Source organism: Oreochromis aureus, linkage group 7, assembly GCF_013358895.1.
Source record: "Oreochromis aureus strain Israel breed Guangdong linkage group 7, ZZ_aureus, whole genome shotgun sequence".
NCBI classification, from domain to species: domain Eukaryota; kingdom Metazoa; phylum Chordata; class Actinopteri; order Cichliformes; family Cichlidae; genus Oreochromis; species Oreochromis aureus.
Genome location: NC_052948.1, coordinates 41,415,671 through 41,559,849, shown reverse-complemented (window position 1 = coordinate 41,559,849; position 144,179 = coordinate 41,415,671). Strand labels below are relative to the sequence as shown.

The following is a 144,179-nucleotide window of genomic DNA, read 5'->3' as shown; positions in this document are numbered from 1 at the left end:
TCGCGTTCTCGGTGAGTACGTACTCGCCGAGAAGGCACGGGAGTACGTACCCGCCGAGAACGCGAGCACGGACTCGTGGGCCGTCTCTCAATTCTCAAGTACGCGAGCACGGACTCGTGATTTGTACCAGCGTACGTGATGATGTCACAGGTCCGGAGTTTTTACTGCCGTCCCCTCCTAATTTAACTGTGAGTAACATGTTATGAAGCTTAACTGTAATCACAGCCAAACCGGTTTACTCAGGAACAAATAAAACACTGAAATAAACCAAACATTAACATTTAGAAGTGATCTAAGTGACTTATATATTTTTTAACCTCAGTAGTGAAACCTCTATTAATAAAAATAGTGTACATGTACATACGTGTACATACCTTAATAAAAACAAGCAGGTGAGATGTTAGAACGCTTTTATTTCTATTCTAGTGGACACTCAATACTATAGACAGCTGCTGGAGTTTCTTTAACCTGAGTAGTGAGAAGACCGCGAGCGGGCGGGGAGGGGAGGGGGGGGGACGATGTGCCGGGAGTCCGCTGTTGAGTTTTGGACGAAATGCATTCTGGGATATATAGCTGTCCCAAGTCTACACCGATGCATGCTCGATAAAACGGGCGGATCGAGAACACATCCGGGACTTTTTCGCGTTCTCGGCGTGATGCGTACTTCGAATTGGAACAGTACTTGGTCTCCGACTGATGACGTATCACGAGTACACGAGAACGCAAGTACGCACAAGTACGCATATTGATAAACGCCCCTTATGTAGACAGCTGTGTGCTTTTCCAAATCATGTCCAATCAGCTGAATTTACCACAGGTGGACCTCATTCAAGTTGTAGAAACATCTGACAGATGATCAGTGGAAAGAGGATGCACCTGACCTCAATTTTGAGTAATATACTCACATTTTCAAGCAAACCTTTTTCAGTCTGTCTTCATGGGGCATTGTCTGTACAATTTTGTGATGAAAAATCTGTTTAATCCATTTTGGAATAAGGCTTTAACATGACAAAATGTGGAACAGATGAAGCGCTGTGAATACTTTCCGGATGCGCTGGATCTAAATGTTTTTGCCATCAATACAATGATTTGGAATGAAGCTTATGTGTAAGTTCATTAAGAAAGATCTGTACTCACTCATCTGCTAGTCTTTATTTAACTTTCATTTTTCTCACGCTGTCAAAGTCAGTTCTGACATCATTACTCTAGGCCAGTCATTTTCTTCTGGAAACCAGTCAGCCTCCATTCTCTGTATTTGAAATTTCAATGCTCCTATGTCACTCCATTCTTCAGACTCTCATTCGTGCAACCCTCCTCCTCCTCATCTCCACCTCAATTTCATCTTCATCTTCTCAACCACCATCGTAACTCCTATCTCTGCTGAGATTCTGTTCTGATATAATAGGTCATCGGAGTCTAATTGCAGTATAGTTTAACTGATTTCAGTTTCTCAGTAAATCATGTCCATTTCTTCCAGATGATCTCTCCTTATTGAAATGCATTTATAAGAACATGTAATTCACATCCTATTTTCACACATATTAGAAATGCATCCGCAGGTTTCGTAAGGCACTTCAAAAAGTGCAGGTGGTGCTGCCAGGTGATGAGGGTGATGATGACATGCCATCTATTGATGAGGAAAGATAGTGCCAATCTTGCAAGGAGAGAGTGAGAATATCCTCGCACTCTTTTTTCACAAGTCCACCAGCAGCAAACACGACCTAAGAATGAATTTTCCAATCATCCTGCTCTGAAGTCTGCTTCTGTACCTCCTGTTTCATCGTCACCGGTTTCCTCATCCTCACTCCGAACTTCTCCCTGTTTATCTTCTACCGCCGTGGCACTTCAGTCTCCCTCCTCATCTCCATCCTCTCCCTTTGGGATTTCTACTATATCCTCATCTTCCTCCTCACTGACATCTCATCATCACTCTCATCAGCTGGCAGTCCCATCTTTGCTTTAAGACCTTTTTAAACTGCCACACAAGATGTGTGGATGTGTTTTTCTGTTGAGAGGAATGCTTCCTCAGTTTTTATAGGCAGGGAGGTTGTTGTATGTGTGTGTGTGTGTCTAGGTGCTGGTCTACATGCAGGTCCTTGTGTGTGTATGTTCATGCTTGTAAGGATAAAAAAAAAAACATGGATTGGCGAAGGTTATGGCGACCTGAAAACAACACTGATTGTAATGGTTTGATATGCTAATTTGATGACATGATGATGTAGCCGTGTTTGTGTTCCACACACACGATAGCATGTTGTCTGAGAGCAACAGCTGGGTATGAAGTGTTACTTATCAATAGATATTAAATGTGTAATACATCCGAAACTACACAAATCTGTTTGTTCAAGTGTTTGGTTAAAGAAATTGATGTTTTTAATAAGTGTAATTCTTTTTTCTGCATGAAAACATCCAGTGTTCCAATTTGTATCTTTGATATCACAATGCACCCCATAGAGGATACACTACCTCGATGTTCAGGAAACATCATGACTTGTTTTGAAATAGCTTAGCATGATTAGAGTCTCCTCTGCATCCTCCTGGTTACACAAGAGGATGCAATGGATACTCAAGCACTGAGTTTATATAATTGCAATGACATGAATGTGGAAATTCAATATATTTCTCTATATGTACCAAGCATAGCACATACACTTATCAATATTTGCCAGCAAAGGCTCTGTCAGTCCAGCCTTTAACTTTGGGCTGAGTAGCTTGACCAAACAATCTGAATTTGCTGGAGGTGCAAGACTTGAAAATCCCCTTTAAAGTAAGGACCTATCCTAAACTAGAGGACAGCTCAAAAAGGAAAAGTAAGAATGCGGGGGCAGCTTGATGGAAAGCTTACTGTCACAAAGAGAAAATAAGAATATGGCCAAACTCAAATCTTGTTTAGCGCTTTGTCCGAAGCTTCCAAATATCAGGGTACTTTCTACTGTCGGCTTTCAGCAACAGGAGCGCTCAGCTGTGAAAAACAGAATAACCTTTGGTACATTTTCTTTCTTTCACTTCATCAATTCATCAAGTATTATTGTAATTAATAAATAAATCCCACCAGAACAATCACTAATCTAGACTACACTTCCTGACTTCTTTATCAGTACCTTTCATCTGTGAATGGGACTGAAATTCTCTTTTATACCTCACTTTTAGTGTCAGTTTTCCATGGCTGAGGTCAGCAGAGAGAAATTCTCTGCTCTGGGAATGTCTCATCTATGGGATGCCGGATTGTATGTCTGACAAGGAATCGTCTATGAGGGCTTAAATTAAACCACAAAAGGTCAAACACTTGCTGGACAAAATTAATGCTGTGCTTAGTGTCTGGCTTCCTGTCAATAAACTGCGGTCAAAGACTTGTGCAAGCAAATTCTTCTGTGAAGACTGCCTAACCTTTCTGAGACTCTGACTTATACCAAACCCAATGAAATGTAAATTTGGGTCTGAAGACAAACAAACAAAAAAAGAAAGTGTCTGACCAACTTGGGATGCCTGGAAATTTCAGAGAAAGTGAAAGTAACACTAACTAAAGATCTGTCATCTTTGCTATGACAGAAGTATAAAACTGTATTACCTAAAACTCTATACATGAGTTAAAAAAGCAATCCCCTCCCAAGGGGTAAAAACCAAATGTAATTTCAGAGTTTTTGATAAAGTTACATCATCTTTCTCAGCAGATGGATTTTGACTGTACTCTTGCATTTAGCAGATCGAATTTTCGTTGTTTTCACACTAAGCTTAAATGCTTTCAACAAAATCACCACAACTCATTTTTCAACTTTGCAACAAGCTGAACAACAGACGTGAAGTGCAAAGTGAAAAATGAACCTTATAATTGATGATGAAGAGAGCGCAAAAAGCTACTAAATAAACCTCGGTGGTGCCGTGCTGTTGACTATTGCTTCAAATGTCAGGAATGGATTTTCTTTTTCAGTCTTACGAAGGGCATAGAAGGGAAAACCGATCTTCTAAAACACAAATTCTGCTTTACTCAGGGAAATAATTTCCACTGGGAATGTGGCATCCCAAAAGATTAGGGTGGAATATGTTTTTTGTTTTTTTCTCAACTTTTGTGTTTCTGCAGAAGATGTTCGATAATGAAAAATGTGTTGTGAGCAAAACGAGATGAAAAAGAATAGCTGGGGACATTCCTAAGTGCTAACGAGGATACTGACAACTTATTTTCTTTATCTAATGTTCCAGAAAAGTGATGTTTGTCTATCACCAAAAGTCAACTGTGACAAGAAAATGGTGTGAATGGATCATTTAAGACCAACTTTAATATCTTACACTATATCAGCTTTATAAGTTGAGGGAAAAATGGAAAGCACACCTTCTGGAAACTCTACGGTTTTACATTTAAGGACATTATAAAAATAATCAGGTCTTTGGCAGGACTCATATTTAAATAAATAGAACCTCGGATGAACAGTAAGACATGGCATTTTACCCAGTGTCATTATCTGTTTAATGGAAATTAAGCAAAGATGCAGAAAGAGAGAGAGCACATGCTTCCTTCCATAGGAATTAGGAGGTTAAGTAGCAGCCAGGTGTAGCTAATTCATTACACTTAGTTAATCGATCATCAGCAAGTGTGACCACCTCTATAACTGCAAAGGCTTTGGCAGTTTGTGTGATACAGTTTGGCTTGATCAATGCAATTGTCACATCAGGAATGTTATTCTCACCACTTTTAATGCAGTTCTCAAAACACTAAAGGCAGTTTCATAAAACTACATTGTGTAAAAGACAGTAAAACAAAACCTTTTCAAATATGTCAAAACATGCAAAAGTCAGTCAATCGCTTCAACTTTGTGAACAAAGAATAAAAACCTTTCACTATCATTTTAAGACAATCATTGGGTTTTTACTTTTATCAAAACCTAAGTGACTTCGCAAAGACAATTAGTGAATGCAAAAGAAGAAAAAAATGTGAAGACAAAAAATGAAATGTGAAGAGTTTATTTGATACTTTACAGAATCGCTGAAGTCCTGAAAAGGAGAATAAATGAAACGGTGCATCAGAAACCAGACAAAGAAAATACATGCAACCTGAGAACATGTTCAACTGCTCATTAATGCAAATATCTAATCTGTCAGCAACTACCTTGACCTTGACACGGTCAAGGCAGCCTGCTGAAGTTCAAAATGAGCATCTGAATGAGGAAGAAAGGCGCTTGAACGTGGCATGGTTGCTGATACCACTCAGGCTTATCTGACTATTAAAGAACCTCCTGGTTTACTGGGATTTCCCCCCACAACCATCTCTAGGGTTTACAGAGAATGGTCCAAAAAGAGAAAATATCCAGTGAGCAGCAGTTCTCTGAGTGAAAATGCCTTGTTGATGTCAGAGGGCAGAAGAAAATTGCCAGATTGCTTCAGGCTGATAGGAAAGCAACAGTAACTCAATCAACCAATCATTACAAACAAGGTATTTACAACAATGCGAAAATGTGCAAGGGAAGGCGCTCCAAGAGAAGTGGGGTCCAATTTGTTCAACGTGTACGATGCTCACAATCACCAATTCAGGCTCAGGCTCACCACACCATGGGTAGGATTCCAAAAACCACAGAGAAACAGAGGGTCAGGTAGCCCACAAAGGAGAAGGCAGAGCAAAAGCACAAACATGAAGGAGACAAGGCCAGGGTTTGAGTATGTTATGGCACTGCTAATTACACAAAAGCACAGTTTGTAAGGTGAACATTCCTAGAACTGGGTTGAAACCCTTTTGCTTTTAGAGCATCCTTCATTCTTTCTGGCACAGGTTCAACAAGGTGCTGGACACACTCCTCAGAGATTTTGGTCGATACTGACATGATAGCATCACACAGTTGCTGCAGATTTACCAGCTGCAAATCCAAATCATCCAAGTCTCCCCTTTGACCCCATCCCAATGGTGCTCTAAAGGACTGAGATCTGACGACTGTGGAGACCAATGCAGTACACGTCAAGTTGAAGCTTCACCTGTTCCTAATCACCTGGTTGACGAAGCCACTATTTAAGGCAGTGGCTGAGTATCAGATCGCTGAACTGAAACATTTAGTCTGCGAATGGACTTCTATTTGTTTTAACTAAACCTCTTCTGAGAATGTGTTTATATTTGATTTCAATTGAAAGACACTTTTCACTGTTACCACTGACAGCGTGTAACTGGCCTTGCTCTGTCATATGTATTTAAAAACAGAAAAGTTTAAAATAATTTTATTGAAAACACTGCAGACGGTATTCAGGAAGGTGAAGGAGAAATGTAGAATTCTGGCTGACAGAAGTACAAATGGAAAATGTGTTGCTGATTTGTGAGCTGCATTAAGAGCAGTAAGAATGATGTTTCTGATGTGAGAGCTGCACCGATGCGATTGAGAAAAACTGTAATACGGTGCAGAGGAGGAAAGACATCAGCAGTGATCTCAGAGGAGCAGGCACTGTTGTCCATCAAGAAAAAATGTAAGTCAGTCAAGTCCTTCTACAGTGAGAAAGATTATTCAGTACTGGAAAATATTTATGGCAGTTGCCAATCTTCTCAGGAGTGGATTTTCCTCTACCCTAAGGTCAGACTGCGCAATGTTCAGAGAAACTCTAGAAAACCTAAGAGCTGCATCTCTGACTCTACAAGCCTCAGGTAGGATGTTAAAGTTCATCCATCCGTGCACTTATTCCAATTAGGAAAAGACTGAACAAATATGGCTTGTTTGGAAGGGTTGCCAAGAGAAAGCCTCTTCTCCTCAGAAAAGAACATGGCAGCAAAGCTTAATCTGCACAAACCACAAGACGTTTCCTAAAGACGAGACCAAAGCTGAGATGTTCCGCTTTAATGCAGCACAACATCGGGTGAAAGCGGAACGCAGCGTATCAGCACAAACACCTGATACCAACTGTCAGCATGGTGGTGGAGGAGTGATGATTTGGGCTTTGCAGTAAACTCCTCACTATACCAAAATATTCTAAAGTCAGCTCATCTATCAGACAGCTGAAGCGTGGCTGAAACTGGTCCATACAGCAGAACAATGATCCAAAGCACAGCTGAAAAATCTACAACAGAATGCTCATAAAGAAAAAATAAAGATGTGACAATAGTGCAGACCACAACCTGATTTAAATCCAATGGCAGGACCTTAACAGAGATGTGCAGAAACTTCAACGAAGAGAAGCAACAATGTAAAAAAAGAGTGGGCTAAAATTCCTGTGAGACAACACGTGAAACTTATTGATTGAAAGCAATCGAAGCAATAGAATACTTCAGGGTATTGCTGCTAAAGTTGGGTCTACAAGCTACTGAATCATGCGGTGTGTTTAGTTTTTAATACACCACTAAATAATGAAACAGTGTAATATATCGTATGCAATGTTCCCTCTAATTTTTCATGTGTCTGAGCGAACACACAAACTCCCTGAGCGATCCCTTGGACCACTGTGAGAGACATCAGACGTGTGCACTGTGGTCACGCCGGCATCGAATCCATCCAAGTTACATGGTTTATTAAAATAATCAAATTACAGCATTTACATTTATGTTAGACTACTTTTAATTAACTGCTTCAGCCCACTTACAATGAAAATTTAAAAAATCTTGTTCATGACCTGTTTAGTATGTTAACACTATTGGAAGTAAAAATAACTTGAACTCCAATTTTGAAAACACAACTTTCTTTCTTTCTTTCTTTTTTTTTTTTCATAAAGCTCTGACTTGTATAATGAGTCTGTGGTCTGGGAGAGAGTCCTGCAACTCTCTGTCTGCCAAATACAGTATATATTGACCAATGTTGGGCAATTAATTATATAGTTACTTCTTCAAAAAAGTAACTCAGTTTGGCAAACAACAAAGTTTTTTGCAGCTAATTTTTTTTTAATGCAGCCAAGGCGTTTTTAAATAAACATTTCAAACTATTTACAGAACAATCAGCTGTTCTGCATCAAATCTGATGCCACACAAATTATTTGTGCCACTCCAAAAAATAATTTCTGTCCCCTATGAGATAAAGGAGAACAACAGCCTGATACCTGCAGGCCTGACAACAGGAGATGTATCACTCCTGTAACACCTGTAACATTCAGCAGTCGCCTCATTGTTCTGACACACCAACAAAACTATTGACTACACTACACACTAACTACACACTAACTACACAAGATTTGCGCTAAACGTCTCAAATCTCTCACATCTCAGAACGCCGCCGTCACTCCTACAACTTCCCCCCGTTTCTTAACAACTAGATGCCACGTTGCCATATCATTTTCTGACTGGTCGACATGGTACTTTTTTCGACCAATAGGAAAGGGTGGGGGGGTTTGTTGGTTTTGGTTTTGCTCACAGGCGGAGAGTGCTTTCGAGCGTTTTCTTTATAAAACGCCGTTTTTACCGTTTCTTCCCGCAGTAAATATAAACAACGATAGTATTCAGGAAGAAAACTAAACATTGCAGATATTTTTATCATAACTCTGGTTTTACGTGGCCTATCAACACAATTTAAAAACTGGTATAAACTCCACACTTTTTCCGTCAATTGTTCGTCTGTCCTGCTCACATCTCCAATGGTTGTACACGTTGACATTAATGTGGCTTCACTGCACATCAGCCACGCCGCTTTGCTAGCTAAAACACCGGTGTCGGCACATAAGGACGCTGTCATAACCTGTCAACCACGTTGATTGGCTGCGTATATACAAATGTGAATCGCATCATTGGCTGGACTATAGGATAAGGTAGCATCGTTCTAATCCCATACGGGAGCAGCCAGTCACTTACTGACTAACACTGCAAAACAGAATTGTTAAAGTTTTAATTTTAATTTCAATTCAGGTTCGATTTTTTTTTGTGCGCAACGCAGATTTTCTGTGCGCAGAGACCGTGCCAGCAGTGCGCAATTGCGCACGTGCGCAGCTTAGAGGGAACATTGAGTATGTTGGTCATTTCAGATTCTTCTTGCCTCGTTTTAAGACCTCGTGAGACTAGATCATTTCTGATTATGTCCTAATATGTAAAACCTTAGAATCTTAGACAGATCATACATGATGTGCTACTGTACACGCTGTGTAAGTCACTCTTTGGCAAATATAAGGGAAAATGCCTTGTGCTGTGTTGAATGCTTTTGTTTACATCAAACACATAAACATGACAAAAAGAAATAACAAGGAGGGTTTAATTTAATTTACATATATATGCAGTATAAGAGCAGTAAGATCCACACCAGAGCTGCAGAGCCATTAACCGTCTTTGACAAACTCTCTATTGTGCCACTTGCATGCAATAATACCAGTACATCATAACCAGTAAAAACCTGGATACATTCAGTAACAGCTCCAGTTCACATTCATATTGCTGAGAAAACAGACAATTGAGCTGTAATGATAGCAGGCGACACTGTGGACAATAGCTTCTAACTGTACAGCCCAAATAGAGCCAAGATTAGATCACAGGATTCAGGCCACGACTCAAGTTATGGTAATTGCACCACACACCATGAACTATGGAGGCGATGACAGTTCTCCGAATCGCCCATTCAAAGATAAGAATAGTTTCTGACTTAGATCCTTGGCAAACGCTCCTCTTTTTCCCCTTTGCGGTTTTCTGTCTATTTCCTGATTCTCCCATCTGGAAAAAAGAGAAAAAAGAGGAAAAAAACAAAAGAAAAAGAAAAAGAAAAAAAAGAAAGAAAAAAAAAAAGCTACGATGTGTTGACTTTCAGATCCCCCAGGGGCTATTATCCTGTTGTTGCAGCATGGAGACGGGGATGTGATATGACTAAATAAAAAGACAAATGCATTTGTCAGTGGGTATATTTTATGTCAAACTGATAGCAGTGAAATGTATAATCTGCGGCTCTAAATATCTTCAAGCAAATAATTTCCATAAAGAAATCTCTTTTTCATTTCTGACAAATACAATGCAAAGTGGCCTGTGCTGAATGGTGGATGCAAAGCTGGAGGTTTAAAGATTACTAGTAGATTATTACTACTTGAGTGTTTAACAAATGCTCTGCTGAAAAGAAGAAGTTCGTTTATGTTTGAATAATACTCACAGAGATATAAACCACAGAACCGCAGTGGTTAGGACTGAAGACATGGAGTGGCTAATGGGCCTTTTTGTATTGGCTCTAAAAACAGTACAAAACTCTGGCAGCACCAATGGGCCAGAAAATCTGGAATGGAGAAGCAGAATGTAATCGCTATCCATCACGACACCTCTGCACTTCTGTCAGACATAACACCCGGGGACCAGAATCGGCTGGCAAATACTCCAATCCGGACCGCTGGATGGCATTGGAAAATGCGAATGAGAGCATAGATTTTGGACTCTTAAATGTATTGTCATAGGTTTTATGGCTGATAAAGACCTCCCTCATGGCTATTCCTTTGACACCAATGTAATTAAGTTATAGTCTTCGACTATCTAATATTGGAAATTGTAATAAATTAACAAAACCTTTCTGTTTTACAATTACAGAACGGTCTGCGCAATTACATGCCAGAGTTTCTTCTCTAATTTTACCCATTTAGGCTCATAGTTTAAACCCAAAGAGTCATACTGACAAGTTTCTTTCATGTACTAAAGCAGCATTTCTTCATCATGTACAAAAACTGGTAAAAATTGCTTCACTTCTTTTTTTCATGTTGTGTCTCTTAGTGAAAGTGCAGAGGGTCATTTTTTTACTGTGCCGTTTGAGTTATTCTCATTTTCGACTCTAGTACAAGGACTCACCATTGTCACAAATCCTAAACGTGTGTGCTTTTAAAAAAAAAAAGGAAAAGAGACATGATGCAAAATTACCCAAAGGAATGTAATTTATTCAGTCTGTTCTCCAAAATTGGCTGTGACTCAGGTCAGTTTGGGTTAACTAGCAAGAGGTACTTGGACCTGAATGTAGGCGCTGGTACGCAGCAGGTGGATGTACAGGCAATTTACAGCAACAGTTGGGACCAGCCACGTAGGTCAAAATCAGAGTGTCTGCAGACTGGCTGGACGTCAAAATCAAATCAGGCAAAAATTATTTCTGACAATTGCAAAAGATAGCAGATGGAAATAGCTGAAATGATAAGGGATGAAGATAACACAGGAATTGGTACTGATGACTGGCCTATACTGGAAGGCTCATGAAGGAGTGATTGACGGCTGAGTTAGACCTAAAACCCATTATATTTTGTCCAAAGCCATGTAATGCAAACACAAGAGGAAGGATCGACTGGATGATGTTTGGTACATATTTGTATTTCTTTTTTCAAGTTTCAGTTTGGGTATGATCTTTCTATGTGTAACCATTCTGTCATTCAGCGCACAACATGATTGAAAAATGCCCGAGAGAATGACGGAAAAGAAAATTAGAGCCAGCGAGGGCGAGCGAATGAAAAAAAGGGTGCAAGATGAGAAAGGAAGAAGGCATTTTCCACGTGCATAAGAATGGTAAACACGTATCTGGTGAGAAACACAAATGAAATTTTATGCCACACTGGCACCACTCAGGCATCGGCTTGTCCACTCGATCCATCTTAAAAACATGTAGCTTACTGCAGAGCCCCAGACAGTTACAGGTACTGTAGAATACAAACTACAATAAGCCCCAGAAGGATTGGCAATCCACATAGAGTGAAACAAGACTGAGCAGTTCTCTCTTTGTTGCATTTAAATGCTAATAGTTCAACCAACAATTAGATATCATTTTAATAATCCTGTTAATTACACTGGCAACTTGCAGCAGATCAGTGCATTTTAACTAAAATGAGATTTTTTAGCTCAGGCTCTAATGAAAAGATATCCAGGATAACTACCCTGAACACAGGAAAAGCATTTAGGACAGTAATCACATTAAGTGGATCGGATGGGGGCCATGAAGCAGATCGTCTGCTCTGTTCGGTTTAAGTGGGACAGACTTCAAGCCCCCACTACCACCACATTCACTATAGCAGCTACATGAAGCAAAGAGCGAGGGCACCTTTGTCTCAGACAAAGACATAGTGGTCTATTTAAGTCCAGTGGCAACAAGGCGGAAAGGAGGGACATTAAAGAAGTCTGATTTTTCAGCTTCCACAGCGATCAACAGACTGTAGAATTAGAATGTAGATAGATAGATAGATAGATGATAGATAGATAGATAGATAGATAGATAGATAGATAGATAGATAGATAGATAGATAGATAGATAGATAGATAGATAGACAGATAGATAGATAGATAGATAGATAGATAGATAGATAGATAGAATATGAACAGACACAGAGAAAATCTTTACATCTGTCTCATCCTCGACTGTGTTTACCACTGGGATTTCAGCCAGTCTGCTCTCTTTCTTCTTGCCACATGTCTTAATTAGACCACTGTGTCTCTGTCTGGATCTGTGGCCAAGGTGCTCTGAGTCCTGACTCTGCTGTAGCTCCTTCTACTTGGCGGTCAGACCACATCTGTCAAAGCCACTTCATCCTCCGCCCCCACCTCTGTTGAAATATATTGGAACTTTGAACCATGATTACACTAAAGTACCGCAGTATTTCTTTAAAATTAAACACCAAATAGCCACGCACAGAAAAAAAAAAAGTCATATGGTACATCAGTGCCATGTCAAATTCTCTCCTGTCACGGTTGCTTGAGGACTGAATCATCTTAATGCTCACCATAAAATTAAGAATATAGACATGAAATGCACTTGGTGATCGAACACTTCCTTTTCACCGCCAACTTTCTTTTTTATTCCTCCTCCCTTTCCCTCACATGTCTCACTGAATTACAATGCATTCAGGTCCCGTAAAGCAAACAAATCACTCCCCTGCCCTCATGTTTCTCTCTAACTGCTTGCCTGAGTCACTTTGTCCTGCACACTCTCTCATTCTGCTTCAGTGTCTTGCTCGCACCCACACACACACGGTCTCTCTCTGCCAGTATGAGTTAATGAAATTGCAAATGCCAGGCAGCAATCGAGTCTGGAATCAATCAGTGCAGATGTGATGAGCTTGATTTGATTACATATAAAATTGTGATTTAATGTTTGGCTGAGGTCTTGTGGTTATTATGGCCACCATTGACAGGGGTTTGAGCAGGCAGACTGGAGTAGCTATTTAAATGACTTATTGACCTGTTTGTTTTTGTTTTGATGGGTTATTGGCACTAATGTGTCATGATAATAAGACTTTAGTATTGCCCCTTTTGTGAGGTTGAAGGCTTTTGAAAGTCTGTCATTGTCCTCTAAATATGGCAGATGTTTGAAAAAAAATAAATATGAGCATAATATTCTGATCCAAGAGCAACGGCTTCAGATTTGTGCCTTTGCTGTGCATCTGTCTCAAAATGAGCTCATAGGGTCATAAGCCATGACTGCTTTGCTGTTTTCCACTGTCACTCTTTGATGCTCTAAGATGGCATGTGTGGGATCTGATGCCCAGAGATAATGGACCTCTTTTAACTACAAAGTGCTTCATGAGGCTGGAGGAGTGCCAGTGTGGTAAGTCACAAGTTTGCCAGCCATGACATCACAATTGGTCTGCCAGTATTTGGAGTTTTGTGCTTTGTGTTTTGTATGTTGGTCACTCATACTTGTTGGTGAGGTGTAAGGACCAAAAAACCACAAATAATACCAATAAAATACTGAATAAAATACTCTTTGAGAAAGTTTAAGTTGAAACACTTCCGGTAAATACAAAACCCCCACATCTTTAAAAAATTGCTCTGAGTTTAAATGTGATGCAATGAGTACCTTTACATACTTTGATACGTATAAGTTGGGAGTATCCATATCCATCCCACTATTACAATAAGGATATGTGGAGTATCATAACTGTTTTTAATTCTGTAGCGTCCAGTGTATCATATTTGATACATGAGTTTTTGTGGCTTTTTGAGACCTCTGCATCATCAGTGTGATTTTCCCCCTGAAAAGCCTAAATAAATTGCTCAATACATTTTTTAACAATAAATTGTAAAAATGTAAATTTGTTAAAAGGTTCAATGAACACTCCAGTTTCCAACAATGTTAATTTTCTGTCAATTATCAAACAGTTCAGGCTATACAAGGTTAAATTATAACCACTAAGTAAAGAAATAAAAATATCCCAAAATACTGCATTTGAATTTCAAGATGAATTTTTGACCATTTAAAGCAGATCAGAAGTCAGCAAACACAACACTGGCAAGCTGGCATATTAACAAACCGTTCCTAACACATGTACAGCAGTTGTGGTGTATTATTTACATAAAGTCACGGGCACTTGCAGTTCTTCTTCTCTTGCCTGATCCCTTTAGGGATTTAGCTCCATCTCACTCTATCCCTAGCATCCTCTTCTGTCACACCGGCGAGCCACATGTCCTCCTTCAGCACATCCATGAGTCTTCTCTGTGGAGGTCCTTTTTTCCTCTGTCTTCAATATCCTTTACCCGATATATCCACCAGCCCTCCTCTGCACATGCCCACACCTTCTCAGCCTGTCCTCTCTAAATCTGTCTCCAAGCTGCTCATACTGAGCAGTTCCTCTGATGTACCAGCAGTATGTTTCAGTTATGGAGACACTGCAGTTCACAAACCCCTGTTGACTCATGATTGTCTTATTGGTTAAGCAGAATTCATCACTTACTTGCATTCATATTATGTGGTTCTTTAAAAAAAACCTAACACACATCCACATACAAGACATGCGTATTGCCACTTTATTCCAGCTATTTATCACGCCTTACAGTCCACACTTTAATTATCCAAGTTAAAAAGTGCTAAATGTGACACCAAGGAGAAGAATGGAGGTCCAGAAGACCTTATGCATCCCAGTCCTCATGATTTTTGCAGCCTTTTAACAGAATGAGAGTTAACTCTACAGGTATGTTTTAACCTGGTAGGCTCTCTGCTGTGATTTAATGTGACTGTTGCTACAGAATAACCAATACCTCTTTGTTTGGAAAGTAAGATGCTAATATATAAAATAAATAAGGGCATAAGATGAGGGGAAACTAGTCTATAGTATCAGCAACTTGTTTTATGTCTCTTTTTGACATCTGTAATATAGGCCAAAAGAGCTGAGAGTTACCAAAACTTTATACGTGCTTAGAACGACTATAAGACTATCTGCTTTAGTAATAAAGGGATACAGGCTCATCCCTCACATAAATCTTCCTCACTAGACTCTTTTTGACTCATACTTATCTATTCCTCAGTGGTAGCGCACAATTACCCCTTGAAAAATGCTGCATAAGGCATCACTCGCCTTCCTTATCAAAGACAGTGCAGCTGTGCAGACAGATAAAGAACCAAAATAATAAAATAAGTGTCTTTTCACACACACTGGATTGGCCAGATGAACTTCTTGTTGAATTTTTGACCTATGTGTCGTACCATATCAAGGTGAGACACTTGCTGATAGAAATAATAGAATGCCAAAAATTGAGTTTAAATTATTTATCAGTTATTACAGACTTTAGTTCAGTCATACCCCAATGCATTTATTTTTATATAGTAGTTTATTTACACGGAGAACAGTTCTAGATTATTCAACCGTGTAGAACAGCAACAAACTGTCTCGTTATTCATCTGAGAAATGGGCCAAATCTATGGTTCTGCCTTGATTGTTGTCTATCCCCTATAAACTGTACAGATGAAACTGGTGAAAGCAGTCTAAAGGGGTGGACATGACTGGCACCAATGCTGAGGTAGGCTGTGGTGTTTAAACAATGCTCAGTTGGTACTAAGTATGCCAAGAAAATATCCCCTACACATCACCACCAGCAGCAGTCTGTACTGTTGATACAAGGCAGGATGGATCTATGTTTTCATGTTGTTTATATCAAATTCTGACTCTGCCATCTAGATGAAGGAGCAGAAATTGAGAAAAGGTAAATTTTTTCAAATCTTCTATTGTCCAATTTTGGAGAGCCTGTGTGATTTGTAGCCTCGCTTCTAAGCTGACAACAGTGGTGGTCTTCTGCTGTTGCTGTGGCCCATCTGGTTTGACATGTTGTGAATTCAGAGATGCTCTTCTGGACACCTTGGTTCAACAAGTGGTTGAATGCCAGGTTGGGGGGACAGCTATCTGAGAAGAAATCTGAGCCAGACCCTCCAAAACCTGGCCACCTTCTCGGGCTTTTCCTGGGGGACACCAAGGCGTTCTCCAAGTCAGCTGGAAGAGGTCATTCCTCCACTCCCTAATAATAATGTATACTTTATTGATCCCCGTGGGGAAATTCGTCTCTGCATTTAACCCATTCACTCTGTGAAGCAGTGGGCAGCCATTGGTTGCCCGGGGAGCAGTGTGTAGGGATGGTACGTTACTCAGGGGTACCTCAGGGTAGCCGTTCAGTGGATTCAAACCCCCAACCTTCCGATCATGGGGCCACCACTCTACCTACTGAGCTATCCCTGCCACATGCCTGAATGTTCACCACTGTGTGGCATCCTCTCTTCCAACAGTCCATAAACATCTGGGAAACGAAGGGACCAGCAGCTGGACATTTGGGAGAGGAATCTCTCAAAAAAAGAATAAAAAATGTTAAATTTGTTTGGCCAGAGAAGAGTTTTTCACTTTTCTACTTTTGTTTCCCCAGTCCAATGTTTTTTTGAGAGTTGCTGCCGCCATCAAATTCAAAATGGGCTGATAGTTTTCTTAAAATGATTTATGTTCCCACTTGTTTCCCACTTCCACATATTATTATGTGAGAGCACCTTCAGGTAAATTGTATTTAATCAAATCTTTATTCGATTAGATCCGGTATAAAAGAATGCGATCACAAATCACGGCTCCCCAAATAGTGTAGAAGACAGCGCAGTTAAGCTGCCTTTTGTATGTTAGCAATATGTTTTATAACAAGTATGGTGTTGATGTCTTTTCACCTGCAGCCCTTCATGTCTGCACAAAGGGGGTTACACTTGACTTCAGACTTGACTGAAGAACTTGTAACTTGACTTAAGGCTCACACTTCACTGACACACTGCAGTCCATCATTTGGACCTGTTCCACTATCTCTTTTTGAACCTGACTCGAACATTTCTGCACTCAGCTAAAAGTTTAGTTTCAAATCAATAAAGAACCTTTGAGTTTGGAAAAAAAAAAAAAAGGCTAGTTTTCGGTAGCCTTTGACTTTTTCCATCAAATGTTTGGCTTCAGTTCCTTAAAGCAACAAAAAGAAAAAGAATAAAAGTGGAGTGTGGGTTCAGGTTTGTTTCTTACCAAAACATGTCAGTGTGAAGACGACTGTTATGTCAGTCTGTACCACATGACCCCACCAGTCTTGAGATGCTGCAGGTCATTGTTGCCTGATGGCAGAAACAAAAGTCTCCTTCCACTTTCACTCACTGCAGCATGGCACAGCCTCTGTGAATGTTAACTGTAGTGATCGATGGATATATTGCTAGCTATTGCAATATGCTAAATATATTATCAACTTCATCAGTGAATGGATTTAATTAACTTTGCTGTAAATTATGTGAACTCTTCTTATATTGCTGTTTTTGCTGCAAAACATTTCCTGTCTTGACTGTGTGAGACACCCCCCCACCCCACCCCCCTTACAGATTTTATATGATTAGATAAAAAAAAAAAGTCTGCTACATAATTGGATACATGGTGTTATTAGAGAAGCAATTTCCTTCCAATCTATTTCTACCCATAAACATTTGGGTTGCAAGACTTTGTGTTCAATAGACACTCGTGATTTTAATTAAATTTAGTTGATTATCGACGGATTATTTTTGCCTTTTTTTAAGAGTCTCATTTGCAGAGAAAGATTTAAGAGCTTTTTAACTTCATTAGGAGACAATTGTTGCTGTAGCCATTATGCAATGCAAATGTGATTAAAAACCTCTGCTTCTATCAACCAGATAGAAGCAGAGGTTGGAAGGTTAAAGGAAAAAGTTTTGAGTCATATTAGCCTGGCAGATGCATTTACATTTTTACATTTATTATTTCAATTAAAAAAAAAATGTATATGAATTGTCTATATGCTAAATAGTAAGTATTGAGATTGAGACACCAAAAAGTTCAGAGTAATTTTGCTACAGCTACAAGAAGATTTTGTCCTGTTGTCCTTTTCCCTCCCTGAGCCTGGTTCTGCTGGATGTTTCTTCCTGTTAAAAGGGAGGTTTTCCTTCCCACTGTCACCACAGTGCTTGCTCAAAGAGGGGTCGGGGGTGTCATCTGATTATCGGGTATTTCTCTGTTTTCTTTGTATTATTGTAGGGTCCTTACCTTACAATAGACAGCGCTTTGAGGCAACTGTTGTTGTGATTTGGCACTATATCAATAAAATTGACTTGAACTGAACTGAACTGAATTGGACACCCAAGACAAAGTAGTTCCAGTTGAGTAGACCAAACTCAAGCCGTCTTTGGACAGCAGAGTGCTAAAGTTAGATTGAACACATGTAAAATCTTTGCAGCATTTTTGGGCTTGGACTAAAGGGACAGGTTTTTAGAAAATATTGCCATTGCTCCAATAAACCCATTGGAGACAGGAGAATAAAGTGGCCAGGAACTGAACCACCAACCTTTAGTTGGTGGATTAGTAGATGACCTACTCTACCTCCTGAGCTAGAGCCACCCCCTTAAAAGTACTTGCTGTAGATTTTTCCTTGAAATACATTTTAAGACTTCATAAAGGGAGTTAAGAGATAATGCAGTCAGTAGTATCAGTGCTTACTGTAATAGTTTGACACTGGTGAAGTGGTAACATATCTTCTTTAATAATCTAAGCATTACAGCAGGAAGCTGAGTTAATACCAAATAGGGAAATGACAACAGGTAAGCTCATAAGAGGGGATTACTATAGAAGGGAAAAAAACAAACAAACCATCAAACGCAAAGTGTGTTGGTGTCAGCTGTTCATGTTTTTCTGAAGGGAGGAAACATTTTCACGGCCGGAGGCTTGAAGCAGCTCTTCCTTTATTCTCGTTACGTTTCTGTAGAGTTTCCCTGGTGGCACGGGGGCAGAACTGAGTATTAATGCAGTCAGAGGAGGTTTTGAACTGCTCTCTGTAGAGGTTTTGCATCAGCAGGAGCACTAAGGATGTGTGTGATGGTGCATATAGAGCACAGGAACTTGCTGACTTTGGATGGCAGAGCACTTTGTTTCTCCGACTGAAGAAGTTTTGTCCTCCAGATGCTATCACGTCAGGTCATCTGAGTTATTGCGCTAAATATCCCTCAGTGTGCCTAACTTGAAAACACTGCCATGCTGCCACACAGCTGTAACTCACAGTTAATGTAATGGATTATTATCACCTTGCCACAGCGTTGCAGGGCTCTGCAGCGCTCTGCTCAGGCTGCTGGAGCAAAACTTTAAATGTGAGCAGAACAAACAGAAGCATCAGTGATTTTGCAATTAGTTGCCTGTTTGAAAATAGGTTTTACGTTTTAGTGATTAAAGACATGGCTTTAAATGGATTATGGTTCAGAACATTTAATCACCGGTGAGCCAGCGCTAGCGCCCCAGTAATTCGAGCTCGAGTTTACCAACAATTTCTGCATCCTGGTTTAAGTGAGCACTGGGTTGCAAGGGCCATCGCAGCAGCTGCCTGGAGGGTATGAGGCAATCAACAGTTTTCAAGGTTTATGCTGCAATGCTGCTGTGACAGTAAACTTTATACAGTCAATAGAGGTTATTGCTTGGGGGCAGGAAATCTTTTTTATTTTCCTTATAAACTGGGAACACCAAATGAAGAGAAGAGGAGAAGACTTAGAGGGGGGTAAATGTGTTGTTGAGCTTTTCACACCTGTCTGTCTTAATGGAGAGGGAGTCACAAGAAAACCCCTTTAGAATTACTCATTTCTCTGTTTTAATTAGTTAAACAATGCCACCTAATCCCCATACACACAATGTGCTTAACCTAATAACATAGACAATTACAGCATTTCATTCCTTAGTTATAAATGTCAACAAATAAAAACTTTAAAGCTCTGAAATTACTTTGTAGTTCTTAGTGGTGGGACCTTTCCTTTTGGATTATCAGATAATTTTCTTTGTGAATAGCAAACTGAAGATGTGTTTTCAGTAAGCTAAGGCAGCTCTAACATACACTTTCAGACTTGTTTCACTAATTCCACTCATGCAGTAAGTCACATACTAACCAACAACTCCTTTCATTGGTTTGCTTCAATCAATATAGAGACAAGAACACCACCGTGGCTCTTTTTGTTAGCTGAAATCGATTGTTGGTAGTTGCTGCTCATACAGTGCTGTGCAAAATCTTGTGCCACCCCAAATTTCTTTATATTTTACTAGAAAAATACAAAGTGTATAAGGCAAAAAATATTTTTACAATTCTAACAAGACTGAAAGTCCGTATTTGGTATGATCACTTTTATTCTTCTACACAGCCCGAGCTCTCTTAGTCAAGCTTTCTTGTAGTTTCTTCAAGAAGTCTTCAGGAATAGTTCTCCAGGCTTCATCAAGACATTCAAAGCTCTTCTTTGGATGTCGGCTTCCTTTTGTTCTGTTCTCTGTCAAGATGATCCCACACTGCTTCGGTAATGTTGAAGTCCAGTCCATGACTGGTACTGTTCCAGTGTTTGTGCTTTTTTTCTTTGCAGTTGGTTTTGCACGGCAACTCCAAGTCTGATGATACTTTTCGACCTTCGTTTAATTCAATTTTGACAAGATCTCCAACACCACTGGCTGCGGCCCCAATGACAATTTTAAATGAAACTGAGATGCAGTTGAACTCTTGACTGTCAGTTTTAATTCAGGGTCTGAACAAAAAGATTACATAAAAATGTGAGGAACTAAAGTATTTTTGAACACACTCCCTTCATTTCAGGGGCTCTTAAGTAATTGGACAAATTAAATAGCTGAAAATAAAGATGTCAATTTCTAATACTTGGCTGAAACCCCTTTGCTGACAATGAGACCTAAGTCTTAAACTCATGGACATCACCAGATCCTGGGTTTCCTGCTGGGTTGGACATTCAAGAGTATTCCACTATTTGCTCTAATAAACTTCTGGGTTGCTTTAGCTGTATGTTTTGGTCACTGTCCATCTGTATTATGGAACACTGCTCAATCAATTTGACTGCATTTAGCTGGATTTGAGCAGACAGTACGTCTCTGAACACCTCAGAATTCATTCGGCTTCTTCTGTCCTGTGACACGTCATCACTAAACACTAGTGTCCGAAACTCCTAAACCCTTCATCCAATTTGAATGTGGATATTCTCATATGAAAGCCGAGAGTCTACACATTATATCCATGTCCATTATATGACTATAACTGAAATATGTTTCAGTGAACAGGTAAAAAACAACAAAAAAAAAACTTGTGTTATTGTCCAAATATATGTGAACCTAACTTTTTTTCAGGCCTGACACTTCTTCTGTCCTCCACTTTTCCAGGTGGACAAGTGGAGGACAAGTATCTTAAGTACACAATACACAGCAAGCTAAAATATGCTGAGTTTTTGGGTAATGGCTCTGTGGAATCACCTTATTGTTGCAAAACCACTATTTTATTCCTGTCGAACTGTGTTAGCTTTGGCATTTTTCAAAGATTTTACTAAAGTTAAATTGTAACCGATTATGTGTTTTTGTGACAGGCTGCTGTAACAAAAGATATTGGTTTGTAAAAATACAATTTAAAATTGGTTCTTTGTTGCCTGTTATATGTAGACAGAACACTCATTCATCCCTTGAGGTGGTGCCATTTATAAGCTCAAGTGATTCTTAGATCAGTGGCTTAACAAATAATGGTTTTTTGGTATTTTTAAAGAGCCAATTTCTTAAACAAAATATAATGAAATGAGGTATTGCACAGCATTAAGAAATGCCCAGGTTATTACTATTTATATATATGTGTGTAGTTTCTTTACACCTGGTTATATGGAACTCCCACCAAATGCAAGACTGCCTCAACATGGTGACATTTGACTCGTGGGGAAATTATTACGTTGCTACATATATGATACACTTGCACAGGAGGTTGTGTTGTTCCAACATACAGACAGAATCTATTGACAGACATACACAAACACCACATCAAATGCACGTTTGTGGCGATTAGAAGTGTCTTCCCATTTACAGAGAATCCAGTTTCAGAGTTTATTGATCACTTTTGATCACTACATAGTACGACTCCACTTTATATCTGGACACTCAGACTTTGATCAACCCCTTATTTTGAACTCAGACCCCTCAGATCAGAGAATCAGTTACCATCACAGGTTCCAGAGTGCAGGGTGCTTAAATCAAAGGGGGAGTTATACTTGTGCTGAGAGTGTTGCTCCAGTGTGATTTTTCCCCTTCCTCTCTCTCTCTCTCTCTCTCTCTATATATATATGTTAATTTACTTCTATAGAAATAGACTGGCTTTCTTTTTTTAATAATACATGTCATGTCACTATGGATCTTTTGTCCTTTTTCCCTTAAAATGTGTTTCACAGAAATTAAGTGTTTTTGAAACAAATACCAAAGGCATTATCCCAGCTGGTAAAGAGGAAAAGCATCCTAAGAATAAATTATGACACTTCTACTTTGCAATCATTTTATATTTGAATATTCATGTTCTAATTATGCAATCTTTTTTTTTTTATTAAATTTTTTTTAGCCACAAGTACAATTTGTCCAATATCTAATGCACTATAACAACCCATATTATATATTTTTTTCTCCTGATAATTTTTTTTGTTAAAAGAAAACAACTGAAGGCCACACGTAAGTCATAAAGGAAATTTTATTTAATTTTGGATTAGAAAGTTGTTCTGTATTCAGCTCATTACAGTACAAACCAGGAACCAAAAATCAAAGGCTGCACTTTGCAGCTGATGGACAGAGTAAAAACAAATTATTTCTCAGGTAGTAGGGTGAGGCGCTGAAGAGAAAAAGGAGAGAGAGAAGAAAACAGCGGAAGGAAAAATGATGGGAAAATTAAATTATCAAAACATAAGCCTTCATAGAAGGAGAGCTTCCAGATTTCCTGCAGCTGATGCTGCAAAGAGTGACTCGTAGGAGGAAAGCATCTTAAAACAGGAGGCAAACATTATTTCACATTTGATTCTCCGTGCACCAAAAACATAGCTGTGACTTAATCTCCTGTCTTATGAGCGGTTTTCTCACACCCGCCGTGAAACCAGGTACTCAAGTTTCACTTCAGCGTACTTCACACTTATGACTCGGCACAACACAGTCAAACTGAAACTGTCGATGCTCAATTCTTGATGAACTGATAAATCATGGATAAACAGAGGGCTCTGAAACAGCTGTGGGCCAGGTAAATCTCCCGGAAATCGGAGAATACCACTCGCTGACAGGCAAAAGTTGTCACGGCCAGAAGAAAGCGACGTCCTTTTTAAGAATTGGGAGGCTGGAAGGTCTTGGAGGTGGCAAGCATGGCTCGCACTTTGGCCATCAGATCCTGCACAAAGAAGAAGCGAGAGAAAAACAAAGCATGAGATGAGTTTTAATGTACAGCTTTCCCACTAAGACCCCCAGTACAATGTTGCAACTGGTATGGCAAGAGATATGCTATGCCCCAGTGGGTATAATAACAATACAACTAGTAGTCATTTAGCTTGATCTAAGCAGATCTACTAAATCACCTCCAAACAGAAGCGATCAAAATTTAGGAGCGGAGCAAACACACTGCACTGGAAGGGGACAAAACAAAGCACTTTATTTTGAAAGAACTACAAAATGGGAAAAGTAGATCTGTCGACGCTTTTCTTTTCTTGTCACAGTGTATTACTGCTCCTTAAAGAGGAATAATTTCTCCTGTAATTCTTCAGCAAACTATTCCCTGCACTATGAAAGAGCTGCTAGTAATGGGGTTCCCACGGAGAATCAACCATACAGCTTACAGACACACAAGTTCACCCATTTGTTTTAGCACAGTTTCGCTTGTGGGATGAATGAAGGCAACGCTTTCATTCATTTCATGGAAGAAAGAAAAAGTGAAAGAAGGAAGAAAAAGAAAACGAGTATGCAGGAGTGTATAAATAGTTACTGAAATGTTAGTTTTGTTGCATTGCTATACATTTAAAAAAAATTAACAACAGAAGCCCCTTAAAGGCAATTAGGAAACACACATATTAACTCCTCGCCCAACCCACACATACCCCCGACAACTGCTCTGTAAACAGGTCATTTACTTAAAAACAATATAATTAATAGGAAGTTGCAACGAGAGTGCACAGCAGGGAAACAGAAACACAGTGCAAGAAACTGCCAAACAGCAGTTTTTCATTTCCACTTTCTCCTCCTTCACTCTTCAGGTAGAAATGTAAACTTTGCACACCACGGGGGCAAGTGCTTACACTGCAGAATAGGAAGTGTTAATTTGGATCGCGTTGCACGAGCGATTCATGCACGCATGGACAAATATCCACCCTCGAGCTCTCCTGACAGATGAGACGAATTAACAGCTGTAATCACAAGAGGGGGGAAGGAGCTGTCATATCAAATCGCTCTAAAGGCCGTTTCTCTCAAAACCCTGATGTTCTCGGATATACACAGACAACAGACACACACAATGCTCACAACACATGACAATGCTCAGAATTATCATCAAGTGGCTGGACATGTGCTCTAAATACAGCTACAAGTGTCCCGTCAAGCTAATGTGCAGCTAAATTCTGGAGGTCTTTGCGTGCTGCACTTCAGTCGTCATGTATGAGACTATGTTGCATGACTTCTGGGACAAAAAAAAAAAAAAAGTTTGCTCATGAGTAAACAATCAATACATTCATCCATTTTCTTAACCACTTATCCAGTTCAGGGTCGCAGAGGGGCTGGAGCCTATCCCAGACACAATCGATACAGTATTAACCTAAACAGTCCCTGCACTGCCCCACATTCTGTAAAGAAAAAAAAATTAGAAAGATAAAATCTGAGAACAGCTCATCCAAAAACCACCAGGCTGCTCAGCATTAGTGAGACACAGCACTCTGTTCACGTCACTGTAACTCAGCAGTGGCATGTTTAAATCTGGTGTGCTAAATTTAACCAGCAGGAGTCGTCTAATTGGAACGCTTTCCTATTACTAAATTAATTAAAGACAGACACCTGAGTTTGAAGTTGAACCTTTCCATAAAGTTCACATTCGACTTTTTGTTTGATGCTGGAGTTTTAGTTGAGCGTGACAGTTAAATTACCAGCTGTACTTATACCTCTGTAATAATGAACAGGGATACCTGTAAGAAAAACAGGTTTTTTTTCTCCACACTGTAGCATTTGTGCATAATTTAAGTCTTTATCATTTTATTATGTTTGCCTCATCTACACTGGAGTAACGACTGAATGGCAGCTGCTACTCCACAACCCCACCGCATATACACTTTACACCCACAGAGACGATATTTAACGACCTCCCCGTACCCATATAGACGGGGTACAGGGAGGTTGTTGATATATACTGTATATATTGATATATACTGAGGTTTTGACACCTCAGTATATATCAATAAAGATACAGTTTGATGACCACTAGAACAGCTTTGGGGTTTTACACGGGTACCAGCAGAGGAAGAGACCACCCTGACTAACTTCTGATGTACACCCACTCATTTTGTTCTATAAAAAGGCCTGAAGTGGGGAAATAGAAGGAATAGATCGTGCGAGGTGTACACCTTCATCTACTTAAAGAACACGGCCTCTATTTACACTCTTTTGCTGTTGTGTGTGGGATGGAAATCAGATTGTGGCTGCGATTATTATTGACCGGCTTCTTTAGAAAACAATGCGAGACTGTTTGGAAGCAAACAGATATCACTCCTGCATTTCTGTTGTATTTCTGATAAAGCAGCTGATCACAGTCTGTGCCAGAATCCTGTCATCAAATTAAACAAAAGGAAATGGCACACATCACAAGGACAGCTTTATTTTTTAACTGAATTGGGATGTTGGTTTTTTTCCTCCTTAGGACAAACTATTTTCCTTGTACTCTGTCAATTAACCACATTTACCTGTTTAGGATTGAAACCTAATTTTACAAACACTATGCCTGAAAAACTAACATGGAAGCACTATTTATAAGTCTTACTGGGGACTTAAGACAACTTTAAAACTATAACCAGTGAGTTAAGTTAGGAAGTTGGATTACAGAAATAAGGGTGTCACATATTTGCTTTTAACACGAACAAACTGTTAAAACAAACAAACAAACAAACAAACAAACAAACAAACAATGTAGCAGCCACATGTACTGATATCTAGCCTCTCTGTCATTAGTTCCCAAGAAAATATGCAGTGTTCAAGATACCCACAGTCCTAATTTAAAACACTCCTGGTCCCAGTGCAGTTCACTGTAAAGGTGACAAAGTATCTTTCAAATGTACAGCAACAGGGAAGACAGGAAAGAAGACAGAGGAACACAGACAAACATGAGAGAAATAAGAGCTGGAATGAAGCAAATAGCAACCAGGCACCCTAAGGGAAGCAGAGCCCATTAGGCAGATGAGGATGTGCTGAATTATTCAAGATGTGTTTGTAAAACATCACAGATGGGGTATAAGTAGTTAGCGGTTTTGAATCCGTGTATGTTGCAGCAGCATGTTTCCACGAGCTAGCTTGTGTTGCTATGTTGAGATGAAGGCAGGAGAAGCGACTACGAGATAATGAGAAAGAAACCGAAATAGGACTTTTTTGTTGTTGTTGTTGATGACAGAAGAATCAAGAGATGCTCATTGTGGAACACACACACACACACACACACACACACACACACACACACACACACACACACACACACACACACACACACACACAGCCAGGTGAGCGAGTTAGTTTCACTACAGTTGAAGTTGTACCAGTGTTCATAGAAGAGTTAGTGTGAACACAGAGGCAACACCATCGACCTGCATTACATCGACTCCCAGAAGCTCTAGAAATCGACCACACTGCAGCCTCACTGTAAGATGTTGTCTAGTATGTACAGTATTCAATAAATGTGAGAACACTGCTGTGTTTATTAAATGACTTAAAACTGTATCGCCTCTTAATTAGTGCATTAGTCACAAGCTGAAAAAGAATGTCTCGCCTTTTAAATGGCTCGGATATCGTGACGTGAACCGCTGGCTTCTGAAGACTGTCTTGAATCCTTGAGATGAACATTTTCATCATCGCAGTCTTTTAAAATCAGATGTGAAACTGCATGCCCATTGGCTCCTAACTAGGCCCATATTTTTATATCGTGTCCAGTTTTACACCTACAGTGAGGTGAAAAAGTACTTTTAGTCACACTAAAATGTTTCAGATCCTCAAACAAATTTTAATATTTGGCAAAAAATTATCTGAGTAAATACAAAATATAGCTTTAAATGAGGACTTTATTTATCAAAGGGAAAAAAGTAATCTGAACCTACCTGGCCATGTGTAAAAAAGTAATTACCCTCTTTTTAAAGTATGGATTAACTGATTACTCACATTTATGGAAAGTTGAGTTTCCATAAATTTCACTCACCACTGAGTTAATGTCATTCAGTAAGTCTGACATTAACCCAGGACTGATTGATGTCAGACTTACTGAATGGTGAAATCACTTAAACAGCACCTGTCTGACAAAGTAAAGCCTAAAAGATCCTAAAAGCAACTCATCACGCCATGATCTAAAGGAACAGCTGGAACTGACATTTATCAGTCTGGAAAAGGTTACAAAGACATTTCTAAGGCTTCAGGACTCCAGCGAACCACCGAGAGAGCCATTATCAACAAATAGAGAAAACCTGGAACAGTGGTGAACCTTCCCAGGAGTGGCTGGCCTACTAAAATTCATTTCCCATCGAGGACTCATCCAGGAGTTCACAAAAGAGCCCAGAACAAAATCTAAAGAATCACAGGCCTCGCTTGTCTCAGTTAAGGTCAGAGTTCACGATTCATAACAAGAAAGAGACTGGGCAAAAATGGCATCCATGGGAGAGTTTCATGGCGAAAAACACTCTGCCGACCAAAAAGAACAGAAAGGACGCACGCACGCACGCACGCACGCACGCACGCACGCACACGCACACACACACACACACACACACACACACGCGCTTTGGAGAGTCTGGACCAACTGACATTCTTTGACATGACCTTAACAAGAGGAGCTATTATTTTTTCACATATTATGGGGTAGGTTTAGGATAAAAAAAAACAAAAACCCATTATTTAAAACTGAATTTTATATTTTTTGGTTACTTTTGTCTAGTATTAAAATTTGTTTGATGATCTAAAACAAGTGTGACTAATATGCAAAACACAAAAAGCACTGAATGGGCTGCATCTGTCTAAAATCATCACTGATCTAACAGTTCTTCAGGGAGACTATTTTAACATTTGTTTTTCTAATGTATCATCACAGTTGGAGCAATAATCAGGAGGTAGAGAACAAGCCACGGTCCCACTCAGAATCAGAGTGGCTGTTCGCTGCCAAACACACTGAACTACTTGCACATCTTTGAAAATGGACGGACAAGTGCTTAACCCTGGGCACAGGGGTTATCGCTGGAAATTACAGCTTCTGTGGTGGCTCAGACAGTGTGAAGAAAATTGCATAACATCAGCTTCTATGGACAGTGCCCACAAAGAAATACCATTTGCTCTTCAACATAAAGGTGCAAGATTAAACTTTGCTAAAGTACCAGAAAAGAAGCCTGATTGACACTGGGAGCACCTCCTTCAGTCAAATGGGAATATTTTTGATATTTTCCTCTGATGAAATCCAGCAGGCTACACATGAACCTGCCCAAGACTGCCACAGTGAATGCATAGTCACAAGAGTAAAGAATGGAGGTGGAAATAAAGATGAGATGGGCTGCACGGACACAAAAAGTGTTGGAAGAGGACACAGATGTCACCGTGAATGCCTGAGGATATGACAAACTCCTGTCAGATGAGATGACCCCCAGCCTCCAGAAGCACGGCAACAGAGGAATATTCCTGCATGATAACAATCTAAAGCACACAGCAGACACACTGTGACGTGGCTAAGTATGTCACCTAATGTCAATCCAATATACCTTTGGAGGATTTTAAAGAAAGGCAGAGCAACCCTGCAGACTGTCTATGAATAATGGCAGAACACTTCTCCAGATCTGGTGCGACATAAAAATCGATGCTAAAGACGATTAAAAAAAGAAAAAAGAAAAGTCAGTGGACAAACAAAGTACAGAAGAAATAAAAGATCCAAGTTTACATGCGAGTAAATGCCCCGCTCAGCTTAGGAGAAACGCATTCCCAGTAAGGTGACACAGTTCTGAATAATCAGTCTTTTAGGTGATAGTGCACAGGGCTGTACTCCCACGTTTGACACTTTGTTTACCTGCACGCTAGGTTTATTCCGCTCAGTTGGAGGAGAATCCGTGCATCAAAATAATGCATTGCAGAGGCAAGTATAAATTAAATTACTGACATTTAATCAGAAAGGTTTATGCTGATGTAGACTTAAAAATCAAAGCATGTACAGACATTTTTAGGCTTCTCAAAGTTCTCCTAAGGTTTTAAACAGCAGTCAAATACAAGTAGATTAGGAGCAAAACACTTGTGTGCTTTAGGAAAGAGATAAAAGCTACATAATAAATATGAATCTAAATGAGCACAATGTCCAAATGAGGACTGACAGGACTTAACAGTAACTGCTCGTGTTTTTGCACTTTTGTTTTGTGGATTTTACAACAATTTTAAGGAGAATCATTAAACAGACATTAATAAAGACAGTGTTTAAGAATATCGGTGATCTCTGTGGATTATATAACGCTTCGTCTGTCATGTAGAACTGATACGCGTGAATGCACTTATCTGAGGTGCACTTCTGAAAGCAACAAAATAGCGGCTATAAATTGTCTATAGCAATTTAAAAACATGCAGGCGCAAGGAGAGTGGCTGCCGGGGTCAGAATTTATTGGCGAGCCGTGTGTGAGGTTACACTGTGAGTTACGGGTGTGTAGCACTTATTCAGATGCAATTGTTTTTCATTTTTCGCACCCAAATGAGACAAAACTCCAACACAGCCTGCCACTTACCTACATTAAACAATATGACCCAATATGACCCAGACGCACTATAACAATACAGCAATAATTATGTGACACCAATAAACACGTTGGTTCTCCTTTGGTCTGGAGGTGCCTCTCAATGTTTTGGCAAACTCAAAGGAGAACCTGATGCTACGATGTGCATTTATATTTTGAGGCATTCTGTGCTTCAGCAGTTTGAGGAACAAATACTCGATTGCATAAAACAAGACAGACCTTTTTTAACTCCATTATTTTGAGTTCTTCTTGGAGGAACATGAGCGGTCTGCACAGAGCCGGAAACTGATCTGGCAACACAACGCCATCAGTTTTTGGAAACGCTGAGATGCTCCACAAGCGCTAATTGTACTGTTGTGTTGTTTTGTGTGTGTTCACAGAGTTTTCAGCTATGCAGCCTATTTGTCAGCCACAAAATGAAGTGGTGGACTAACTGGCATTGTCCCGTCTAGAAAATTACAGGATAGCTGCTGTAATCCATGTCAGTGCCACCTTATCAGGCTGCATCAGAAACAATTGTATGCAAATGTTGGATTACTGTTAAATGCATGGCACTGATGTAAGCAGTATGTAAAATTCTCTCACTCCCTCTCTCTCTTTCTCTCTCACACACACACACACACACACACACACACACACACACACACACACACACACACACACACAAAGGGTATTTTAACATTTGGTTTAGTCAACTGTCAGAAAGTGGCTACATGCAGAGCTCTATGTGCAGTTACTGTGTCTATGCTGTGCTCATCACTCAACAGGAGACTATGGGTTGCATTAGGGCATGACGAGAGTGGCAACTATCCAATCAAACCTTTTCAGTAAGTTTTCTTTGTGTGTTTTTTTTATTAAATGAGAAAAGCAAAGCCTGACTATTTATTTTTTTTAAGCAATTTGGGGAATGTGACTGACGCAAAACTGAGACAAGGTTCAGCTTTTAAGTTGAAGTGACAACTTCTTAGCAAACACTCGCTTATTTACACATCATGTGTGTCGTTTAGTGCCAAGCAGCTAGTGTATGACGAGTTTTTACAGCTTTAGGCTTAAACCTACGCCTCCCAAAACTGTGGGTTTACTTTTTACACAGCTAAGTAATAAACTAAAACAAGTTATAAAGTTATGTGAAGCCAAACTCTGCTTCTCTGTTGCGTTATAAAATGTGAAAGAAAAAAAAACACACACATGGGGTATAAAACCATACTGAATGTTGAAACCTTGCCATTTTCTTAACTTGAACTGACAACTTGCTGAACTTGACCTTGTGTATCTCAGCAGTAGTGGTAATGGTCCTTCTTGTCTGAATTTACAAGTACCACTGGAGAAAACATTTTCAAGACCATGTGCTGCTTCTGCCTCCTTCCTTTGCAGTGAAGTGAAATCCATCTCCCAAAAGACTTCGGCAAGTTTACAGAGGTTTCTGTTTTTGCCTCTCGCTTCATCGGCGCCAACTAATATTCAGTCTCTCTTATCCTAAATTCTTGGCGAAGCTCCCGGGATGAGATGCGCAGGGCCGAAGAGCAATCTGGAGCCAAGATGCACTGCCACGATGAGAAGTGCTGTTTGTTTATTAAAATAAGAGCACAAGTACCCCGAACAGTGGTAAACAAGACCTCAGGAACACGGTTCAACAATGTTATCCAACAAAACACTATTAAGAAACCTGCGCCTCCGCCATCAACCGCTCAACCATCAGTCGACTATAAACTTAGCAGACACTTTTAACAAATCAAGGCCATCTACAAATCCGTTCTCACCGCTTTGTTTTGACAAGTGTTACTTCCAAGGTTATGAGAGAAATGTTAAGTTACATTTTCATCCAAATCAAAATGGATGACAAGTCCCAGAGGCAAGCAAAATCATGAAGGTTTAATATCGGTCGTTCCGTGGCAACGAACCAAATTCAATTTGCTGCGGATGATCATTCAATATGGCTGAAAGCAAGTGAACCTGGAGTCCACAGTTTTCTTAACAACAGTTTCAAACTGTCAAGAAACAAAATCAGACCGGCAGTTTTTCTCCAGGTATGATGCATGAGATTGGATTACACTGCCACTGAATACAGAGTGCAGCTTTATCACATTTGCACCACACATAAATGTAAGACAACAGCCTCCCCATGGTTCAAACAAACAAATATAGCGCACCGACGTGCTGTAAAAACACACAGAAGGTACGGGCAGAAGTGGATAAATATAAAATGAGTTCAAGTCAAAAGCTCTAAAACTAGCTATATTTTGGTGTATGAAAGAGAACAGCACTTTCCATCCTTCCTCTTTGCATGATGGAAACAAAGAACACCACTAAGTACTTTCATTGGATAGGATGTAAAAGTTCAGCAGGGGACGTATCTGGGATAAAAGCAAAGAACAATACCTGAGTTATTTTAGACTGAACAGAGGATACTATGGATGAGGACACTGCCTTGTCTTTCTCCAGAGAACCACCCCTGAAGAGAAAACAGAGGAGAAGGACACAAAAGAGTCAAAAAGCATAAAATCAATCATGTAAACAGGAGAGAATATTCAATATTTATGATGTTTCTCTGAAATGCCCAAAGTTCGACAGGCATCGAGAGCTATAGAAAGAAAAGATGGAAGGACGGAAAGAGGTGAGAGAAGAAGCAACGTGCCGTGTAACACTGAAATATCCATCTAGAGCTAAAAGACCAAACACAGACAGAGTATTTAATCATGCAGACAAATTTCAGGCCTCAAGTTCAGCTTCACGGCTCCGTCCGAAGCTTAAATGTCTCTACAGTCCAGCATTTCATAATTCATCAAGAGATTTAAAAAAAAGGAACAAATCATGTCCAAGTTGATTGAACACAACAGGTGAACACAACTGCAGAAAAGACCGCTGCTCATGATAAAAATTTTAGCTTTTCTTCCTCTCACGAAGATGGAAGATTTCAAATGTTTGTGCGTGTGAATGGCACTCAGTACAAAGTACTACCTGCCCCTCCCGCTGTTATTATGGCATCATGATCTAGTTTCCTTTCCCCGGAGAAAGTAAACAGCAAAACCTTTCATGCTTTCACCCACAGTTTAGGAAGAAAGGGCAACAAAAGACAGCCTTCTACTGGAGTGCCCCACATGAAAAGACAAGCATTTACTAAATCTATGGAAGAAAAAGCTCCTTCGTAACAAAGCGCATGAGACCGCTGATATACTGGTTAAGCAGAGCTTTTAAAAACATTAAATTATGGTGCATGCAATACTTCAGTTTGAACATAAAAGGAACTGTTGTGTTTTTCAATTTTGCAGAAGTAAAAAATATTTACATTGTTTCCTGTTTTCCCAGAAGCCTGTTTTTTAATGACGGCAGATTTTAAAAGTTATGCTGGGTTACACAAACTAAAGACTGAAAAACAAAACTTTTATACACTAAACTACAAAACAAGTGAACATCCACAAATGCTCCGACTGGTATCAGCTAGAAGGCATGACGCTTAAAATCTGGAAACTTTGTGAAGGCTTTTGGAAATAACAGAGGTGGGACTTAAAATATTGTTATTTTGTAATTAACAGGTTCTATTTACCAACAAGCCACAAGTTCATAATAAGCCATTCTCTTTTAGTAAGATATTGAAGTGAACAGAGTGCGCCAGGCCAACATTTAGTCTTCTTGCATTGAAAAGTCAACATGCTGCTAAAGTGGCAGATTACCAACTGCAAGTCTTATCAAGTCTGTGGCCAAGATCATTAATGCGCTTTTGCCCTTGTGACCTATAAGCTGAAAGACCCAAGCTGTGCGCTGTGATATCAGGAGAGCAAACACTGTTCAGCAGAGGGAGTTTAGAAACAGAAACAACAACAACAACAACATAAATAAACATTTCTAAACATTAGTCAGTGTAATAAGAGTGCATCAGCATAACCTCTGTTAGGTTCCTAAATCGGCAGCAGCTGGAGTGTTTGATTATCAGACCTAAAGGAACAATCTATTGTTGCAAATAAGAGAGATTTAAATGCAAGAATACATCTTCTCATTTACTTGAAGCTAAAACAACAACAAAACCCCCCAAAACAAAACCTTTAAGCCTTCAGTAAAGAGACTTTCATTTACATCTACACGCTGGATACAAGCTGGATTATTGACAAGCTTCTGGAGGGGTTACCTTGAGTGAGCCAGGCTGGAGGCGGGGCTCGCTGATGGAGACAAAACTCTGCCGGGTGAAGAGTACGGTGAGAACGAGGAGGCCGCAATTTGCATCTGTCCTGAGGATGACAAGGAGCTCCTCTGCTGTTCAGGAGGAGACCTGACAAAAGCAAGAAGAGCACAGCAGGAGCTAAAAACTAGAAAGTCTCAATCAGATATTAAGACTGCACAATAAACAGTGGTAGTTCCCTTTCAGTCGATTCACTCGGTACAACACATAAGTATGGGATATCACGCCCTCGCGTGTCCTGGCTGAAGAAACCTTTATTCACGCCTTTAAGGCAGATGACGTGTGATGACACGCGCACGGCCCCGCCTGCACATATAGCCGCTGTCATCACAGTCATCCCTCAGTTCTTACGCTCTTCACCGCTGAGAACACCTCTGCTGAGTTGGGCTAGCTAGCTGCTGCTAGTTAGCTCCGTTGTCTGCCGACTTGAACTTAGCTTAACTGCCCCTGTTGGTGTTAGCCTCCACCGCCCAGTTGGTGTGTAGGCTGCCCGCGGAGCGCTAATTTCAAGTTTTTCCTGTGCAGCGTTTCGCTTTGCGTTTTGGAATGGACTCCAAACCGAAGCGAGCAAAGCAGAAATCTTCTGTTCGCCCCTGTCCTCAGGGATGCGGTTTCTGTTTGCACGACAGCGACCAGCACGATGCCTGCCCTGTCTGCCTGGGGATCGCCCACGCTAGGAGAGCGTTGACGGAGCCCAAGCCTGTGCGTTTTGTCGCCAGCTCCGCGCTCGACCCTGGAAAGACGGGTGACGTTTGTGGAAAAAGTGCTGGGGACGCTCGGCTGTCGCACGGCATGACCCTCTCCTTTCCGAGTCTGGAGCCCGGCCGTCCGAGTCCGAAGACGAGGATTCCCGGTCGATGTCCCGGAATTAGCTGGGCTGACCACATGGAATATGTTGACGGGTTAGCCGATGACGAGCGAACCATGCAGGGCGCTGGCGGGCTTCAGCCTGGGTTGAAGCCCGCCAGCGCCCCCAGGAAGACGATGACGTGCTGGACATCGGCCTGGACATCCATGGTTTGTCGGAGGATGAGCAGGAGAGCTCATTGTCGGCCCAATGTGCCGCCGCTGCCGCGCCCGGTCGGCCACGATGACACCTCTCTTTTCTCCCTGTTTCGCCGTGCTGCTGAGAAGCTGCAGGTGGACTGGCCCTCTCCTCCGCCAGCTCAGAAGCCGTCGCGGTTCGCGGGTTTTTTCCTCCCACCGGAGCCCGCAACGGCCAAAAACTGCCTTCCCATGTTCCCAGACTTTCTCTGCGAGCTAACAGCATCATGGGACAAACCTCTGTCTACCAGCGTCACTGTGCCCGGCTATGGACAGTACATGGAGTTGGGACGGCGCCGAGGGGCTGGCTTAGCTAACCCACCCCTATGGAGCCGTCTCTGGCTGCTTATCTGGCCCCGCCCCATAACCATGGTGTCGGCGGCCCCGCAACTCTGCCGCCCAAGCACTGCAGATTCTCTGCTTCGCAGCTGGAGAAGATTTATCGGGCTCAGGCCGGCACTGCTCGCGCCATGAGCTCCGTCACCATGCTCCAGACGCACCAGGCAATGTGCCTGGCGGAGCTCGGATCGCTGGTTCCTGATGACAGCCCGCTGGCACCTCTTCTTAACGAGGTCAGAGTCGCCACAGATTACATCCTCCGTGCGTCTCGCTGTGCAGCGCTCTCCTGGGCAGAGGGATGGCTTCGACAGTAGTGGCGCAGAGGCACCTGTGGCTGACCCTCTCTGACGTCCCGGATAGGGACAGAGCTGTATATCTGGACGCACCAGTGTCTGCGGCTGGGTTATTCGGACATTCACTTGAAGCCATTCAGGCTAGATTCGATCTGAGGAAGAAGCAGACGGAAGCTCTGCGCGACATCATCCCCAGACGTCAGCGAAGCCCAAGCCCGCAGCTAGCTCTCACAGGCCCGCCCGCTCCTCTGCCGACTGGCAAGAGACCGGCGCCCACTGCTGAAGTGGGTGCGCCGCCAGCGAGCACATCCTCCGGCCAGAGCTCCACGCCAGTCGGCCTGGAGCAGAGGCTCACCCTCGGGCCCCGGGCGGGACCCGGCCCAGGAGGAAGAAGCCTCAGCCCTCCTAGCTGTGGTTTCGAGTGGAGAAGGGGTCCAGCAGCAGGGAGACGCTGCTTACCCCCTCTGTTGCCGCCCAAGAGGTGCCGCTTAAGTTCTGTTCAGGTTGTCAGCCCCAGAAGGCGCTGCACTTTCCTAACACAGTCTCCCAAGCACAAAACCCCTGCACACAAAATGCCTCAGGTAACTCCCTGTTCAGGTGTGTTAAATGTTCAGGTGACCACATCAAGTGTTCCCGCTGTTTTTCTTTGTTGTGCCCCAGAAAAGGTGCCTCCAACAAAATGTATGAATGTACATGTTTCCATGTTACAATCAATAAAGAGTGTTGTTTATTCTCAAACAATCACAAATGCTCAGCCTGCGGGCAGAATGAGCCAGGTCAGGCAGGTGATGCAGTCCCCTGCAGACACACTGGGGGGCGACAACGCCCCGCCGACGGTGCTGCAGGTCAGCGGGCTGGCTGCTCACTTCCCTCAGTGGCGCGCTTGCGCCCCCTCTCCGTGGGTGCTGCGAACCGTTGCCATGGGTTACCGGTTGCAGTTCCGGGTCAAGCCGCCTCGTTTCCAGGGAGTCGTAAACACGACTGTCAACACCGAGGCGGCCATGATACTCAGAGAGGAAATAAAGGCGCTATTGCGGAAAAGAGCAATACGAGTGGTCCCCGCTTCGGAGACAGACAAAGGTTGGTACAGCCGCTATTTTGTTGTTCTGAAAAGAGGGGGAGGGCTTCGTCCCATCCTCGACCTGCGAGTCTTGAACACGTATCTACGTACGTACAGGTTCAAGATGCTAACACTCAGACAGCTCTTGAATGCAGTCGGCCCGGGAGATTGGTTTGCGACAATCGATCTAACAGATGCTTATTTTCATGTGGCTATACATCCGAAACACAGGCAGTTTCTGAGGTTTGCATTCGAGGGCGTAGCCTACGAATACCTAGTGCTGCCGTTCGGGCTGTCGCTCGCTCCTCGCACCTTTACGAAATGTGCCGAAGCAGCGCTAGCGCCCCTCAGAGAGAGAGGCATCCGCATCTTAGCCTACCTAGACGACTGGGCTCTCGTAGCTTGCTCCAGAGAGCAGGCGGAGACACAGCTGTCACTGGTTCTGTCACACATTCAGACACTGGGGTTCTCTGTGAACTTTCAAAAGAGCTCGCTAATCCCGAGTCAGCAGATTTCTTTCCTTGGTTTGGAAATATGCTCGCTTTCCAGCCGCGCACGTTTGTCGGAGCACAGAGTGGCCGCGTTTCATCGCTGCCTCGCTCAGTTTCAGCTGGGACGCAGACTGCGTTTCCAGACGATATTACGCTTGTTGGGCATGATGGCATCTATGATCGCCATAGTGCCACTTGGACTGTTAAAATGAGAGCGTTTCAACGCTGGACTCTCTCTCACCGCCTGTGTGCATCGCGTCACCTCCGGAGGAGGCTGCGGTAACCGCGTCTTGCATGCTAGCTCTCCGTCCTTGGAGGAGCCCAGGCTGCTGCATCAGGGCTCTCGGATTGGGAGGGTGTTGTTTCGCAAGGTGGTGTCCACAGATGCTTCCCTAAGAGGGTGGGGAGCGCTGTGCGAGGGTGCATCAGTGAGAGGGATCTGGTCCGCAGCTCAGCGCCAGCTGCACATCAACCACTTAGAGCTGTTAGCAGTGTTCTTAGCTCTAAAGCATTTCCGTCCAGTCCTGGAGGGCCAGCATGTCTTAGTCAGGACGGACAATTCAACAGTGGTGTCTTACATAAACAGGCAGGGAGGAACACGCTCTCTTCCCCTGTTGAAGCTGTCTCGCTCTCTGCTGTTATGGTGCACTGTTCATTTTCTGTCTCTGAGAGCCACCCATGTCCCGGGCCACCTGAACCTGGGGCGGACCTTCTCTCCAGGGGGCCCTCTGGTGAGAGAATGGAGGTTACACCCTTTAATAGTGGCTCAGATTTGGGATCTATTTGGCAAGGCGCAAATAGATCTTTTTGCTTCCAGGGTAAATACTCACTGCCCCCTGTTCTTCTCCATAATCGACCACGATGCACCCTTGGGCTTGGACGCGCTAGCGCACCAATGGCCAGACGTGCTCCTGTATGCATTTCCCCCAGTGGAAATGATATCTCCAGTTCTAGAGAGAGTGCGTCGGCATTCCCTCTCTCTGATTCTAGTGGCCCCTTGGTGGCCCACAAGGTCGTGGTATGCAGAGATAATCAGCCTGCTAGCAGCGAGTCCTTGGCAGCTTCCTCTCCGCAGGGATCTCCTCTCTCAGGCGGGAGGAGAAGTGTTTCATCCGCGCCCAGATCTGTGGCGCCTTCATGCTTACCTGCTGAGAGGCTAAACTTGATTGCTAAGGGTTTGCCACCCAGTGTGATAGCGACAATCCAGAGCGCTAGGGCCTCATCTACTAGAGGCTTGTACGCTTACAAATGGCGAGCCTTCGAGCAATGGTGCCAGGACCGCCACACTCTCCCATTTCAGTGCTCTATTGTGGATGTTTTGACATTCCTGCAGGAGCTGCTGGATAAGGGCCTTTCATTTTCGACAATTAAGGTTTATTTAGCAGCTATATCTGCTTGTCATATTGGCTTTGACGGGGTGACACCAGGTGCACATCCCCTCGCCATACGTTTTCTGAAAGGGGTTCGCCGGCTGAGACCCGTGCTTAAGTCCAGTGTCCCTGCTTGGGACTTGTCTTTGGTGCTGGAGGCCCTTTGTAGCCCCCCGTTTGAACCCATCGAGTCTGTGGATATGAAATTTCTTTCATATAAGACTGCATTACTTCTCGCTTTGGCTTTGGCAAAGCGAGTGGGTGACCTTCATGCGCTGTCCGTGCATCCCGCCTGCACACAGTTTTCTCCTGATGGCCACAAGGTCGTATTGCGTCCAAATGCTGCCTATTTTCCCAAGGTCATGCCTGCATCTTATAGCTCAATGGAGTTTGAGTTGCTGAGCTTTTGCTACCCTCCTTTTGCATCTGAGGAGCAGAGGAGGATGCATTCTCTTTGTCCAGTGCGTGTGCTACGCACCTACATTGAGCGCACTCAGAATGTGCGTTTATGTGACCAGCTGTTTGTCTGCTTCGCCAATCCAAATAGAGGTAGAGCTCTGTCCAAACAGATGCTGTCCCACTGGATTATAGAAGCTATCTCACTGGCATACGGCACCAGAGGTCTTGCTTTGCCCCACGGGGTGAGAGCTCATTCCACCAGGGGGATGGCAACCTCATGGGCTCTTTTTAAAGGGGTGCCTGTAGCTGATATTTGTGCGGCAGCTAGTTGGGCATCACCGCACACTTTTGTGCAGTTTTATCGGTTGGACGTTACAGCCCCTTCGGTGGCTCATACTGTCCTTTCTGCTGGGTCTACCACTCACTAAGGAAGTGGTGGCCCGATTCGTTCGGTGGCTGCTCTGTGGGCGGTATATATGTCCCATACTTATGTGTTGTACCGAGTGAATCGACTGAAAGGGAACGAATAGTTATGTCTATAACTTCTGTTCCCTGAAGGAGAGGAACGAGGTACAACACAAGGTGGCCCCACTGAGCAGTTTGGCTCGGTGAAGAGCGGCTATCGAACTGAGGGATGACTGTGATGACAGCGGCTATATGTGCAGGCGGGGCCGTGCGCGTGTCATCACACGTCATCTGCCTTAAAGGCGTGAATAAAGGTTTCTTCAGCCAGGACACGCGAGGGCGTGATATCCCATACTTATGTGTTGTACCTCGTTCCTCTCCTTCAGGGAACAGAAGTTATAGACATAACTATTCGTTTGTATCTGCCATCCCTTCTGATGGCAGAGCTTGCACAGTCAAGCAAAAAATATGACAACACAAGCCCCGCATGAAATACTGGTGTCCTCAAAACAAAATGTACAAAGTAAATGTCTTTAATTATAATTTAACTGAGCATAAGAACTGGTGTAATATACACCCTTAACTTCACAGGCCAATTAAACTCTATTTAAGAGGCATTTTGCAGAGTTATTCCCAGTCTCTTACTCTGGTTTGAACAATTCCCTGCAAATTTCTTTCAGTTACAAGATTTTTGAGGATTTTCTTGCTTGTGCTGTTTTTTGTTTATAATATTGTAATATTAGTATTGCCTTGTAGTAACAACTAGTCCATTTTATAAGGCTTCATTCTTTCATCATTATCCTGATGAGAGGTCTGTTTCTGATTCAGCTCTTTCTCTTGGACGGATGCCTTAAAAAATCTTTAGAGGCTCTTTGGTATGTCGCAGAATTCCCAGGTGAATCAATGACAGGAGGCTGCCCAGTGCCTAAAGCAGTGAAACGCTAGTGAGCATATTTGTTTTTAAAACTGTACTTTTATTTGTTTGTAACAATGCCTATTTATCTGTCGGTATCAAGCGATTGTTGCACAATTATAAAGACAAAACTATATTTACTGGGATGAACTCTGCAGTGCATTTACCAAAACTTCCTCATGTCCACCCCTTTTTGGGGAATCAAATTTTCTTCTAGTTACATGAAGTTGGCCTTAATGACACATGGAAAACCTTGAACACTGATAACGGTTCCCCCGCTGCTTTTGTAAAAATAATGAAAACTGAAGAATATCAAGAAATTATGGACTAACCACCCAAGAGTTGCATCATTAGTGCCCCTCTCAGCCTTAAAGGCTGCAAAAATCATTGTTTTTAGTGTGAAAACAAAGCTGCATGTGAGGACCTATGACTCTTGTTCGCAGCACACGTTGAAGACACCTGCTGTTAGATTTACCTGGATCTTGAAAGCCCCCTGGGCAAGTTGGAGCTGCTGCTGGGATAATAGTGTTCCCGCTCTTTCTCCTCGCGTCTCCTTTCTGATGAGTTGCCCCTTCTGTCCTTTCTCCCTGGGGAGTGTGAACGGGATCTGGACAGAGAGCAGAACAAAGAGAATGAAAGATGGGAGAAATCGTTAAATATCAGAAGGCAGAATATGAGAGAGAAGCAAATGTACTGGAAATAAAGAAAAAGAGGAGAAGAGTGAGGCAGAAAAAAAAAGGATAAGCCTAATGTAGTTAAAGTGAAAAGGAAAAAAAGGCGACATGACGGCTTTTGCACAACTGAAAATGAAGAAAAGATGGGTTTGAATAAGATTTTTAATTATTTCAGTAAACTTTTGGAAGACCTGAACGTGGCGCAATTTACAGATAAACACTGTTTAAATACTGAGGAACGCTGAACAGGAAAAAAAAAATCATTATTGAGTTCATTACTTTAATACAAGTTATATAAAAGGACTCACAAAATGGAAATACTACTTTTATTCTTAACTAGGCAGAAAAGCATTAAGTATTTATGAATATTTTAAGAAATTAATAACCTTGTCAGATTTCTTTCCATAAAGGGCATAGCCAAATTTATTTTGTCCCACTGGCTAATATGCAGAACATGCATGCCATTTACAAACACAACATAGCAAGGCTGGAAAATGAAACAACCAGGATAAGATTAAGAATACAGCCTGCTTGTGTCCGTCTCTTCCCTATCACAATATTCTAATAGTTGAACCTCTCAGTTCAGTTACCTTGCTCAAAACAAACAAACAAACAAACAAAAAAAACCCCCAAACCCCACAAATCTGTAGAAAGGCAGCATAAACACAAAGCAAAACATAATGACAAAAAAGAAATAACAGAAGGTATTAAAAGCTTCTTTTCAGTTGCCTGTGGCTGGAGTGACCAGCATCACTGTTTCATTCATTCTGACTTTTTTGTGGTGGATTAAAAAAAATAAAAAAAGACTGACTTTTCAGTGGAAGCGTCTTACCTGGACCTGCGGGATCTCCTGTAGGCACTGGGAAGGGAGTGTTTGCTCTTTGATCTCGATGCTGACCTGGACCTTGACCTCCTCTTGTGTTTTTTCTTCTTTTTGTCTTTGTCCCTCCCTTTGTTCCTATCCTTGTCTCTGTCTCTCTGTCTGTCCCTGTCTCTGTCTCGATCTCTGTTTCGATCTCTGTTTCGATCCCTATCCCTATCTCGATCTCGATCTCGATCTCGGTCACGATCTCTGTCGCGTTCTGGACCTTTGGAGGAGGTAATATAACAGGAAGATGATGATGACGAGACGGATGGGGGCTCTCTGGTGTGGTGGCTTCCGTGGTTCTCCACAGACAATCTTTGATCCTGAGCATAAACAGGTGGTGCAGGGGATACTTGAGGAGGTGCAGGATCGGCGAAAGCAGAAAAAGCTTCTTGCAGCTAAAGAAAGACAAAATGAGGACAGAGAGCAAACAAACGTCAGTATTATTTTGTTGTTTATTTCCCCCCACATGCACACTACCTTCCTATATCTGATATTGTGGACAATTAACAAGCTTGTCTACTTAAAAAGATGAAGGCAATGGACAACCCTGGCTGGAATGTGTTTACCCCGGGGGTGGGGGAACTCCAGGCTTCGAGGGCTGGTGTCCTGCAGGTTTTAGATGTGTCCTTGATCCAACACACCTGATTTAAATGGCTAAATTACCTCCTCAACATGTCTTGAAGTTCTCCAGAGGCTGGTAATGAACTAATCATTTGATTCAGGTGTGTTGACCCAGGGTGAGATCTAAAACCTGCAGTTCCCCACCCCTTTTCTACCCTAATCAATGTTACATATTACTGAAACTTGCATTTCAAAGTATCCATGAAAAAAAAAAAAAAACTAACAGAGCTTCCTTTTCTCATCTTAAAACTCAAATCCAAAACAAGTTGGAACACTGTATATACTGTAAATAAAAACAGAATGCAATGATTTGTAAAACTAGAATATAGTAAATACATTAAATGTTGAAATGTTGAAGCTAAAAAATATTAGCTCATTGAAATGGATGCCAGCAACATGCGTCAAAAATACTGGTGGCCACCAGTGGCACCCTTCAGCCCTCTAATAGATGCACCTCTGGTAACCTTTTGAAAATCCTACATGATCTCGTTCTTGGGTTATTGCAAGAGTTTCAGAAAACCTGACCGCTGACCTTTTGGTCAAGGTCACTGGCTTTCAAACTTTTTCAAGATTTTTATTAAATGCACTGATAGCATCAATTTCAAAATCTCATGTTGTCTTGCGTGTCCACGAGATGTTGATGATAATATCTCATCAGTCTTACAGGTAAGGGGTAAAACCCTGGGAGGGGAGAAACAGCTGGGGAACACTGTGCAAGTAATTAGGTTAACTGGTGACAGATCAGTAACATAACTGGGTATAAAACGAGCATCTTAGAGAGCCATTGCTTCTCTAAAAGACAGGCAGAGTTTCACCAATCTGCAAAACACATACGTCTACAAATTGTGGAACTATTTCAAAATACATGTTCCTCCTTGTACAATTCTGAAGACTTTGAATATATAACATCAAAAGATTCCTGGAATCAGTATTGGATGCTTGTGATCTTCAGGGCCTCGAGTGGTACTACATTAAAAACAGGCATAATTCTGTTATGGAAATCACTGCATGAACACAGCTCACCGTGACATTCACAAATGCAGGTGAAAGCTATATCGTGAACAGAAGCCACATATAAACATGATCCAAAAACGCCACTCTGGGCTAAAGCTCATTTAAAATGGACTGAGGCAAAGTGGAAAACTGTTGGTCAAATGAATTTAAATGTGAAATTTCTTTTTGGAAAACATGAATGTTCCATCCTCCAGACTAAAGAGGAGAGGGAGGATCTGGCTTTTTCAATGCAAAGTTCAAAAGCCTGCATCTCTGATGGTAGCTTGCATATCTGGAAAGGTGCCATCAAAGCTCAAAGGTTATATACAGGTTTTAGAGCAACATATGCTCCCATTCAGACAACTTTTTCAGGGAAGGTGTTGTATATTTCATATCATTCCATATTTACATCTAGATGAGGCCTTTCTCAGCAAGACATTGCTCAACCGCATACTGCATCTATTCCAACAGCATGGCTTCAGAGTAGAAGAGTCTGTGTGCTGAAATGCCTGCAGTCCACACCTTTGACCAGCTGACAGCATTTGTTGTATCACTAAATTTACAATCCCAGAAGTCCTACAATTGTTGAGCAGCTAGCTACTATCAGACAACAATGAGACAATAGTCCTCTCTCAAAAGACCAACAACTGGTCTCTACACAGTGGCCCTGTCCCACCTTTTTTGACACATGTAGCTGCCATCAATTTTAATATACCCTTTTAAAAAACAAGAAAAAGAAAAAGGACATATTCCTAGAAATATTCAATATATTCTCTATTTTATATGGTAAATAATGATTGCATTTTGTTTTTCTTCACATTTTACACAGTCCCACAAACGTTTTGGAGGTGTGCTTGTAATACACTATATTATGCTATATAGACAGCGGAGCTACCACAGGAAATATAAAGGTGAAATATGTCTAGTCTGTATTCACGTATGCTGGTTAAAAATGCTTAAGATAAATGTGATTAATTGTTTTCTTAATTTTCTAACTTGACTTATTTTCTGCTCTAAGGCCTACAGCTGCACAGTGTCTACAATCACAAAAGGTGAAGAAGAAAAATGTATTTGAGGTTTTTTTCCCTCTCTCTTTAGAGACGGTACTATAAATAGTCATATGCACACTGAAAGGGACATGGGATCGTAACAAGGCTGGCTCAGGAAAAGTGAAAGTTTCTTACTCTCCTGGGAAATTATTGCTCATATTCTTTCCTTTAAAACAGAAGGAAAACTGTGGTTACACAACACAGTGCAGCCCTCTGGCTACACACTGAGTTACAACTGTCAGCTGCAAAGTGCCTCTAATTACCCCAGTGTGAGTCTGTCTGTTCATTTTAGATTGGTCAGCTGCTGGATTCACACTGAAAAACTGGCTTCAGTCCATCAGTGGATTAAATATGGCAATAGATTTTCCAAGGACAGACTTTATCTAACAGGGTTAGGTCTTAGATTGCTCCTGAGACGGCCAATTTTAAATTTGTGTATATTCCCAGTACTAAAGGGGCATCTGGATGAAAAAGAACATCAAACGGCATCCTTTATGTGGTGAGATAAAAAAAAAAAAAAGATTATGAGTTCTGCAATAAAGCAATCCAAATAAATTTTTCCAACTTCAGCTTAATATCAACAGAGCTGTCTGATGGATCTAATTCACTCACCCTCACCCATCTGCTAAAATTTGTAAGAAAAGAGAGAGAGAAAGGGACAAAGAGAAATATGGGGTGAGAGATGATGATGATGAAACAACATGAGAGAAGAAGCCAAAAAAATAGAAAGAAAATGTGCTCATGACAGAAGAAAATAAGTGTCTTAAAACAGACAGAAGCAGAGAAATGGAGGATATTTATTACACTGCAGTTTTTACACCCAATCTGGTGTCTAGCTTGAGGGAAAGATAATGAAATGATAGGAAGAAACGATGGTTTCAAATTAGGATTGGCATATGGGAGGCTTATCCCAACACCAGGCACACGAAACGTCTGCCCTCTCACACCTGTTCTAGCAAGATATAGAAGTTCAGACAGTAAGAGGTGCGGGAAAGAAAAGTACTGTCCTGGGAGCATAAAGGAACAGAAGCAAAGGGAAACTACATTTTCCAAGTCTTCGAGATTTTTCGTGTACTAAAAACGACCTGGTATATAATAATAAAGAAAGCATTTATCACGTGAACCATGTGACCAACAGTGAAGAGCTCTCACACAGAGAATGGTCGTTAATTAAGCGGTCAGTTACAGAGCAAGCGTTATCTGCTACTGTTGGCAGCCAGTTAGAGGACCGAAAACAATATCACTGCTTCATCATTGCCCTCCATTTCACTCCTCTTACCAACAGCACCCAAAGGTGCCATCTGAGCCCTGACATGTTCGAATGAAGCTGTAAGAGCAGCTGAATTAACACACCTATGTTTGACAAAAAGACCAAATCAGCTGAACAGATAAATGACACAAGCAAAGCCAGACTGAATCTGCACAAATCTTTGAGTATATCAATCTGCAGGAAACACAAAGCTACATATCCACCACCGTCACCAGACCTCGATGAGCCAAAATGTAATAAGAAATGGCTAAAACGGCAGCAAATCAGAACACTGAAAGTGTCACTTGGAAAAGGATAAATTGCCTGGGCCTAAAACGCTTAGCCAGCGGGTTCTGTTTACTCTTGTCAGTTTACACTATCCACTACACTGCAGCAGAATAATCAACATGATGGGTACTATGGGAAACATGGAGCGCTTACATCAACAGCTCCAAGTCAGCTCATTTTGCATCGCATCAGCAATCACATCTGTCCTCAAAGCTACTAAGAGTTCCACCAAATTGTACTAGTGGATGATCCTTCTTTGTGACCCTCCAAATTACTGCCATTAGGATATTCACAACAATTCGTGTTAATCACATTAATCCCTTTCGATTTCCATACACTTGCAACAAATTCAGGTAAAATTTGTTCTTCAAAGTGACTCTCCAAATTAATAAATTGGCGAACATGTCTTACTTAAAGGGGGTTAATCTGCAAAAAGCTTTAATAGAAACTGAAAAACCTATCCACTCGAACAATTACACTGCACTACTGTCTGCCTTGAGGATGTGTGACTTTTTACCATGTCCTATTCAATGTGTACCTCATACCAGCGTTAAGTAGATTTTACTACTTTTTCCCACCACTGAAACAAAATACTTTGAAGACCGAATACACACAAAATTCAAACTTTTCTTTTTAAATATTCAACTAGTACACAGCTAATTTACAGTAGGCTATTGGCCTGACTCTTGCCTTAGGATATTTACACTCTGATAGCCACTGCAGAAGACTGAGAACATCTGGTAAAGAAAGAAAGAGCTGGCACAGTAGTGACAGCAGCCTGTCCGCTGCCACCTGGTCTAACAGGCAATATTCCAGTTCACCACAAATCAGTTGGGCTAACATGAGGAGCTGACATGCAACATCCATCACACAGACAGGCAATCTACACATCAAATGACCACTATCAGAGACTTATTTACACTATAAAGTATTGCTGCCTTTTTGTGACAGACAAAAGGCTTTAAAAATTTGCATTATTGCAACACCTTCGTAGTACTTTACAAAGGAGAATTTTAAAACAGAATCTCCGTACCCTACATGAGGTACAGAGATTTGAGAAATAGAACAAAGGAGTGAAGAAAAGAAGTTTTCTATAATTCAGTTTGTATCTTTAGAGTGACGCTGTGATTTGCTGATAGGCTCTGCACCTCTCCATTGGAGTCTATAAACATTTTAGGCAATCTACAATACAGCTGCATTAAGAAATTTACATACATTCATCAGGCATGTATGCCAGCCTAATTTTGGGCTTTTACTTATTTTTTTAACAGTTTTTTTTATATTTGGTTAAATGTCCCTTAGCAAGTTCTTGACCAGACCCTTTTGTTAGCCATGAACAAGGTTCTGGCTAGATATTTAATTATTCATCTTGACATAAATGCTAGAGTTTATTGAAATGTGTTGGTTTCCTGGCGGGGACCCAGCTTTTAAGCTCAATCCACACATTTTCAATAGGGTTGAGGTTGTGGATTTGGGAAGGACATTCCAGTAGCTTAATGAAGGCCTGCTTTATCCAGTCCAAAATCAGTTCTGATGTATATTTGGGATCATTGTTATGGTGGAACACCTGATATTGGTTCTAGGTTTTTACCATTTATCTGTGAAGTTGACAAATTTGGAGGTAGTCATCTCTCTTCACTATTCCATCTACTTTGTGTAATGTATCAATACCACTGACAGCAAAACAGCCCCAGAGAATGATGCTACCACCACCATTCTTGAGAGCTGGTACAGTGTTCTTGGGTTTGAAAGGCTCGCTGAGGAGAAATTCAATTTCACCACAGTCATTTATATAGTTATACCAAGGATTTTAGAACAAAATCCAAAGAAAGTAGCATTTTCCACAAAATATGCATGCAAATATGTGGTGACTACATATGGTGGGTATGTGCTTGAGTTTTATCTTGAGAAAAACAGCCCCACTCTATTTATGCCATTTTAGTTTTGGAGTTAATGTAGTCATGTGTAATATGAATAACGATTCATATTACACATACTATTATTTGTTAAAAATAGAAACAGACAACAAAAAACACTATGCAACCTTTGCAACCATTCACCTACCTCAAGTTGTGCACATGCATCTAGCTCAGCTCTCTTTGCCTCAGGTTCTCCAGCGAATGGGCTACGGAGAGTCTGTAGGAAGAGTGCCGCCTTCCTCTTCCTCTCTGCCTGTAGCTGTTTCTCCTTAGACTCCTTAGATGCCTGGGCCAGCTTCTCCCTGGCTGCCGCCGCTAGACGATCCTCCAGTTTCTGCTTAGCTAAGTGACGAGAGATGAGAGGGTAAACACAGGAGACATGGTTGGATTGCAGGCATTGTCCCTTTTTTGTTTTTCTCACTGCCAGATATGCAGCTACTAAATGGCGGGAACAAAGGACTGACTTGCTCTGAGAGAAAAGTGAGAGAAAAGGAGAGCTTGTTCTGGTCACAAGTAAATTCCCTGTGGAAATAAAAGAATTAAAAAGAAGAGAAAGCAGAGGGACACGGAATGAAACATGAAGAGATAAACAGTGCGGGGAAAAATTCACATTTGTGAAGCGAAAAACAAGCAAAGACTATAAGAGTACATTTCTGCCCTTATTGTCACATCTAACTAAGGTAATGTCTGGCATTTTTCTGACTTTCCAAGTGCTGAAGACTGACAAAGTTTCTACTCTAAAAGATAAGGCCCGACTAAATCCCCGATGATGCATAATTTCATGCAATTCAAGGTTTGTACAGAGTAGGAGGGAACGTGGGTGGAGAAGAGAAGACAGGCATCTAACTGACAATGGGAGTGGAAAAAAATGCATGGTTTGAGAGATGAGGAAAGGAGATGAAGTGACAGAGATGGGTAGGGGATACATAGGTAAGAAGAGCACAGCGAATGTAATGGGGCACAGGGAGCAACGGCATGAGCGAGCAAAAGAAAAATAGGGAAGACAAGACAGTATAAAAGCAAATGCTTGCGGAAAACAAGTTGTATAAGTTATGCAACCGCTGGGTCTACTGTTATCTCTTTGGGGTTAAAAATAGGCTGGCTGCTAAAGCAAATCATATTTGAGTACAATGAACAACAGCCAAGTGGAGCAGAATCGGTACCCTAGACACTGACATAGTCCTGCCTAGCCTCAATCTGACTCCTGTATTTATAGATACATTTGACTAATGTAATAGAACAATAAAACTAAATCAAACTCCTTACTTCCATTTACTTCCACTTCATCATTTGGGGATATGTCAAGTCATTATTTCAGTCATGTATCAGGTAAACCTCAAACATGATCTACCTTTAACTGTTTTTCTCGGTTTAACGCTACAATACTTAATCAATATGCTTAAATTATGACATGAAGCCTTGTGACTGTTAAAATAAAAGTTTATTAAAGCCTTTGACTTCTTGCAAAGAGCCAGAAGCCCAAAAAGTGAGGCAGCAGGCATTTCCTGAATTCTCCTAGCTGGAGGCTTCAGGTCGTCTTTTATTTCCTCCAACAAATTAAGAAATGTCTCGGCAATCGATATGTTCTGCCAAACACCTTCCTCGGGCATTTCAAATAAAGTACCTCAAGTGGAGAAAAATTCTCTTTCTTCTACCACACACACTCTTGTTCGTCACAGAGCCCGTTCTTAGCAGCAACTACTGCATTCATATCAAGCACAAAATGGGTTACGCCACATTTTTGAGTGTTGGGGTGCACTCACCATCTTTAGTCAATACCAATTCCATGTGAATGAAATGAAATAATGAAATGAAAATTGTGTTTGTACAAAGACTAAAATCACACACATTTAGTCGTAAATGATGGCAGTCTGAACAATTTATGCAGTTCTCCCTAAAAACCGCACATGATGGCGCTCTTCCAGGCCATCAACACAGATTAGTGTTTTGCAACCTGCCACCGTTTCTCCTATCTGATCAAGTTAGGCCTGCTGACTGACAGCCACTTTGCCATACAGCAAAGCCAATTCAGTCAGCTTTTTATTAGGGTCTTCCAGTCTTTCTCTTTTGGTCTGTGAGCTCCAGGAGAGGCCATTACACTCCAAGAGTGTTCCACTGAACCTAAACGGCACCCGTCAACTATCTTGATGCTGAAAAGTTACACATTTGTCTTTGATTGTCTGTCCGTCTATCGTTTCAGGCTCCGTTCTGCAGCTAAGAGATTATTACTCTTGCTCTCTATCATCAGACATCAATGGGGCATTCTTACAGACCTAAGATGTCTGTTGGGCATGAACTGACAAAAAGGCCGGCATGTCAATCACGTCTCTCTGACAAGCATGGGGACAGACGTTTAATAACACAGGTGTAAGTCATCAGGGAAGGTGTCCAGTTTTGCTGAAGCTAGGCACCAATTGCAGGTTTCTAAGGTTGTCAAATTATAACAAGATTGAAAAAAAAAAAAAAAAAAAAAAAGTACATCTGTTTTCAGATTCCAAGAAAATCAATTCATAAATACATAAATAAACGATACAGCTTTAAAATAAATAATCGAGTGGATAAAAAGTTTTTGAATAAGTGACTAACCCTGAAAACTTAATGGGCAAATTCTTTTCTTTTGATTTTTAAAATCTTTCAATCGCTTGTGAAGGACATTCTGTAAAAACTATTACAGCACTATGGTCAAAGCCCTGATCAGAGCACAGTGTAAACTTCTTGGAGAACAAAGGGGGACTTTTCTATGTATGCATTAGGATGCAGTATTTCTATATTTTAGGCAACATATTTTCTGTTGGAAGACTTTGCTGAGCCAGCATGATGACATTCTATATCTATAATTCCATTATGCCATTGGGGGAGATGTATATCATGCACTTTACTATACTATATAGCTAGATTCTTACCTTAGGGTACACCCTGTTAAGGGAATTTATAATTTAGACTTTTGTGGATTTATGCATCTTCTCACTTCTTGTTTTAAAATTTATTTTCTGCCAACCCTCCCAGAAAGCCAGAAGGTGTGAGAGAAATCACTTGGAAGCTGAGCTCATTTACTGAAACAAAAACCTCACTTTTAGCAGACCTGCATTAAATCGCCATTGAGCTGGGGAAATCATCCCGTTTTTCCAATATCCTATCTAATGTACAGGCAGTGGGGCAGTTTGAGAGCACAACAATATTTTATGACTTGTCCAAAATTATTCTCCAAATAAAGCTTTCTGTTGCAGACCTGGCTAAAATTAGCATTTAAAGAGCTACAGAGCCTTCATACTGTCATTGCATTATCATTTTTTTTTTGTAAGACCTTTACCTTGCTTTGCTTCTAACTCCTCCAAACTGAGGGTGGGTTTCTTCTCTTCTGGTACGCTGACTGGAGGAGGCTCCTTATCAATCATCTCAGCTCCACCCATCACAGCTTCCAGCCCCTCCTCTTCCAACAACTTCAAGCAAACACGTCAGAATTTATTCTTAAAATGGTACTAAAACAACAATGAGTTTTAAATGTGCAAAAACTACCCCAAGATCTGAAGTGAGTGCAACAAACAGACAAAGCTGAGCTAGACCTTGTCCTCATCCGAGTCATCGTCCAATCGAACTCTGTTCTTCTCCAGTGGCAGCATGTCATTTTCCTTTGCCTTGATGGCAAAAGAGATGGGCGCAAAAGAGGCTGTAATGGCACAAAGACATGAGTTAAAATTATTTGAGAAAAGACCAAAAAAGATTCAGGTGAGTTGATATTGGAAAAAAACGTTGCGCAACTGGATTTTTTCTTGACAAATCCAAGTTAAAAAGAAAAGCGAAGTATGGAAAACATTCAGAAGAGACCAGACTTTTGAAAAATAAGGGACGGACAATAAGAACAAAGAAAGACAGATGAACATGAACATATTGTTTCCCATTCCCCCACATAACCTTAATATAAGATCCTGATTCTTATTGTGAAGGGCTGGATGGTTTACTTGTGCAACTAATCCAACTAGTTATTAGTTTTCCCTCGCGTGCACCCTGATATACTGCGTCTGAGGAGTCTCTGAATGCGGGCCTTAATTTGAATATGCGTACATGTTTACGGCTCCCGCCAGCGTAGTGGTAAGCAGACTCTTTCATCTTTGCATAGCCATTTCCGGCCTGATATTACTAAATGAAATTGCCCGCATAAATACCAACAGACTCACAGGCGGCTATGCAGAGACAACAGTATATGACACATACAATCATCCACATGCACACCAGAGCAAATATACTCATATTTCCCCAAAGGCTTTGCATCCCATTCACTGAAGTAATAAACTAAAAAAGGGAAAAAAAAACCCAAAACAAAAAACAAAAAGTGCAAGCAGCCCTGCGATCTGAGAATGAGTTTATTTTTGCATGAGTTTGTGTCCTACCTTTTGTCAGCTTGGACTCCTTGTCTGACTGAAGCTTATTAGAATCCTCCACCTCTTCGGTCTAGATGATGAAGCACGAGAGAATAAGGAGAGAAAATGAGAAAAGGATCAGCCTGCTTTTCTTTAAAATGTTAAAAGCTAAGCCATAAACATTTTCCAGAGGCTTCACAAATTCTGTACATCTAAACCTTGTTGCATTTTTCAGCAATGAATCCACGTTATGGGTAAACCAGTAGAACAAGAGACAGATGGTCTTGTAAATGATATTTCTTGGGAACTTGCATGCCTTAATTTTTATAAAATGTACTGTAGATTTGATATAAAGCAGCACAATGCAAAAAAAAAATGTTGGAGCTGGGAAAGTTTTTCAAAGATACACTGTCTATCCACTGTCGGTACAAGTAAACAATATTTAATTGGCTGGGTGGTTGAAAGAACCAACCTTTAGTGTTAGTGTATGTTATAGTCAAGGTATAAATTCAATGATGCATGGATCACTGAATGAGTCACTCCTTTGGTTTCCAATGAAACAATAACTCTTGTATATAATTATTGTAATTATCCATCTGCAGGGATTTTCACAGTGTGATAATTTTTTTTTCAGGGTATTACAACTTAAAACCAACTTGACAAGTCTGAACTTAAAAAATGGCAACAAAGTAAATTGCCTAAAAATACTATTGAAACTTGGCTCTTTTTGAAGTTGTCTGTTATGTGTAGACAGAAAACTCGTTAATCCTTTGAGTTAGGTGCCTTTTTTAATGCTTGAATGCTTCATAGGTCAGTGTTAAGTGGCTTAACAAACCAAAACAACATTCCTTTGAAAATGGTCGGGTAGCCAGTGCATGAAGAAAAGCTTTCAAAGACAGCCTGCAGAGCTATTGCTCAAGACCACATTAAACAATTATAAGAACGTCTGATTTCGTGGAAGCAAAATATAAAGGAATGAGAGGTAGCTCAAGGATACCACTGACAATAGCTTGGGAATGTGATGAGATGTCAACTTTTATTTCCCACTGAGCAAGTGCATAAGAAGAAGGAAATCATTAACTTGTGTGTAGCAGTAGTCCCCTAAGGTAAATGAGAGTTTGTTCCTGCACTCATGTCAACATCAGCACCTCTTGTATCTAACTGGAGAACACAGCACTTACTGGAAAATCATTGGTCCTTGAATATGGTTTGAGAGGGAAAGACACTGTTGACTCATATCCTTCAAATACTTTTGTTAGGAAAAAATTATAGTAAGAAATCAGATAAATTAGATAGCAGCACAAAGCCTGTGATTTAACAAAGAATTCACTTTTAATTATTTTAGTTTATTTCATTAGATAAATAGTAATTTAATTTCCTCAATTTTTCTATCAACTTCTGAAGCTGTATTCATCACAGCATCACTTTCTGTACTGCAAACTGTAACGAACATTTTCTTTTTGTTTTACAGTAGGAAAAAAATTAAAAACAGATTTTTGAATATTAACTGATACACCTTAAGTAGTTAGGCATTTCATTAAGCACTCATTTCTCTGAATGAGAACTGTTTATAACTCAAGATCAATTAATATCATTTTTACAAGTTTAATTTCACTTCTCGTTCTCCGTTTTCACTCCCGTGTACTTAATTAGAATAGAAATTACACCCTTACGTTGCCTTCCAAAATTCCTGTTTGGTCTGTTACTCCTTAAATCAACAGAGTATCTTCACAAAGCCTTTTTAACAGGCTTGTGTGCACAGACCAGATAAACAGAAACCCTCTGTAGTAATACCTGTGGACCAAGTGCTCTTAGCTGCTATCCCAAATTTAAACTACTGATGGGATGAGATGGAAAATTGATGATGAAGCCAATGCCACAGGAGGGAAAACTCTCATGAGAAACATTTTATCATGTTTGAAGAATGCTTCAAAGGCAACTATCTACTATTCAGCTGTAATTGAACAGTGCTTTCAACAGTCAAAGCACTGTGAAACGCCCAGAGAATAAAACTTAAGGAAAAAAAACAACTTTCAAGTCAAAGCTTACAGGAGAAGCACACTGAAACATTCTGGAATAACCTCAATTGTAAAATGCAGGAATTTGATTGCTCTCACAATTACACCTTTCACTTAGCTTTTACAGTCCTTAAGTAAACGTATCCGCAGGTAACTCTTGAACACAGAACAGTTAAAAGGGTAATAATCCCTCCTTTTCTGGTGCAGCGCTCCAAACTTGGGCTACTCAAGGAAATTGGTTGGATTTCATAGAGCTTTATAGCAACACATTTTAATATTTTCCCACAGCCTACAACTGACCCTTTGCCAAATGAAATAGATTGAGGTCCCTGCTTTCATTCATTTCTCTGATTTGTTCCAAAAGACACTTTAGCCCCTACTGACATTAAACTGTCAACTCAATATAAAAGTAAATTGGAAAACAGACACAGCTATTGTGACATTTTGTTTTTGAAAATTAAATCAATTTAATCTCACTGAAAATTTGTCACATTATAGTTTTCTAGCAAATACAGAACATTGTACTTGAGGCGCAAAATTGATTTAATCATGGTTAATATAAATCAGGGGGGATGAAAACAGCTGTGCTGTAGACCTTACACGTGTATGTGTCAAGTGCTATGCGTAAATTCAACCTGTCAGCTTGTATCCCTGATATAATATCCTTACAAACCTGACTTCAGTTTCTTTTTATTTCAAAAAAAATAAATAATCTGTTCAAGGTGCGAATTCTAATCCCAGTTAGACTGTCACTAGACACTCCAATGTTTTATTATGTATTTATTTTTTAAAATTATAAGATGCTTCCATAACTGATGCAAAAATGAAAGCATCCATTCAAATATCGAAAGCTTGGGCTTTCAGAAGGTGTCACAGTCAACCTAGAATATCGACATAAAAGTGTGAGAAAAGATGGACTATTTACAAAAATACTCCTTTTAATATAATTTCATTTATACACTAATAAAGTGAAGAAAATTTCAAATATTAAACATTTTATTGATACTATATGAAGCAACATTAACTTTTTTCATCAAGTATGAAACTACAAATAATAGCACTGACTGAGAGCAGCAAACTGCATCCCATTAGCCAGCAAAAAATAAACACAAGACAGATTTTCTGATAGAAAAAGCCAAGCACTGCTTGTTGAAACAGCCTGTGCTGTGTCATAATGGACCACACTTCTTTGCACTCTGACAAGCTAATAAATTTGATTTGACATAAAACAAATCGCTCCTTACAAAATTCACTTACTTCTTACCATTTTCTTTCTAGCTCTGACATAAAGCCAATATATAGTATATGAAATATGCTTATGTATTCATACGTATGAAGGATCTCTCCATCCATCCATCTATTTCACTGTTGACATCACAGAGGCATCTCCCGCGAGCAAAAAAAAAAAAAAAATGGGCTGGTAGCGATCTGACTTACAAACAGATGAGAGAACACCAATGCTCAGCTTGGAAACTCGAAACGCTCCCAAGCTGAGGGACACTGAGCATGTTAAGCAATTTCTTAGTAACTCATCTTAATATTTTATTTTTTGATCGCTGTAAAATACCAGATGAACTCAAAGTGAATCAAATTTCTAAAACATGGGAGACATTTCTGGTAACAGGTGGGGTTATCTCAGCGGCAAAACATTGAGCTTTAGAAATGTTGAAGGTACAGACTGAAAGACAAGTTAAGCTGCTGAGCTAGTGTATTACTTTACTTCTCAGTAGTATGGCTGGATCCACCTCTTGTCATTTAATCTCTTCCTTGTTCCCTGCGTTATCCTCATTTATCATTTCCAAATTCTGGTTCAAGATATCTGTAGTGGATGCGCAACAAAAGAAACTAATTTCAAAGTTGCAAAAGCATTAATTTAAGAAAGAGAAACTACAAATAAGATGACGATAATCCCAAGCATACCTGGAAACCATGAACTACATCGAGAAGCACAAGCTGAGACTCCCCAGTGCTCTAACTTTACATCTGCAGGCAGATTTTATACACACTGAGGGCAAAACAGACTAAAAATATCACATATGGAGCCCATCATTCAAGCGCAGCGGAAGATTCTAAGACCAACAATACATGGGAAAGAAATGGTAAGAAAAAGGAAATGATAATACACATACTGACCTATGAGATTTCGCTTAAAGTCAAGTCTGATTAATTGATTATCAATCTTATTTTGTTTGTGTAACATTTGTCCCTACTCTAGCACACAATGTCTTCTTTGGTACTTTCTATTGTGCATTTAATGTCGTCGCTCTGGATGAAATTTTTGCTCCTTGGATTGAAATTTAAAAACTTTCCATTGGTTTGGTTTAGTGATTTTTGGAAAATTAGTCACACTGATCTTTCTGTAAGAAACATTTCTTCACCGTCTTTGTAAAACTGCTTCTAGTCAGTGTCCATGACAGCACTGCTGCTTGTGAGCCACAGCTTTATTAAGCTCTTAAGGGCTTTATGTGGTAATCTTAATCATTTATGGATCTGTAGCAGCGGTGATGCAAATGAGAGAACTGCTTCAGTGCAGTCATTATTAACTGTTATAATTCATTATTATTCATTATGTAGGAACAATATTTAATACTTAGAAGTTTCATGTCTGTAAAAGTAGGTATACCATTAACCAAACCACACACCTTCCAGGGTATTAAAAAAATAAGTAATTAAAGTTTTGATTGAAGGAACCAAGGAACCACTGGTAAAGTAATGTTAAATGGCAAAGAAAGCTAAAGAGAGTTAGATTAACACACAGAGAAGCATAATGTATACAGCGCAATGCTTATATTACCTCTGGCAAGCCTTTTCCTTCCTTTTGCATGAAGTATTTCTTCTTAAATTCGTAATAGGTGTTGTATTGATGCCAGGACTGCAGAAATTCAAACCTACAGTGCACAGAGAGAAGAAAACATACAAAGATGAGAGGCGAGTGCTCAGAAAAATGAGCCGGGGGATGATAAAGAGGTTATGCAATATCTGATGGTAAAATTACTGATAAGAGTTCCTAAAAGTGAGACCTGACTGGAACAGCAGGTTTATTTCTGGTGAGAAAACTTACCGCGGATCATTCTTGGCGCGGACGCTCGCCTCAAACTTCAGACCATTTCTTGCAACGTACTCAGCCAGCTTGTCTATGACCGGCTGGATGTCGGGTGGTGGGGGGATGATGGCTGCTGCTGATGGGGTGGAAACTGGAAGTTCAGCTTTTGAGCTGTTTGGAGGGGAAATTTAAGATGTAAATACAATTTATCTTTTAAAGTTTCAACTTTTAATATGGCATCATTTTCATTCTTGTATTTAAATACACTATGTAATAATTGAATTTAAAATGAAATTTCAGACAAGATAAGCAAAACACTAACTTAGCTTTTTGGGTAAATAACAGTCATCATTATGCTTGATCAAGGTTCTTAAAGAAAACACATTTAATCATTTCTGATTAAGGCAAAACTAAACTAACTGATGTCAAGGCTACCATAAAGAAAAGTGAAAAGCGTTTCCATGCAGTGTCAGAGCCCACCTGGTTTCTGGTACACTTGCTGGAGGAACAGAGCTGGAGTCCTGAGTGGGGGCTGTAGCTGCTGTTGCTACTGTGACAGTTTCAGCAGGGGTGGGTGCAGAGCCCAAATTAGCCACAGCCTCGGTAGAAGCAGGTGGTGTCATGACAGCTGAGGTCATATTGTTATAGTATGAGGTGGCATCTATACCTGGGGGAGGCGGAGCTAAGCAGAACGATCCATCTGGCAGCATGTAATATCCATAGTACACTGCTGCTGAAAACAATTGAGGCAGGAATTAGATCAAGAAACTATTTAACAGTGTGTGATAAAACAGAAACAACACCCCCGCCAAAATGAACTAAATATATCATATATCGTCAGTTGATGCCTCTTTGTTAAGAAACAACTTTCACGCTTATACCCAAACATGCTGTAGCCAGTCATATGAACATTTATTTAGCCAGGAAAAGCTTCGGTGGTATCCAAATATAAAATATCAAAAGTTAAATAGCAGCACACGTCTGAAAACATCCTCACACACTCACTGCTAAAATGCTGCCACCTGTTGGTGGTAATCTGTTCAATTCTAGCAGCTGATAACCACAAAATGTACCTTTACTGACTGACATACATGGATGAATACACAGCTTTGTTGTATGACAAGTATGAGATTTATGACTGAAACCTAAATGCTTTATAAGTAAATGGATGTACAAACCAAATTTTGAATGCGGTAACAAACTGCATGACCTAATTCAAACCATTTCCACACTTATCCAATAAATAATAGCTTTAGGAGGATAACCATATTCAGCTTTAGTTAGGATACACTTAACCACTCAGTCAACTTGTCCTTGAGAGCACTTCTTTTGTGTCCATCTCGTGTGCAGCTAAAGTGAAAAGTGTGAAGAACTGTGAAATAGCTGTTGAGATTTTATATAAATTGATGGGGCATTTATAACAGATTCTAATATGATGAAGTATTTCATTTCAGAATCAATTGTGCAAACTTTCCATTTTAACCTTGGTAAATAACAACCACAGGTCAGACAAAAGTCACCTCTAACTGAAAATGGAAACTGTCACACCAGGCTTGTTCGGCAAGCCTTTAAATAACTGAAGATTTTCAAGGCAGGGAAAATGGGAGAGGTGGAGAAAGACGGCCTCCACTGATCACAGCAAGAGTGTTTTTCAAGTTTAAATTGTTTCTAAACCACCATTTTTCACCTTTTATATAAATAGGAGATATCTATATATTTTCTGTATTTGTTGATGTGGAATTCAAATGAATTTAAATTGTTTATGGAAGTCAACACAGGTGGACATTTTTCCACAGACTTCTGCCAGAAATCTCTTTTTGCAAACGATGGTACCAACACTTGATCATCTTAAAAAAAGAGGTTTACAGGTTACACAGGTACATATTAAGGTTAGGGTGGCTCTGCAGAAAAATAGTTCAGCCACTAAACTGGCCTGCCTGCTGTGCAGCCATGACACCCATTCAGTGTCACCCACTGAAAGCGTTGATAGCAACTGGTCTACATGTTCCCAGAGTGTTGTCAAAATTCTGTATTGCATCATCATGCTACTTTTAAATAAATACAGAATTTAAATCACTGGCAAATTTACAAAGACTTCCAGCTATTTTGGCAACAGGGTTATAAAAGTCAACATATGGCCCCTGTCCAAGAAAAGTTTCTCAATCATCAGCAGGTTTATATCACAAAGACTGTTATTGAAAAAGAAAGAAGAATGTGCAATAACAGGACAAGGACAAAATAAATTGTCAGTGTCAAAGTGGAGGCTGGGAGATATTAACACATTAGTCACTAAGCTGGTTGACTTTAATGACATATCCAGTTTTCTCTAGTCAAGAAAACTGAAAGTGTTTTTAGGCGTTTTGACAGATTGCCTGGGGTTTTCACCCTTACATGCAAAAGACTTGTTGCACAACACCACCCACTGAAAGGATGTTTGCTCTTAAATTCAGAGAGATATCCCTCTTTTAATATTATATTTGGATACCCGTAGCTAGGCATAATAACATCCTCAGTAGTCTGTTTTCGGCAGAAATATGGAAAAGTCTTGATGTTCAGAGCTTGAACATCGATGTGCGTGCTAAAAAACAAACATGTTTTCCTGATTAGTTTGGGCAGATTTAAACTATGAATTAGAAATTGATTTGATTTTTTTCCCCCTGACATTACTGCTATCATCCAAAAGAAAGATCTTAATCAGAACTGAAACTCAAGATACTGGAGTGTGTTATCAAGAGAAAACCATCAGTTTAAGTCACAGCATGCATTCAGTCTTGTGCTACCTTGAAAGTTATAGTAAAATGCCATTATGCTCTGACCCGACAGGAGTGCCATCATGGACTTTTAGAGTTAAGTGAACTAGGGTTGCATTCATGCATGAAGTCATGTTTAGACGTTGTCAGATTAACTTAAAAAAGAGTGAATGTGTTTAAAAACAAACAAACAAACAAACAAACAAACTCACTCAAGCTTTTTTTAAACTCTTTAACTCATTTCATTGTTTGCACATTCATTACTTGAACTATTCTTTAAATTTCTTGGATACTCATTTTATTTATTTCTATCTTGTTAGAATTTTTATTTTGTTATATTAGAATTTTTTTAATGGAGTCTGGCAAGATAAGGATTTCATTGAACAATCTAATCTCCCTGTGTTTATTTATACATGAAGTCTGAGCAATCCCTTTAAAATCACATGTGAAACAGTTCATTCAAACACTCATCTGATACCCAGATTAGCACTGCAGTACACGTTTATCATGTTATAAACCTTCGATCTCTCTGCCTGTCATGACCCCAAACCAAAGGTCTTTGTGGATCTGAATACTGGCTCAGGTCAGGTTAACCGTTTAGGACGCCTGGCCTATCATGGGGAAAAAACCCCACTGAATTCAATATTTCTTTGCTGCAGAGACTGGAAACTATTTTCCTCAATGATAGACTACACTCAGTACTTGTTGAAGGGAGTTTTGATGAATAACAGGCAGTGTATAAGACAAAAGCTGAACAATATAGTACAGAGGGACCCATCATGTAAAGACCATGACTGAAAAACTAAAAATGTCAAAATGCGTTTTTCTATCAGAATGACTCTACTCACGGTCGGCGCTGTATTGTGTTGGTAGACTAGCTGGAGCTTCCTCTTGGTTTGTTACCACTGCTGCTGTCCCATTTCTTTCCTGTTGGGCTTTTTGAATTAGTGCTGCCAGGGGATGATCTGGGTCCATTACCTTAAGAGGCTACAAGACAAAAAAGGCCAGTCCAGTGAAAATAACATTTCACACCATTATGTTATTTGTTGCAAAGCAATACTAAAACATTTGAGTTCCCGCAAGCATTACATGAAAAGGGAGCATTTACTGCATTAAAATATCTTCAACACCCTCTAAAATGGCATATATATAAATATCTTACATTATTCAAATCATACACAGTCATCGTCCTTATTGTGGTATTACAATTCTACAAGATTTAAGCTTTAACCCCATGAAACCTTAAACATTAAAATATGAGTCTTCTGTAGAAAATTACTGGGGAAAATCTGAAAACAAGATCCCTCTTGATGGGAGACAACTGTTAGGCAGCTTCTACTAAAAGGAGCTCATTATGTTTCTTTAAAGAGGCATGCTCCCATTATTGCTGCACAAAGACTAATGGCTCTAATGACAAGGCACATGAAAGCACTAACAACTGAAGTAGCATGAAGACCGGGAAACAGAATAAAGCTCTAAGATATTAGTCTCAGTAACAGACTTGGGTTGCATTAAAGGCATGTAAATTCAATTTTAGATGCCAGATGGTGCTACTGGTTAGAAATGGATCATTCTTACAGAACACCCCCCACCCCACAAAAACCCCACCCAAAACATTAACTTATGTTCACAAATAAAATTAGGCATCTCAACGTTTGAGTATCTTTTCAGAAAAATATCAGCATTATATATTTGGCTGAGAAATTTCTCCTATTAATATTCCAGTCGACCTAAAAGAATTCTGTGGTAACAAGCTTGTTTGTGGAAAACCTCAGATTTCTACTATAAGAAAAAAAAGAAAGAAAAAATTTACAACACCTTCATTAGCTCCTCCAGGCGAGAGCTCCTTTTAGGGGCAAAAAGGCTGGGATGGAGGTAGCTCCCATCTCCATCATCATCTGAATCATCAGAATCAGATTCTGCAGAAAGAAAAAAAAACAATGTACAAATGAAACAAACTAATGCCAGTAATGAATGTTTTTAGTGTATTCCGCACTGTTTGACTACTTATGCGTTGTGATCAATGTAACAATTACACATTAGTTACCGTATGAGACACATGCATATGTAATGTGGTGGATCCAGTGAATGCTTTCTGTAACTCACCCTGCGACTGCTCTTTCTTGCTGTCAGAGGCAACATTGTATCGACCTTCCTTCATGGACCGCAGGATGTATTTGTAATAAGGGTTCAGGTAATGGTCAAAACGAAGAAAGTCAAACTGGGAGTTACCAGACTGCTTCGCCTTCAACACTATCTCAAACTGAGCCCCTTGCTGACAGACAAAGTTGGCCGTCTTCTCAATGATGTTGTGGGTCTTGATGGTTGCCGGCTACAAAAGAGTCAAGAAATTAAGAAATTGCATTTAAAAATGCAGACAGCTTCCATTATTATGTTTCAGTTTCTGAAAAACACTTCTTTTTTTTTTAATTTGCAAAGGAGGAAATTTTTCTCATTTAAGATGCGTGGTGAAAAATTTGTGACAAATAAGCATCGGCACCACAGACGGGGCATTAAGATGCAACGCACAGTACACCAAGGACAGAGGCAATTTTGTTACAGAAACATTTTCATGCCCAGCACTCTTATGCTCATTGTGATGACATTAATTCTGAAAATACACATGGGGTGGAAATCAGTGGAACAAGAAATGGTCCATTATTCATTCATTATTGGTCGCCTTGTGTGCTTTCAATGATTAATCTTTGCCAATACCTAGAGAGTACAGAGAAGTGCAGCAGTCTCCCAAAGAATACACATATCCCATCAAGTTGAAAGTCATAATAAATACCACCTTTCAAAACACTGGCCAAAAAGAGACTGGCGTCCAACAAAAACAGATCATTATTGTCTTTTAAGCTGCCAAGGACTTCCTGACATACACAATCCCTTCTCACTTCCACTTACGAACTTAGCAATTAAGGGAAAAGGGTGTTTGGAACTTTTACGTACTTATTTTATCTCATAAAAAAAAGAGGGAAACATGCTGCCTCGCACCTATTATTCTGCAACGCTGTTACCCAAAGAATAGCCATAAGGAATGCCAATGTGAAAGTAATATGTAACGTTTACAACCATATTGTCTCTCAGATGACAAAGGTTAGTGAGTAAAGATGAATTTGCACCTGCACTTATTGCTAGAGCTGTACTAAAATGTGACACCCTGACCTTATCTAAAATGCTCAAAGACATCCTTGGCCAAGGACCTTTTGAGGTAAACTGCTCTGCTCTCTCTCAGTGTTACCTATTATTCAGCTATACTTGTGAAAACAAGGGCAAATCTAATAATCATAAAATAATTAATAATGGCAAATGAAAATGGCAAAAGTCCACCTTAAGACTACTAAAACAGAACTAATCTAATTAATGGACTGGTAGCTGCTATAATAAAAATGTCTTTTTCATAGCATATAAATAATTTAATTTTACCAGCTTAATAATTTTGAACCAGGCCTTGAATAGTTTCATTAAGAAGCTTGTGAGAAATAAGGCACGTCAAACTGAGCCATGCTCTTATTTTAGTGTGTCACAGACATATTTATCTATCCTTCAGGTAAATATTAGTATCCCATCAGGATGTGTTGTGAAGGTGCCCAATATTCAAGGGCTTCTCCTGGTGGTATTACCTACAAACCAAGGAGTAGAGATTGATAATATATGCAAATCATACACAGCAGCAGCTATGCTGTGTTTGTATGTATGCAAACACAAGCTTGTTTTGATTCTCATATACCTACCATGGTATAATACTGGCACTAAAGCATGCCTTTTTTCACATGCAACATTTGCCGTAGCATTTCCTTAGGGAGGTGTTATGCTTCCCGACAAGTGTTAATCCCTGACTGGGGAGAATGACTCTTTTATATTCATCTTCGAAAGAAGAAAAGCAGGAAAAGCGCATTTGTTGCTTTCACATAAAGTGTCTCTCCCTATACGCTGCCACTAATTCCTAAGTGGGATGGATCACTTCTCAACATCTGTGTACAACGACAGGAGATACCGACTCTCGTTGCATAGGACAGTGGCTACAGGGAATCATCAGGCTTCTGGTTGTGGATATCAGACACAACAAAGCAACAGAAAATGTAATATTTTAGTATTACTTCAACTGTTTCCTTCTTTAGATGGTATGTCAGTGTGAAACATTATCTTTTGGCACAGAAGTGTTTTTCCACAAACAAGAACTATGTGGCATTCTGCCTCAGAGTAAGGCTAGACAGGCCTACAATTTAATAAGTATTTAAAAAAAAAAAATACACAAATGTCAATAATATAGTCATCACAAGGCAAGTTTTTTCAGTATGTCAGTTGCTTTCCACATTTACAGGACAAAATCCCCGTTCAGCAAACCCCTGTGAAACTCTGCTTGCAGTATTTTCAACTTATTGCAGAGTCAATTAATCGAGTCATTTCTGTTGCTTTGCTTTGCTTTGCGTGTTATATAGAAAATATTTGACTCTGTGATTCCAAAACCAAGGCAGACAACACAACATAAATCTATAGTTAAGACACATTTAGAATGTCGTGACATGGCATTTAAACATAGAGCACACTGTACATACAGCTCATTTTGAAAGTCTACAGATCATTAAGTTTTCCATATTTCTGCATAGTTAGTTAATTCACTGAAAATAAATGCCTGAATTTGTTTTTATATGAAGTATTCGGATCCTTCCCATATTACATGGTTAAAGGATTTTGGACAGACTTAAATCTTCTTGGGAATGATTCTACAAGCTTGGCACACTTCTCGTTTTGAAGTGTTTTCAACTAGTAAGTATGTGGCAGCCATAACAAGAGGCGGTTGAATTCTCTGAATACAAAAGAAAGGCGCTTTAGCACAGGCTGCACCAGCCTATTCTTCATGAAGGAAAAGGACATACAATTCAAAGTGACCGCCACTCGATCATCTACAAAAGCGAATAATCAGCATGTCTGACAAGGTTTCAAATTGACACATGAATTACATTTCTGTTTTTCCAGCTCATCTCATAAGCTAGTATTCCACAGTGTATTCCCCAGCTTGGTTTTCACTCTGACACGCCATCATCTGTGGGCTTACTACTTATTGCGAAAGTAGTGAGCATGTGTTAAGTGTGTACAGTATTTTTTATTTTTTTTAAATATTGTGATAATAGGATTTTTAAAATGTTTATTTGGTCTGTGAGAAAATGAGAATGAGAAAAAGAAAAGAATGAACTGAACTCATTTAATGATCCACCTGAAAAAGACAGAAAAAGTCAGAGTTTCAAGAGACACAGCAGAATATCTAACACTCACCAACTCCACATCAGGAGGGATAGAAAGCCCTGCAGGAGCAACGAATGGTTCTTCACTCTCTTCAGGCTCTGCCTCCTCTACACAAATGAAGGGACATGAGAATGGAAAATAAATATACCGATAAACAGATTAACTTTTGATAATCATTGGCAACAAAAAAACTAACAAACCCCACTTTATATCTACCCAGTTGAGCAATAACATTAAGATTATTTCTGAACTCCTAAAACACTTTAAAAATGGATGAAACACATGCCCTCTACCAACCTCCCCACTACACAAATACATCAAAGCAAAACAGCACTCTAGCCTTTACCTTCATCTTGATGACAACATACAGGTCAGGTGGAAACGATCTTAAATATTTAACCAGGTACTGTAGGGAGTTTGCAGCAATAAGGGGTCCTTTATATTAATAAAAGGCATCTATGAAGCAATTAAAAAAAAGAAAAAGCAATGCTTATGGATTCCACTTGGGTGCATGTGGAAGGTTTGCCATGGCAGCAATATGTAATCAGCAGGCTTGTAAAGTGCTATACAGTAAAAAAAAATTTTAAAAAGCAATACTGATCAATATAGCTACATAATAGCACTGTTATCAGTATTAAACTACTTGCAACTGGATAATATAGCTTGTTCTTAAATCTTATATAAAGTAAATCTCATTGGTAATTACACATTACAATAAAAACCACTGAAACGGATCATTTTTAATGGAAAGTCCAGCATTATCTTTATTTAAAGCCACACTACAGTCCTGCTTACAGAGTAGCTACTCAGCGAAGACAGAGTGAATTACTTAAATAACCTCAGCAAAGAGATACTGCTTATTCAAATTAGCTTCCTTATTTTGACAGGATGTGAAACTAATTGGTATATTGTGAAATGACTGGCTAATGATTGGTGTAGGGTTTAACAAAGAGGCTAACAATTAGGGCTGCCACAAACGATTATTTTGATAGTCGACTAGTCACCGATTATTTTTGCGATTAGTCGACTAATCAGATCATGCATCGATTGGATGTAAAACGTACAGCTTGAAAATATGTTAAACGTTTATTTTGTGACCCAGAAAGAATAATAAGAGTAATATTAAAACTAACTAGCTGCCGCCATTGTTGACAACTGCGCTGGGCCGCACTATGAATTCTGGGACACAGCTTCTTCTTCTTCGGGGTTTAACGGCAGCTGGCATCCTTTACATGCACTGCTGCCATCTTCTGTTTCAGTCCGTTATTACACTTTTAAATCCTACTACTTATTCCTGCGTCTTTTGTGATCTTACAAAGCTTCAAACGACGCGTCGACTATTAAATCAGTCGTCGACGATTTTGATAGTCGACGTAATCGTGACTAGTCGACTAATCGTGGCAGCTCTACTAACAATAAGACGCATTTATCATGTTTTGACAGAACACGTAATAAACTGTACTGAATTTAACCGTTTGATTTGGCTATCAATCAGAACCAAATAATTGAAATATAAATCCAAAAAGTTGATTCTGTTCATCTAGACGTTGCGTTTTCAGTGGGAGAAACGTTTCGTCAATCATCCAAGTGACTTCTTCAGTCTCAGCTGACTGCAGGTGAGACCACTGATCAGCCATTCCCCAACTCTTTGTGGTAATCATGGCCATTTGTCATTGATCAATGGTCTTTGATCGGTGGCTGTTAATCAATGGTCATGAAACTCACAGCCCATTGTTTGTCAGGGGGCTAGTTTCAGTCATTATGGAAATGTACTGTTTATAAGGTTGGGGAAACCTGCAGTGAGCTGAGACTGAAGAAGTCACATGGATGAGTGACAAAATGTTTCTCACACTGAAAACACTACCAGATAAACATAATCAACTGTTTGGGATTTCCTTACCTGAATGATTGAGCATGGTATATTATTGTGATATATTTCCTTAAGCTCTAATCCTCTCTTTGTCCCTGTGAATATGAATTGGTAAGAGGGAAGTTCTTGACCACTTTTTTATTAATGTTTCAGAGTTTAAATAGAGCTAAACTCAAACTAGATCAAATGTGAGACCTTTCTGACTTTTTCCACAAAGTCACCCTCTACAGGCATCTGAATCTTTAGCAGATGTTTGAATACCATGGGGTCAGCTCTACAAATTCACCAGAGACACAGAGAGGCATCTAGTCTGCTTAACTAGTCTGTGTGTATATCAGATATTTAAAGCAGAAGTAACTGTGTCAGTGTCTATCTTTTAGGAAGCAGTCTTAATTTTTTTTTCTTTTTTTTTTTTCTTGAGCATGAGGACGTTTGGGAAATCATTCCAGACATGACAAGGGTGTGTTGGAGGGCAAAGTAGGGCTGGGCCATATCATACCGTTCACGGTAATACCGGTATAATGTTAGGCAATGATAAGAAAATGAAATATCGCGATAGAATATGGATAAAATGCGCATGTGCAGTGCCTTTGTTTTCATACACACATGGCGGAAAAAGCATGGCGGCGACGGAGAATGAGAAGGGAGAAAGCGGATCGTTGAATGAAACGGATGAACCAGAATTGGTTTGTAAAAATGCTGCAACTTCAGTGGTGTGGAACTGGTTTAGCTTTCGTCCGTCTGATACACAACAAAGCACTATTTTTGGTAGCGCATGCTAGCGGGCCGTCGTTATTACCGTGCTTTTTGGAAAATATGGCACACTTAAAATCAATCCTTTGATTTTTCTGAAAATCGACAGTGCCCCTTATAATCCCGTGTGCCTTATGTATGAATTCTGGTTGTGTTTTCTGACCTCGAAACGATTTTATGTGGTACATGGCGCTCGAAAATCTGTCAAATGTTTCAGTACGACTTTGCTAAGCTACGAACCCGCACCGCTTGATGGATTGTCGGAGCATTACGGCAGGAGCCTCGCGGAGTGATACGTACTGTGCTTCAACATAATATTACCGTATTGTGTGTGTATAAGCTCTTTTTAAGTTTTGTGGATATTATACATGGTTATGCTGAGGATATGTCGGCCAGTTTCCACTGGAAATGCCTTTTGGTTAAACTGTCAGCAAGGAATTTGCATTTACACTGTTAAATTTTTATATAACTTTAATGCACATAAAAAAAACAGCTGCTTGTTTAAGTGAAAATACATTGATGGGGTTTTTTGCACTAATAAAGTTGTGGAGTTGTAAAGTAGTTTGTCTAGTGTCAGTTATATCGTTACCACAAATTTTCAAATGTATATCGTGATAAATATTTTTGGTCATATTGCCCTGCTCTAGGGCAAAGGGTCTGTTTAGATGACATTTGGGAAAAAGGCTGTTTAAGGTTTGCACAAGTGACTAGGGAATCCATGAAGGCTCCTCACAAAAGAAGTCATGAGAAGAAGTCACAAACAGATAGAGGACTAAAAGTAACACAGATGGTGCGAGGTGAAAATATTGAATTTTTTGCACATTTGTCATGAGCTTTTTTTTTAGGCAAAAAATTAAACTTCAGCAAACACCTCAAGTGTATGAATGGGCAGATGGCTGTTTGGATTAAAAAAAGTTTTTTTTTTTTTTTTTTTAAATGTTATATAAGAAATGTTACATATCAGAAAGAGCTGCTGTGTTCTTCACAGCAGATTGCAGCACACAATCAACTACAATTCTAGACATGACACAGAGCCCACGGTAACTACATTACTCTGGGAAGTTGTGATGAGTTCTCACCAGGTTCCTTGTTAGCATCCTCCTCCTCGGTGGGCTGAGAGGGGTCATAGTAGTCAGCGCTGTATTTGAAAGCCACGGCGTTGTAAGAGCCTTCATCAGCCAGAGCCTCACTCAGACGTTTATACTCCTCCTCTGTGAAGGATTAGGAAACACACATAATCAGGAAAAAAAAAAAGACTGCAATGTTGATGAACACTTTAAACCAGTCTGCACAAACTGATGATGACTTCTGATTTTGATGAAGGACATCTATCTGTGAAGATAACGAATGTTACTCTTTGTAAGTTGATACTGTGTCAGTTTTAATTAGATATACAGTATACAGACGTGTAGTGGATTAAAAATTAAACAAAACAATGACGCAGTCCTGTCTTGTGTGTTGATGAGACCAAAATAAAACTTTGTGGTTTAAATGAGAAGCATTAGTATGCATTATTTACTGCATAGGTAGAGTAAGAACCTCCTGCTTCCCATCTTTGAAACACGGGGGGGGGGGTTAGCAGTGTCATTGTATGGATCTTTGTGTGTAACGCTTGGGCCAAAACAACAGACCATCATTAATAGAAAAGAAAAGGGAATTCTGAGTAACACCAAGGAATACTAAAAGAAAATGTCAGGATGCCTGTCTGAGCTGAATCTCATGAGAGAGTTGGTCATGCACAAAGAACGGTACCTTTTGCACACAAATCAATTGTACAAAGAAAGCTAAAAGATGAATTGAAGTGGGTACAACCCCAACTGCCCCCCAAAATTGGGATGTTATATACAATATAAATAAAAACAGAATACAATAGCTTGTAATTTTCATAAACACATATTTCATTCATAATAGAACATAAAAAATATCAGATGTTTTAACTGAGAAAATATTACATTTTAAGAATAAAACAAGGTCACTTTAAATTTGATGGAAACGACATATCAGAAAAGCTAGGGTCAGGCTGTGTTTATCACTGTGCAGCATCCCCTCTTCTTCTAACAGCAGCCCGTAAACAACTGGAACTGAGAAGACTGTTGGACTTCTGTGAGAGGAATGTTGTCTCATTCCTGTCTGATAGAGGATTCTAAAAACTCAACAGTCCTGGATCATCTTTGTTGTATATCAGCGCTTAGACTCATCTACTACAAATCGATGCTATTGTAACAGATGCAGTCTGCGCTATAGGAATGTCTTGGTGAAATATAAATCTTCTGGATGGGAGCGTATGTTGCTTTAAAACCTGTATATAACTTCCAAGACTGGTGGTGCATTTCAGATGTGCAACATGTCAACTCAGCCGCCCCCATCAGAGATACAGGCTTTTGGACTGAATGCTGGCAGTCCATTTGAACTGAGTTTAGGCTCAGGGGAGATGGCAGCATTTCCGGATCACGTTTACATATGGCTCCTTCTTTGTATAACAGCTTTTGTGGATGCAGGCAATGGTTTCTGACAAGTGTTCCTCAGCCAATTCCATGATTTCCATGACAGAATCGTGTCTATTTTTAATGCAGTGCCACTTGAGGGTCCAAAGATCACAGGCATCCATTATTATATCTGGCATTGTCCCTTGCGCACAGAGATTTCTTCTGATTCTCATAATGATTTAATGATATTATCTACTGTATATAATAAGATATTAAAGTCTTTTACGATTTCATGTTAAGGGACATCATTGCAACATTACTGTTCCACAATTTGTAGACAGTTTTTCGCCAATTGGTGAATCTCCGTCCATCTTTACTTCAGAGAAACCCTGCCTCTCTAAGATGTTCTTTCTCTAACCAACAATGCTACAGATCTGTTGCCAGTTAACCTAATTAGTTGCAAAATGTTCCTCCAGCTGTTTCTTTTTAGTACCACTTACTTCTCCAGCTTTTTGTGTCCTCTCTCCCAGTGTTTTTGAGATGCCTTTCTGCCATCAAATTCAAAACAAGCTAATGTTTTTCGTGAGGTTGTACCACACTGTTGTTAATTGTTTTTGTGTACTTTTAGGACATACTCATGCAGATATATAGAAAACTTTAACAGGCTCACAAAATTCTTCTTACAATTGTCCTTTAAAACCTAATGTTTATTTATTCTGGTCAATGAATATGAATGGGTTTGAAAACTTGACATCTCTTCCCTTAGTTTGGTTGCTTTTCACCCAGAAAATAAATATATGAACTAAATTGCATTTTAAGAGCCACTGAAGAATGTTTACTCCACTCAGATATATCCGAGGTGATAGCATCAACCTATACAAAGCATATAGCTGGCAAGCAATGCACAAATGGCTTGTTGAAGGACTGTACTTAAGTGTGTCTCAGTAGCCTCTGTATTATAATACACATATAATCTCAAATAACTCATGATCATTATGATATACAAATAGTTATAATGTTACCAGTGTAATATATAAAAGGGGACAGGGAGTATGCATGTTTGACCCCGTAACCAACCCTTTTCTACTGAAATTTATTGAACTCTATAAATATTTCTTATGCTTCCCACTGTCCCTTAAGTGGACAGATGGGTAATCGCTTCACCAAAATGGGGTCAGACCTCCAAATTCAAGGGCAAACCGGACTGCACGATCCACCTTCTGCAGTGTGTGTATGTTTTACACAAACCATTAGCTGACTCCTTCTGACCTGTCAGTTTGAGCATAAGAGACCATATTTCATTTAAAACTGTGGCTTATTAAATTCAATTACAGTCATTACGTCTGTCTTTTAGAAGGATGCTTTGTCATCAAAACAGCCAGTTTCATTATATTATGTAAAATGAGTGAGATGCAAGTATCCTAGATGAGTCAAATGTGATTTCCATAGAAATTGTGGCTCTTCAACTCAGAGTTAAAGCCAGCCCTTTTTAAGAGTCTAAAAGCTGAAAATGCCTTAGAAAGGGGGCGTCACTCTGCTCTGAAGATTTGGCCTGGGAAAAAAAAAAAAATCCAGATTTTGTTAAGAAGCCTATATTAAACTTTTTAGCAAATGTGACTTGTCAATTTTTTGTTGGGATAAAATCCAAGTTTTAGTGCAGTGGCAGTCTGCAGAAGAAGTCTCATAAGATGATGCAGGCCTGAAATTAAAATGCACTGGATAGTAATTAAAACACTGACACAAAGTGTCTTTGAAGAGAGTGAAAATTTCTAAACTGTGAAAAAGCAAGACAGGCATGACACGAGTTCAAAAGAGGACCTGATAAATTGAATTAGTGTGATATGACAGGCATGACAGAAGCAGCAATAAACATTAACCTACTAAGTTTGTAGTAGTTTTTCATAATGCAAACCTCCCATTTCACCACATCCCTAAGGTGCTCTAATGGATTGAGATCTGGTGACTGTGGAGGCTATTTGAGTGCAGAGAACTCATGTTATGTTATGTTGAGGAAATCAGATTGAGGTGATCTGAGCTTTGTGACACACATGCATCATCATGCTGGAAAGCCATCAGAAGATGGGTAATAAAAGGATGGACATGGTCAGCAACAACACTCAGGTCGGCTCTGCTGTTTAAAGTTGGTAACAACGAACCTAAAGTGTGTCGAGAAAATATATCACACCAATACATCACTGCCGCCAGCCTGAACTGCTGATACAAAAATAATGGATCCAAGCTTTCATGTTGTTTACACCAATTTCTGATTCAACCATCCAAGTGTCACAGTAGAAATGAGGACATCAAGATCACTGGTTCAGTTCTAGCCAGAGACTTAAATTCCTTCCCAGCAAGAATTCTGGCTTCCACAGACTGACTGTGTGCCCATGAAGCACACAGAAGATACTCAATTTGTTCCATTCCTACTTTTCCACCAGGGACAAGATTATAGACCTGCATAAGGCTGGAATGAGCAAACAGCTTGATGAGAAGTTGATAACTGTTGAAAGAAATTAAATGAGCATCAATTATCCTTACAAATCCCACAGTCCCCCTGCTAAAGAAGGCACATGCGATGTCCATTTTAAGCTTGCCAGTGAACATCTCCAAGGCTTGGGAGAAAGTGCCATGGTCAACCCGACCTGCAGCCTTTGGGGGAAGAGAAATGCTGATTATGACCCAAAGAACACCATCCCCACAGCCAAGCACAGAGGTGGTAGCATTATGCTTTGGGGCTGTTTTTCTACTAAAGGTACAGGATGACTTCACCACATTGAGGGGCTAATGGGCGGGACCCTGTACAATAAAATCTTGGATGAGAACTTCCTTCCCTTAGCCAGAACACTGAAGATGGGTCATAGATAGGTCTCCCAGCATGACAATGACCCATAAACCTGCGACCAAGGCAACAAAGGAGTGGCTGAAGAAGAAGCACATTAAGGTCATGGATTGGCCCAGCCATTCCTGAGTCCTATAGAATCTGTGGAGGGAGCTGAAGGTTTAGGTTACCAAAAACAAACTCTAAACCCAAAGAACTTAAGAGTTTCAACAAAGAATCCCTCCTGAAACGTGTGCACACCTGGTGAATAACTACAAAAAAAAAAACATCTTACCGTTGTGCTTACCAACAAGGTATCTCAAACAAGTCACATTTTGCTTCGGGATCAAATATTTATTTCACTCAGTGACATGCAGTTTTATTTCTAACTTTTTTTCCTGGATTTTTGGATGATATTATGTTTCTTTCCATTAAAATCAAACTACCTGTTTACCTGACTGTTCATTTTTTGCAAGCAAACAAATTTACAAATTCAGCAGAGGATCACTTTATTTCTTCCCCCAGTGTATTGAAAACAATCTGAAACTTAGCAATAAGTAAATGTCAATGTGTTCATCACAAATGGGAAATCCTAAGAACCAGTAGACATTACCTTAAAATTTCTATTGGAGCAAAAGAAGAAGACAGAAAAATGCAGTTAAATGAGCATCCTCTGTCATATCAGCCCATGCAACTACAGCTTTATTAAAAAGGCCTGACTACAAACGGAAAACAAGTTTGAGCTACTGACACAAAACCAGCTTTTGAAAACAGATTACGAAAGTAAGGTCATGATATCTTATTTAACGGCTTCAGCAAATTTGAGGTAAATAAGATGTTTTGACATTTTTTTTTTATTTTTTTTTTTAAACTATTACTGCTAAATGTTTAAACCAGCATCCTGCTCACCTTGTCTAGCTTCCTCTTCCAGCAGGTCAGTGTGCAGTGCCAGGTACCTCTCCTCATCGCAGAGCGCCTCAATCCTGGCCTCTTCCTCCGACAGCTGGTAGGATGTATTCCATGACCCGCTGTCATACTCTGAAAGGTCATGTAAGTGACCACGCCCATCATATCTGTTGGATGATAAAAAGAATTAGAGAAAAGGAAGTAGACAAAGCTTTTCATATAGAACATGGGCCTACTTACCAAGGCAGTAAAACCTAAAACCCACAATATAAAAGATATAAAACTGGTCTACCTCTGTAAGCCTTCCATGAAAGTTTTCTCAAAATGGATACGTCACAACAATGATACTAATTACGTCTCTGGGAATTATTTTGGATAGAGCTCTGATATACCTAGCAAGTTTTCTGTCTATATTTTCTTCCTGGTTTTACAGGCCAAACGAAAAAAAAAAAAAAAAAGACAAACAAAGCAACTCGCCTCTTACCTTACAGGGTTCAATAATCCCCTGTAACACTCATCATTACTTCTAAATCTGCAAAGAAAGTTACAATCACACAAACCCGAGCACATAAATACCTATCCGTAAGAACCCAAATGGACGACATTTTCCAAGGTTCGTCCCTCTACGCCATCTCTCACTTGCAGTTTCTTCATGAAGACAAAGAAATCTGGAGCTGAGGTTGGCATTCGGGGTTTGGAAGGACCCCTTAGCCTACCTTGCTGTGGAAAAACTGGGTTATGTAATAAAGACACACAAACAAAGGCTGTACAAATGAAACATAAGTTGGGTCTGAACACTAAGGTGATTCAATTGACTTAATATGTTTAAAGAAATACAAGACTCAAGGAGGTTTACAATGACTTTGCAACAAGGACAATTTCTGTGAAAAAGGTGGAAGGAATTAGTCAAAATGATACACTGAATCACCTTAATGACAGTAACTTTTGTCTTGGTTAGAATTTGCTCTGGCAAACAAAAGCATAGTAAAATACCAGGTTTTGTAGGGACTTGACCACTTTATATTAGGAAACTTCCGTTTGAAAAGAACAGGAAAAAGACATGTTATAGCTCAGACATATTATTCATCTGTAAAGCATGAAAAAAGCTTCCAGAGTAAATTCTCATAACATGCCAAGATGCAAAGCCGATTTCACAGATAACTTGAGTATTTTTAGACATTTACTGCAATTGCCAATTTAAGCGGTACATTTAGCGCAAACTACGCAGGCCTAAGTGGTCTTAAACGACTGTCAAATAAACTTTATTCACTCCATTTGTCCAATGTTCTGTTACAATATAAGCTGGAGTGTATAATAACCTGACAGCAAAATGCATAAATAGGTCAGTCATGGCTAACATTAGCAAAGACTGACGGGCATTTGCAAGTTAGCATGTTACCGAAGAAACTTTAGATACCAGGTGTTTTTCTTTCCCCCCCAATTTTCTTTCTTTTTTTAGTTCAGGACATCCAACAAGACACGCTAGGAGGCAAGAAATAAAACAATCGTCGCCAGTTGCAGGTGTTTCCAAGCTTCAACAAGCAACAACTCCAACGTGGTCCCTTGAATTTTGAGACAGGCTAGCGGACAGGAGAGATTGTTAGCATAATGTTTCGGTCTAAGTTTGTTCAACCGACCTATCAATCATGATGCTCTTGTCCCCCATCCATGGGATAAGATGCTTTCCGTGATCATGGTAAAGAGCCCTTTCGTCGTCTCGGAAGAGTTTGCAGGCATAGCCGAAAACCAACAGATCGGCGTATTTATCACTGTCACTCACATCCTTCTTCACCGGCTTGCTGTCTTTCTTTGCCGCTCCGCGACGATACATCTCCCAGATAGTCGAGGGAACAGATTAGCTTAAAGGACGTGACAACAATGACGGTATCTTGATAGCTTTTTGTTGACCAGGTGGCTACCAGGTGCTCCAAATGTTACAATAATCCGTGGGATTTTGCACCAAAACAAAACACTACACGCCAAGAGCCGCCATGTTGAAAAGAGCGTAAATGCATCTGTGTATCCGGTCGGCACTTACGACAATTTCATGAGAGCACAGTTAAAGCTTACACTAATGTTCAGTAAGTAAACGTCCTAATGTGCAGCTAAAAATATCCACTGTTATGTTATACTTTTTGCTTTAAAGTATTAAGTCTGTATATAAATCACATTTTGTGGTTCCCAAATTATCGAAACTGTTGCAGTGAAATACCCTATTACATTAAGCTCTTGTTCAACAAATAAATTCCTGTGTTCAAGGTAATTCAACAGTTAGTGACTTTAAATACATGGAAACAAAACATTTTACCGTAATCTTAAAGTGGATTTTACAGCACAGCTGGATGACTAGATTTAAGATTTGTAATTATTCAGGCTGTTTATTATTTTTGATAAAGCTATTAAACTATATTAATTAGAATTTTTAAAAACTGCGTTGCAAGCGATGTGTTTTGGTGTTTAATGAATTTGCATTTGCATAACTTGATTAAAATCACATGATGCTAATCAGTTTAAGGATTTACTAGAGACATCTTTTACATATGAATTATGAGTGAGATGTAAAGCACTTTGTGTATGAGGATGAGACATACTCATTTGTGTCTATTTATTATACATCATTTACTATTTAAGATGAACAGTTTGTTTATTGTCAGATGATTTATCACAGACAATCAGAGCAGTCCAGTAAGCTTAACAAAGTACACTTCTGAGCTTTTATACTTAAGCATACAAAGACAACAGAGATGCACATCCTTTGCAGCTCTTGCCACAAAGACTCTATCGGTCCTTTCTATTATTTACAGCTTCTGCGTGTGTTTTTCCTAACATTTCTTTCTTTCTTAACATTTCTCCATAGGTTTTCAGGGATGTAGAGGCTAAAAAAAAAAAGTAGGACAGAGAGAAAAAAAGGCAGAGAGCATTGTTCAGAGGGCTGCAGTAGTGCACTGAAAAAAAGGCCATGTTGGATTTACTTGATTCAATAGTGGACATCGGTTGCACACAAATGTTTTGCTTTGGCAGAAACTTAAACAATTGAGTTCAATCAACACAACTTTTTCATATTCAATAAACTTGTGCATTTTGTGTTCATAAAACGCGATTGAAACATGTTAAGATGAAGTAAGTTGAGCTCTTGGAATATTTTAATCCTTCACAATTTTGTCATTTTATTTCAACACTATTCAATAACTTTTACCCCAATACTACTTGGTCACTTAAATACTACATGTTCTCTTCATATTATATAATGTTCAACAAAGTCTAGATCCTGGTTACCATAGAAATTGAATGGATCTACAACAACTACCATCCTCCTATCTTTATCCTGGTTGCAGGGGGGCTGGGAAATAACCCTGAAGTGATAGGTTACAAGGCAGGGTACACCCTGGACAACTCATAAGTCTATCACAAACAACCATTTGCAGTTACATTGACAGGTAATTTAGAATCACCAATTAACCTAACTCTAACAACTGCATGACTTTTAACTGTGGGAAGAAACCAGAATACCCAGAGAGAAACCAGTGCAAATTAGCCAGATTGTGGATTTGAACCCAGGATCTTTTTACTGTGAAGCAACAGCACTAACCACCATGCCACCAATCCAGACTTACCAAAAGCAGGAAAGCTATGATTTCAAGGCTTGATGCAGAATTTTTTGTACGTTTTGTCCTTGACAGGTTAAACCACAATAAATAGCGATAGCATACACATGGTGTGTGTGTAATTGTCTGCCTCTTATAACTCCAGTGATTTTCCTGCAGTTTGACATCTCGTGCGATCTTGTGAATTTCATGAATCCAACAACTAACCACTCTTACTAGATTGTATCATGTCATCTCAACAAGAACAAATTAAGTTGTTGAATTTCGTACAGATCCTTCATGATTTAATTACGTTTATAGAAACATGATATTATTGTGTTTAAATTACAAGGTAGACTTTTTTAATGTAACAACCACCCAATTTGTTTGATTTGACTGAGATGGATGCCTTCCTGAAACCACGATCCAAAGCGTACAAGACTGAAAGTTATTGACTTACTTCACTCGAACATGATATGAACAATTTAATCTAGCCTCTCTGCATATCATGTAGTTTCTACACTATATAGTTACACTTAACTTTAAAGCATGAGGCACTTATGTTAAATACACGCAAGATGTTTACGTAAATCCAAGAGTTGGCCAATCCCTTTTTTTCAGTGATGGATACACTTGTGTATATTATATATACTGACCTTGAGAAGTTTCATGTTTATTTATTTATCTATCGTGTGTGTGTGTGTGGGGGGGGACTAACATCTATATTACATATTAGATGTTAGTCACAGAGGTCTGTGCACATTTGGAAATACTCCATTAATCCATTCTTAATTACTTGGCCTTTATGGAATACAAACGGGACGCTATGTGGTTTAGTAAGGAAGGGCAAGTATAAAGAGCTCAGTGGTCTCGGTGTAAATAACATTTTTCAGCATTTGAGATTCCCTGATCTTTCGAGGATGTGATGAATGTGTGGTGAATTGTTTTTAAGCATTTGCAACAATCAGTTAGTTAGAATCAGAAACAGAATACTTTATTAATCCCTAAGAAATTCTGTAGGGCATTATGCTGCATTATCAGGTACAAAATGAGACAAGTAATGCATTTAGTATAGATCCACTCGTCACTTTGTGATGTATACCTGTTTAACTACCTGTTAATGTAGACGTGATTGGCTAAACATGTAGATGTGGTCAAAATGACCTGCTGAAGGTCAAAGTGAGCATCAGAATGAGGAAGAATGGTGACTTAAGTGATTGTGAGCAGGGTATGTTGTTGGTGCCAGACAAGCTGCTGGTCTACAGAGTGGTGTAATGGTGTGGGATATTTTCTTAACACACTTTGGGTTCCTTGGAACCAACTGGACATTGTTTAAACACCACAGTGTACCTGAATATTGTTGCTGACCATGTTGATCCCTTTATAATCACAATGTACCCATATTCTGGTGGCTGCTTCCGGCAGGATAATGCACCAAAAATCAAATAAAGCTTAAACCATCTCCAACTCATTTCTTGAACATGACAGTGAGTTCACTCGTTTATTTAAATGACCTCTACAGTGCCAGATCTCAATCCAGTAGAGCATCTCCCCAATACAGCTAATAAATCATCAGCAACAATGTGAGGCTATAATGTCAATATGGACCAAAATCTCAAAGGATTATTTTCATTACCTTGATGAATCGATGCCATGAAGAAAACAAGGTTCAACATGGCACTAGCAAAGTGTACCCAATAGTGTTCCGTGAGTGAATATGAAATTCTGTTATTAATAGAAAGAAAGATATAATTATTCTGCAATAAAAACACATCACAGTAGACATCTAAGACATTGTTCCAAATTTTAGAGAGGTACAAAGAAGTGTAAAATTGGTAAAGAAACAATAAATAACACGATCAAAACCATCAATATCAAAATAATGAGGGTGGGTAATTTTGACTAGAGAGCAAGACTAATTACACCAACTGCCTCTAATATCAGCAACCCTATAAAACAGCAGCACCCATTGCTTCACTGACAGCAAATCGATGTGGCAGGCATTAAAAAAAAAATAAAAGTAATTTTAACTGGAAGAAAGATCCAAATGAATTCATTTAATTTTGTATTATTTTATTTTTAATGACAGTAGTTATCATTAAAGTAAAGATGCAATGGCATGCAAAGAAAAAGAAAAAGATTAGTAAAATATACAATAAATTAAGGTCACCATATTTCAGCACAATAATCAAATAAAACCTTTTCAAATTTAGTAGACTAAAGTTAGTGAATAGAGTTGCAAAGGCAGTCAATACACACTTACACCAAAAATAAGTGAGATGTTGTAAATCTCAGGGCCTTTAAAAGTAACAGTGAAAGAATCTTCCCAGGCAACAGACCCTTGTCCAGTAGGAAAAATGCAACTAAGAGCAAAGTCAATGGTATGAATATTTTAAAAGAAGATTAAAGTAAATTAAAGCAACTAACTTTAACACAAAAATACTTAACTGAGGTAAAACAATAGTAGCTGGAAAAGATGTAGATTCAATTACTGCTACCGTGTAAATATGACTCCTTATTTCTGCCCACTGCATTATTTGGATAGACTTGCTATTGCTGTTTAGTAACAGAACTTAGTACATCTTATTACTTATTTCACAATGATTTGAATGCTAACTTATTTTTTTGTTATTTCTGCTCCTGTTGTGATAGATTGAAAATGCATAGGTTTACAAGTAACATTATATGGTACTGCAAAATAATAGAAATGTTGTATCAACACAGTTATCATCTACTGTAAATAAAAAAAACTTCTCGATTTTAAAATTGACATATCATGCTACTGCCTTCTCTTGCAAATGTGCAAATCACACAAAAGAAAACTCTAACCTCCCAGCTCTAGATTGATGCTGCAGATTTGAGTGACCATGAAAATACAGCACTCATTGTAAGCAAGCTGCAGTGAAACACATTGCTTTCGGGGTTTTAGGAATGATCGATTTCTTGTGCTGACCGCTAATCATTTGGTCATTTCTAAATAAATTATGTGTCCGCTCCTCTAATATGTATGGAATATGAAAGTGAGTTCAATTTTGTGCAGCTTTAAAAGAGAAAGACCAGAAAATCTGCCACACTTTCAAACTATGTTACCAAACGACTGATTTCTAATATGTCTGTACTTAGGACTGTATTACATGCTTGAATTAGTGTAGTTTTTATTATTACTGCTATTCCTTGAAAACTGAAAAAATGACAATTCAGAAAATAACAGGGGAGCAATGAAAGAGAGCAGAAGGCACTAAAAGTAAAGTGTAAAAGCAGCTTAAAAAATTATTACAGAGTGCAACAAAAACAAAGGAACAGAATCAATCAAATCAATGCACCAATTCTCTAAAGCACAGTTGCACACATTCTCAATTATCTTTAAGTCTTGAAGAAGTTGCCACAGTTGTTCTGTGGATTAAGGCCGTCTCAGTTGCTTATGTGACATGTAATGTAATCCCAGACTGTCTCCATGATGTTTAGGGCCCTGTTGGGGACATGCTATCTGTTGCAGGATCTCTTGATCCTCCGGTCAATGACTGTGGCTATGTATCTTTAGGGCCTCTGGCAGAATCAATTTGACATCTATCAGATGCTTGGTTGCATTCATGTCCACTTTCATGGATTTGAGTTTCTAAAAAAAAAGTTTCACATGCACGTTTTAGCATACTCTCATGACTTTAACATTTGCTGGTGAGTGATGTTGCTTGTTTACTGTTGAGAGTTAATGCATTCTCTAAAAGGCCAAGTAAAGCAAACTCTTCGCCCTATTAAGGTGCATGTTCTTACAGAGCCTTTATAACCATATATCCATGCAAATTTATGGATTTATTTAAATACAACTTGGTGGAATTATAAAAGCATTTAATAGTTAATACTGCTGGAAAATATATCTAAATAGGGTAACTATTAACAACAGGGAAGATACCTCAGTAATTGGCTGTAAGAATGACTAAGGGGCAACAACCTGGAGAAACGCTGAATGATCTAAGTTTCGTCTTTAATCTTGTTGGATAGTTCTCTGAGAAGATTAAACTGTCATATTATGAAGATTTGCATTTGTGGAGAATAATGTAAGTCTCCTAATTCCCCACAGTGAAATCCATAACCTATTGCGTCAAGGAATTGTATAACAGCATGAATGAAAAATGCAAATCTTGCCACATTTAGACACTTTGTTTATTTCTTGTTATGGTTGGCACAGCATGTCAAAAATCACTTGGAGACAAAAAACAACAACAACAAAAAAAACATTGACAGCCTGGCATTAAAAAAAGGGTTCTGTTGAATTTATTCTGGCAGAAAAAAAGCATTTTGTGATTAAGCTGGGATAGTTTTGACTGATATAGTGACTATAGCCAACTGCTGCGAGGTGTCTAGTCTGGTGTCAGATATAAGACAGCACTGTTAGAAATGACTCTTTGGCTCTTCTTATCACCTGCTTCATGGACTGTCATTCAGTGAGAAGAGACACGCCACGTCTCATTTACTCTTCATGTCAAAAATTGTGCAATCAATCCGGTTAATCACCTTCATGGGTGACAGGTTGGACAAGGCATGAGGCACCAAGAACAAATGTCTTGGTGGTGAAGCTGTCACTGTTATTTAGAGGCAAAACAAGTAAAGTTGGTCTGTGCTGCAGTGGCAAGTGGATTTATTGGGCTTAGTGAGAAGCCTAATGGGACCCCTGGGCTCTTACCATTATTTCACACAGAGCAAACCCTTCCAGGTGGGATTAACCAAAGTATGAAATTAATTTTTCTAATATTTATAGTGCTCTAAAATGAGACCCTGATAGTCTGGATTTTTTTGTGTGTGAAAATGATGAAAATGAGATATTTTGAGTTTGGCACCTTCAGGGCTGTTTACCTGCTTTGTTCACATTATCTGACAGATTAATGCTGTGATTAAGTCTTACCTAAGATAGAGTTTAGCTTTTATTAGACACCAAAGGTCTGACATCAAGGTGTTTTTGAGTTGCCTTTAAGTGATTCAGGTTGTGCATAAACACACGGGTTTAAGCAAGTGTGCTGATACAAACCCACAGAAAATGATATCAAAAAAGAACATTATGAGATTGCAGAGAAGATCCATCAAAGGTCTGCATGTGCTGAATTTGATTAGAATGATTATGACTTCAAGTTGTATATCATAAATTGATGGATGTTTCTTTTAGTCACTCAAAGCACTTTCTAGTGCAATGATCATGCACCCAATCACAACTCTTTTATCTATACTTAATCCCTTTTTACGTAACATTCATATGCACATTCACTCCAAAGGATGGATCTGGGGCAACTCAGGATTTGGTATCTTGCTCAAGGAAACATTGATACATTGACTAGAGGAGTTGGGGATCGATCCACTTTAGTAACAGCCGCCACAATGAGATACAGGCTCTTTATGTTCCCCCAAAAGTCCACGAGAAGTAGGGATGGGTATTGATAAGATTTTCACGATTCCGATTCCATTTTCGATTCTGTATAACGATTCGATCCTTTATCGATTCTCTTATCGATTCTTATTTTTTTAAAAAGGAGAACACTAAGGTCGATTAGCTTAGAACTTTGTTTTATATCTTCTCTTTGAACAAGATAGAAATTTAGGAGTAACATGGCCTTACGAACCCAACAGTGAGATCTTAAGAGATCCACAGCCTACAGCTCTTCAATGGGGTGTCACAGGGTCCCCAGGAAAAAAAAAATTGTAAATGTAAAATAATAAAATAAATATTCTGCTGTAGCATTAACAAAGTATAACATAAATTATTTTGTAGCAATTACACATTACTATATCCAGTAATGTCCCTGCCTACAATTAAACACATTCACTTAGCGAAAATCGGGGGCATCTGCTGTGGCAAATGGGTGCAAGCCTTTGACCACAAACTTAGTCACAGCTCGGTGACATTCGTCTATCCTGGCCTGAAAGGAGACGCTAACGGTAGACTGCAGCGAGAACTGCCAGCCAGACTCTGTCTCTCTCATCATGGTCACCTAAATGCAATGCACAGTAATAGCAGGTTTTGTAATAAGGCAGACCGCGCTAACATAATATGCACTGTTAGTTGATTATTTACCTGCCGTATTAACAGGAGAGGACGTGCAAACGTTACCGCTGCTGCTGGGTTGAGATTCACGAGTCCAGAGCGGAATTAAAAACACGACATTCATTTAAGGTCATCGCGTGTTTTGTGAGCAAATGCTTTTGCATATTCGTAGTGTTTCCTCCTTTAAATGAAATATCTACTTTGCAAGTATTGCAAGTTGCCCTTTTGTCATCCGTTCTCGTAAAGTATAACCAAACTTTTGAGCGTTTGAGCCGCTTAGGCGCCCTGCCAGGTAAATGACGCTCCGCAACGTGGTGACGTCTTTCGGGGCGACTGGAATCGATAAGGGAATCGTTTGCAAAAATGGCAAACAATTCCAAGGAATTGAAACAGTGGGAACCGGTTCTCAACAAGAACCGGGGCCGTTTCTCAATATGCGTACTTGTGCGTACTTGCGTTCTCGTGTACTCGTGATACGTCATCAGTCGGAGACCAAGTACTGTTCCAATTCGAAGTACGCATCAAACCGAGAAAAAGCGAGCGAAAAAGTCCCGGATGTGTTCTCGCTCCGCCCGTTTTATCGAGCATGCATCGGTGGTGACTTGTGTGGACTTGGTACAGCTAAATATCCCAGAATGCATTTCGTCCAAAACTCAGACAAAGGCCGTTTCTCAATTCTCAAGTACGTGAGTACGTACTCGTGTTCTCGGCGAGTCCGTACTCCCGTGCGTTCTCGGCCAGTACGTACTCGCCGAGAACGCGAGTACGTACTCACGTACTTGAGAATTGAGAAACGGCACGGGTTTCGATACCCATCCCTAACGGGAAGTAACAGAGAGTGTCTACGTTGTAGGACTTTGCTCTCTAGCTTAAAATTTACAGATCTCATCAACATGATCCACGAGTAGATTGGCCTCTTGCTAATACACAGTAGACAACATGACATGAACTCTGAAGTTTTATTTACACTGTAAAAAAAAAACTGTCAAATGTACGGTAAAATACCGGCAGCTGTGGTAGCCAGGAATATACCGTCAAAAAAATGTGGGATCTGTAAAAGACAATATGGTATACTGGTTTTGTAACCCTAAATTTTAAGGTAGACAACGTATTATTTTACCAAAATCATGATAGAAAAAAACAAATATATTTGTCAATTATACAGCAATTTAATGTAAAAAATGCAACTTTCCATAGCTTTTTACGGATATTTGCAGTAAAAAAAAAGTTATAATATAATAATATTTACAGTAATTTGTTGTTAATTTAACAGTAATAGGATAGACCCTATTATTGTAAATAACTGTAAAAATAACAGAAATATGTTAAACCTTATTAAAAACTTTGACAGTAAAAACACAGTGAAATTGTATAACAAATTACAGCATTTTATTTTGACCAGATACATTTTACGGTAAATTCCTGGCAACCACAGCTGCCGGTATTTTACCGCTAAAAATACAGTACAGTATGAGGAACATAAATGGTTTACCGTACATTTTACATTTGCAACTGCTAAATATAGAAAAATCTAAAGATGCTCATATATAACCAAGGTAGTGAATATTACTGATAAACAATGAGAAAATTTGACATACCATTTGAAAACAGACTAAACATATCATTTTCTCTATTCCTACAAAACAGCATAGATCTTGAGAATACAGCATGTGTCCATATATATGGCTGGTAATCCATGGAGGAATGAATAAACATAAAACAAAATATTACCTGCCCCTGACCTATCAACAGTAATGAGTCACTGGGTCCTGCCTTGGTGAAGGAAAGGACTCAGTGGAGTTTCTAATGCGCATGGTGTCGAAGATACAAGCTCTGCAGGAGTACTTCAATGTCCATCAGGAGTTCACTTTGGACTGGCAGGATCCCCTCTGCAGCAAAAAATGGACAAAGTTTGATCAGTGCTTGAGCAAAATGCACAGAAATGAACAAAACGTGCTGCCAAAAACAGATCTAATGATAAATGATTTCTTAAGTGTAAAATATACAGTTCTTAAAGGATAGCTATTGTCAAAATGCAACCTGGGCTGTTTTTTTGTTTTTTTTTAACTGTAAACGAGACAAACATATATCTAAAAGCATAATTACGACAAACGAGCCGTTTTTGAGATTGACCGTGATTTTGTTTTGTGGTCAATAGCCAGTGAATGGGAATACTAGGGGGGCGGGGCATAAATTTGAGCGCATCAAAATCGATACAGTAAAAAAAAACAAAAAACAAAAAAAAAAAACAGCCCAGGTTGCGTTTTGGCAATAGTTATCCCTTAAATCTACTTATGTAAAAGTGATACATACAGGGAGTGCAGAATTATTAGGCAAATGAGTATTTTGTCCACATCATCCTCTTCATGCATGTTGTCTTACTCCAAGCTGTATAGGCTCGAAAGCCTACTACCAATTAAGCATATTAGGTGATGTGCATCTCTGTAATGAGAAGGGGTGTGGTCTAATGACATCAACACCCTATATCAGGTGTGCATAATTATTAGGCAACTTCCTTTCCTTTGGCAAAATGGGTCAAAAGAAGGACTTGACAGGCTCAGAAAAGTCAAAAATAGTGAGATATCTTGCAGAGGGATGCAGCAGTCTTAAAATTGCAAAGCTTCTGAAGCGTGACCATCGAACAATCAAGCGTTTCATTCAAAATAGTCAACAGGGTCGCAAGAAGCGTGTGGAAAAACCAAGGCGCAAAATAACTGCCCATGAACTGAGAAAAGTCAAGCGTGCAGCTGCCAAGATGCCACTTGCCACCAGTCTGGCCATATTTCAGAGCTGCAACATCACTGGAGTGCCCGAAAGCACAAGGTGTGCAATACTCAGAGACATGGCCAAGGTAAGAAAGGCTGAAAGACGACCACCACTGAACAAGACACACAAGCTGAAACGTCAAGACTGGGCCAAGAAATATCTCAAAACTGATTTTTCTAAGGTTTTATGGTCTGATGAAACGAGAGTGAGTCTTGATGGGCCCGTGGCTGGATTGGTAAAGGGCAGAGAGCTCCAGTCCCACTCAGACGCCAGCAAGGTGGAGGTTGTTAGGGTTCAATATTGAGAGAAGAATCCATAAAAACCACAGATCCAGGCGTGTGCAATTTAGACGGCATTTTAATGAACACATGTGTGAGTTCAACAACCCAATCAGTGTTGAACTGAACTTACAATCATGAGACAAGGTTTTATATGGGTACAATAACAAAGCCCCCCTCTTTTACAAAAATAGACAATAGTACAGCTTACGTCAATCCAAACCACAAAATGTTCCATGACCTTTAACATTGCTCTAAAAACATTGTCTTCGGTCGGTAAGCTTCCCTCTTCGCTGTCGCTTGTCGGGTGCACTTCCTCTAAGTACTTCGCACACTTCTGCATTTCTGCCCTACCAAAATAGATCTGTTATGGTGTGTGTGTGAGTGCGTACACGTGCAAGGGCGCTGCATGCATGTTGTGTACTGCGTACGTGTCATGACCTCTCACTATTTGTCTGTCTGTACGTGCAGAGTTTGCATCTGCTTTTCTGAACCTTAGTTGACCTTAAACTGAACTTTCCCCTATCAGTGATCCCTATAGGTGTACTCTACTGAATTAATGTTTTGATCAAAAGCCTCTACTAAAAGCTTAAATCAAAGATAAATGCATACTAACTCTTTGGCTCTTTCTGCTTTCGGTTTCACTTCTGCAAAACATGCTCTGCAGACGCGTTTCGTTTCCTGTCTCATTTTAGCACAGAGAGTATTTTCCTGTCTCTGCCCTCTACACAGAGATCATAAAAGCATTAATAACATTTAAATTATAGATTCAACAGAACCATTTAAAATGGTTCTTCTTTGGACCTGTAATAAAGGCTATAACCATATATTTGAACATCTGAATGCATCTAAATGCAACCTCACTATTAATACTGAAATGTTAATGATGATTATAAAAATAGCAGCAACTAATAGCAGGACAATATTTCTATTCCTGACACTCCCTCTCTTGACCTCTTGACCACAAGAGGTCACCATACTGTGTGTTGGGTCACTCCTTGGCCCATTCAGCTGCTCCCCTGTCCATCCCAGACATCATGGACATTAGGATCACTGTTCTTAGCTCTGACCCTCTCTTGGCATCCTGTGACTTAACAAATCAGACAACCTCATGTCATCTAGGTGGTCTTAGTTATAAAATGCCCGCTCCCACTTGAGAACACTTCATGCTTAAGTGGTCTCCGCTCCTCTTCTGGGTCCCTCTCTTCTGGGCCTCCTGCAAAGGATAGAAAACACTTTCTCCCTACTATGCTCTAAGTTACTCTGTTCCTCGATTGTTCTCAAAACATGAACCTAATTTCATATTTGGTTTTTGACTTTTATTTTCAAATCTTAATCAACCGTACTCAGCATTTGTAAAACTCTTCAAGCACTGCCTTCAAGAGAATCGAAGGAAGCACGTCTCTGCATATGCTTCCTCTTTGCTCCTTATCTGATCATCAACATCCTGTGCACAAAACTGCCACTGCTGCAAGGGCCTCTCATCTAAAGTCACCTTTCACAAGCAAAATCATCATAAAATCATTATAAGGGCTTATTCTACTAAAAGGATCAAAGAAAAACAACCATTTTAATCAACTAAGTTTAAGCATATAATCAATTACTCCTAAATAACTTTCATCATAGCTAAAAGCTCCCTAGGAACAACTTCTGTGTGTTGACACTAACTTCATTTTAACACTCACAGTTCCTGTGTTATAACCTGTTGTAATATATCATTTTATTTCATTTTACTACTCTTACTGTAATGGTACATTCTAATTATATTTTATCAGTCATTATATTTTATCAGTTTTAACCAAAATACATAAGCTTTTCCCCCCTTGGACCTGGTTTAAAGCAAAAACTTGATCCCTTCAACAAGTATTTGTTATCCTGTAACTGCATTTTATATAAGAGGACTAATTTAGAACTGCATGTGTTATCTCCATATTTTACATGTCACCCAATTTAGTTACAAACGAAACTCCTATTCAGTTAAATGCTAAATGGATTTCAGGCCTTTTGCCTGGAATCAATACTGTCAGGTCTTAATGAACTCTATATGTCTGTAAGCGTGTGCAATCCTTCAATAACTCAGGTCATTCTCACAGTAGATTGGCTAATCATAACGTTAACCAAAAGTTTATGACCCTCAAGAGACGACTCTCTGAGCCACAACTCCGTCAAAGGCACAAAAATGCAATGTGTATGAAAAATCATTTCTACATATATAATCTCCAATATTATTCATTTGAGTCAGCGAGACTTTTAACATCCTCATAAAAAGCTCTCCTCTACCCTAAAGCCTACCTTATAACAACATTCTAACATTATGTCACTGTTACAACTTATCCTAAAAATCAAAAAGAAATCCCACATTTTCTACTCATAAAATGTTCACTATTTTCCCCAAAGCATATCCTTTATTCCCACAGTTTCCCCTTTAAATTTGGTGTACAACTTCTTTTTAACCCCAGCAATTTATCTTCTAAACAGAATTCAGTTCATTTTACTCCTTTCTTTAGAATTAACAATCTCTGCCTCAGTTTTACCATATCTAAATTATCAAACAACCCCAATCGTTATAAAATCCTAGTAAAACCCCTTTCAAATTAAACAAATTAAATCTTAAATCCCTCTCTTTTTTTTGACACATCTCATGTGGCAAAAAACTCAACATGCTTCACCCAAGCTTAACAAATCAAAAGGAAAAAAGGTTAGTCATTTCATTTCTCAGAACAGCTCAGGCATCCTCCTCTCCGGTATTTTGCTCCAGCCCTGAAAACCTGTGTTTAAGGAACAAAATCAATTTTATCATCATGTCAAATCTTCTCCAACTCGTTGCTCCATCGAACTCTGGATCCTTGGAACTTCCTGGAAACAAAACCTTTACTCAACTCTCCCCCTATATGATCCAATCTGTGTCATGACACAAAATAAACTTAAACAGAACAGTTATTAATCATGTGTTACCTCAGTTAATGGTAACTTGAATCTCATCAACCAATGTTTCCCTTTTAGCCTTTTGCATTCTCCCAACAATATAATGTAATCCCATAATCTAACCCCAGTAAAAAGAAATTTTCTCCAAACATACATCAGCAACCCAAAATCAGCATCCCCAGATTTAAGTCTCCCACTTGTCCTGTTTGTCAACCTTTTATTTATTTCCCCCCTTGGTCCAACCACTCACATTCACTCACATGCATTCCCACATGATATTTTTGCTGATCTGCAGCCTCCTGCGCACGTCATCAGATGCTCCACATCAGCAAAATGAGCTCAATCATTTGCATTTGTTTCGTTTCGTTTTCCTTTTTAGGAAAATAGTTCTCTATACTTTTGACTGGATTGAATCGATACAACCCATTTTTAGACAGAGACTCGCCGCCAATCAGTCTCTGATTGTAATCAATTATAATTCCGTAATGCCCACCTGATTTTCGTACTTGGTAATTTTGTCAGCGCCGTCCATTCACTCTCTTCCAGGCCTGCTTAGAACAAAATGAAAAAGAGAGCTGATTATTAGCTCATCAAAGTACAAAACAAAATCACCTGACAGGTTTTTTCCTGAGTGCACTACTACAAAAATTTTGGGGCCCCTCTCAGACATATCCATGTCTTAATTAAACACCCTCTCTGGAAATAAAACAACGGCCTCAAAAATCTGAAACAATCTTAAATTTCACCCGTTCAACACACGAAAACCTCGTCAAAAGATCAAAGACCGTTTTCATTCAGCACAAGATAAAAACCAATTTCAACCACATATCATCCTTAAATTATAAATTTCCTGTCCAAATCTGCCCTCTGAACAGACCTGACCACCGTAATCAAATATCCTGATACTTTACCATTATATATTTCTCCCCATACTCTTCATCAGCCCCGATCTCTCTTGAACTGAAAGCCTCCGACACACACGCACACAGGAAGTGTCTTTGTCACTCACTCACTCCAGCTAATTTGCATAAACCCACAGCTCAACAGCCAACTTAACAAGAGGAATACATGTTTAAACCTTATCACATTATTGAATTATTTTCATTTTCTTTCTATACTAATCACTTACTTTGATCAATCAGTGCAAGAGCACTCCTAAGTAATCACTCCTCTTTTGTTTTTGTTTTTTTCCATAACTCACTCCCTTGTCATACAGCTTCGTTTGAGTTATTCCACAACTCTATTTTATCCAAGTGTGTTTTAAGTGTATTTTCTCCAACATTCACACCATTTTAACCCTCATGAAATTACCAGGCTGATTTAATTACATATGTTTGTGTTCTTAGCCAAGTTTTAATCACTATCCATACATTACTCTTCATGAGCTTATCTCTGTAAGGTTAGTGCATTTTCCGTTTGTATGTGTGATTTCTATAAATGTTTCTTTATGATCTTTGTGATCTTGTAAATGTTTCTTTTGCAGTGTTTCAAACTCCTTTGACAGGGTGTATTTTTTCTCTCTGGTTCATCACTGGTCATTGTTAATGACATTTCCTTCTGCCTGTGCCCAGTGGCCTTACCTGTTAAATCCCGTCTCCTCCAGTGACTCCAAGGTCACTCCGGGACTTAGGTTCGAGCAATCGTGACTGCGCCTTGCCTTAGGTTGTCCCAGGGTTTCGAGGTGGGATCTTACCCGTCATGGGCTGTCCAGCCTTCCATGCCCGCCTACTACAGGAGCCAACTGGGCAAGGGTGTTATCAGATCTAGGGGACACACTGGTTCTGGAAATTAAAGGAGTGTAAACTGCTTTCTTTATTAAACTTTCCAACAATAATTTCACATGTAACAGTTTGTGTACGTGCATTTTCAATTCATTAATGTAATTGTTAGTTCCTGTATTTATTTCTCTCAGTCTGTCTCTTTTCTAAAACCTGTAATTAATATAATTTTATTACTTTATTACTTTTTTTCTTAAAACATGCATTCGCTTCATCTTCTTAGAATTTAACTCTGTCTATTTCTCTGGGAGCTCCCCTGACATCATCAGTCACACACACACCTTCCTCTCTCACACACACTTTTAAATAGAGCTCTTCCAAACATCAGGACAACTAACACTTCTCCACGCACAGGACCATTCTTTAGGTCAGTTTTATAGCATCAGTCACCCAATAATCTCTTAACTGGGCTTCCCAAGTGTATATACTTATGTGTTTTCAATCAGAAAAATAAACTCAACCTGTCAAACTTTAAAACATCCTACTTTTCATCACAAAAGAAATATATTTCATACCCCTTTCTTTCATACACACTTTTAAAGGTTCTAACCTCTTTCAGACGCCATGACTCGTCTCACACACACTGCCTTCTCTCTCTCAAACTTCCATTTTCCACTCACTCAGACAAATCATGCAGAGTCACTCAAATCAAATACTGACAGCATTCACACAGTTAAAATCACACAAAATACGCTTTCATACGAGTATTTTGGACATGCCTTCCATGATCAGAAAGAGCAAGTCAAAAGAAAAGAAAAAGAAAACTGAAACCTCTCATCATCCTCACGGCTTCTCCCCACACACACATAACTGAAAATAAAACACACCAACATTTATGGCTCACGAAATGTACATCTATCAAAATTCAGTCATTTACTATACATCCACACTAATATATTCACACTGTATTTACACTCTCATAATAAGCTCTTATATACAGGCATTTAGCAAAAAGCTCTCAGTCCTCTCGAAAACTGAAACCACCTCTCTCTCTGCGTCACTGCTGCTCATTTGCATTTACACACACAATCAGTGCACATCCGGCTGTGCATGACTGACATAGAGACTGATCCTACTCATAGATCTCATATTTTATATTACAGACGTCTTAAATTACAACTGCACAGATTTTTTTAGGCCTTGTCGCTCCTACAAATTTCGAAAATTTACCATAACCGACTCGAACGGGCAAACCTCAGGTTTTTTGCAATCAATTCACCAGACCAGACTCGAACTGCTCTGTCCAGATTTCTAGCCCTAACTTAATTTACCGGTAGCCAAAAGCGCAAGAATAGGGACTTGAACCCCTAGCAATTTCGGAGTTTCCCAACCTCTCCCCGTTGTCGACGGTACTATCCCTACTGTCCTAGTAGGCCTAAGGTCAGCGTCCTGCCTTAGTGCAAGCGTTACCAAGGAGAAAATGCGCTTCTTAACAGACGCCGCTGTCGTTTCTAGAAAAATTTAGAGTAATTTGAACCAACAATCTACATCCAAACCAGGATTAAGATTGAGGCAGGTCTACCTTTGTGGACATAGGGGACTTGAACCCACGAGATGACCATCACAAGATAGACCCAATGTCCAGCGGGACTTGAACCCCAGAAATGACCAATTTCCCTACTTTCTACATTTCTTTGGGACTTGAACCCATTACTTTTACTTATCACTTATCCTTACTTCATCCAGCATGCTCATGAAATTCCCATCAAACTCAAAACAGACCTTCACCAGTAATTACAGTGACCAGGCTTTTAATTTGACATGCCCAATGTGACACCTTTTGGAAATATATTTCAACAGGCAGTGTCTTACCTTTAATGCCCCGGGGAATGCCTGCTCACTTTCACCACTGATTACCGTCTGCCCGTCCAATTGCCACGGACCCCGGATCTCACCAAAACCCCAACATTCCTCTCTCTCACACGGAACGAGCCCCAAATGTTAGGGTTCAATATTGAGAGAAGAATCCATAAAAACCACAGATCCAGGCGTGTGCAATTTAGACGGCATTTTAATGAACACATGTGTGAGTTCAACAACCCAATCAGTGTTGAACTGAACTTACAATCATGAGACAAGGTTTTATATGGGTACAATAACAAAGCCCCCTCTTTTACAAAAATAGACAATAGTACAGCTTACGTCAATCCAAACCACAAAATGTTCCATGACCTTTAACATTGCTCTAAAAAACATTGTCTTCGGGTCGGTGCTTCCCCTCTTCGCTGTCGCTTGTCGGGTGCACTTCCTCTAAGTACTTCGGCACACTTCTGCATTTCTGCCCTACCAAAATAGATCTGTTATGGTGTGTGTGTGAGTGCGTACACGTGCAAGGGCGCGTGCATGTTGTGTACTGCGTACGTGTCATGACCTCTCACTATTTGTCTGTCTGTACGTGCAGAGTTTGCATCTGCTTTTCTGAACCTTAGTTGACCTTAAACTGAACTTTCCCCTATCAGTGATCCCTATAGGTGTACTCTACTGAATTAATGTTTTGATCAAAAGCCTCTACTAAAAGCTTAAATCAAAGATAAATGCATACTAACTCTTTGGCTCTTTCTGCTTTCGGTTTCACTTCTGCAAAACATGCTCTGCAGACGCGTTTCGTTTCCTGTCTCATTTTAGCACAGAGAGTATTTTCCTGTCTCTGCCCTCTACACAGAGATCATAAAAGCATTAATAACATTTAAATTATAGATTCAACAGAACCATTTAAAATGGTTCTTCTTTGGACCTGTAATAAAGGCTATAACCATATATTTGAACATCTGAATGCATCTAAATGCAACCTCACTATTAATACTGAAATGTTAATGATGATTATAAAAATAGCAGCAACTAATAGCAGGACAATATTTCTATTCCTGACAAGGTGGAGTACTGGTTTGGGCTGGTATCATCAAAGATGAGCTTGTGGGGCCTTTTCGGGTTGAGGATGGAGTCAAGCTCAACTCCCAGTCCTACTGCCAGTTTCTGGAAGACACCTTCTTCAAGCAGTGGTACAGGAAGAAGTCTGCATCCTTCAAGAAAAACATGATTTTCATGCAGGACAATGCTCCATCACACGCGTCCAAGTACTCCACAGCGTGGCTGGCAAGAAAGGGTATAAAGAAGAAAAAAACTAATGACATGGCCTCCTTGTTCACCTGATCTGAACCCCATTGAGAACCTGTGGTCCATCATCAAATGTGAGATTTACAAGGAGGGAAAACAGTACACCTCTCTGAACAGTGTCTGGGAGGCTGTGGTTGCTGCTGCACGCAATGTTGATGGTGAACAGATCAAAACACTGACAGAATCCATGGATGGCAGGCTTTTGAGTGTCCTTGCAAAGAAAGGTGGCTATATTGGTCGCTGATTTGTTTTTGAATGTCAGAAATGTATATTTGTGAATGTGGAGATGTTATATTGGTTTCACTGGTAAAAATAAATAATTGAAATGGGTATATATTTGGTTTTTGTTAAGTTGCCTAATAATTATGCACAGTAATAATCACGTGGACACACAGATATCCCCCTAAAATAGCTAAAACTAAAAACAAACTAAAAACTACTTCCAAAAACATTCAGCTTTGATATTAATGAGTTTTTTGGGTTCATTGAGAACATGGTTGTTGTTCAATAATAAAATTATTTCTCAAAAATACAACTTGCCTAATAATTCTGCACTCCCTGTAGACAACACAGCCCTAATCACAATCATAATTTGTTGGAAAACGTATTTAAGTTTCCTATTGATTTATCATAGAACTTGAAGTTAATGGCTGAATGCATGGTGATGAGACCTATCATTCAATCTACATTTTATAGCGTATGAAACTGCTCACCTGGACATGAACCTGAGCTCGGCTGATTAAGATTAGTGTCTCCTGTCCATCTTTCTTTAGCAAAACTTGAATAATACCACTGCTTACCTCTTATTGAATCTTTGGGTGCAGACTTAATTGAAGAGCCTCGTATAAACAGGCAGGGTGTGATGTTTAGGGAAACCAAAGAATACAGGCGCCATCATTTCTGCCAGAAGACTCATGGGGTGCAACGAAGCTTTTCATTGTGGACTGGCTAGATACTTTCTGCATTCAGAAAGAAAACAAGAAGGGCATACACCATAAACAATAATAACTGTATATAAATAATGAGACAAGAAATTAAAGTAACAAAATAAGTGCAAATCAAGTTTCCCTGTGTTGCAGTGTAGCTGAATGTTTTTCAACAATTTGATTTACGGTAAAACACATACCAAATATTTCCAGCCAAGGTTTGTTTCAATCTTCAGCATGTTTTTCCTGCCATTGTCTTGAAACTGTTTCATCTGTCCTCTCATTTGATGCTGTTTACAAAAACAAAACAGCAATATTGTAAAGGGAAAAAGGGAAATGAATTTAATGGAAAAAAAAGAAAAAAAGATTATGACCTGAAATCTCACCATTTCCTGAGAGTCACAGGTCCTTTGAGTATCCTTATGGTTTCTGCTCAAATTCAGTGTCTGAAAAGGGCAGGAACAAAACAAACCTTTTTAATCATAAAGAGAGAGTTCTGACACTGACGTTCACACATCGCCATTGCACATGTAAACGAAAAAACCACCGCCACACCAGTGACATGGGTGGGGGCAGAGTGTCTTCGGTAAAAATGAGCCTTAAACACGCCATACCTGGTGTATGTCTGCTTGCAGCCTGCTTCAATACACCGAAAGAAACAACGTGGCTCATTCCGATGCAGTTTACAATGAAGCACGTAGCCCCTTGATGACTGAACTACCTTACCACAGAAATTACAGGTTAACATAACTCCATGTACTTTGGTAATTCCTCCCTAGCGAATTAAGCACGCCAAACACAGAAACTAATCCAGAGCAATGCTTCCCTGGCGACAGTAATGCTAACTCAACTCACAAATGCTAACTAAATTCACAACCTCACTCATAAAAAACGAACTGCTAAAATTATCTATAAACGCTGGGCTGGTGGATTTTTATAACAGAGATAACTTGAAGTTGCATGTACTCACCTCACCTCGAACTAATTGTATGCTGCCAGGATGTCTACAAATTCCGAAGATGCTGTGGTCCAAGCAGCAATAAATGGCGCTAATATACGAGTTCAAAACTGTGTCCGTTAGCGAAGCCAACTTGAGTCTCCTGCATGAAAAAAAGAGCGGTTGGCACACAGCTCAGCAGCGCGCCGCGCTATTGGTCATTTTCAGGTGACGTCATCCCGCAATATAATGTCGCTCTTTGTTTCTTTAGGAGGAGGTTCGAATTTGATCAGAAGTCACGTCTGCAGACCGCTGCAGCCACACGTCTTGCCTTGCTTCCCCTTTTTTGGTGAAATGGTTCGCTCATACTGCACAATGTTGCAACCAGAATTTTTTTTTCTCTGCAATTCGAACGTAAAACGTCTGTACACAGTTTACCAGCAGTTTAGCTACCAATCAACAGCGATCACACAAACTCAAAATTTAAGGCGGACCCACTTAAGGTGGTCTGATAATATGGCGTGAAACACAACAACATAAAGTTGTTTTAAAAATAATAATTAAAAAAGATTATTGAAATCAATTTTATTCACAACCATGAACTTTATTTTTAACATCTTCTTTTGCTGTTGATTTTTTTTTATCAGAAGGTTAACAATGATATACTGCAGGCCTAACTTTTAATCTGTATATCAGTATCTGAATTTTAAAATAAAAAAAAAAATACTATCAATTTTATTGTCTTTCACTGCTGATATTTGCTTTTTTTTTTTTTAAATGGTATTTACTGGTTGTATTATTACAGTGGACCCTATTGTTTAACATCTTGCTTCTGTAAAAATGAATGTTTTTGTTTGCTTAAAATTCTACAGCTTTATACTGTGAATTCCAATGTGCACAACCCGAAAAGATGTAGTTTTACTCAAATAATACCGTAAAATCTAAGTTTTTCAGACATTTTCAACATTACAATATTTAATTGTAAAATGTATGCATATTTATTTGTTTTCACAGACAATATTTATAATTTCAACATTTTATCACAGTAAAAAACAAAGTTTTATCCAGTCTCACAATTAACGGTTATTCAATCTATTTAATACAGTAAAAGGAAATTTTTGGTTTTACGCTCCATTACCGTTGGAATTTGACGGTGTTTTGCTGTATATTTTACTGACTTTTTTTACAGTGTAGGGGGTGGTCAAAATGTATTACTATTTAAAAGTAACATTTTAAAAATCAATACAGCCTCCCCTTCAGTAAATTGACCTTCTCCCGTGGCCTTTTCTCATGAATAACTGAAATGCTGCGTGACAACAGCTCTCAGCAGGATTAAATTAGTGAGGAGTAAAGTGCATTTTATCCGGGCCACTGTCTCTGGACATAAAGATCCTCTCACGAGGCCTAGGCATTTAGCTTATTGAGCAACAGGTCAAAGACACCTGATCACAGGAAGTACCTGTGACCAAAACGCCTCTGCTGACACCGTGTACACACATACATTCAAGGTCCCAAAAGGATTAAGCTTACTGACTTTAGCAACACCCTGATGTTGTAATAAATTGCAGAAGTGTGATAAATACATGTATTGATGGTGTCATTAAAAAAATTTCAATCCTCATAGCAAATGCCACATTTTATTGTCATGGTTTTGGTCAAAAACAGCTGTTGCCACTTGGTTTTCATTGGTAGCAGGATAAGCACTCCCCTTAGATGAATCTGAAAAACATATCTGGTGTAAACATAAAACATTATTCAAAGTAAAATAGATCAGTTCTGAAGTTTTTCTGATTCTAATGACAAAAGAGAGTGCAATTTGTACACAAACAAATACACTGCATTTTCGTGACTATTTCATAGAAAATGTCAATAAATGACCCAGACAGAAAAGTAAGGAGAGCAAAAACAAACTAACTGAGAGGCTTGGGGGGTGTCAAAAGGTGCTCACTAGACTGGGACAAACCAAATAATGGTTGGAGGCAAACAAAGCAGCAGACAGATACTGGTGAAATTCACTTTTCAGACGTGACTGAGTATTTCTGTGGGGAAATCTCCAAAAAAACTGTGTGTCTATCCCTGAGCAAATGATGAATAGGACACTTCAGTGGCTCTGACTGGGCTGTGGTCAGTGCACAGCAAAGAGCTCATTCTTCATCTGGGCCTGGTTGGAGTCTAATGGAACTGCAGCCTGACAGTCTTTGACAGAGAGAGCACTGAAGGGCAGAGAAGGGGCATTTTTCAAATACTGGACATCATTGAGTAGAATAACATTTAATTCCATTTACATCTTAATTAACATACCTAAGTAGCATGACATCATAGCTTCTTCAGATGTGGCATTACCTGTTTATATATACAATTTTGAAACAGACACCAACTCGCTTAGAAATAAGTCACAAAATATTTTGTGTTGTGAGATTCAGTAGAGTAGAGATTATAGCCAACTGCATTCCATAAACAGATGAGACATGAGCTATCACAGGTGCTTTTCATTAACTAAACAGCAGAATTTCTATTACAAAGGTGGAATTTAATGAATGAATAAATTAATGAACAAATATATAAATAAATGGCATCATTAGGTTAAATCAAACTGATCCCCTTGACTCTTGACACCACAGTTTACCACCAGTCCAGTATAGTCCAGATGGTACCACAACACTGAAAACCACGCATAGGTTACACTTAAGCTCACAAAATCATTAAATAACACACAATTTTATTGAAAAACCTGAGCCACCTTTCTTTTCTTTATATTTTTCTTCCAAAGAGCCAGACTCTCTTTCATTTTTAAAGTGTTCTTGAGTAATATCGCTTCAAGCTTTCTGAAGGCATCTAACTTAAGGATGACTCTGTTTTGTGTCTACACATGACAGATTAGCAACAAACCAATTTTAAACTCCATTTTCAGATGAATCCATTAAAAATGCCAAAGACATAGTTTGAAAGACATTAAAAATAGCATTTGTGGACCACTGAGCTATTAGCAGAAAACTGCGTATCAAATATCTTGGCATGGTGTGCAATGTATCCTTAAAAAAATATGAGGAAACTGGACAAGTAGAGGTCAAAAGAAGTGCCGTACCTAAAATACTGTTCATAGCAGATGAACAGTATCTCAGTGGATGTATTTTAGAAATAGGGAAAGACCTGACACAGGATCTGAGAGCTACATCTGACCCTTTAGTTGTTCTGAAACTTCATCGCAAATGTTCTCAGTGGAAGAGTGGCTGTCAAGAAGCAATTCTTAAGAAAGGGAAATAGTGAGAAAAGGCTGAGGTATGCTAAATTACAGAAGAATCGGACTGAAATCAAGTGGCATGCCTTAGGACATGATGAATCCAAACTTGAAATTTTTGGTTCAAATTGTTGTTTTTATATGGAGCAGGTTAGCAGAGAGTGAGGAACAATGAGTCCCCCGGCTCTGTCATGGTTTGGGGCTGCATTTCTGCCAACAGTGTCGGGGATCTTGTCAAAAGTGATGGCATTTTGAACACAAAAAATAGCATTAGATTTTGATTCACCTTGCAATACCAATATGGGAAAGCTGTTTGGCAACAGCTTCATTTTTCAACTTGAAAAACTATGGAAACTATGGAAAAAACACACAGTGGAATACTCTCAGTCATACATCCCAGACCTCAACATTACTGAACTGTTGTGAAATCATCAACCAAAGGCAGCCAATATCCATAGAACAGCTTTGATTGCCCTTCAGGAAGACTTGAGACCAATTCTTAAAGCCTACTTAAACAAATCACAAGAAAATATTGATTCTCAAGCTCATTAGAACTGTACAAGATCTGTTTTTGCCTTATGTATTGTATTTCAATCATTTTTTTGCACATTTTAAGAAATTGGTGCACCCATTTCCCATTTTCCTACAAAATACAATGTTGAAAAGTTTTTTTGTACCAGCTGTCATAAAAGCAAGAGAACACAATTATGTCTGAAATCTGTCAAATCTGAAGTTTAAAACTAAAGATGACATAATTCATGTTGTTATGTCCAAATTTGAGTGAAAGCCAACTTAAGCAAGCACAATATCAAGCACAGCACCACTAAAAATAATGTTGAGGAATACAAGTAAATAACTGTAATGTAGCATCTTGATTTTTTTTTTTTAAAAAAAAGTGCTTAACTAATTTATTTTTATTGTAAAATAGTATAATTTGAAAATTCATAATAATTATATTTTTGCATGTCCTACATGGGAACAATAACAACTGTTACCGTGATACTGCCTATTATCCAAGAGTGAATTAAATGAACAGTCATTTAGAGTCTTTTCTGTATTTGTATTTTGTCTGTGGAACTCTCACAAGGTTAAAATTTGCAAGGCCTTGGTGGGTGAGGGTGATCACCAATATTTCGAGGAACAGGCCAGAGATCCACTCTATGAGAAACTTATGACAGCTGTTATGATGCCAAGGAAACGATGTTGTCTGCAAAAACTGATCAAAATACACCCACACAGTGTTGACACTGAAAAGCATATAGTTTTGAATGTGATTTGTTTCTTGTCACTGAATTTCCGAGCTACATTTTTTTTTCTGCATTAAGCTCTTTCATGTGTCATTTGACACTTTGCTCATCTTTGCTGATTTTTTGCTTGAATGTCATTTTTTTTATTCTTCAGTTAGCAGTAGCAAGTAATTTATTCATCCCAATGTCATTTTAACTGGGTACTGACATTGTTGTAATAAACGCAGCTGCTGATTTACATTGCTATCCCAGCTGTCAATCCCATTCACATTTGTAGGCATCAAGTCTTACTCTGTGTTAATCTTTTCTTCAATTAACATGACAAAAGGTTTGTTTTGAATATCATATGCAGATGGTGAAGCAGCTCTAGAACCAAGTTAGAATGCTGAACGCTGTTTCTATTTGTTAAGTTTATACCTGGGGGAACTTTAGCAGATTCAATGACTAATGTATAGAACAAGGTAAGTCTTTACAAAGGGGTTTCAGGGCTTTAAGGCAAGTTTTCAGCGCAGGTATTTTAAAACACTGCTCTGAAGTGTGGGTCAAAACTCCCTGGCTGACGAAAAAAATCAAACAAGCATGTGAATCAAAAAATGACTAACAAGAGATGGGACTACACTACTACATGAGTAGAACAACAATCTGGCAACAACTGAGACTACGTCCACTGCTTAAAGATTGGTTACTTTCCCTCTACACCCACATTCACACAGACAGGAAACCGGAGCGAAAGAAAGAGAGAAAAGGCAGTTCTGAACCCAGATGATCAGGTGGGCCATGACATCTTTAGAAGCAACTATTTTCAATGCAATTACTACCACCAACACAGTTACTCCATCTGTGGATTACATGGGGAAAAACACCAGTAAAGGGCTTTTTCCCATTCCTATTAACACCTAAAGCTTATTAATGTAGTGAAGCAGTGTACAGCCACAGCCGCATAAGTTGGAAGTAATTGGAGCCAATAAAAGAAACATTGCAAGCTTACTTCCTCTGAGAACACACAAAGAAACAGCCTCCTCCTAAACAACTCCAGATAGCTACCTGTTGAAAGTGTCATGAAAAATGATTTATTGTCTTGCATCTACACTCAATTACACTGTTTGTATAAAGAAGTCAGCATATGGTGTCTCTGCACCGCTGCTGCCGCTGCTGCTGTAGGGAATATTTAGCTGAAGAATTAATTTGGTTCATCTCCTTGTGACAGGCCTGAGAGCATGTTTTGTACCCAAGGGTGAAATATTCTAAAAAGCAACTACTGAATAACGCCAATACATTTTTGCAAATTGATCATATTGCTGATGTAATAAGGTTCTTGTTTAGAACCAATCAATTGGATGGCAATTGCTTTGTGTCCAGTGTGAGCACATTTTCCTTCACTGTGTGTGGCGTCTCTGGAAGATGCTTTATGCAAGATGTCAACATTTGTACAACATTGTATGAACAAAGGACATCAGATGAAACCTGTTAAAAAAAGCTTCCTTCTATTTTTATATTTCAAGTATTACACAAAATGATGCATTTTCTTTAGATTTGATAAACATGCAGAGTACTTCCTGTCAGTATCCCTGGGTCTTGGACCCAGGGCTTTGTGTTCTTCTTGGGTTTTGGTGATTCTTACTTTTTAGGATCACTTATCTTTTGTTTAGCTCCTTTGTATATTAACATGTTTCTAGGTTTCCATTGGCATTTATTATATTCTATATGTAGTTAGCTTATATTTCAGTTAGTCTTCTAGGTTTTGTATGTTACCGTTTGTGCTGACTGTTCCTCCTTCATGTCTCTGTGGTCGTCTGGTCTCCCTGTTCTGTCAAGTGAGTCTTGCTCACCCCAGTTAGTCATGTCTCTGTGTTTGTTTACCTTTTTCCCATATGTAGTTTGTATGTCTTAAGTCTCGGTTTCTCTCTCAGTGTTATTTTTTCGGACTGTTTTACTTTGATAGTCCCTCCTCTTGTCTGCAGTGTGTTCGGTTTTGCTTCCTGCCATCTCATTAGTTAGATTCTGTTCAGCTGTGTTCCCCAGGTGTCTCCACTCTGTCCTTGCCTCATGTGTGTATTTAAGTCCTCAGTTTCTCTCTGTTCTCTCTCACATTGCGGTCATACCTTCCATTATGCTGTGTGTGTTCCATGTATTCCTCTGAGTTTCCCAGTTTATTGAGTTATTGCATATTGTATTTTGAGAGTACAGCAATAAAGCTGCCTTTCTCAGTTACATTTTGTCTCTGGGGTCCTGTGTTTGAGTCCATTCCCTGCCTACAACACAGCAAGACTGTGACACTTCCCTCTTCATCAAAAATTTGAAGTTTTAAAAATGCAGGATCCCTATTGGTGTGATTTACTCTCTTTAGTGGAATAGCGTGATAACAACATGCAAACAGTACTGGGTCGCCGTTGGTGACCACACAGGGTGCTTTTAAAAGGTACCCTGTGGAGCATTTGATCATTTGTTGGAGAACTATAATTTGCAAATATCTAAATACTCTACCAGTATATGCATCTACATGCACTTGTATTTCCAATAAAAGGAGAAGAAAATAAATGCAAAGTATGTGTCAAAATAAATGAAAGAAGCCTTTTAAATGTTTCACGAATATGTTTAAATGTGCATTTAAAGAAAACGAGTAAATACTAAAAACTTAGTTAAAGCTTTTTTAATTAAATGTAGTCAACTTCTTTTGACTGTTGCCTTGTTTGCTACTTTGTGAAAGCAGCAAAACACAAAATACAACTTTTTGTTGCCTCTATTGGAGCAGTTCTGATAGGAACAGATGTTTGAAAAGGATTAAACCTCCAGCTCCAATCATCCAATCATTCTCACAGTTGTTGTTTTTTTTTTTTTTTTTTTTTTAAATCCCTGGCAGTTTGTGTGAAATTATCACTTGTGTGGATTGGTGCAGGATGCTGTAAGGTACCATATAGACAAGCCAATAATGAGGATATGATTCCACACTTTACCTCAGCTGTGAAGGGTTTGAAGAAAGTAGAAATGTAGACAAAAAAAAAGAGCAGAAGAAAAAAATAATGGTGCTGAATGATCTTACTTCCCAAGTCCCCACTGGACCCACAGGCAACAGAGGAGCATCTGCTGTGGGCTACAGGAGATGGAGGGAGCAGCTAGATGTTTTTGCATTCTGCATTTTCTACAGTAAGAATTATGAAGTGTATACATATTCTATTTTTTGGATGCTTTCAAAAGCAACTCACCAATTAGCACTGAATTATATGTTAGGACACTTACAGTGACAATGATATTGTCTCCTGATATAAGAATCACAAATGTATTACATTTTTAAATGTCACTGTAAATATTGAAGTATCAACGAGTGACCAAACAGTGGAAATATGGTAAGTCCCTACAGGGAGGCTGTTGGCAGACCCGGAGCCTAGCATAAAGTAGTGATGAGTATGCACCCTATATTTGACAAGTAATACATCTTAGATCAGGACAGCTGAGAAAACACTTCAAGTTATGTATGCTAAGATTAATTTTCCCCTCCTACATTGGTGAATGTAAGTTTAGTACTTACACTGAGAACTCTCAAAATATGCTGAACAAGCAAGAAATGTACAAATTATAGAAGTATACAAATGCACAAAACATTACAGCAGTGGCATTTCATCAGAGCAAGCAAGGCAAGTTTCTAGTGAAATCTAAAAGTAGATATCAATTAAAATGTACCAAAATGAAAGAACTCTCTTCTTTCTTGTCAAACGGGTTATGTTTTAAAGCTTCTCACCTGTTTGCATTCATCCCTGTCGAGAGTTTTTCAGTCCATTTCTCTATGCATTTACCATTAACCCTTTCACACACTATTCAAGCCTTTTAATTCAGCTTTGATTTCTTTTTGTTATTAATATTTTTTTTTTATAGTTTTCTGTTTTAAAAAACAAACTTTATTTAATAAATATCGAGATGTAGGCTTGTGTTTGAACAGAATGTACAGTTTGCTAGTTCTAGGTGTAGTGAATGTTTTGTTGTTACATTTATTAAATGAATGGTTTGTTTTGTTGTTTAATTTAGGAATTATCACCAAATAGTTAATATGAATATGGACAACTATAGAAGTACTTTACAATTCTTCAGACAGGAATTGGTCCAGACAGGTGAAGATCTGGGAAGAGTGCAGTTGCATTTTAAATAATTATATATATATATATTATTTTAAGGTGCACCTCTCATTCCTGGGCATGGCCAATGCAGATGAGGACCTTAATTTGTTTTGAAGGTGTAATTAAGACTTAGAATTACCTCAACATTGCCATGTGTTATGGAAATGTGATTGCCATCTGTTTTTTGTGTCTAAGAAAAAAACAAAACAAAAGTAATGAGAGATAGCAAAGCTAAAGACATTAATATTTTACTTCTAAATGAGTGCTGTGTTTATTACTTTCTCAAAGCTTGCTGTTATCATGAAACATTTATGAAGCGCATACAGCATAACGGATACCCACTCTAACAAATGCTTCATTTTTCTTTGCCATAATTAAAATTGTATAAGATGTACACCCCAACAGTTATACGTGTTGTGTTAAACTTGTTGGAAACAGCACATCATTAACCCCCTCCAAACAACAACAACAACAACAAAAGCCAATAGAACAAAAAAACCCAACCCAAAATATTTTAAAATTTCAACTGTCAAAGGCATATAATTTATCGTAGATGTTTTAGAAAATCTTTTTCTTTCCTGTGATTTTTTTTTTTCTCTCTCTGAGGATTCCCAAGCTAACAATTTTAAGACATCAGCTGGTTAAATTCCAATCAATACTGTTTTCTGCTTGCCCGAGTGAACACAACTAGTATTTGTGGGTGGCACACCACTATGAGATCATCATAAGACCTGCCGGAGAGATTTCAGGAGCCTAATTTACATAATATATTTACATTTCCAAACAGAAATGTAATCTATGCTCGGTTTAGCAGTGAAGTGCACATAGTAATATCTTGCATAAGCAAGAATGGTTGCATACTTAAGCTTTGAATGTCATAAGTAGGTTGGTCTTGACAAGTGTTCACAAGGTCTATGAACAAACTACAAAGATTTAATACTGAGTAATAGATGTTCAACCACCTAATTCATATGAAGGATTTATACCTGAAAATGAAACTCGGATTTTCTTCTAAGCTTTGTAATGTTGTGAATCATTGTCTTTATGATCAAGCATTGTGACTTACTTGAAATCACAACATGAGCCCAAAAAGAAAATGAACCTGTCAGCTTGTGTGCACATAGATGTTTGTGTAAGTGCATGTTATGTGCTGACTGTTATTCAGTTTCCATAGTAACAGCCTTACTGAAGTTTATGGGATTTAAATCCTGCCGCTGCCAGCTTAGAAAAGATGAGTGCACCTTGTTTATATATAGCAGCACAATAAACAATTTCAGCATCTTTCATCATCATGCAACATAGATGAATACATTTTTTAAAACTTCTCCAGCACTGTATTTTATTTATTTATTTATTTTACTGCAAAATGAGTGTCTGTTTTAAATTTGACTTTATTATGGTAGCATACGGGAAAAATAAAAATCTTGATTCTGGTTACTTGCAGCTACCATTTTTTTGGTTCACTATTAACTCAAAATTGTTTGTGATTGTGAAAATTCCTTACATTTAGATTTGTAGAAATGCATATAATTGGCCCTGTTTTTGTTTTGTAGGACAGATAAATACAAAATACTTTTTAAAGTTAAACTGAGAACCTGTATCTTATTATTGTCTGAAGACAAATTCTGCCAGAACTTGTGGCCACAAGCATAATGAAGACTACAGATTCAGGAAACACAGCTCAAAGTTGTTTTGTTTGTTGTTCTTTTGTTTTTGTTAAAAGAAAACTACAGATTGTACAGAGTCAGGTTAGACCAGTAAGAAGTCTGGGGCTGAATGGCTGAATGGCATGAAGCGATAGTGAGTCGGCAGGAAGATGAGAATCCCAGAAGTGAGTTCCCAGAGAGAATTGTTTGAAGAAAATCTGGCTGGCAGGCAACTGGCTGTCACCTGGGATGATTACAAGACTGAGAGAGAGAGAGAAAGAGCGAGAGAGACCAGTGCTCCAAATCACAGACAAAATTACAGACATAACATGAACCAGAATGGGATTGTAGAACTTGACAAATGGCAGAGAGTACACCAGTCTTTATATGTTGCAAGAGGGGAGGTGATTAGTTGATGGATTGCAAGTGTGCGATCCAGTGGGAACAAGTGAGAGGACACAAAGCCAGAGGTACAGTTGCTCCCCCCTAAAAAAAGACAAAAAACAAAAAAACAAACAAACTTCTGAACATTTACCTTGAACTCATGCTCCCTTGAAGATGTGAAGTTTCCACGGAAGTCAAAGAAAAGTGATAGGAAAAGGAGGTCATTTTTTGACTGTTTGACTGTAACCCTGGTGCACCTCGCAGGCAGGAGGAAATCTGCCCAATAGCACGATGCACACTCACATAGAGAGAAATAAAGCAGAGAGTAAGAGAAAAAAGAGCGAAGGAACCAAAGGGCTTCCGGCACCAGAAACAAGCAGGGACCATAACAGTCTATGAAGAAGCACCAAAAGCTGTTTGCTGCACCAGGTGGCTAACTCAATAGACGACTTTATGGGCTCACAGGCTGGAGCCATTGTAACCTATTTATGAAGAGAGAAGCCAAATAACAGACAAAAACAACAAGCGTAGCTGCTGATCATGAGATAATGATCTTGCTGTGTATATCTACACCATGTTCTGGAAGTATTTTGTAATGCTTGAAGTTATTGCCTTGCCTCTCTTTTTGGACCTAAAAGGACAGTTTTCATACTTTTACTTGTGTTAAAATGTAAAATAAAAATAAATAAATAAATAAATAGCAGAGACATAGCCATTAGGGATATTTTCCCTGATCTCCTAATTACTGATTAGCATTAATTTTGCCAATCCATAGTATTCAAGTAACGTCAGAGCTGATGGGACTCACCCAGCTGGTAGACAAAAACAGTACTGTGGTCGTTTGCTCTCCAGCCTTCCTTTGAGCATTTTCGAGTTTAACTTAGCCAAAATGCTGGATAGCTGCTGTGCTATCAGATGCAATCGTCAACATTTATTTACAGCTGCCAGAGGGGTGTAGAGCATGGCCCTAACATGTGAGCACACCTCTCCTAACCCTGTCTTACAGGTCAAATCGCACCAATCTCTCCTTCTCCTCAGCAACCCATGCTGTCAGCAGCAGCACATTATGAACCTGACATCGGAAAAATACTCTTTACTGTTATGACGTGATATTAATGTGACAAATTAATACTACCAGAACTTTTCTGGCCCTACACTGTAAATATCCAAGTCAACTAAAACCTAAGACTGACATATAGTTTATTTAAGCTAAACATGCAGCACTTGCCTTTGCTTTAAAGATGAACAATTTCTTGTTCTTCACCTCCAACAAGGCGACATTATTTACCCATCCAGATCAAAAATACATGTATCTGTTCATACTTTGAAAGCTTTCCTCCTGGCAGCAGTATTAGGTCAGCGATTCTCTACAAGATGTGACCGTGCAGCCAAGGGAGTGAGTTGGTCACGTGACTGTTGTCCAAAGACTACTTATAGTCTTTGGACAACTTGCTTCATTGCATACATGTAACTCAACTTTGTGCTCACATGAGCACTGAGTTGTCTCACAGTGTAAGCAAAATGATGGCTGTCAGCCTTTGAAATGCTCAGTCTATGAGCTACAGTACAGAGCACTCCATCTAGTTTCCACACACACAGACACTCATGACTCTCCTGGCACCCTGCTGATGGAGAAGCACATCAACAGCACATCAAAAAGCAGCACTGTCAAAACTGTCAAAAACAACTACCTAGCTAATAACCCCAACCATGTTTCCACTGCATCTATTTAATGAGCTTCTGTAAAAGACAGGTTTGGAGCAACCAGTCTGTAATACATTACTTTATGACTATTTCAATATGAGATTTGGTTGGCTTTAAAACTTAATTATATGAATAAAATATATAGGATGGTTTTTGGCAATTGAGGCACTGTGATATCTCACCCTTGCATGAATACAAAATAAAAAGATGACTTTGTTTCTCACTGAGCTGTGAAGAAACCCAGTTTAATGAACAGTGTCTGAAAGCAGTTATTGATTTTGCATGCAATAACCTGCACTACAAAAGAAACAAAGCAACGGAGGCCCAGAGAAATGTGTGCAGCACGGGGTGTCTATTGTCTTTGCAGGCAGAATTGGTTTGCTCAAAGTATTAAGCTGTGATGATGTGTTGTTTTGTAGTTTGCATCTCTTCTGCCTTTCTTGCAAGCCCATTCAGCTTGTCAGTGCAAAACACGCCTTTACATATCTGACAGTATAAGAACAATGTAAATTTTCTGCAGGCGTAATCAAACATTTATAAGTGAGTGCCAGAGATGGTTCAAAAACTGGGTCAGACTGGCAGATAAAAATGAGCCTGTGGTGTCAGTTATAACACAGTGAGTTCATCATGATTGGCGTGTAGCCTCATTGTTCTCATTTGGTGATGGGTATGATTTTAAATGAAATATCAGCATATGTTAAACTTTGCTGCACATAGTCACTGTCTAGTCACATTCTTACACAGCTTCTAAGTTTGATCAGTATTGAGTTAGCTACTTCCTTATGCTGTGACTATCAAGATATTTTCATCTTGTCTGAGAATGGGTTACACATTAGGGCTCTTAGCACAGACCAGAAATTCAACTGGTATACAATGCAAAATTCCCAGCTAAAATCCAGATGAGACTGTTTCAAAAGGCGAGGGTGAGCTTAACATTTCCTAATTTGTATTTCAGTCTTCCAAGATAGCAACCTTTTAAAAAATTTACCTCTGTTCTTATATCTTAGCTGAACACACAGTTCATTCTAGGAACTAGGTCCTTGATTTCCACAGAGCCACAGTCTTTCTCTGTTTCACAAGAAAAACCCCTTCATTAGGATCTGGATGCATCCACCCATGCCTTTTCCAAATGGATGCTCACGGACACATTTCTAAATATTCATGTCACTTCCAGCCTCATATATACCAGCAACTACCGCTAAACCTCTTAACGCCCTCTGTGCAACTTTTAAATCCCATAACTTGTGTCAATCTATACTAGATGTCAAAATGTAAACAGCTACTCCTCGTGTTGCAAAAGAAAGGCATAACTGAGTTGCACAGCTGGGAGCAGTATGCGCTGGCGTGCCTCTCTAGGATGCCGGAAGACAAAATAAGCATCTCATTTAATAGTTCTGTTTTAAAGCAGATCTCCCTCTGCGCCAAGGGCTGGTGGAAGCCTCGAGTGAGATAGCTTAGACAGTAAGAAGTTTGCCCCACAGAGCAGCAATTAGGGTCTGTTTTTGAATAAAAAAATACACTGAGGATTTGTAGGTGGTAAAATGTTAATGTGTCTTTGACTGGAATTTAATGTGCAGGAGCAGCGGTTCTACTCGGTAATGAAGGAACAGGAATACATCACATGTTTGTAATGAATAATCCACTTGCAACACAATGGGAAGTTTTGCTGTATGCATTTGTGAAGTTGCATGTTTAAAGGAATTCTTAAAATGACTTATGATACATAAGTCTATTCCTACAGGTTCTGATTAAATTGCATTTTGGTTTTGTTCACTGGAGGTTTCTCAGAAGCAGTCAATTGTAAAACAGACAGAATTAATAAACTGGTAGTGTTACTATTACCTCTGGTCCTAGGCTTCCTAAAAAACCCCCTCTTATATCAGCAGCATATCAATGCTCCATCAATCACCTACTCTCACTTTCTTCTCTGTTCACTGTTGCACAATGAAATGAAGTTCTCTAGTTTACTTAATGATTGGAAGACATAAGCAGCCCAGGCGTGTTAGACAAAAACCTGTTTAAAGAGTCAAATCCTTTCCTTAGTGCAGTGGTTCCCAAACTTTTTTTGCCAGGCCCCCCTTTTTACAAGAAAATGTTCGCGCCCCCCCCACCACCTAACACTCCCCCCGCACAAACACATCCTCCAAACACACACACCCATATTTTGTTTACAAACTCCATTGGGGTTTATTTCACACCTCAAACATTTAGTAAACAATTAAGCAAATACAAGTAAACGGCAATAAATTACAGGTAGTAATAAAATATACTACTAACTCTTTTACGCTACGTCCACAACTACAGGGGTATTTTTGAAAACTCAGCTGTTTCTATGCGTTTGGGCTTTTCGTCAACACGTAAACGGCGTTGTAATTCACCGAAAACGGAGATTATTTAAAACTCCTTTTTGCGTTTACGTGTGGACGAGGAATACAGAGTTAAATCACGCAACGTCAAAGGTATGTGCCTCTTTTCACGTCACGCTGTGCGCCACGTTATTGTTTACATGAGATGAATTGCAGAATGGCAGATAGAGACAAAATACTGTTAATCTGACTGTCTTCAGGTTTTACACGCTTACATATACACACGCAGTTACTGTCCCTCCATTTAGAAAGCATCACGGTGTGTAATTATTTTACGTGTAGTTGTTTTTTTTTTCCTGTGTAATAATATTCAACATTGCTATCAATACATTTTTCAAAAATGCCTCTCTGTACAAAATGGGTTTAAACACATAAACAGCTGTGAGATACTGTTTGTCCGTGATTTGAACAGGGGAACAAATACGGCAGGATCAGCCTGATATTATTTGTATCCCACTGTAACTTTACTGCATAAAGAGCTAACATCATGTTAGCGCTTGATTTTCTTGTAATAACTAACTACTCCCGAGGAGTAGTTAGTTATTACAAGAAGTGTTTGTGAACTAAAAATCAAGAATGTGGGATACTGTTTGTTCGTGATTTGGAGAGCACAGCGCGTGCTTTGGACATGTTAGTAACATGTCCAAAATGTCAGGAGTAGTTAGTTATTACAAGAAGTGTTTGTGAACTAAAAATCAAGAATGTGAGATACTGTTTGTCCGTGATTTGGAGAGCACAGCGCGTGCTCCCGACGCAGGGAAACTAATTTTGCAGGGGAGACCTACCTTGGCACTTGTGCAGGTGAAGCCAAAGGGAAGATATGCTTCACCATATTTTCCTGTCTTTGGCTTGGAAGGAAGTTGGTTTGGAAACATATTTGGCGATGCTTCATCTCCTGCTTTGCGTTTGTGTGGGAGCCCCATCAAAAACCTGTCCACAGTGTCCAAGCGCTCTTTTTTTTTTTTTTTTTTTTTTTTCATACCGCGCCCCCCCTGCAATGGCTCTGCGCCCCCCCTAGGGGGCGGGCCCCACACTTTGGGAACCTCTGCCTTAGTGTATCTGAATAATTACCAGGAACCATTACAGTCTTGATAAATTGCTCAGAAATAGGGACAGTGTTGCTGCTTCCACAGGTTAATATGTAATCCAAAATGAAAAGAGAACTATTGTGGTAATGTCTAAAGAAGGGTAGGGTGATGTAATACCACACATCACCATTAAAACAGACTAAAAGTTACTAGCGGTTCGGTGATGTCTTTTCTTCTGAAAAGTCACAGTATACAACATGTTTACAAGATTGCTATGTCTTTATTCTCTGTCATTTTGGACAAGACATTCTGTGTTTTCATATTGCACACAGTGTAGAGTTGACCTCATGTTACAAAAAGCATTCAAAATGTGACCTGTCAATAGGCTCCATGATAGTTAGATCCAGTAGTATGCAACATCTTAACATGAAAAAGACTTTAATATCAACTCTGAACACTAAAATTAAGTATTAATCTCACTAAAGAATGCAGACCATGACCTGTCACAGTCCAAACAGATCTCTTGGTTAAAGTATATCTCACATGTTAAATGCAAATCAAAGTTTGCATAACATTTACATTAAAGAGTCTAATGGAAACTTGTTTCTGTCACTGAAAAAGTAAATAAAGAAAAACTAACTGACTGACGAACTCAACCTTCAGAGATCATAACCTGAAACTGAGAAAATAACTTGAAAGTTATGAAGTTGAAATCTATAGATAACTCAAAATTGTGAGCTGGCGCTGCTAATCAGGAAACTTTTTTCTTTTCCTTTTTTCCCCACTGGCAGATACAAGATTCCATAGATTTTCACTTCACAACTACATTGGGAAAAATAATTCTCACTGACAATATTACTGAGCTTTCTATAAGAACTTTAAGAAAAAAATAAAAGCAATAATGCTATCAATCACATTTATCTGTTTGTTTATTGTGTGTGTTGATGTGTTCTCATAAACTTAAAATTATTCTATTAAAAATACATAATAGCAGTGAAAGCTATCATGTTCCCCTGTCATCGTACATACAGTGATTGAGCTGGATATCCTCATTCTGCCTAATGGCATGTGGCTAGAAAAAGCTAGAAATACGTGCCATACCAAAGGAGAAGAGAACTGATATGCATTTGGAGGCAAATTTTAGTCTGTGTCTGCACCCCTAGACTCAAAATAAAAAGAATCATGCTAGTGTTTTGTCATCTGAGAAGGGGTAGCCTCCCTCAAAAAAGTGAAAATGTAGAGGAAAGAGACAATGGAATCAGCCTCTGGAAAAAATGTTATCTTCTTCCTTAACACTTCAAACATCTCCAGGTACAAGGTAGCAAGTGGAAAAGAGGCAATATTGACAGCTGAGGTAAACAGCAGACAGACAGCTGACACTTACTACAAAGAACAACAGCCAGAGTTGTTTGTCCCACAGCAGCCATTATAGGGATTATGCACTTGAATTGGGAGGGGTAAGAACACAGAACTCAGTTGACTCCAATCTGCAGTCTACCCACACCTAGTGGTGAGATTTCATAGACTGTAACTGTAATAACAAAACACAGTACACAATGAAGCATAGAAACTGAAAATAACAAAAGAGACCACAAATCAAAACAATAAAAAATAAAAATGTAACACATTTGAGCAAGATTTGAGAGACTCAGTTGCGCAAGACAATAGAGAACATCAACATAGTCATAAATCAAAGATATTTAGCATGCATACTCACAGAATGTGTTCAATTTGGCCCCTTGAGCCCTGCACCTATCATTGCCAAAAGTTAAGTTAAATATTTATTAACATTTAACATCTGCCACTTGTGAGTTATCTTGATTGTTTCTTTTGAATGACCCTATGTATTATGCGACAGCATGAATTCCTTCTCTGCAGAAGCAGATAATCAAGGTAACATTTTTTTAAGAAGCTGACCTGTTGTTATTATGGCTGCCACATAGATACTGTCAGGTCACTTCACTCAGTTCCTGAACAAATTTGACAGTTTCACCCCACCATTTGTCATTGAGTCTTCTGTGCTCCCATGTTTGTATTCCCTTTGTTTTCCAGATAGATTTGGTGTTTCTTGTACCTGTTTTGGATTTCATAACATTGTAAACTTTTTTGTTGGACCTTTTAATCAGCCCAATTGGGTTTCAGTTTTTATTTTTCAACCTGCGTCTTTGTTCTCCAGCTGAATCCTGAGACTTCAAAAACCATTTCTGTTTGTAGTCTTGTTGAAATGGTGGTGTTTTTCTGGCAGATATTGATTTTCAGCCACTTCTTGGTTTTGATATTTATTTCAGACAAGTGGCTACATTGTAATTCATCATATGATAAAGGCAAGGGACATAGAGGGGTTTGAAATCTATATTGACAACTTTGTTTCCACAATATTTTCTAAGTATCCGGGACAGAACACTCTGCTTATATTATTAGCCCTTTTTTTAAATGACTTAAATTTAACTTAACTTAAATAACTTAATTAACTTAAATAATTAACTTAAATAAATTGCTGGTTACAAAATAAGTAACAAGGTCTTCCAAACTTTTTTTCCCAGTACTTTGTTGTTTTATTCATTTATTATAATCCTTTTGGTTTCTTTCTAAAACACTGAGTTTTATATTATATATTCCAAGATAAGTTTGTAGCTGGCCAGTGGGGGGTGGGGATCCATATAACTTGATTCCAGGATAATACATATTCGAAAAGCTGGCATAAGTGATTTCACTTGTTAGGTTCGAACTTTAGCCAGAAGATTTGAAACAATGCTGATTAAGGCTCTGGTTAGAGCGTCAGGTTAAACTCTGTATTTTGCAGAATAGTGCAGTTTCAAATTGCTTGTCTAGGGGGATCCCCATGCTGACACACTGTGTGTTATGTCGACAAGAAATAGCTGTTTTGCCAGAGCCGAGGCAAGAGGAACTAACAAGAGTTCCTTCTCTCATCTTTAGAGTGCTGACAGGATACCGGAATGTACAAATAGCAATTAGGAGCATGGCATTTTGTTTTTTTCTGCAACGGCACCCCTGCTGCGTAAAAGTACCAGCTTCATTCAAAGATCTACTTTTGGGTTTTTTGGGTTTTTTTTACATTGATAGCTCAGATGTATCTGAATGCAATATTAGGATGCTCATGGTCAACTACATTCAACTATCTCCTACATTTAACTATATGCTGACTAGGTGAGGTGCACAAACATTTCAAAATCCATGTCTTAGGACCTCAGAATTATGAGGAAGACTGTGAGAAAAGAGATGCTGACTGGACTGGTATGCTGAACATACTGAACATGGCACACAAAAGGCAGTTCAGATTTGATTTGTGAGTACAACATATATATTCAGTTGTTACTGATAAGGGGGCTACTTCCACCATCTTTCCTCACTATACTCTATATTCTATATACACTCCCTGGCCACTTTATAAGGCACACCTGTTAAACTGCTTGTTAATATAAATATCTAATCAGCCATTTGTATAGCAGCAGTTAAGTCCTTTTATGCATATAGGCAATGTCACAGCCTGCTGAAGTTTACTGAGCAACAGAATGGCGAAGAAAGGTGTATTTTAGAAACTCTGCTGATCTAGTGGGATTTTCCCACAACTACAGATATTGGTCCAAAAAGAGCAGCAGTTCTCAGATCGAAAAATGCCTTCTTGATGCCAAAGGTCAGATGAGAATGGCTAGACTGCTTGGAGATAATAGGAAGGCAACAGTAACTCAACCAAGGTATGCAGAAGAGCATGTCTGACTGCACACCACGTTGTTGAAGGACATGTGCTACTGAGCTAGATGTGCAGCTGAAGGCCACACATGGTGCCACTTCTGTCAGCTAAAAACAGGTAAGTGAGGCTACAGTTTGCACAGGCTGAACAAATTGGACAGTTGAAAATGGGAAAAAATGTTGCCTGATGATTTTTGATTTCTGCAGCAACATTCGGATGGTAGGGTCAGAAATTGGGGTAAACGACATGAAAACATGGATCCATCCTGCCTTGTATCAATGGTTCAGGCTGGAGGAGACGTGTAAGAGTGCGGGCATTTTTCTTGGCACACTTTGGGCCTTTGGTATGAATTGAGCATAATTTCAACACCACATCCTCCCTGGCTATTGTTGTTGACCAAATCCATCTCTTTATGACCACAGTACACACATCATCTGATGGCTGTTTCCTGCACTGTGTTCAAAGCTGAAATAATCTAAAACAGATTTCTTCAACATGACAATAACTACTGTATTCTGTATTCCAATAGGGCATCTTTGGTGTGTGTTGGATTTGCATCATGGATGTACCTGGATGTGTCATGCTGTCATGTCAATATGGACCAAAATCTCTGAGGAGTGTTTTCAGAACTCTTGTTGAATATATGGCAGAAGGTCAAAGCCTTTACTAGCAAAGTAGACCTAAGAAAAGGTTCTGAGTGTACAGCACTTTATTTCTTGTTCAGCTTTTGTTATTTTATTTTTTAAATAATTCTAGAAGTGGTATGCTGGGCAAGGTAGGTGGGTGGTTTTTTTTTACTTTTTTTATTTAACTGTCTTTTTTTTTTTTTTTTTTTAGATGAATGCAACACGGTGACAGGGGCAGCATGATCTTGCTCCACTGGCCCAATGATTTCTGCTAAAATATGGTCAAACCACCACACTGTAACTGTGAATAATGATGGTCACTAAGGAACTAACATGGTGGCACGCAGAGACACAAAACCCTTGTACCCCAATCCCTCCCTGTTGGTTTTTACTGTTTCCAGACTCACTTTAAGTCAACGGCCAGCACAGCCTCATTATGCCATCATAGGATCTGGTTGCTTACAAGACGACCTGGATATGGCGAAAGCAGAGCTGAACTGTCAAACAGAAAACAAAGCTGAAGCAAAACAATGGCCAAAAACATAGGTTTGAATAAACACACCAGGGAGCTCACCTGCAAACACAAGGAGATAATTAGCTTAGGCTAATTTGTAAATTACCTTTGGCTGGCATGTAAGTATCGGCCTACCATCAAGCAGATGATGGTTTGTTAAAATCCCTTCTACCACTGAAGTGTAAAATTATGATTCACCGCTTCAGAGGAACGATCTTGGAATGAATAACTCATGGAGGTTTTCTGTGCCAGCAAAAATCTGGCACAGCTTTACTGGTTATTTTTGAATGAAGGACATGAAGCAACAGTTAATTCCCAAGGTATGGTCTAATTGTGAAATCAAGCAACTGCAGTAGGAACCATTAAGAAACACTTTACCTCTTATCATTTAAACTAATTTACGTAGAAAAAGAAATCGTTGGAGAAACCAGAGCAACAATACAAAAAACAGCCACATACTTAAAAATTGGAAAGCAATATGAAGAAGTCAAACCATGATTTTCATGAGATCAGTGTGATCTCATTTTCTTGTAAAATGGAGAAGTTTGTCTGCCACATTTTGAAGCAGTTGCTGGCCTTAGCTGCTGCTTAGAGGGAAGTGTGGACAGCTTGAAGTCTTGTCCAGTGGGAACTGAAGCATGAATAACTCCCTTGACTGACTGACATGTCTTATAATTTCTTAACAAAAATATGAGCAGACCTTAGTAGAAGGATTTAGTTAATTGGCAAGTCTGCCCAGGGAATCATTTTGTACAGCCTTCGGGAGGCATACAGGATGACTGAAAATTGTTCTGAGTTTTTAAATTATTAAGCTGCCTTAAGCTTGGTGACAGCAAGATGTCTACAGGATCATTCTTATGTGAGTTCAGCACATCAGAAATGGCCAGACTTCAAGATAAACCTGAGTGTCATCAGTATACTGTAAATGTGGAAGAGAATATTATCTTGCCCTGCAACTTTCCTCCATGTGTGACACATGGAGGAAAGTAAAAAAGCTTGATTAAAAACTATCAAAGGTATTAAATGATAATTTTTTCCCACCGATGGTTGGGGATACATCTTTTTTTGTAATAGTACAACCAGTGTGGACCCAACCAGTTTGTAGCCCAACCATGGTTTTGGATACTGAAGGAGGTCATGAATGCCATGATTGTCACAGTTCTTTCAGAGGTAGTTTCTTTCTTGATGTTCCCAGTCATCCCATATCTCCCCTGCTGTTGGCTCCATTTAATTTTCTTCCAAATGAATTCAGAAATTACGTGGCCTTGCCCATCTATTTAGCAGAGGCTCTGAGACCTTCTTACCAGTCAGTCTCACTAGTCTAATCAGTTTTAAGGCCTTTTAAATGTCCATCTCTTTTTTTAATGTTAAATCCAGAGGAGACCATACCCTTGTGGCTTATAGCTCCTAAACTCTGGAATCACATCCTTGCATTCAGTGAGTCTGCAGTAGTTTGTTTTAAATGTCCAGTGTAGGAAATTCTTAAAGGTTAGCCTTGTCTTAACCTCCTAGGACCCTGTGTCCTAATATGAAGACTACATCACAACCAGTGTTGGTTAAGTTACTTGAAAAAAGTAATCAGTTACTAATTACTAATTACTTCCCCCAAAAGTAATCCCGTTACTTTACTGACTACTTATTTTCAAAAGTAATTAATTACTTAGTTACTTAGTTACTTTTTAAAAACACAATTTACAACCTGAATAGGTGATAAAGCGATAGATCTTTCAGCCCAATTCTACTTTTCTGCATAATCCATCATACAAAATGTAATCAAATGGAAATGTCTCTTTTTAAAACTTTAAACTTTAAATCTTAAACACAAAGTAAAACACAGCAGAAAATAAATAAAATCAAAGACTAGCGGTTCTGTTGCTCTATTTTCACCTATAAAGCAGGACTGGGGTAGGCGGAGGTTTACCCTGGTGCAGGTGAGCCGCAGCGGTCAGTGGAAGACTCCGTGAGTTTCTCTGTGAGTTTCCCATTACAGTCGTAGCGCACTCGGTGCTTGCTTGGAAGTTTAGGGGGTTTTTTCCTGTAAAAAGAAGTTTTCTTCCCACGCACAACGGACGCTAATGTTTTTGTCACTTTTTATGGAATCAAACTCAAAATAAGGTCAGTACTTCCACGCTTTAAACGCTGCACGCTCATACTCTCTCCCGCACTCGATATATTGTCCATTGTTGATCTGCACACAGCTGTTGTCACGAACGTCGCACTCGCTTACGTCACTGTCATGAGCAAAAAATCACGTTTTAGTAACGCAGTAATGCGGCGTTCCTACGTGAAAGTAACGGTAATCTAATTACCGTTTTTGCAATAGTAATCCCTTACATTACTCGTTACTTGAAAAAAGTAATCAGATTACAGTAACGCGTTACTGCCCATCTCTGATCACAACAATCTTTATGTTATGCTGTACAATAAATACATTGTCCCCATGTGACCTCATCAGGTCCAACTAATCATAAATAGTCTGGGGGAGGATACGTTTTTTAGTGCATTTGTGTGCTTTAGTTTAGCTTATATTTGTCTATAGCATATGTGTATGGATTGATTGAAATATGAACATATATATATATATATATATGGAGTGTTTCAAAATCAATAAGGCCAGCTAAATGCGCTAGATAACATAAGCTAACCACCAAATTCCCTCAATGTGGGATTAAAGGATGTTTTTTTTCTTTAATTTGTTATTTATTGCACACGTACCAGAAAAATCTTTCTTGTTTTTTTTTTAAATAATCAGTGTATCACAAGTCAGCTGTGCTACACACACCCTATTTTATCAAGATCTCTATCCTTTGAAGCTTCCATAAACACTTGAGAACACAGTGAAGTCTGCAACATAAAAAGGATGAAAAGCAGGGAGAGAGCAATCATGCTTAATCTGGAGCATGAAGGGACGGCAGAGAGATATGGGATGAAGATGAGACAAGGAGAGTAACTGGAACACAATGCTTAGAGCTTAAATTTTTGTTCACCTCATCTTGTGAAAAATCCACTGCACAAGCATTATTATTTCATTGTGTACAGGCCTTCAGCGTGGTTATCAGTACCAACATGTGTACAATTGTGTGTACCCAAGGACTTAGGAACCAAATAGCAGTACTGCGGGACATTTATCATTCTAGTTATCTTTTCTTTTTTATCATTCCAATCCCTGTCTCACTCTTACAATCCTCACACGAGATGCTATCTTGAACCTCTTAATCAGGTTACCAGTACCAGCTGTTTATGCCCCTGGGAGGACAGAGTTTTGTCAACTGTCAGGACACATTGTTCCACCAGTAAAGGAGAGTAGATGAAAAGATTGGGAGTTGTACACAAAAGTGCAGAGCCCTCTGAAGAGACAGACAGATGAAAGCAAAAAGTGGACCCTGAAAGTTTGAAAGTGGTCACAGCAGCAAATGCAAGTCTAACACTTCACAATTTCTCCAACACAATTTCTCCATCTTCTGTTTTAAGTGCACACTCAACTGATGTCAACTGAGCCATGTTGTCAACTTAGTCATGTTGTTTGATACCAGGTTCAGACTACACAGATTTTTCTGTCTTGCTGTCAGATAAAATGACTAGACAGAGTACATATTGAATGATTATAGCTTGTCTTCTTTCATGAACTGTCTAAAGTCATCAGGAGGGTGTCACAGAGATCAAAACAAGAATTTACAAACAATGCTGTCAAAAGCTGCAATTACGATACCGGCTAGCCTGTGCTTGACAAAATATAAAACAGAAAGACATGCTTGTTGTCCATCAACACGACATGCTGAAGTTAAAGCTGAGCATCAGAATGTTGAAGAAAGGTGGTGTGCTTGTCGGCATGCTGATCTGCTGTGATTTCATCTCACTGCCATCAATGAGGTTTGCAGAGAATGGTCTGAAAAAGCCAAAATATCCAGTGAGCAGCAGTTCTCTGAACAAAAAACCCTGTAGTCTGGCGTCTGAGTTAATGGCTAGACTACTTCAAGCTGATAGGAAGGCAACAGTTAACCCCAAGGTTTGCAGAACAGCATCTCTGAAAGTACAACATGTTGGACCTTGAGGATGGTGGGCTACAATGGCAGAAGACACCAGGTGCCACTCCAGTTAACTAGGAACAGAAAACTGAGGCGATGGATCATGCATCCATGCACAAACGGTTCAGGCTGGTGGTGGTTGTGTAATGGTGTTGGGGATATTTTCTTGACCCACTATGGGCTCCTTAGTACTACACTGAGCATCATTTACAAGCCACAGCTTACCAGAACCTTGTTTACCACATGCATCCCATTATAGCCATAGTGTACCCATCTTTTGATGGTGCTGCTAGCAAGTTTGCAAAGAATGGTCTAAAAAAGACAAAATATAATGAAACTCAGTTTTTCTCAAACTGGTTTCTGGAACGTGACAATGAGTTCATTGTACTCACTCACTGTACAGTCACCAGATCTCAATCAAACAGAGTACCTTTGGGATGTAGTGAATAGGGAGATTCACATCATGGATGTGCAGCCCACCAATCTGCAGCAACTGCAAAATGCTATGATGTCAACATGGACCAAAATCTCAAGAATGTTTCCAGCACCTTGTTGAATCTGTACCAAGAAAAGGCAGCCCTACGTTTACTTTTGTTCCTCAAAAAGTTTACCTTATTTTCACAGTGTGTGGAAGCAGACTGTGTGTAGTGTGAATAGTGGACCCAAAAGCAGTCACAATGGAAGGTGGAATGTAACTTGATTTAACAAAAGGCTAGCTGTTTAATAAGGCTGATGGAAAGGTACAAACAAAGGGCAAGGCAAACCAATGCAAAACTAAACATTAACCTCAAACTGGGTAAACTAAAATAGAACATGAAAATCCACGACATGGACAAACCTAGACATGAATACATGAAACCTGGACACTGGGAAACAACAGACGACCTGACAATGAATGCATGACAGCTTACCACATAAATACATATGAGGGTGATGAGGGAAAAGGAAACACACGGGGAACACAGCTGATACGAATGAACATCATGACACCATGGGGGGAGTGAAACTAAACACACTGCACATGGAAACACCAGACTCTTCACAATAAAACAGGAAACATAATGAGACGCAGACATGACACAAGCTTGACAACATAGGACAAGGGTCCCCAATCCCAGTCCGCGAGGGCCGGTGTCCCTGCAGGTTTTAGATCTCACCCTGGGTCAACACACCTGAATCATATGATTAGTTCATTACCAGGCCTCTGGAGAACTTCAAGACATGTTGAGAAGGTAATTTATCCATTTAAATCAGCTGTGATGGATCAAGGACACATCTAAAACCTGCAGGGACACCGGCCCTCGTGGACTGGGATTGGGGACCCCTGACATAGGACAAGCCTACATGAAACATGATAGATAAGGACATGCAGACTTAACATGATGAACCGACGAGGGGGACTTAAACACAGGGGGTGAAAACACAAAGGGAATCTAACAAACAATGAACTGCAACTGGGCAACCTAGTCAAAACAGAATGAGCTTAAGATAACTTAATGAACTTAAACATAAATCATAAATCATCTAAATATATTCAAATTCAAAGCGCTGGGTCAAATGACCCAGGACTGTGACACTTATAAAATGTCCAGTAGCTGTATGTCTTTGCTATAGTACAAGACAAACAATTATTGTGCTCAGTGACCAGTTTTTGGCTCAAACCAGAGATCATTCAGGACTACTATGTGGTTCCTCAAGTGGATCATTAGGGGTGTCCAAATTCATAGGCTGCATCCTCCTGAGGACCCGGCCTGTGTGGTCTACGTGGGCCGGGTCCTCCGAAGGCCGGGTAGGCCAGAAGTGAGCGGCTGTGAAACTGGACGGTAGCCTTCAGTTTTGCGTCACCAGCTGTCTCGGTGGAGTTAAATAAACTCGGCCGTCTGCTCCTTTCTATCTAAAATATAACAGGACACTGGCGTAAATTCTTGATCATCTCAAACTTTAATCTCAGACAAACCGATTTACTCACGAACAAATAAAACACTGAAAAAAGCCAAACAATTACATTTTTAAGTTATTTAAGTGACTTATATATCATATTTAATCTGAGTAGAGAAAGACTGTGGGGGGAGTTCGCTGTTATCGCCCTGGCTAGCTATCAAGATGGTGGGTAACAGAAGTCTCAGAAAACGTTGGAGCACTTTTACAAATATGTGATATCTTGATAAACCGAGCAGATATTTGAAATTTACACATATACATTCTCCCCAGAAAATATCTTAAAAGTTTATTTTGTGACCCAGAAAGAGTAATAAGAGTAATTTTAAAGCTTAGTAGCAGTTGGAAACTGGAATTGGCTGAGCCACGCTATGAATTCTGGCATATGGTGGGCCACGAAGGATACGACCCATCCTTCAACTTCTGGGAAAAGGAGGACGCATTTGTCGGCTGCATTCGGAGGAGTCTACGAATTTGGACAGCCTTGGTCGCGTCACTGCGACGTAATCGGTCCACAAATGCAGCCTCAGGAGGATGCAGCCTATGAATTTGGACACCCCCATTAATGTCTTATTAATAACAGTAGTGTATGTACTGTATGCCAGGTAGATGGACTGAGCAGTTTTTGTCAAATTTTGTCCTCCCTCCAGCATCTTTGCCCAAATGTCCTTTTTAATTGTGAACAATTTTGCGCAAAATACTGATTTCTTATTTTTTTCCACAGCTTTTTCTTTCAGCAGAATGAACATTGTAGAGATTTCTGATGGAATGCAATAGCAGTGCTTGAAGGGGAAAACATTTGTCTTCTCATTCACCATGGAAATTGCAGCTAACATAACTTTTTTGTGGGTGTTGTACAAGTAAAGAACAGGATTGTAAAGAGGCAACACACACTAAATGAAAGCAGAACATTACAGGTTTTTACAATACCACATTATAGTACTTAGTCAGTCATTACATAAAGTGTTTTTTGGATGAAAAAGCACGGCTGTCTGCTGAGTGTTGCATTCAACATGCAGTCTGTTTTTTTTTTTCACTATCATGGGGCGGAGAAGAGTCGGAATTAGATTTCTGCTCGAGATGAGAAAAGAGAGGCACTTAGAAATTGCTGTTTCATTCTCAGCATTCTGCCAGTCAGTTTGACCTTTCTGCCCTTTTGTCACACTTGATTATAATCACACAAAAGCAATGTGGCTACTGTGAAATGTCAAGTAGGTATATTAATAATAATAAAAAAATACATTTCACATGCTGGCATGCTAGAAAAAAAAAAGCAGTAGACGAAAAGCCATACAATTCATGACTGTCACTGCAAAGCTGAGAAACTGTCAAAAATTATCTATTGTGATGCTGAATTCTAAAACACTCCCCAGAAATAGTTAACTGTCAGCAGCAAAACAGAGAGAAGAACTGAGGAGGAATTTGTCATTCTCCTGATAAAACTCTCCTAATATAAAGTATATCAAGCATCTACCACAATAAAAATGTTAAATGCAGCCCAATTTCTGTATGTTTGGATCCTGAGTTTTGAGTTTTGTTATTGGCTCATGATTACTTCTTGGAGTTATGAAATAATGGATGTTTAGGCTTTGTGTTAGTTAGTCTCAAGTTTAGTTTTGTTATCTATATTTCTAGTTCTTAGTTCCCTGTTTTATTTAGTCAGTTCCCTTTCATGCCAAGTCTGTTTTGGTCTTGCCTCTGTGTGTTCTCCCTTGCGTCCCCAGTATTTAGACAGTTTGGTCTCTGTGTTTAGTTTCATGTTTAGTTTGTAGTCTGTAATCTGTTTTTATATTGATCTATTTCCTTAGATTGCAATATTTAGTTATCTTTGTCTGTGGATCTGGTCATGTCCCCATGTCCACTGTCTGTGCCCTGTCTCTGTGGTTAATTGTGTCAAGCATGTCTTGTCTCCTGTCAGTCATGTGTCTGTGTTTGTTTATTCCTTCCCCGAGTCAGGCTAGTATGCCTGGTGTCTGGAGCTCTGTCTCAGTTTGCTTCCTGTCTAATTTTGATAGTCTGTGTCCAGTGTGCATTGTGTTCAGTTTTGCTTCCCCTGTCTCGTTATTCTGATTTAGTTTACCTGTGTTCCTTGGTGTAGTCCATCTCCCTGATTACCTTGTGTATATTTAAGCCCTTAGTTTCCGTCTGTCCCTCTATGCTGTGTTTTTCCTCCTAGTTCTTCCGGTCCTAGTTTCTGGTAAGTTTTGTTCCTGCCTTGTTCTATGTATGAGATTTTTAATTCCTGTGGTTAACATCCATAAAGCTGTGTTTGAGTTCTAGTCCTGTCTCCAATATCCTGCATATTGGGTCCACACTCTGCCTGCCTCACAGGGCCACATGACACTGCGCATAGTATCAAAAGGTTTGAAGATATAGTTACAGTACTGTACAAAAAACATCTTGTTGAGTTCTTAGTATTCTGACTTTTCTTTCTGCATATTTGTAACACTTACGTTTTTCAGATCATTAAGCAAATTTTATTATCAGATAAAGATAATCTGAGTAAATACAAAAGTTTTTAAATAAAAATGTAATTTATAATAATTAGAAAGGGTCCTGTGTGAAAAGTAATTCCACCCACCCTCCACCAGGATTAATCGTCATCATGACTTAAAACATTTTTTGGAAAGCTGAGTTCAATCTCACTAGCCCCAAACCCAGGCCTGATTATTGACAGACCACTGAAATCAAGCAATCACTTAAATATAACCTGTCAGACAAAGTGAAGATCTCAAAAAGCAACACTTTATGCCACAATCTAAAGAAACTCAAGAACTCATGAGAAACAAAGTCTGGAAAGGGTTAGAAAGCAATTTCTAAGCCACAATGAGAGCCATTATCCACAAAAAAAACTTGTAGTATAAATCACGGGCCTACCAAAACTATTCCAAGAGCACATCATCACTCATCCTGAGGGTCACAGAAGAACCCAGAACAACATTTAAAGAACTTCAGGCCTCACTTGCCTCAGTTAAGATCAGAGTTCGTGATTCAAAACAAGAGAGAGACTGGGCAAAAGTGGTGATCATGGGAGAGTTTCAAAAAAGAAAACCACTGCTAACTAAAAATAACACAAAGGCTCATCTCTCATCAATTTCCCTCAGGATGAATAAAGTATTATCAATCAATCAATCTCACATTTCCCCAAAACATCTTGATGATGCAGACTTGGGAAAATAGTCTGTGGACTGATGAAACAAAACCTGAACTCTTTGGAGGGTTCCCGTTATGTCTGGCATCAAACTAACACAGCCTTTCATAAAAAGAACATCATACCAACAGTCAAACATGATGGTGGTAGCGTGATGATCTGGGGCTGCTTTGCTGCTTCAGGATGACATGCCGTAATTGACGGAACCATGATTTCTGCTCTCTATCAAAGAATCTTAAAGGAGAATGTCTGGCCTTCATTTATACCCTGAAGCTAAAGCACGCTTGAGTTATGGAGCAGGACGGTGATCAAAAACACACCAGCAAGTCCACCTCTGAATGGCTATAAATGAAAGTTTTAAAGTGAACTAGTCAAAGTCCAGACTTTAATCGGTTTGAGATGTTTTGGCATGACCTTAAAGAGGCTGTTCATGCTTGAAACCCTCCGGTGTGGCTATATAAATAATTATGCAAAGAAGAGTGATGTTAAAGACTCATTGCCAGCTCATGCTACCTAGGGTGGCACAACTAGTTACTAGGTTTAGAAGTGCGATTACTTTTTAACACAGGTCAAAGTAGGTTTAGAAAGCTTTTTTTTCCTTTATAAATGAAATTGTTATTTAAAAACCCAGTTTTGCATTTACTTGAGTTATGTTTGTCTGATATTAAAATTTGTTTGATGTTCTGAAACATTTGGGTGTGACAAATATGCACAAAAGTAAGAAATCAGGAAGGGGCAGGGTACTTTTTCATGGCACTGTAGCCGCATTCCACTTTGAGAAAGTATGATGTGTGCACTGGTTGGTGACCCCCTGGCATCAATCGGTAGTGTATTCTCTAACCAGTTGACAAATGGTTGCTGGAGGTTGCTAGTTTACATTAGACAAAACTAGGTGAAACAAGGGTGCAAAAACCTCCTTGTAATCGCTTTGGTCATTAGTAGATTGCCATTGTTGTCCAAAATTTGCGTGAAAGATGCCAAAATGTTTTCAGCTAGTTCATAACTACTTGCTGAGCTATAGTGAAACAGAAAAATGTAAAGCAAAACAGACACCTTAATATTCAAAGTTGAAGGTGAGCCTTTTGAAACACTAGCTGCTGTTGTTGAGTTTTCCAGACAAGCCAGCATCTTCCATGCAAACTACAGACAACCCAGGTAACCTGCTAATGACCAAAGCAATTGCACTGATTTTCAGTGCAGCACCACATACCTCTTTGCAACCAACTTCACCTAGCAACTGCTAGCAACCTTTAGCCATTGCCCAGCTGTCAGGGAACACACATTTTTTTCCCTAGTGATTGCTCCAGGCCTGTATGACTGAAGCCTATGTAATATTGACTCTTCTACAGGACTCATCATGTATCCTTTAAAAAAAAAAAAAACCCATAGTGAATAGTTACTCAAAAGAACAAAAATAATGAAAAAAACATAGTAGATCCCAAATAACCAGAACTAATAGTATGCAAATTGTTATGGATGAAATAAAAGCAAAGTAGAGGAAAATATTATTTCCAAACAGACAGAAAAGATAATTTTGACACTACACTATATCAAAATTCTGACCACTTATAGGGACTGTGGAGAGCCAACTTTGATAATCATCAGCACAGTTATAACTATCAGTTCAACTGACATTACAATCGAAGATAATTGTTCTTTAAAAATGAATCTTCTTCCAGTACAGCAGAGTTCATTTGTATAGAAAAAGAAATACACTTTAACATCGCACAAATGCACTCCAGTGTGTAATTAATAACAGCTATCATATGAATAAAGGCAGGTAAAGAGAGGACTGAGAAGGAAATTAAATTCTGATGCAATGACTTCTGATGAGTTAAGTTTTCTTGTGTAATTCAGATTTTCAAATTGTTGGGGCTAGGTTAGTGTTTTGGTGCAGTATTAATTTAAAAAGGCTTTTTTGTGCTGTTGATCTAAAATACTTTTGCTCAGGCACCAGTGAATCTTTAACAAGCTGAGTTTGCTACTATGGAGGCCTGAAGGCTGCGCAGAATACATTAATAAGGGGGTCCTACTTAATTCATTGAAATGTAAACACCATTTTAAATAGACGCTTTGTTTGGTTTCCCCTTTAGTCCCAGAGGAAAAGAATCAGTGGAGATATAGCTGAAACCAAAATAAGATGTCCCCCACAAGAAATATGTGAGTTATTTATTAAAAGTGAGTTAAACTCATTATTGATGAGAGTTCAGTTACATCTAAAATGCATTGTGGGATTGGAGGGTGGGCGGGGGTACACGGAGAGAGAGAGGAAATAAAGAGAATAAATATGAGCAAATAAATATGAGGGAGGCTGAGTGGGTGGGGAGACAGAGACAAAGTGCATTAGTTCAAAAAAAATATGGGAAGAGGTTTCAATAAAACAAATGTGTAAGATTTGATTATATTGCTTTTTCCATTAGCTGCACAGTGGAAAACAACTAAATAATTAATAATAATCTAAATGTCAAGGGGCTTTCCATTTAGATTCCTTCTGATTTTGTAGCTATTTCATTAAAACTAAATTTTAAAAGGTGTGTGTGTGGCATCAGAGTGCTAATGGAACATCAGTAGAGTTAATTTTATATGGTCTCACATGAAAAGTGATGAAAACTTTATGATTGTAACTTCTGTATCATTAGACCTCTCATACTAATCACACTGAGCTGTTTCCTTCATTGGCTTGAGAAGGCCATGAAATAGATCAAAAGGTTGAGTGGTGTGTATGTTATACTTGTCTGGGACGCAGTTTGCTGTCAGTGATATGGGTTCACTCACAGGGTGACTGAGTGACAGAACGAGCTGGGAACCAGTGACACTGTGAGAGAAAAATAACTTGTAATGGGCTATTACTGCACAAGAGCTCCTCGACTCAGCAATCTGCCTCTGGGATCTTCCCTGCCACTGTGAGAGAATACAAAATAGAGAAGGAACCAGACAGAGAGATTGACTGATGGGCAGAAAAAAGGTAAAGATGCCAGAGGGAAATCAAAGGTGGTGGAAGAGTCTCCAGAGAAATTAGATGATTTAGAAAGGGGTCTTTTCACCTTTCAAAAAAGAACCACGAAGGAAATAAATCTTTGCTCAGAAAATGTCGTGTTTGTATGATATGTGTTTTAGAGGCATAATCTTTTTCTTAATGTAAACAAAGAATTGTCCTACCACCACAGGGGTTTCCACTGCCTTTTCAGGGTTAAGTGGATTCTTATTGTTAAGACATAGAGATGACTGAATACGTACAATGAGCCTTTTATTCATATGCATTATGTCATATCTTCTGTGGGTTAAATAGCACCAGAAAGATCATGATTGGTGCTGAACTTCCTTCACTTAATGACTAATTATCAGGCACTGTAATACATAAGAATGCTTCTATTGGGCTCCTGCATGCATCCTTAAGTTTTATAAGTTATTGTGACAATAACTATCATCAACATCTAGCAAGTACAACAAAATAGTTCATTTTCTTGAATACAGATCATGCAAACCATTAGAAATATCAATTAACAGAGACTACTTGATTCAAAGTATAAGTTAGTTAGGCACAACTTTTAGAGGAGATTGGTCTTTATTTTAAGTTTCTCTTCACAGTTTCAATACTGCTATGCAAGCAGTTGACAAGTATTTGCAAATAAGTCATCGTCACTTTTGCAAGTCATGAGCAATCGTGGCAGTAATGTTTTTCATGGTGTAGTGATTTGTATTTCTAGTTTCCTTAGTTATTCTCTGGTTATATTTCAGAGTTTCTAGTCTTTAGGTTTTGTTACTGTGCTTCCCCCCCGTATTCCACATTTCATGTCTAGTCTCCCTTGTCTTTATGTTCGTTAATCTCCTGTTTGTTTTCTATTTCTTTTCTGTCTCCCCAGTTGGCTGTATTCCCATGTCTGTTTCTTCCCCGGTGTCAAGCCTGTATCTTAGTATGTGTCATATTTCCTGTTTTATTTTGATAGTCCCTTGTCCTGTATTTGGTGTATCCGGTTTGGCTTCCTCCTTGTCTTGTGTCAGATTAGTTCCAGCTGTGTTTTCCTCCTTTTTCCCATCCCCTCGTTATCATTTCTGGATTTAGCCCTCTGTATTTTTCTGCCTGTTGCTAGACCTTCTGCTAATCTGTCCTCATGTTTCCCAGTCTCGGGCTTCTGTATTTTTTTTCTATATACCTAGTGTTTGTGTTTAGCTTTTCCTTGTTTAGTTTTGACGGTTTATCTAAGTCTCCCCTTGCTTTTTGTTTGTAAAAATCAACGACTCACTTTTTTCTTACTCCACTTCGGTCTCCTTTGTCCGTATTTGGGTCCACACTTACTCTCCACCGTCTGCCACAGCAAACGTGACAGCAACACGTTATCACTCTTTGCCACTAAATTCACCTAGAGACTGCCAGAAACCTCCAGAAACCACTTGCCAACCAATGTCTAGGAATGTGTGACCTTTTTGGGCCTTTAGTTTATGTGTTGTTTCCAAAAGGTAGTATCATCAATATGAATTTAAGCTAATGACAAATTATACTGTTATACTGACAATACACAGGCTAGGGACTGGAAAGGAACTATGATAGCTCATGAAATCGGTTAAAACTACAAAGGGCAGTAACCCACAGTAGCAAAAAATATACCAGAGTTCACAAAAGAAATTATTTTGTGATTTATTCCCGAGAGAATCATTTCTCACCACTGCACAGCTACACTGGACACTTAGAGTCCCCCCAGTTCCCATGTCCCACTCTTACCCCTGGTTGCTTCAAAATCTCTTAAAACACAATTATTCAGGTAAGCATTTCATCAGAGGGGTGATATTCATAGGAACAAGGTGCAGAGGCAAGTTATGAAAGGCTCGCCAAACTTATTTATATGGACACAGTGAAAAACCTGCGAGTACTTACTTGTAATTCACCTCCAGCATGGGATATAGACTCTCAACTTCCCAGTGATGTGGGAATTTTAATACTGATGGTTTAAGCAGACTGAATGTTCGTCCTAGTCCAGGTGAGCACAATTGGATGTGTTTTTCTATGGAGGAGACTTTTAATCTCCACAGGTTAGTGAAAGGAAACTAATGTCCCAGTCAAGACAATACTGATGGTTAATTAAGATGTGCAGAAAAGTTTTCCTTTATTTTCATGAAGTGATTTGAACTCCATCAGGTTCCTTGTCTCAGTAAGTGTTCAGTGGTTTTATCTGTACCTAAAAATAAAGCCACCAAAATCATTCAGTGAATAAAGGCCTTTGGCACTCTCATCATGAAAACCTTTGAGGATATTGTGCAATTCAAACAAAATTGGATTCACTTCTTTTCTTACAGGGCAGGCAGAGTTGTTGAGGATGCCAAGGGCACTCCACTTAATAGGGTCCTGGATTACCTGGATGGTGGGAAGAATTCTGTTTTTTTTATTTTATTGACTTCTCCCTGCTTTCAGTTCTATCCATCATCACATTTTAGCTGATGAACTTACCAGTAACTGCCTGTTTTTCTTTTCTTTTTTTTTTTTTTTTTTTTTTTTTTTAACTGACAGGTCTCAAAAGGTAAAGCTCTGTAATCTTTTATGTAATGCTTTTTTTTTTTTTTTTTTTTTTTTTTTTTTTTTTTGTGCATTTGTCTTATACGTAAACCCCCAAAATATGACACAAATTTTCTTTTTATTTTCCATACGGAGAGCGGATGACTCCCATCAATGCATTGCTGATCAGTGATGAACAATCGAATTGATGAATTAACTGAGTAGTGTAAAGGTTTCTTTTTGGACATCAGTTGACCAACAATTGAAGACTTCATGAAGAACTCTCTTGCTCATCTTTGTTTTATTTGTTTCCAGGCCGTTGAAGTTGTACGGCTTCACAAGTGTGACAGGCAGCAACGATGTTAGCTTTTGATCCAAACACTGGTGAATTATGTGGGAAGGTCCATCTGTTGTTGTACTTTTATCAGAAGCACTACAGAGCCCAAAAGTTTTGATCTAGACTCAAATTGCATGAGAATGCTTTAGCCTCATTGCATTGAGTTGGTACTCAGAGAAAGGTCATTTTCTTTAGGTAAAAAGTTTTGGGTTTTTTTTTTTTTTTTTTAACTGCTAGAAACAACCTAAACAACCTCTTCCAACTGTTAAAGGTCAGAGTCTCTAATAAGGCCCAGTCAGTCCTCACTGACCTGCTCACCCTTTGTTAAATAAGTTAAGATTGCTTTGAACTCATTTGTCCCTTATTTGTATCGTTTTAAATGAAGTGATGCAGCTTTATTTGTTTTGCGTGACTTGTTTGTGTGTTGACTGTTGGTGATAACTGTGCAACAAGTTGCTCCTCAGAGATAATAAAAATGACTTTGACCTTTAATGAAATCAGGTGTTCTGCGTCTGTTGTGTAACTAATCTTTTTTTCATGTTGTAGAGTGTCCTGCGTCACACTAGAAATAAATAATATATTTTGACAGCTACTGTGCAGAATATAGTGAAGTTTGAAATTAATTTCCATAGCTTTAGTTGCCCTCGAGTGTTGCTGATTGCTTCATCCCTAAGTCTACTGTGGATTGTTCATCTGTGTGTGCTGTTTCTTGCTCTCTCCACCGTCTCAAGTACCTCCCTTTTCCAGTTGAGCCAGTGAGTCGTGCTCAACTAACTCCACTCAGTAATCAACACTGGGAATACCTCAGCGTTGGAAAAGCAGATGGCTGGGGCCAGAGTGCCTTTGTCCAGGCAGTGCTTAAGGCTTTTGGTTGTGGCCGTTTCCTCCCATAGGTGAAGTACTGTGTTCTTTTAATCAACTTAACCCGATCTTTTCAACAGCTCACAAGTTACACAATAGGTTTCTTTGTACTCAGTGGTTGTCTTTTTAAAGTTTAACTATCATTAAACACATTTTGCTCCTGCTTCTGCCTCCGTCGCTCCTTTTCCTCTGCAAACTTTTTGTGTTTTCTGGGCAAAACTAAAAAGATTGCAGGTTTTTCAGTAGTCAGCAACCTTAGCAAAGTTGTTACAGAATGCAGTAAATTGCTAATTTCCAGTCTTTTTTCTTCTACATGAAGAAACATATTCGCAGCCTGTGTGCATCAGTAGATTTCTTCTATCCCAGGGAAGAGGATGCCAACTGAAAATCTGATATAACTCGGTTAAAATGTCCTTTTTTTCATAGCCACCAAATATTAGAATAGGACCTCACATGCGCAGTTGCTTAAAAGCAATTTTTAAGCGGTTATCAAAACAGGGGCATAATCCTTATTGTCCTTCTGGATATCCGATCAATCCCTCTGTAAGATTGAAAAGATTGCCGAAAAGGTGGCGCACAGGCGTCTATTTCACGTGAAATGTTTTTCCTGAATGAAGTGGCGACTCTGGTTGTGCGGTAAATGTCATCGAGCAGCCTGCTTCTGTGCTGATCAACCTTTAATAAAATCAATTTGGTGACAAAGCCTGCTGAACCAACAATAGTGTGCTCAGGCTTCATGGATTACCTGGACGGTGCGAAGAATTCTGTACGGCTACTTTTATTGACTGTATCCATCATCACATTTTAGCTAAAGAACTTAACAGTAACCGCCTGTTTTTTGTTTATTTTTTCAAACTGACAGGTCTCAAAAGGTAAAGCTCAGTGATCTTTCATGTAATGCGAACCAACAATACTGTGCTCAGCCTTCATGACGCCTAAAAGTGACCAGCTGTCTGGTTATAAAAGTGGGATCTGTGTTTTGTTTTTTTTTTTTTTTAAACAGACTTGTTACTTTTGATGTTCCTGATATACCACGTGAGACAAATCAGTTTTGCCACTTGTTTCAGGATATAAGGAATGCAGAACTGTTGACAACTGATGTTACTAATTATCACAAAGACAAATAATTAGTACCACAATTTAGCTCATCGTGCCCTCCCCGACTGCCGTGCAGTTGGACCCTATTGTTTCACACTGCTAAGGATTAAACGGCTGATAAGCTGATGTATTTTAGCCAGAGGGACCTTTCCTTACGTGGCAAGCTGTAATTGAATAAAGGTTATTCAATTCTCACAGGTACACAGAGATTAAACTGTGTTTGACTGCCAATCCTGCTGTTACCTTTCAGAGAATTTCCCTCAGTGCAGGCCACTTTGGACATACATTTGATAGCAAGGGCTACATAATAAAATGATTTTTGAACAGCAGCACTTGAGCAGAGGATCTTAAAAGCTGTGAAATGACACAGAAAAGGTGGAAAATTAAGGCAGCCTGCTTCTATGATGGGTGTTTTCCGTGCCGTTTTGTCACAGCTGACTTAGTTTAGAGCTAAAGACACTCACCAAAGCTGCTCATAGTGCTTCTGCTCATTTGCAAATATTTACATGTTAACATGTACCAGACGTTGATGATAAATATGGTGAATTGCCATTGTCGACATGTTAGCACCATCATTTTAGCATTCACCTCAAAGCAGCTCTGTTCAGTGAAGAGTGACAGAAAACATGGGGAGGGAGGGTGATGTGTTAAAATCAAACCACATTTGCACATGTCTGGTACGCGGCAACAAGCTGGGTGTAAAAAAATTGTTAAGCTGATTTTAAAGTTCTGTTGCTTCGTTGGTTTTGATGTGGATTTAGGAAGAAATCATTCATCATTTGAAGTTAGCAGTCAGCACTGTAAGGGGGACTCACTCCATCACCGCCTGTTATCACGTAATCTGCTGGAGACTTTTGTTCTATGATTACTATTTCTTAATTTCATTGTCTCTAATTTTGATTTGCTTATTCTCAGAAGTGACAATTTAGCAGTTCGCCCAGGGTGGCACGCAACCAAACCTCCTGCTTTGATTTTCCTTGTCATGTGGGCATTAGTGGCTAAATTGTTGACCCTGCTTTGTGTTTTATTTATTTATATAATCACGTGGGCTTTAATTAATTAATCTGCAGGCAACCCACAGTGAGGTGATGGGGAAGAAGAGTCTAGAGTTTTGTAAAGAATGTTGCAATTACACTCGAAAGCAAAAGTCTTGCTTTGGTTTGCGTTTTTGTTGTTTTTTATTTTTCGCAATGCAGTTTGTAGTCACAGTAGTGCTGTAAGCATGTTAACAGAGGTTTAGTAAACGTACAGAAATATGCAATGTAGTCGTTTTACTATTTTCACTATCAAATTTGAGGTTTTTGACTTGCTCACCTTTTGGTATTTGAGACTAAACTAAACAACAAACACATCTCGTGCACATGCCAGTCCACTTGGTTGAGCACTGAATTTTGATCTGATGGTGTAAGACAATAAATTAAAAGCTCACCAAAGTTATTGTTGTTCATTTTTAATGAGGAAGTGAGTGTGTACCAAAAATCATAGCAATCCATTAAATCCATCCAGTCATATTTCAGCCTGTACCCAAATGGTGCACTGACTAACGGATGATTTTCAACAGCATGGATAAAAGTGAATAACGGTTTCCGCTATCCCCAATTTTTAAGAACCATCTGCTTCAAAATTAATGTTTTGCAGGAGCAGATTTTAAAATGCATATCTTACAGCATAGATTTAAATGGACGTATAAATCAAAAACGCAACTTTACATCAAATATTTCTTCAATATTTTGTTACCACCTGTGATGATCGACGTGCTGTCTTACACACGAATATCTCAGCAGTAGGGAGAAGTTTCTGTTTTCTTAGGTGTATGGAGGGATGTGTATGTTGGGAAATTGACTCTGAAGAGGTTATATCATCATGACAGGCAGACCGGCTTTACATCATCTGCATGACTAATAAAAATCTTAATAGTGTGAGGAAGGAGGGGAGATTGACAGAGCTGAACGTTATATCAACTTCACATATCTGGCCAATAGCAAGGAAAGTTATGATCCAGAAATAATACTTCAACCTTAACATAGCAGCGACGCCCAATGCAAATTAGAGTGGATTCTCACCTTCACAGCTCACATGGAGCTGAGCAAATATCAAATATGAAGTTTTGCCCTCTATATATGATAAAAATATACAGGAATCGTCAAGTTTTCGTGGGTAAACACTGATGAGGCTGCCAGACATCCATTGCTTATCTGACATTTCACTGGAAAGTTTTCTCATAAAGTCAGTGCCAGACTATAACTTAAAAAAATCGAATATTTCCTTTTTTCAAAAAAAAAAAAAAAAAAAAAAAAAAAAAAATTCCCTCAAATCATATCATTTTTGTTCCTGAATTGAAAAAGAGACAAAGTGTGGCTCTGTGTGTGTGAGTAGAAGCGCAAACAATTTATGAGTGTTTATAGTGATGCAGAGTTATAACTGATGTTAATTTTGATGAATTATGTACGCTGGGTTTTTAAGCAAGCCCAAATCCTGACTCCCATGCTAACCAGCCTTCCAAATCTTTCCATAATTCACTTCGGTAGACAGCAGCAGAGACTGCAGGAGTCACACAAGAGGAGGGGCTGTGAAAATCATCAAGGACACCTCGAGAGGAAGAGGGAGGAGGATGTGATGAAGATGAAAGAGGAAAAGGAAGAGGCAGCCGTGGAGTAGGAAGGAGGTGTTGAGTTTACAAGTACACAGAACAAGGTCTACTGCAGCAAATAAACACTTTCAGATGAGCAATAAGACTGAAAGACCTGTAAGACAACCCCATGATAATCATAGAAAATGTCAGCCACTGAAACCTCATGAAACACGTTAATCCCCAGCCAAAAGCTTTGCAAAGCATCCCAGCACATCTGAAAAGAGCATTAACCGTAACTGTAGCTGATTTGACTGTAGTAAAGAGGGGAAAAAAACAGTCTGCAAATTCCTCATGTCAATATTTTAAACTGTCGATCCACATGAGAGTCTGCTTCAAGACAAGTGCTGTATGAGTAAGTAGCAACACGGAAGCAGGCGGGGGGAGTAAGCTGATATTTGGGGATTTTCGAAAGTTATTTTTAGTGTGAATTAATTTTCCACTGAATTGTCAGAAGTCAGTCAAAGCTATGTATTTGAACGCTCACAGGCAGAACTAAGCAATGAGTTTCTCCAGAGAAATTGTTTTATTTCCTCAAGAGAGTCCAAGCCAAACAAATCATATTAAAATATAATACTGGGACCACCACTAGCACTTTTAACCCACATCATAACAAACAATCATGAGGATAATTAATATTACAATGGTTTAACTTCATGTGCTTTACTTTAGCAGCTAGTAAGTAATGTGCCCACACTGTAGTTGTCTGTTTATATATACAGTTAGAGAGATACCTCAGGTGGATACCACTATGTGTGTAAATCAGCTGAATGCCTAAAGGTACACTAAGCTTGAAAACAATTAAGTTTCCACAGCATGATTTATAATGAGTTTTATTTATTTATAATAACAAAGAGGGACAACGTTAAGGCTTCTGCCTGGTTATAATTAAAGCCTTAATACATTTTTGCCAACTATGGAATAGTGTTAAAGAAGAGTGCTCGTGTATTCATAGCACATCTATACATCAGTCATAAAATCAGTAAAGTGGCTCAATAATGGTATATTTACACTGTAATTTTACAATAGAGTGGAGAAGCCCTGGCCTGGGTGCACTGAGCTGAATTGGGTCACATTTTTAAACTTACAAGAAAAAAAAAGAACCATTTTTAACTTTATAAATGTTTAAACATGTCCCTTAGACTCAGAGGAAAAACACAAAAATGGAAAAGAAAATGACAAAGTTGCTAACATGTCATGGTTTTGGGTTTCTGTTTAGTCACATCCTGTTTTATTACAAAACCATTCTTGCATGTCAGGTAGTTTTACTTCTGGTTTAGTTTCCCTCTAATTTTCCGCACCACCTGTTTCCAATCAGTTATTCACTCTCTCCCGCATATACTCCCCTCTTGCCCAATGTCACTTGGCAGATTGACATGTTATTCAAATTAATCAGCCTTTCAGCTATTTCTTGCTCCTCTAGTATTCCCAGTTTTTTTGTTTTAAAAGTTTTCCCGTGTGTTTCCTGATGCTTCTTTTTAGTTTTTTTTGCCTGCTGCACATCTGAACTGTTTGTCATACATGGAGGTCATACATGGATGGTCAGTCAAAGTGACAGAATTAAAGTTTTGGATCTCGGACTTGTGTCAGGGGTGCAGTTTTTACATCCTGAACCATTATATACATGATTATTAAACTGGTGAATAAATTAGTCATGCTATATTTTTCTTTAATTTTTTTCAGAGATTATGCTTTAAACAAAAAGGCAGAGACTCAAGTAGCTGCACGTGCAGCATCTTTGTGATTAGTCTGAAAATACAAAATAGATGGATGATTGAGATCAAAACAACTTATCACTGTAAATGGAGATAGAATTTAAACTAGCTCTGCTCATCCCTCATGCAGGAAGACAATGCTCAGAGGATCACTCAGATGATTTCCCACTATACAAAATCCATTGCTTTGCATTTGCATCAGTGTGGCAGATTATGCCTGTCAATATTAATTATTTAAGGGTTTAATAGGTGCTGTGGCAATCACTACACTACAATATTTATTAAATATATATAACATGTGTTTTCTCCTTGTCTTCCAGTTTCCCACCTGCTGTGTTTTAGCACTAATCTTCAAATTTTACCAACATGTTAAAATTATTATTAGTTCTAGTTTTACTTCTTTCCTGTGAGAATCACAGCAGTTATAAATATTGTCATGTTTAATTTATGCTTATTAACTTTCTTGATGTTCTGCAGATGCAGTGATTAATGACAGTGTCATATCTCTTTGTTAATTATGCACTGTGCTGGTGCAATGCCAGACATGTCAGGAAGTTGACATGCGCAGCTGAACAATAAAACAATGCAGTACATACCCCTCTGTAATCCACAACTTTTCACTTTGACTAAACAGAGGAGACAATAGCCAAGTTATTGATGAAGCTGGTGTAAAATTAATTAAAAAAAAAATAGACAGACACACACACAAATCAGTTACTGTGAAATATATTTATTCCAGTGCCTTCTCTAAATAATTTAAACTAATCCAAGAAGGTTACAACACCCATTCAAAAGATGTGACTGCATCACTATAATATGCATCTGCTCTTTTTCAGTCTGTGTATTTAAAATGAATATAATACAAGGATGCTGAATTATTCATTCAGTGATCAGAGTGTGGAGCATTATGCCAAAACAATGTGAAAAAGTGACTGACTGTCTCAGAATAGTAAAACCCTGCTAAGATTATCTGGCACTGAGGCACTTAAATATTACTGATATATCCTCTAAAGACTATTCCTCAAATGCCTGTATGTGTCAGTCTGTGTGACACCGACAGAGATGAGATGAGCCGCAGGAAAGCTCGTCTGCCTGTACACAGGACCAATACCAATAAAGATGCATGAATATAATATGAAAGTCGTCACATCAAAATTTAAATCTGATCTGCGATCTTGATTCTACGATAATTCATTTTTTAAGACATGCAATAAATGTGCACATATTTTGTAATGCAGTGATATGGATATTGATCATGAATGATTTGTTTGTGGAATAAAAGAATATAATTTGAGTGTGTGCTGATCCGTTTGTGACAGATTAGAAAAACCTGCTCCCCATAACCTGTGAGCTGCAAATGAATTTGCATAGCGAGTGAAACGGTACTCCACTCAGCAGTAAGCTCGCTGCTCAGCCAAGACACCTGGGAACAGTGTCAACATACACTCCAGGGCACGTCTCTTTAGATGTGGCAGGTGGACAGTAACAGCTGAACCAAAAAAAAATAAAAAATAGAAAAGCAGTCTGTAACCTAAAGGGAAAGCTTTGAATTGACCCCCCCTGAGAAAAGAAGAAAGTGATTGGAGTTTGGCAGGCTGTTGTCTCCTGGCCTGGAACACATATCCTTTCTTTTTATGTATCCTTCCTCTCCCACCCCTTCTGTTTTTTCTTCTTAAATATGCCGTCGATCGTGATGTCCAACCCATGGCTTCAAACTTTCAGTTTGTCAGTATTAACTAAATAAACTTATCATTTCTCATATTTTTCTCTCTTCATGCCTCAAAGTATTTGAAAAAAAATCTTTAGGTCAGTGCGTTTACCTGTTAGAATAATTATGTGTAGGCAGAGCCCATTGTTTTGGATTAAATGTTGGTTTTGAGAACACTTCCAGATGGGAAAACATGACTTCATTAAAGCTATTGAATACTGACAATAAACCTTCAGTCAGGAAACAAAAATGCTGTGTGTTATAACTCCTTCCTTTTCATTTTCTTTACTCTCCATTAACAACTAAATGAATTAGTTTCATCCCTAAGTCCTTCTGAAGTTTTGCCAAAATATCACACAAAATGATACTTTTAAATTAGGCAGTTACATAAAGTGAGAAGATTTCTTTTGTAATACTATTCGTATTTAGTTTAGAAACCATGTGCTTAGGATTGCATCATTTGTATAATTGAACACACTAGGGGAAAAAAGATAAACACTCCTCAGTCATTTTTACTGCACAAAACAGAAAATGGAATAGAAGGCCAGCACTTTTAGAGCAAGAACAAAATCTTTACCTCCTGATAAAAATCCTGCTCTTAAATGTATATTTCTTTTCCTCAACCAATAGATATACACAGTACTGACACTCACAGACCTGCTAGGGTGTGTTAATATTGCCGCTGCATAAAACTGAAGACATGGAAATGAACTTCCCACTCCACAGAGAGTGTTTCACTTTGAATTTCTTAATTATGTCAGCTCAGCAATTTCAACTGCTCAAATGGGAGAAGCACTGGATGACTTAACATTCACTTATCTGGTCTTCTGCTCCCATGTACCGTGGTGAATATGTTTCATTTTCTCTACGTTTGCCAATGTATGGAATTATTATGTCAACACGTTCGAAAGAATTCAATTAAAAGCGAGGCGTAGACAGAATAAGTATGTGAGGATATAGCTATTAAAACGCTGCTTCAACGCAGTGCTTAAAATTCAGTGGTGCATACCCCCTAAAATTAATGGAATTTTTTGGATCATATTTGCCCTCATTCTGTTCTTCAAATTGCTGAATTAATTTAGAGTGAGGTTTCAAAATGGATCTGCACAGAATCCGAAAAGTCCCAAAGTAATGACAGCACTTGAGAGAACAATTGCTCAGATGGTGGAGTGAAAGTTGTGAGGTATTAGATTATTTCTTAGAAAGGGAACATTGAACATGAGTCCCTCTCAGACAGCGCAGAAGTCTTTACGGTTTCGTTTTTTTGCTCAGAAGGTTCTCTGGGATCTATTTTGAAGTGCCCATTCTTGCCAATGCATTGCCCAGTGAAGCTGAGATAAGGGTCAGTGGAGCTATTTAGGAAATAGTTAAGCAACCTGCTTTGGTGTTATCGCAGTCTTAGAGGGTAGGCATGCAGTCATTATAAGTATGGAAATTGTAAATTTTAATTAAGCACAAAACTGTTTTATTAGCCTCATTACAATTCACAGCACATTAACTGATTAGAAGACATTTCAAGAGTCCCGCAAACAGAAGAAAGGTGATTATGCAAGAAATTTGAAAAGGCAATGTGTGCTCTTGCTCATCACAGAAAGCTCTTAGCTGGTTTATCTTGTATGAGCGTTGATCACTCAGTGAAATATTGACCCAAATCAGAACGAACAATTATCTTTAGTCAGGAATAACATGAGTAAGTTCTCAAAGTCTTGCACTTTCATGGTGATGACCATATGAGCTGCTGCTGCAAGAGTCTCTTTATCTGTAACCCAAAGGTGACAACGGAGAGGCAACCTGGCAGTCATTGCTTTCTATTTTCAACCACACTATTGAAAATGTCCTGATAAGGAGGCTGCTGGGAGGATATCGGCTGTGTGATCCAGTAAATTCATGAGGGAGAGAGAGGACATAAAATGAAAATAAAAGCACCAGAGACAAGTGGAGATGACAGACAAGAGTGTATGAAAGGGAGGTGCACAGAGGTCTTTAATGCTACAGAAATATGACTGAGAAAGACTCTTTTACTGTCAGATTTTAGTACGACAGATCTCCTCTGATCCCACAGGAATTATGTCAGGGATAAAATAAAGCTCTCACACGTCCTCTACAGAAAGTGATGATATTTCATCTTCAGTTTCACTCTAATGGGACTTTGCAATGGGTGCAAAGGAAACCAATTATTTACTCTTTTCTCAGCTTCCTGTGATTTTTCCACTGATAACATGTGAGCAACCACTTTTGCAACAACCTAAGTTGTCTTTGTCATGGTCCTCCTGTCCTGTCTTGCTGTTTTGCCATTTCTGTCTTTTTTCCCTTTCCTTGCTCTCTACCTCGCCTCTCCTCTGTTCCAGTTAATGTGTGTGTGTGTGTGTGTGTGTGTGTGTGTGTGTGTGTGTGTGTGTGTGTGTGTGTGTGTGTGTGTGTGTGTGTGTGTGTGTGTGTGTGTGTGTGTGTGTTTGTGTATCGGTGAATGGCTAACAGTTAGTGAAACTGTTGTGTGGTCATTAAGCACCCGGCTTTGGTGCTTGCTGGCTTGCTTGGTTTACCTGTGTGGAAAATGTACCTGTGTCTTCTGTGTGTGGGTTCCTGTGGAGAAAATCTTTCCATAGGAGTGTTGAGGAAGAGCGGGATTCATGAGCACCTGAGAACCGGTATCATCACTGTGAAGTACTTTGTGTTGAACTGTTGTTGCACTATATTCACTGTAAATAAATTTACTGTTACATTTTAAGAGAGTCTTACAGTCTTTGAGTTTTACAGTTTTACAGGAGATCAACACCATTTTCTGACATTTAGTCAAAGGTTCACAAAGTGTTTCCAGATTCAATAACTTCACATTAGATTTGTCATATTTTCACACTAATTGTAGTTAGAAGGCAAAGACATACACTTTTCATGACTGCATGTTTAAAATATTTGCTAGGCCCAAGTAACATTGATCTTCTGCTCATCCGTCTCATCATTACTGTTACTGTTAGTGATTGTTTTTATTCTGTGATCATTAGTGTAGACAGGGGGAAATAAGGAGGAAAAATATGTAACTGTTTTAATATATTTTGTTAAAGTGATTTTTGTTTCATTAAAGTGTGAAAATTGTGCTTAGTTTAAAATATTCTGTATGAATACACGCAAAGGTCACTTCATTATGCACACTTTGCAAGTATGGACTTGGGCCCCCTTTACTCTTAATTGCATTGTTTTTGACGGCACAGATTAATATTAATATAATAAATATTCCTCAGATATGCTGAAGCCCATTTGCTTCAAAGATTGAGGTGTTTGGTGTTCAGAGATGCTTTTCTGTGTACCTTTTGTTGCCTCGACAGCTTGAAGCACTCTGCTCTCTGGCATTAATAAGATATTTTTACCCAGAGAACCATTTTCTGTAAACCCCAGAGATGGTTGTACTGGAAAATCCCAGTACTTGGATATCTTTCAACTTTAAATTATTAAAAACAGGTCATATAGAAGCGTACAGTAGGTGGATATTTGTCAGTATATCCCCGGGACAACCTCCCATTATATTTATATGCAGTAAACATACAGAAATACATTTGGAAACAAAACATAAGTTCAATGGTAAATCACACACATACACATATTGTAACATTTTCAGCTTCATGAATATGACAGATCTTTCGTGGCAATTAAACCAGCAAGAACTAAACGGTAATCCTTAGCAGTTGTCTTCGATGTATGTCAACAATATTTTGAATCATTATTTTACTTCTCTTTATTATTTCCATGCAACTTTCAAAACTGCCAGCAGAAAATGTAATGTAATGTAATACTTTTTCGAGCTTCAAAAGTTCAAAATTTGTAAAGTTTGTTCACATAATTATTTGTGGCATCTAAAGGCTGAAGGAGACTACAACTTTCTCTACTATTGTTTTTGCTTTGTTTTGAGTTTTCAGTTCCATCAATTAAAAGGAATTTCATCAAGTCTGACAAGGTTACCGGTGAGTTCAACAGCAAAATCTGAACTTTTGCTTATAAACCAGACGCCAGGTCTGGAAACTTACAGCATAAGAATTTCCCCTGAGAGTTCTGGCAGCAGTCTGAAGCTGGGAAACACCTGTCACACCTTTATAAAAGC

The 144,179-nt window shown here is 39.1% G+C and overlaps 1 protein-coding gene and 1 long non-coding RNA gene across 8 annotated transcripts; both read right to left on the bottom strand.

Moving 5' to 3' along the window:
- Window positions 1-23,072: 23,072 nt before the first annotated feature.
- Window positions 23,073-76,243, bottom strand: LOC116335233 (splicing factor SWAP). 6 transcript variants are annotated; one of them, XM_031758865.2, is made up of 20 exons: window positions 75,861-76,243; window positions 74,227-74,390; window positions 69,153-69,284; window positions 65,481-65,557; window positions 62,307-62,532; window positions 62,019-62,119; window positions 61,049-61,187; window positions 58,118-58,183; window positions 57,931-58,000; window positions 57,469-57,621; window positions 57,202-57,295; window positions 52,420-52,480; window positions 51,595-51,698; window positions 51,342-51,471; window positions 48,177-48,373; window positions 41,877-42,307; window positions 40,846-40,977; window positions 34,006-34,146; window positions 32,262-32,334; window positions 23,073-23,290 (listed from the first exon to the last, which is right to left on the bottom strand). In XM_031758865.2, exons 1-20 carry the CDS (start codon window positions 76,052-76,054, stop codon window positions 23,225-23,227), a joined length of 2,751 nt encoding a protein of 916 aa, XP_031614725.1. In that variant the 5' UTR covers window positions 76,055-76,243; the 3' UTR covers window positions 23,073-23,224. The 6 variants fall into 6 exon arrangements, with proteins under 6 accessions (XP_031614725.1, XP_039470639.1, XP_031614723.1 ...); XM_039614705.1 differs by having other exon boundaries at window positions 58,118-58,180; XM_031758863.2 differs by having other exon boundaries at window positions 57,931-58,183.
- Window positions 76,244-85,212: 8,969 nt separating this feature from the next.
- On the bottom strand, window positions 85,213-96,817 carry LOC120440949. Of its 2 annotated transcripts, XR_005613655.1 has the most exons (5): window positions 96,596-96,817; window positions 96,012-96,071; window positions 95,826-95,915; window positions 95,500-95,658; window positions 85,213-85,727 (listed from the first exon to the last, which is right to left on the bottom strand). It is a non-coding gene; the product is annotated as an uncharacterized LOC120440949 (long non-coding RNA). The 2 variants fall into 2 exon arrangements; XR_005613654.1 differs by lacking the exon at window positions 96,596-96,817 and having other exon boundaries at window positions 96,012-96,128.
- Between the last annotated feature and the right edge of the window lie 47,362 nt (window positions 96,818-144,179).

What these genes read in the sequence shown, in the direction of transcription:
- LOC116335233 (XM_031758863.2), bottom strand. Translation starts at nt 76,054, where the DNA reads ATGTATCGTCGCGGAGCGGCAAAGAAAGACAGCAAGCCGGTGAAGAAG. An exon ending in AACACAATACAGCGCCGACC is followed by an intron (nt 58,184 to 61,048) that starts GTGAGTAGAGTC and finishes AATTGTTTTCAG; the next exon opens with CAGCAGTGTACTATGGATAT. An exon ending in AGGAGATCCCGCAGGTCCAG is followed by an intron (nt 40,978 to 41,876) that starts GTAAGACGCTTC and finishes CTCTCTGTCCAG; the next exon opens with ATCCCGTTCACACTCCCCAG.